At 40.7% G+C, this 142,507-nt stretch overlaps 6 protein-coding genes across 11 annotated transcripts in view; 4 read left to right on the forward strand and 2 right to left on the reverse strand.

Annotated features, from left to right (window-relative positions):
* Positions 1-10,126: 10,126 nt before the first annotated feature.
* AFF4 (AF4/FMR2 family member 4) lies at positions 10,127-106,288 on the forward strand. 2 transcript variants are annotated; one of them, XM_044227738.1, is made up of 22 exons: positions 10,127-10,466; positions 43,125-43,216; positions 43,709-43,835; positions 46,222-47,016; positions 48,534-48,578; positions 52,212-52,298; positions 72,943-72,979; positions 76,224-76,272; positions 78,471-78,525; positions 79,381-79,418; positions 79,855-80,017; positions 81,091-82,008; positions 85,888-85,976; positions 86,571-86,811; positions 91,610-91,704; positions 92,415-92,478; positions 92,595-92,731; positions 92,996-93,067; positions 94,229-94,322; positions 95,268-95,311; positions 96,495-96,715; positions 100,514-106,288. In XM_044227738.1, the coding sequence occupies exons 3-22, from the start codon at positions 43,713-43,715 to the stop codon at positions 100,639-100,641; spliced, it is 3,495 nt and encodes a 1,164-aa protein (XP_044083673.1). In that variant the 5' UTR covers positions 10,127-10,466; positions 43,125-43,216; positions 43,709-43,712; the 3' UTR covers positions 100,642-106,288. The 2 variants fall into 2 exon arrangements, with proteins under 2 accessions (XP_044083673.1, XP_044083664.1); XM_044227729.1 differs by lacking the exon at positions 43,125-43,216.
* Positions 71,657-72,058, forward strand: LOC122891807 (small nuclear ribonucleoprotein G-like). Its single transcript, XM_044227763.1, has one exon. The coding sequence runs from the start codon at positions 71,690-71,692 to the stop codon at positions 71,918-71,920; it is 231 nt and encodes a 76-aa protein (XP_044083698.1). The 5' UTR covers positions 71,657-71,689; the 3' UTR covers positions 71,921-72,058.
* Positions 106,289-106,906: 618 nt separating the features above from the next.
* LEAP2 (liver enriched antimicrobial peptide 2) lies at positions 106,907-107,968 on the reverse strand. The gene is made up of 3 exons (XM_044227750.1): positions 107,820-107,968; positions 107,502-107,641; positions 106,907-107,212 (listed from the first exon to the last, which is right to left on the reverse strand). Exons 1-3 carry the CDS (start codon positions 107,874-107,876, stop codon positions 107,176-107,178), a joined length of 234 nt encoding a protein of 77 aa, XP_044083685.1. The 5' UTR covers positions 107,877-107,968; the 3' UTR covers positions 106,907-107,175.
* A 5,249-nt stretch (positions 107,969-113,217) lies between these two features.
* Positions 113,218-114,473, reverse strand: LOC122891839 (cytochrome b-c1 complex subunit 8). The gene is made up of 3 exons (XM_044227824.1): positions 114,391-114,473; positions 114,055-114,222; positions 113,218-113,418 (listed from the first exon to the last, which is right to left on the reverse strand). Exons 2-3 carry the CDS (start codon positions 114,206-114,208, stop codon positions 113,324-113,326), a joined length of 249 nt encoding a protein of 82 aa, XP_044083759.1. The 5' UTR covers positions 114,209-114,222; positions 114,391-114,473; the 3' UTR covers positions 113,218-113,323.
* A 173-nt stretch (positions 114,474-114,646) lies between these two features.
* On the forward strand, positions 114,647-120,452 carry GDF9 (growth differentiation factor 9). 5 transcript variants are annotated; one of them, XM_044227795.1, is made up of 4 exons: positions 114,647-114,719; positions 115,288-115,469; positions 117,290-117,486; positions 119,105-120,452. In XM_044227795.1, the coding sequence occupies exons 3-4, from the start codon at positions 117,354-117,356 to the stop codon at positions 120,067-120,069; spliced, it is 1,098 nt and encodes a 365-aa protein (XP_044083730.1). In that variant the 5' UTR covers positions 114,647-114,719; positions 115,288-115,469; positions 117,290-117,353; the 3' UTR covers positions 120,070-120,452. The 5 variants fall into 5 exon arrangements, with proteins under 5 accessions (XP_044083730.1, XP_044083740.1, XP_044083748.1 ...); XM_044227805.1 differs by lacking the exon at positions 114,647-114,719 and adding an exon at positions 114,744-114,866; XM_044227813.1 differs by lacking the exon at positions 114,647-114,719 and adding an exon at positions 114,875-115,121.
* Positions 120,453-139,591: 19,139 nt separating this feature from the next.
* The window catches only part of SHROOM1 (shroom family member 1), a 7,730-nt gene continuing 4,814 nt past the window's right edge, over positions 139,592-142,507 (forward strand). Inside the window, exons 1-2 of the mRNA XM_044227838.1 lie at positions 139,592-139,627; positions 140,048-140,201. The gene's annotated coding sequence lies outside the window, so the exon portion shown is untranslated. The remainder of the gene's footprint in view (positions 139,628-140,047; positions 140,202-142,507) is intronic.

Genomic DNA, 142,507 nt, shown 5'->3' on the forward strand with positions numbered 1-142,507 from the left:
ACAGATTGTGGAGGGACTAAATAACCTCCTCCTTAGCTCACAGAACTCAGGGAAATAGTCGTGTTTACTGGTCTATTAAAGGATATGATAAAGGATATGACTCAACATGCAGATGAAGAGATATACAGAGCGAGGTATGGGGAAAGTGCACAGAGCTTCCACACCCTCTCCAAGTATGTAATTTTCCCCCAGAAGCTCTCAGAACCAGTACTTTTTGATTTTTATGGAAGCTTCATTGCATAGTCATGATTGATTAAGTAACTGGCCACTGGCTTAGTCAACCTTTTCCCTTCTGGGAGGTTGGGGAGTAAGGGGTTGTGAATGGGACTGATAGTTTCAACCTTCCAATCACATAGTTGGTCTTCTTGGTAATCAGTCTCCATCCTTAGGTGAATCCCAGAAGTCACCTTATTAATAAACAAAAGATGCCTTATCACTCTCAGCACTTAGGGAATCCCAAGGGTTTGGGAAGCTGTGAGCCAGAAATTGTGCACAAGCACCAAATATATAAGAAATACATTTGGCTATTCACATATAAATATACATTTAAATTATAAATCACAATATCACACCTTTCTAATAAACTATTGCCTAATCCAAGTCTTAAAACTTATGCCTATGTTTTCTTTAAGAGTTTTACAGTTTTAGCTCTTAAAATTAGATCTTTGATTCATTTTGAGCTGATTTTTGTATATGGCAAAAAGTAGGGGTCCAAATTCATTCTTTTGTATATGGATATGCTGTTGCTCAGTACTCTTTGTTGAAAAGAGTATTGCTTGCCTATTGTATTACCTCGGAACCCATGTGGAAAACCAACTGATGATAAGTGTTAGGAATTATTTATAGTTTCTCAATTCTATTAATCCATGTTGTCTTCAACTCTTGATAAGACCAGGGATGTTATGCCATTCTGTCAGTTGTTTATTCAAGGAATCAATGTTGATTTAGAAGTGACCGAAGAAATAGCCTCTAAGACTAGTCTGTGAGAATATTTTCTACGTGTGAGAATATTTTCAAAGAAATTGAGGAAACACTAACTCACTATAACTGGAAGTTGAGTGGGATAAGATGTGTTACAATCAATGGTACTAATATCTGAGAAGCAGAAAAAATTCGGTTGAACAGATTTATAAAGTTTTTGAAAATGTAAGGTGTCTAAAGCCAGCCTTAGGGCAAACATTTGAATTTATCACATGTTATTGAACCAATGGTGTCAACAATGAACTTCATTTGCTCCCCTAGATTTAACCATCATGAGTTCCAGGAATTTCTTTCAGAAATAAACCTGGTTATCCTGACTCTGCCACACTAGTTTCATGGCTTAGTAGGGGTTAAAGTATAGTCGTAATTGTTGGAGCTCAGGACATGGATGGAAATTTTTTAAAATGATGGTAAAATAGTAAAACGTAAAATTTAACATTCTAACCATTTTCTTTTTTTTTTAAAGATTTTATTTTATTTATTTGACAGAGAGATATAGATCATAAGTAGAGCAGCAGGCAGAGAGAGGGAAGCAGGCTCCCCGCTGAGCAGAAAGCCCGAAGTGGGGCTCGATCCCAGGACCCTGAGATCATGACCCGAGCGGAAGGCAGAGGCTTAACCCACTGAGCCACCCAGGCGCCCCGTAACCATTTTCAAGTGACCATTTCAGTGGTGTTAAGTACATGCACATTGTTGTGAAACCATCACCACCATCGTCAGTATCCATCTGCAAAACTCATCTCATCATGAGAAACAGAAACTCTATACCCATTAAACAAAGTTCCCATTCTCCCGCTCCCCGATATCCTGGCAACCATCATTCTACCTTCTGTCTTTATGAATTTGACTAGCTTGGTACTCATAGAACTGGAATATTACAGTATTTGTCTGTTCTGTGACTGACTTATTTCACTGAGCATAACATCCTCAAGTTTCATCCACGTTACAGCATGTGTCAGAGTTTTCTTCCTGTTAAGGTTGAGTAATAAGCTCTTGTATGAATATACCACATTTTACTTATCCGTTCATTCATCGATGGACATTTGGGTTGCTTCCACCTTTTGGCGATTGTGAATACAATGAGACATAGGTTTTTATGAATGAGAATTGCCCTCATCTACTGTTGAACACGAAATAATTTGGAAATTAGCTTTTACTGAAGACTCAGTGTTGCATCTTAATGAGTTCAACCTGGAATTACAAGGCAAACTGTTCATACGTGAAAACTTTTACCACAGTGAAGTTATTTCAGCAACAATAACTTTTTTTGAAGACAAATGATGTAAATTGCTTCACACACTTCCTGTGCTGTCAAAAGTTACAGCGAGAAGTAAAATGTGTATTACCACACGAATTTGCTGCGTATATATATCTTTTCTGAGTTCAGTGCCTACAGTGTTTTCTGGACTTCACTTCAGATGTAAAGGAAATTTTCATATTTTAAAATCCACCTATCTATACAACTGAGGATCTCCCATTCAATCTTCAATTAGAGGTGATTGCCCTTCAAGGTAATGATTTGTCCTAAGGAATACATCAAGAAAAGAACTTAGTGAAATTCTATACATTTTTTTTTCCAAGAAATGAATATTCCTTTTTTTTTTTTAAAGATTTTATTTATTAGAAAGAGAGAGTGAGCATGAACTCTGGGATCAGGACCTGAGCCGAAGGCAGATGCTTAACAGACTTAGCCACCCAGGCACCCCAAGACATGCCTATTCTTAATTAATATCACATGCCAACAGATTGATATTAGTATTTGGCAGTACCGATCTATGTGAAAAGATGTTTTCAAAAGTGAAATAGAATTTCATTACAGATAAGCATTAACAGATCAGTATTTGAAAGCACTTTTTTAAAAAATGTAAGCTCTAAAAATCAAACATGGGGTTTGAACTCAAGACCCCAAGATCAAGATTCCTATGCTCTACCACCTGAACCAGCCAGGCACCCCTGAATGCACTTCTGGTGACAGGAAACATTAATTCTGAATCCCAATCAAGTGAAATGTTATCTTCACTCCCTGCCAAAAAAGAAAAATTACTATCCTCATTAGTAGACTTGAATTACAAAGCTTACTCAAATTTTGAATTTTATCAAAAAAATTAATAGGAGCGCCTAGGTGGCTCAGTTGGTTAAGGCTCTGCCTTTGGCTCAGGTCATGATCTCGGGGTCCTGGGATCGAGCCCCGCATCGGGCTCTCTGCTTTGTGGGGAGCCTGCTTCCCCTTGCCTCTCTGCCTACTTGTGATCTCTCTCTCAAATAAATAAATAAAATCTTTTAAAAAAAACTTAAAAAATTTAATGGAAAAAATTAAATCTATTGTTATATACCTATATAAAATCCTTGATTTTGCTGCTTGGCCTGCAAAGCCTAAGCTATTTACTATCTTGCCTTTATAGAAAGTGTTGGCCATCTCTGGATCTCTCCAGTGAAAGAGCTCAAAACCAAGTCTTAGGGCACTTGTATTCAGAAGTCAGAAAAAGGTAAAGGATCTTCTGCAAATGAGCCTGAAAAGTAGCAGCCAGGGGGTTTAGAGAGAAATTCAATAGTGGGGCATCTCTAAAAAATACAGAAGTGTTTCAAACCAGGGGAAATGGTCAGCTGTATTAAATGTCAGTAAAGTAAAGACAAAGATTCAACTTTTGAATTTGGCAATGTGGTCATTGTTGGCGTTCTTGGTGAGTGGTTTCAGTGTCATGGTGGTAGTGGACAAGACAGAGATGAAAAGGTTGGGAAGATGAAATAACACATTGAAAGTATTTAGCACTGGGGGGCCTCGATGGCTCAGTCAGTTGAGCGACTGACTCTTGGTTTCAGCTCAAGTCATGACCTCCTGGGTTCAGAGATGGAGCTCCACACTCAAAGGAGAGTCTGCTTGAAGATTCTCTCCCTCGGCCCTTCCCCCACTCACAGGAGCAGGCACACCCACTCTCTCCCTCAAATAAATAAATAAATAAATATTTTTAAAAAAACCCACTTATTTATTTTATTTATATATTTTAAATTTATTTTATTCATCTATTATAAATATATATTTATATATTTTATTTTACTTACTTATTTGACAGACAGAGATCACAAGTAGGCAGAGAGGCAGGCAGAGAAGGAGGGGAGAAGCAGGTTCCCTGGAGCCCGATGCAAGGCTTGATCCCAGGATGCTGGGATCATGACCTGAGCTGAAGGCAGAGAGGCTTTAACCCACTGAGCCACCCAGGCACCCCTCAAAATCCCATTTAAATGAACATCAGACTGCTCAACTTTTCAGTAGATAACTTTATTTTTTAACTTTTTTTTTTCTCTTAGTGCTGAATCTTTTCTAATGTTTCAGTAGATGACTTTCAATGACTGTGTACACTGTGGTAAACAAAATAGCAGCCCCCCCAAAGTTGTGCATGTACTAATCCCTCAAAGCTTTGTATATGCTGTGTTACAGGACAAAGGGATATAGGGTGGCAGGTAGAATGAAGTTGTTAATTCAGTCGACCTTAAAATAGATCTTTCTGGATTATCTGAGTTGGCCCACAGTAATCACAGGGGTTCTCAAAAGTAGAAGAGGGAGCAGAAGAGAAAGTCAGAGTGATGTGATTTAGGAAAGTAATTGCTAATTTCCCAGCAATTGCTGACTCCGAAGATGACAGGGGCTATAAGCCGAAGGATGTGGATAGCCTCTCCAAGCTGGAAAAGGCAAAGAAGGGATTGTCTCCTGGAGTGTCCAGAAGGATTCAGTCTGCCAACTACTTGGTCTTAACCCAGCAAGATCAGTGTCAGACTTCGGACTTACAAAATTATAAGATGATAAATTTGTGCAATTTTAAGCCCCTAACTTTGTGTAGTTTGTTAGAGCAGCAATAATAACTAATACACTCTCCAAGACTCTTAAAACCCCCTTACTTTGCTGTGTCTACTAATCTTAACCTATTATGTCATGATTGTCACCAAATCCTAATCAAACCTCCTGATTGAAGAGCCCCCTTAAACCAGACCCCAAAACCTTCCCTCTTGGAAATGTTACTGAGACTGTCAAAGTACTGATCCCTCTTACCAGTAAACAATAAACAAAGTTTTGCCTTATCACCATATCGTTTGGGTGTATTTTTTGGGAAGGGAATTTGACAATGGTTTTATCCATGTGCCTAGAATGGTACCTGCTATATACAGATGTTTAATAAATGTCAATGAATAAACTTTAAGCTTCTAAAATAATATGAAATGATATTTATGTCGATGAAGTTGTGACGTGGTATTTCCAACCTAGATGTGACTCTTAGAAAATTATTTTAGGGACACCTGGCTGGCTCAGTAGAGCATAGAACTCTTGATCTTGGGGTTGTGAGTTCAAGCCCCACATTGGATGCGCAGATTATGTAAAAATGAAGTATTTTTTCTAAAAAAAAAATAATTAAAAAAAACCCTAAATTTAAAGCCTGAATGAAACTTTGCACATAGATGTTTATATCGGCTTTATTCATAATCACTACAAACTGGAAACTCAAATGTCTTTCAACTAATGAAGGGATGAACAAGCTGTGTTAAAGCCATATAATAGATTGCCACTCAGCAATAAAAAGGAATAAATTACTGATACATGCAATGACAGTGGATGAATCTCAAAGGCATTATGCTAAGTGAAATAAGAGAGATTTAAAAGGCTACAAATTGTATGATTCCATTTATGTTATAGTTTGGAAATGGTAAAAGAATAGGGGAAGAAAGCATATCAGTGGTTGCCAGGAACTGGGGTTGAGGTGAGGTGTTCACTACAAAGGAGAATGAGGGAATGTTTTGGTGTAATGGAAATGTTATATGTCCTGATTATGGTGGTAGTTACACAACTGTACACATTTGTCTGAACTCATTAAGAAGGATGCATTTTATTGTATGTGAATTATATCTCCAAAAATGACTTTAAAAAAAACAGAACTCCGGGTGCCTGGGCAGCTCAGTTGATTGTCTGACTCTTTTTTTTTTTTTTTTTTAAAGATTTTATTTATTTATTTGACAGAGAGAAATCACAAGTAGGCTGAGAGGCAGGCAGAGAGAGAGAGAGGAGGAAACAGGCTCCCCGCTGAGCAGAGAGCCCGATGCGGGGCTCGATCCCAGGACCCCGAGATCATGACCCGAGCCGAAGGCAGAGACTTAACCCACTGAGCCACCCAGGCGCCCCTGATTGTCTGACTCTTGATTTTAGCTCAGGTCATGATCTCAGGGTTGTGAGATGGAGCCCTGAGTTGGGCTCTGCGCTGGGGTTGGAGCCTGCTTAAGATTCTCTCTTCCTTTCCCTCTGCCACTCCCCTTTCCTTCTTGCCCCGGACCTTCCCTCTTCCTCTGCCCCTCCCCCCTCTGAAAATTTTTTAAAAATAAAAATCTTAAAAACCAGAACTCTACTCAGAACTGCTACAGAACAATACATACTGAATACTTTGTTAAAATCTGGCATGTAAATATAACAATCATCTATTTCTTTGAGGTTTTTTTCCTTACAGCTCTGGTTGGTATTTTCTACTATTTCTCCATTCTGTGAAGTTGACTTACATTCTGGAACATAAAAATAGAGAAAATTCACTGTTAAAATGGATGCATCTGGGGGCGCCTGGGTGGCTCAGTGCGTTAAAGCCTCTGCCTTCCGCTCAGGTCCCAGGGTCCTAGGATAGAGCCCCACACTGGGCTCTCTGCTCAGCAGGGAGACTGCTTCCCTTCCTCTGTGCCTGCCTCTCTGCCTGCTTGTGGTATGTCTGTCAAATAAATAAGTAAAATCTTTAAAAAAATGGATGCATTGATCAAATAAAATGATAAGAGCTTTAAAATGTTATATATTGAGAAACAATTCTAGAAATTTTTCTTTCATTGCTGGTAGGGAAGAAAATTCTTATTTGTGGAATAATGCCAAGAAAAAGCCTCCAAAAAAAAAAAAGAAAAGAAAAAGCCTCCATTTTTTTTTAAAGATTTTATTTATTTATTTGACAGAGAGAGAGATCATGAGTAGGCAGAGAGGCAGGCAGAGAGAGAGAGGAGGAAGCAGGCTTCCTGCTGAGCAGAGAGCCCGACGCAGGGCTCAATCCCAGGACCCTGAGATCATGACCTGAGCCGAAGGCAGAGGCTTAACCCACTGAGCCACCCAGGCACCCTACGCCTCCATTTTAAAAAAAAAGATTTTTATTTATGTATTTGAGAGAGAGATTGAGAGAATTAGTGGGAAGAGGGGCAGAGGGAGAAGCAGACTCCCCACTGAGCAGGGAGCCAGACATGGGACTCCATCCCAGGACGCTAGGATCATGACCTGAGCCTAAGGTAGACGCTTAATTGACTGAGCCAACCAGGCACCAAAGTCTTCATTTTCTACTCTCAATCCCTCTTTTCTGTTTTTTAAGTAAGTTGCTCACTTTATAGTGAAAGGTTATCATGATCCTTTACAGGACAAAAAGCATCTCATCATTTGGTTAGCCAAACAATTTATTCCAAAATAAGTAAAGGAAACTTCTTGTAAATTTTGTTTAGTATCAATTTGCATCTTAATACTTCTTTTTTTTTTTTTAAAGATTTAATTTATTTATTTGACAGAGAGAGATTACAAGTAGGCAGAGAGGCAGGTAGAGAGAGAAGGAGGAGGAAGCAGGCTCCCTGCTGAGCAGAGAGCCCGATGCGGGACTCGATCCCAGGACCCCGAGATCATGACCTGAGCCGAAGGCAGTGGCTTAACCCACTGAGCCACCCAGGCACCCCATCTTAATACTTCTTTAATTATGGTATAAAGTGATAATCTTTCTCTTACCCCTTATCATCCCTACTCTCTCCCAATATAGCCTTGTAAATCTTCCCAGGCAAAATATGAAAGAAAGCAAATAAAATTGGCACAACTTCTATGGAGAATAATTTTGCAATATCTACCAAAATTAAAAATATCTTTTGATCTAAAGCTTCCAGTCTAAGGATTTATTGGTATAGTTTCTCTTTGTGTGGTGTAATTAGTTATCAGTTGCTGCTTAGTTTGTGATGATATTGGTTTGGCAACAATCTAAATGTCCACCCACAGGCGATTGATTAAATATGATATTTGCATACAATGGAAAATTATACTGCCACTAGGAAGGATGAAGCAGTTCTTTATGCAGTGATATGCGATGTAGTATAGAAGCAGAAAAATGTTCACCTTTAGCCCAAAGAGGTGATCTATAGCCTCCACAGTTTAGATAAGGATCAAACATGGGCTGATTGCTACATTCTTAAAGGGTCTCATGACTGCCTGTAAAGCTCACTGATAGTTAATATCAGGCTGAACCATAAGCACCAGAGAAATCTTCCAAAACTAGTTTTACCAGTAGAATTTCGAGGAAGACATTTATAATACTCGCTGCACATCCCCTCTCCCTTGAGCTCTAAGCAGATAACCACTGGCTTCATTCAGGAAAAGTGCAGCTCCTTCTGCCCACAGCTCCTGTTCTGGTACTATAACGTAAGCACCTTTTTGCACCAAAAATGTCTCAAGAATTCTGGACTGTTTGCTTGTGGCCCGACATCAATAGGGAAGAATATCCAGGCTATTTTAAGAGAAAAAAGGAAGGAACTTAACAGTATATATAGTACATTATCTTTCCTGTAAGAAGAAGTGTAACTATTATCATGTTTATTTGTAACATTTTTTGGGAGGGATACATTAGGAAATGCTAAATGATTGCATCTGAGACTATGGTAGTTAAAGGGCAAGGATGGGAGCGGGAATTATTTTTCATTCTATTTCATCATAGTCCTTTTTGGATTTTGAATTAATACACTTGTTCATTTTATAGACACATATAGATAAAATCTGTACCGATATATACAGTGAAGCTTAAAAAATAATAGGTGGTCAGTTCAGAATTAAAAAAAAAATACTTCTATGGATGCTGGTGAATTACCATTTGTTAGGGCTGATAAAAACATTTTCGTACGCACATTCCTTATAATAGTTTATCACAAAGCTCCTCAAAAACCTTGAATCTTATCAAAAGCAATCTTTAAAATGCTTTTTTCTTTTTTTTAAAGATTTTATTTATTTATTTGACAGACAGAGATCACAAGTAGGCAGAGAGGCAGGCAGAGAGAGAGGAGGAAGCAGGCTCCCCGCTGAGCAGAGAGCCTGATGCGGGACTCGATCTGGGTACCCCGAGATCATGACCTAAGCCGAAGGCAGCGGTTCAACCCACTGAGCCACCCAGGCGCCCTAAAATGCATTTTTCTTAAAGTTAGTAGAAACAACGAAAACAACGAAAACAAACGAAACAACGCAGCTTCCTGAGGCTTCTTCACAGAGGGGGGGAAAAAAAACCCAACAGGTAAGAGGCAGGAGATTATAAAGTGTTATTCAAATGATGAGCTGGAGGTCGTTTCTCTGAACAGTTAACCAAACTGGGTTCTGTGAGACCCTTCGAAAATCCTGTCTGGTCTGTAACCATTATTTTACTCTCAATTAAATTACAGCTTGCCCTGACTAGCAGGATGTTAAGAGATGAAGGAAAGTGTTGAAATGATATTCTGAAGAACAGTATTAGTGGCAGAAAACGTTTCGATGACGAACAAAAAAGGGTTGGCGAGGTTTCATGGGAGAAGTTCAAGGGAGGTTCCTAGCATCCTCCCGCGTGAGTCCTCGGAGACTTCCTTTCTCTGCCGACCTGTTGAGGGCTGCTGGACTCGGGGCATCGACGTCAGCACCGGGAAGCCGGTCTAGGGGGCTCAGGGTTCGGTTAGACCCCGGCCAGGGGCGGACAGCCTGAGCCCCGTCACCTGAGCCCCAGAACCGGTAGATCCGGCTAGGCCCGGCCCCGCCCTTCCCAACCTCGGTAGCGGCTACGTGCACAGGAGGGTGTGATCTGCAGGCCGGGTCCTGCCCGACCGCCCTGCGCCCCGCGGCCACGGGGCCCAGGAACTCGGGCCTAGGCCACCCGGGCCGGTGCTTCCGCCTGTCCCGGGTCGTCTGACCCGACAGCCGCGCAAGTCACCGCCCCGTGTCGCCTCCCGTCACTGCAGGCCCCGCGGCCCCGCAGCCCCCAGCTTTTCTGGCGGGGAGGGGCGCGGCGTCGCCACGTGACGCCTCGCCCCCGCCCGGCCCTGGTCACATGGGTGGCACGGCCGCTGCGTCAGTCACAGTCCTGGCTGCGGGAGCCGAGTCGCCGTCGCCGCCGCCGCCTCCAGCGGACGGGGCGGGGATCCCGGTGCCAGGTCCTCGTCGGCCCGCCCCTGCCGCCTCAGTCGGCCGTCCCGGCCTGGGCCCGACCGTCATGGAGCGGGGCGGGACCTCCGCCTGTTCCGTGTGAGGCGCGTCGCCGCCGCCCCCGCCTGCTCCTTTCCAGACCTCCCGAACCTTCGCCGCCGCCCGGAGCCCCTCGCCCTTGGCAGCCTGTCGCCGCCCCCCGGGCGGGCTCGAATGCGCGTCCGGTGAAGGTGCAGGCCGGGTGCCGCCGCTGCCGCAGCTGGGAGATGGTTCGGGCCTAGCGGAGCAGGGATTGGAGGTGAGAGGGGCTGACGGAACTGGCTGAGGGCCGGGCCTGGTTTGGCCGCCGGGTGGGGGTGGGGAGACGGAGAACCGGGTCTGCCTGGGGGCTCGGGGAGATCTTCCAGGCCCGGGCAGCTCGACCCAGCTTCGCCTCTCTTTTTTCCGTTTCACCGCCCCCCCTCCCCCGCCCTCGGACAAAAAAAAAAAAAATAAAAGGCTAACCCATCCTAACAAAAATTCCCAGAAATCCCTCTTTTCGCCGTTTCTCCTCTACGCTTTCGTTTCTTAATCCATTCCTTCCCTCAGGAATTCCAGCGACTGATTTGTTACTTTTTAATACCCTCTTCAATGGGAAGTTATTTCTAGTTAAGGAGAAAATAGGCCCGGATTCTAGCTATCATTACCCAACTAGTTCTCGCTTTCCTTCTCGCGATCCTGCGCATGTCTCCCCCCACCCCCACCTTCTCTGTAAAAAAAAAAAAAAAAAAAAAAAAAAAAGAGGAAAAAAAATTTTCCACCTTCGTCTAGGGAAGGGGATTGACTAGAAATGGGAATGTGGGGGGTGTAATATTTGAATACCCCCCATAACTTCGCAATCTGTCTGCTAGCTAGTTATCCCGATAGCCTGTATTTGGATATTGATGTTTAGGCCTTTCCTCCAGCTGCCTGTGCCCGGGGTTAATCTCGTAATTGACGTCAGTGCTTTGTTCCTTCCACTTTGCTGTTCCTTCCACTCTTTGAGGATGGATCATGGGGTATAGGACTTTGAGGAGTATCTTTATTGCTTTTTCTCTCACAATGGATATCATTTATAGGAAGTTGAAAGTACACATCTGAAATGCTCGTGTATGGAGTTCAAGTGAGACGAAGAGTTCGATTTAGGGTTCTCGCAGTCAGTTGCAATTCAGAATTGTACCATCTCTTTCCTGATGGCCTTATGGAAATTTTAACCTAAGGCCAACCCCTTTTCCAGTGACCGGTATTTGTCTTGACGGCATCTAAGCTCTAAGTGTCTGTGAATAAGATGTTTGTAAATGTGACGTCTAAAATACGTGTTGATTTTTAGGACTCAGGTGTTAAAAGCTCAGAGCTTTGTTTCCATATTGATTCTGCAAAGCTTTGTAAAGTGCTTTTTTTATTTAACTGTACTTCGACTTATAAAAATTGAAATATTTCTGAGAATTTTCTTAATTTGGCATTTGATAAAGAGCCTTTGTGGCCTGCGAATGTGCTTGGAATCATCTTTGGTCCTATGTGCATAAAGAAGTGTTGGCAGGTGGCCACTTGGTTTTTAACAAAGCTGGCTTCTTTAAATTTCTCAGGTTTATTTTCCTTATTCATCACTGCATCCTTAATTCTCTAAATATTAAAAAAATACCTCAAGAAATTATTTTTACTTATCTTTTAGAGTCACTTTACTTGGATGCAATATATATACATATATATTTTTTAATATCAGTAGTTTCATTCAGTTTGTGGTGGCTTGCATGCTGATAACTTTGGCTTTTTTGTTAGCTATGCAGAACCGTAGGCAAATTCTACTTTAAGTAAAATTTTGAGTCAAGTGGAGACAAGATAGCAGGTCTATGAATGACCCAACCTTTACTGCCTGGGTAAAAAAAAAAAAAAAGATCTTAACTGTGTTAATTGGAAAGTGCTCAACAGTTTTGGGGTGTAAAGATGATTGTACAGTGCTTTGGTGAAGCTCTGTTATTAAGAATTACTAAAGGTAGAATATTTTCATTCAGTTCACTTTCTGCTTGTCAGATGACATAGATTATCTGTGTTCTTGAGTTATTGTATGGCTTTTGTAACAGTTGGTATGTTCTCCTTTTGTATTGTAATTTTCTTATAGGTCTTTTGTAGTGTGCTTAGAACAAGAACTATATTTATATTTCTCCTGTCCTCCCCAGTATTTTATACAACTATTAGATTGAATTTGAATATGATACCCAACCTAAGATTTCACAAAAGTGTAAAGAAAACTGTATGAACAAGTGATCAGTATTTGAAGGGGAAAATGTGACTTTCAGCTGCAGAAGATGACAGAAGATGAAGCCTTCTAAAAGTTCTTTATCTTACCTTTTTTGAAGAGTTAAGGTAAATGTCATGGCTTTATGTGTACCTGAGAGGAACAAAGAAAACAGGTATTTCTTCTTTTGTGGCCATCTACTGGTTTGGAATGAAGTCCAAAATGTATAAGGCCTTCTCTTCAAAGTATTTTTCATAAAATCAAAGAGGTGTTCTTATAGGTATTGAAGACACACCTGAACAATGATCTGGAAGTGCCATGTGTATTATAAGAGTTGAAGTTTTATTTTTTATTTTAGCTCTATGCTCCGGGTAGCTTACTATTAAAACTTTACTTGTGTCAAATATACTAAAAATAAATTTTTTTTTAACTTTCCTATATAATGTACAGGTTTCCCAGCTTTTGAGCTCCCAGTCCTCATTATATTTACTCATTTTCTTTTTCATTTCCTCTGATAAGTTGGAATGATTATGCTTGATTTCTGGGAGGGTGTGCGCCAGTCTCTGTTATTGTGAAATAAGGTGTAGTCAGTGATTAAAGACTGCTTAAAGGCCAACCTCACTTTGCTGCTTTTTCCTTTGGTTTAAGAAAAGCACCTCTGGGGCACCTGGGTGGCTCAGTGGGTTAAGCCACTGCCTTCGGCTCAGGTCATGATCTCAGGGTCCTGGGATCAAGCCCTGCATCGGGCTCTCTGCTTGGCGGGGAGCCTGCTTCCCTCCCTCTCTCTCTGCCTGCCTCTCTGCCTACTTGTGATCTCTCTCTGTCAAATAAATAAATAAAATCTTTAAAAAAAAAAAAAAAAAAAAGAAAAGCACCTCTACTTGTAGTAAGTTTTTATATTCATCTTGGTTGTTTGAAGTGATACTCTAGTACATGAGAAAGATGTAATAAACATGACAGTTACTGAGTTTGGGCTGATCATCTGCATTCCTGTTTGTCTTGATGTTCGTTTTCACTGGCATCAGATCTGAAGAATTTTAATGGTATTGGCATACAGAAAATATTAGAACCACTGAATTCATTTCCAAAATACTCCAGAAGCATTTTTAACATTGAGACTATTTATTGTTTTCTTTTATAGATTTTATTTATTTGACAGAGAGAGAGATCACAAGTAGACAGGCAGGCAGAGAGAAAGGGGGAAGCAGGCTCCCTGCGGAGCAGGGATCCCAATGTGGTGCTGGATCCCAGGACCCTGAGATCATGACCTGAGCTGAAGGCAGAGACTTAACCCACTGAGCCACCCAGGTGCCCCATTAATTCTGTTTTTGAAGGAAAAAAACTACTCAAAGTCTATCTTCGTCATGTGGCTGAAATTCAAAAGTCGAGTGTTGGTGAAGATGTGGTAAAGGATGAACCCTTGTGTGCTGTTGGTGGGAATGCCAACTGGTATAGCCAATTAAAAGTAGAACTGTCCTACAATCCAGTAATCACACTACTAGGTATTTACCCAAAGAATATGAAAACACTGATTCAAAGATATATATATATATATACCCCTTTATTTATTGCAGCATTATTTGCAATAGCCAAACTATGGAAGCAGCCCAAGTATCCATTGATATTCACACACACACACACACACACACACACACACACAAACACACACAGGAGTATTACTTGGTCATAAAAAGGAATGAAATCTTGTCATTTGCAACATGGATGGAGCTAGAGAGGATAATGCTAAGCGAAATAAGTCAGAAAAAGACAAACACCATCTTATTTCACTTGTATCGAAGTTAAGAAACAAAACAAATGAACAAAGGAAAGAAAAACGAAACAAAACCAAAATACAGACTTTTAACTCTGGAGAATAAATAGATGATTACCAGAGGTGGGTTTCAGGAATGGGTAAATAGGTGAAGGGGTTTAGGCAGGCGAGAATTCTACCACTGAACCACCAATGCGGTGAAGGGGATTAGGAATGCGCTTGTCTTTTTAAAACATTTTTATTTTAATTCCAGTATAGTTAACATATAGTGCACTTGCACAGTGCACTCTGCAAGAGATGTGCACTTGCTTGATGAACACCTCAGTAATGTATACAACTGTTTGATCACTTACTGTATCCCTGAAACCAATATAACATTGTGTATTAACTGCAGTAGAATTAAAAAAAGAAAAAGAACTAGTTGATACAATCAAAAAATAAAAATGAAATCTACCTGATTCATCAGTTATACTTTATTTAAAAAATCTGTAACCTGAGGAATGTTCTGAGGGAAGGCATTTCATGTAACTTTATCTGTGTTGGAGTGCCAAATAGACCATGGTGATGGCTATTAGGCCAGTAGACAAAGCTTATTATTGGGTATCATTTTAAACTAATTTTTTCAATTATTTCCTAGGATGGGTTAAAGAACCTTATGCAGGGCGCCTGGGTGGCTCAGTAGTTAAGTCTCTGCCTTTGGCTCCAGTCATGATCCCAGTATCCTGGGATCAAGCCCTGCATCCAGCTCCCTGCTCTGAGGGAAGCCTGCTTCTCCCCTCCCACTTCTCCTGCCTGATCTCCTCTCTCAATGTCTCTCTCTGTCAAATAAATAAATAAAATCTTAAAAAAAAAAAAAAGAAATTGTGCATTGTTTTTCCAAAGTTATGTGTGTGTGGCAGGAGATATCAGGGATTGACATGAATAGAGTGCCCTGGAAAGCCACTATGGTTTCGCTACCAGTTACTGTCATGATCTGTCCTGGGACTGTGTTCCCTGTGGCTACTTAAGGGCTGAATGGCTGTAATCATTTTCATAAGTTAGAGATGCCTAGTGGGTTATGATTTTTCACTTTGACTTTCCCATTTCTTGTCATCTTATGGTAGCACCAGTTTTATGGAGTGGTGAGTGCTCTGTATTGACAGGCCTTCCCACCTCTTTGCAGTTGCTTCCATTTCTTCAGTCTGAAATACCACTTTTCCTTTCTTGTTCCCTACCTGTTAAAATTTCACTGTTTTTTTTTAAGGCCTAGTACTGCCTTCCTAAAATTTTGCTTGACTCCTCTTGCTACCCCATTTGGCACCTACCCTCTTTGAATCTCTGCATCACTTTTGTCATCTCTCTTGCTTGTTTTGTTAACTATGGGACTATATAGCCTGCTGGGTGACAGTCAGCACAGTGTCTCAGGGAAAACATCTTAGACTTTTTAATACTACTACAAAATGTATTTCTACAGAATAAGGATTAAAATAATAATCCCACCTTTCACTGAAGAGATTTACACTAATTCCTTAGTCTCATCATGTATCTAGTCAGTGTGCAGATTCCCTGATAACAGTTTTTGTTTTAACAGTTTGTGTGAATTAAGATCCAAATGAGATTGTATCTTTTTGTTCTTATTCTTGTTTCTATTCAATTTGTTTGTTAAAGAAGCCACATTCTTCGCCCTGTGAGAATTCTCACAGTCCAGATTGTGCTGATTGCATCCCTGTGGTTTCATGTAATATGTTCCTCAGTCCCTTTTCCCCTATATATTAGTAGTTACATACAGAAACTTGATCCGATTGAGTCTTGGATTTTTATTTTTAAGTAAACTCTGTGCCCAACCTGGGTCTTGACTTCACGACCCTGAATCAAGAGTCACATGCACTACTAACTGAACCAGCCAGGCTTGAATTTTTTTTTTAATGGCAAGAATACTTCATGGGTAGTGTTGTGTACTTCCTCTATACTCTTAAGCCTTCACCCTGCCTTATCATCCTGCCAGTGAAGTTGCTTATCAAGGCCACCTGTGACTTCTGTATTTCCAAATTTTATAATCATCGCTTATTCCTTTACCTCTTCTCTACTTGCTTGTGTTTTGTTTTGCTGTAAAGATTTTATTATTTGAGAGAGAGAGAGGAGAGGGCACGAGTCGGGGGAGGGGCAGAGGGGGCAGAAAGAGAAGCAGACCCCACTGAGCAGGGAGCCCTACAACGACGACTACAACAGGCCTGATCCCCCAGAATCCCGGGATCATGACCTGAGCTAAAGGCAGAAGCTTAACTGATTGAGCCACCCAGGTGCCCTCTACTTGCTTTTGTTAACCATTTTCTCCTTGATACTGTTTTCTTCTTTGACTTTTATGACTCTGTCCCTTTTCTGTCTTTCTGCCTACCAGTTGCTTTTTTACAGGCTGTTAATTCTGCTAATCCCTTGATAGATCTTTTAGCCTTGGCATTCTTGTTTTCACTCTTGCGGATGATCTCATCCATTTGTATTGCTTCAGGTACTGTCTCTGAGTGTTGTCTTTTTAAAGATTTTATTTATTTATTTGACAGAGATCACAAGTAGGCAGAGAGGCAGGTAGAGGAAGAGAGGGGGAAGCAGGCTTCCCGCGGAGCAGAGAGCCTGATGTGGGGCTCGATCCCAGGACCCTGGGATCATGACCTGAGCCTAAGGCAGAGGCTTTAACCCACTGAGCCACCCAGGCACCCCTATTTAGTATTTTTTTTTTTTAAAGATTTAATTTATTTCTTTGACAGACAGAGATCACAAGCAGGCAGAGAGGCAGGCAGAGAGAGAGAGGGAGAAGCAGGCTCCCCACTGAGCAGGGAGCCCAATGCAGGGCTCGATCCCAGGACTCTGAGACCATGACCCAAGCCTAAGGCAGAGGCTTTAACCCACTGAGCCACCCCAGCGCCCCAAGTATTTTAAAAACATAGTCTAACTATCTGTATATTTTATTTTTTAAAAGATTTTTATTTATTTATTTATTTGACAGACAGAGATCACAAGTAGGCAGAGAGGCAGGCAGAGAGGGAAGGGAAGCAGGCTCCCTGCTGAACAGAGAGCCTGATGCGGGCCCGATCCCAGGACCCTGGGATCATGACCTGAGCCTAAGGCAGAGGCGTTAACCCACTGAGCCACCCAAGCGCCCCTAACTATCTGTATTTTTAGCAGATACACCTAACTCTGTGATGGAGACAACCCAAATTCTATTTGGCTAACACGTCCAGAGATCATTGTTCTCTGGGTCCAGATTTGAAAAGTGATGTCCTTTGTTACTTGGTCCTAGATACGCTTTGACAGTGGCTGAAAATTATGGGCTAAATAAAATACTAAATTTAATCATCCCTGACATAACTGATACACAGTTGTGGAAACAACAACAGCAACAACAACAACAAAAGTAAAAATCTTCAGAGGGGATGGGAGGAGAGAGGAAAGTATCATTTCTCCAAAACTTGTACCCTATCTTGCTGGGTAGGTACAGTGTAAGGTAAATGATGGCAAAAGCAGCCAGTTATATCGGCCTTCATTTGTTGACCTACTTCCTTCAAATGGAGTGAGTTCTTTGGTAAGCCAAATGAAGAATTTCAGTTTTGTCAACTAGGATTATTTTCCTTGTGTATTGTCTTAAGTTCTAATACTGAGGACATCTGGAAGGAGTTTTTTGGGAAGGCAGTTCTGTGTTGCCTTAGCATAAGGATTAGTAAAGTATGTTTAGTAGGCCCCGTACATCCTTTTGTATGGCCTGTGAGGTGAAAATGATTTTTACATTTTTAAATGGTAAGAAAAAAAATCTCAATATTTTGTGGCCTGTGAAAATTACAGGAAAGTCAGATTTCAGTATCCATAAATAAAGTTTTATTGGGACACAGATTAGATACCCATTTGTTTCTATATTGTTTGTAGCTCCTTTTGTTGCTACCATGACAGAGTGTGGTGACTGTAGGGCCTACAAAACCTAAAATATTTATAGTGTCGCTTTAAAAAGGTTTGTCAACTTCTGTTTAAGCAGATTCATGGGTTTGAGGACTGTTTTAGGATTGAACATTTAGTTACACAGTCCTTGTTTACCATGGTGGTAGTTAGGGTTTTTTGATTGTAGAGTGTGTGTGTGTATGTGTGTGTATGAAGAGATACGAATAAATTAAATATATACAGAGGGTGTCTTGGTGGCTCAGTATATTGAGCATCTAACTCTTGATTTCGGCTCAGATTGTGATCTCAGGATTAGGGATCGGGCCACAGCAGGGTCCTTGCTCAGTGGGGTGTCTGCGTGGGATTCTCTCTCTCTCTCCCTATGCCCTTTCCCTCTATCCCATGCACTCTGTCTCTCTCAAATAAATAAATCTTTAAAAAAATATGTGTATCTATATGTATAAAGCAGGTATGGTCTGGGCATTGGCTTAGCTTTAGTTAGGGATTCAGACTTTGTTAAATCCTTCAACTGTACCCTGAAGGTAGGGTAAATGGGGAGCAAGAATTTCCAGGAAAGCTGGGGAAGAGGTAAGGCTGGAAGCTGATCAGGTAGTTTATATACATGTTCATCATGTACAAATTAACTCTAGTTCTACTATTTCTCAATCCCCTAACCCTCAAATCCACTGCTTTTCCTGCCTTGGGGAACATAGCACTGTCATTGCTTTTTCCAGAAACCTGCAAATTGTCCTTGAATCCTCTGTTTTACTTCTCACATCTGTCTGGCTCCAAGATTCTACTTCCTTAATTTGAATCTAAACCCTTTCTCTACAATATCTACATTCCTAGTATTAGTACCTTAATCCAGGGTTTCATTTCTCACCAGGATTGATTATTCCAATAGCCCTCTTGTTTGCTTCCTTACTTGTAGTAAAATAATCTACTCCACCCTGTATCATAGTAGTTTTTTCCTCTAAAATATGAATCTGATTTTGTCACTTGTTTTCTTAAAACTCCTTTGTAGTGTTTGATTTTCTGTAGTCTTCTTCTAACTAGGGATTCTTCCAACATTAATGAGTTGTTTTTTGTTTTTTTTTTTTAAAGATTTTATTTATTTATTTGACAGAGAGAAATCACAAGTAGATGGAGAGGCAGGCAGAGAGAGAGAAGCAGGCTTCCTGCTGAGCAGAGAGCCCGATGCGGGCCTCGATCACAGGACCCTGAGATCATGACCTGAGCCGAAGGCAGCGGCTTAACCCACTGAGCCACCCAGGCGCCCAACATTAATGAGTTTTATGTAACTTCTGAAGCAGTGCTTTGTAGCCAGCTACTCCCTTAGGAGTTTGTTGCTGTGTTTAGATTTTGTTTATGATTGTGTTTGTGCCAAGTTATAATGCATTGTACTGGTGATTTTGCAGTGGCTCAGACAAGAAAAGATGGTAAGTAAAACTGGATCATGTCATAGTAGATTGTTAATACAGGCAGGCCAAACCCAAGAGAGCCCTGGCATGTACTTAGCCTCATGTTTTCAGTGTGAAATGTATCTGCTGGATCCCATCTATGTAATTAACCAAGATGAAACAGTCTGTTTCCAGTGTCATGTTTTGTTCCAAACCTCAGCAGTGATCATATTAGACACACACTTAGTATAGATTTTAATAAGGTACAAACTACAAAAGGACAAGTTTGCCAGAGTTAACAAGTGAAGCTTCCTTAAAATTGACATTTATGGACTGCAAGTTGGTATGGTAGTATAGGGTTGTATTTCCCTAAACTAGGAAATAAACATTTGCAGTTCTTTTTTTTTTTTTTTTTTTAAAGATTTTATTTATTTATTTATTTGACAGAGATCACAAGTAGGCAGAGAGGCCGACACGGGGCTTGATCCCAGAACCCTGGGATCATGACCTGAGCCGAAGGCAGAAGCTTTAACCCACTGAGCCATCCAGGTGCCCCAACATTTGCAGTTCTTAAATCCATTTAGTATAACATATTTATAAGCATTTTCTGCACTAGTATTATTGAAGTCATGTTATAGAAGTGGTTTTATGATGTAGAACCAGACTTGAGATGGCATATTTCTGGGATTGAATGTATCATTGGTCTAGTTTCTGCAAAACAACATAATCTGTTACAGTAACATTTTAAATTTATTGTGTATTTAACTTTTAAAGTTTCAGTTTTACAGTTACATAAGAGCTGTAAATATAATGAGTTCATACCTAATTTTATATTTTACTATTATTAACAGAATAAAGTCCTTATTCAAGATCTAGGAAAGTTCATTTTCTTTGAAAAGGTATCTTTATAACTTTCAGATCTGAGTAACACACCCCACAGGTCTACTCCGATCCCTTGTGTCTCTCCAGTCTTATCTTTTATTTTGCACTCTCCCAACCCTATTTTCCAACTACACTTGATCTGCCTCTTTTCTTTGTGTGTGCATGTGTGCCGTGCTCTCTTCTGGTCCGTTCACTTGTTCTCTGCTTAGAACCAACCTCCCTCCTTCTTTTTTTTTTTTTTTTTTTTAAGATTTTTATTTATTTATCAGAGAGAGAGGGGGGAGAGAACGAGCACAGGCAGACAGAATGGCAGGCAGAGGGAGAAGCAGGCTCCCTGCCGAGCAAGGAGCCCGATGTGGGACTCGATCCCAGGACGCTGGGATCATGACCTGAGCCGAAGGCAGCTGCTTAACCAACTGAGCCACCCAGGCGTCCCCAACCTCCCTCCTTCTATACCTTGCCTGCCTTCTTCCCTCTGGCCATTTTTCTCTAGTCAGGCTAGCTGCAACCAAATCTTGGAGATGAGGGTTACTTTAATTTTTTTTATATCCTTGACATTAGCACAGTGTCTGGCACAGTATACACATTGTTAAATAATTGTTGAATGAACTAGAATGTTAACATGTATTTTTTTTTTTAAAGATTTTATTCATTTATTTTACAGACAGAAATCACAAGCAGGCAGAGAGGCAGGCAGAGAGAGAGAGGAGGAAGCAGGCTCCCCGCTGAGCAGAGAGCCCGATGCGGGGCTTGATCCCAGAACCCTGGGATCATGACCTGAGCCAAAGGCAGAGGCTTTAACCCACTGAGCCACCCAGGCGCCCCACATGTATTTTTATATATAGTATAGGCCTATATTGAAGGGATAGGTTTTAAAATCAGGATTTTAAAGTTTTCAAAATTCCTTCTGGATTCTGTTTAAATATGTTACAAGTCTAAATTAGAAAATATTTTGAGGGGTGCCTGGGCAGCATAGTCGGTTAAGCATCCAACTGTTGTTTTAAAATTTTTTTCCTGTTTTTTTTTTTTTTAATTATTTTTGCTAACATAATATATTATTTACCCCAGGGGTACAGGTCTGTGAATCCTCAGTTTTAAACATTTCACAGCACTTACCATAGCACATACCCTTCCAGGTGTCCATAACTCAGCCACCTCATCCCTACCCCCCAACCTTCCAGCAACCCTCAGTTTGTTTGTGAAATTAAGGGTTTCTTATGGTTTATCTCCCTCCCAGTCCCATCTTGTTTCATTTTTTCCCTTCCCTACCCCAAGCATCTGACTGTTTTAGCTCAGGTTGTGATCTCAGTGTTGTGAGCTCTCCCTCTCCCTCTGCCCCTCCCCACTGTGTGCATTCTGTGTCTCTCTCCCTGTCTCTTAAATAAATAAATCTTTATTAAAAAGTAGATTTAGGGGCAACTGGGTGGCTCAGTGGGTAAAAGCCTCTGCCTTCAGCTCGGGTCATGCTCCTAGGGTCCTGGGATCGAGCCCCACATTAGGCTCTCTGCTCAGCAGGGAGCCTGCTTCCTCCTCTCTGCTTGCTTGTGATCTCTGTCTGTCAAATAAAAATAAATGAATAAACAAATAAATTAATTAATAGATAAGTAGATTTACTCTTATCACTCACAATTAGATCTTTCAAAGTAAATATTCTTGGTGCCATAATAAATAACTCATAATTTATGAGTTTCTATTCCAGTGATTAAAGAGCAGTCATTTACTTAAATGATTAACCCTTAAATGGCTTTAAAGTTCTTTTTTTTTTTTTTTAAGATATTTATTTATTTATTTATTTGACAGAGATCACAAGTAGGCAGAGAGGCAAGCAGAGAGAGAGAGGAGGAAGCAGGCTCCCCGCTGAGCAGAGAGCCCGATGCGGGACTCGATCCCAGGACCCTGAGATCATGACCTGAGCCGAAGGCAGAGGCTTAACCCACTGAGCCACCCAGGCGCCCGGCCTTAAAGTTCTTAAAATAATGTTCCTGTGCGTTTTAGTAGAACCTTATTAACAGGATATAGGGTATGGGGATCCAATATTGGGGATCCTGTTATTATCCAATAACAGGATATTGGGCCTGGGGCTGATTTAAATTCATAAGCCTTGTGTATTTTGCCTTCAACATTTTTTATAGTATTCTGAGGAACTAAATATATTTCAAGAAATCCAGGTACTGGGGCGCCTGGGTGGCTCAGTTGGTTAAGTGACTGCCTTTGTTTGGCTCAGCCCCACATTGGGCTCCCTGCTCTTCGGGGAACCTGCTTCTCCCTGTCCCTCATCTGTCACTCCCCCTGCTTGTGCTCTCTCTCTCTCTCTCTGTCAAATAAATAAATAAAACTTAAAAAAAAGAAAAGAAAAGAAAAGAAAGAAATCCAGGACTTTGTTACCACCTGTCTTTCAGATGTGTGAATAATGATGAAATTATTGAGGTAGTTCTTTTTATTGTAAACTCTAAGGAACCTTTGCTGTATGTATAGTGTTTTTAAACTTTTGTTTAATGTGCTATCTGCATTTTTAAGTAGAAAAAAATGCTTTTATTTTGCAGTTTGGATTTGTATTATTTTCTTTTGGCTTCCTCAGGTACTACAAATCTAAGCAGCCTTATAGTGCTCTGTTGAACAATAATTTCTTTCTGGATGTTGTAGACTGAAACATTCAGTTTTTACACCTCAGTTTGCCAAGTATGATTTCTGAGAATTTACAGTCTAGCACTTACATTTGGTGAACATTTCAGAGTACAGGGTTTAAGTAAAAATAGAAATTGATCATTTCTGTACATGTGTTTTTTTTCCTTGAACATATGTTGTTTTCCTTTTTAGAAAACTCCTATAGAAAAATTGCTTTAAAAGGAACAGAATTCATTTAGTATCAATATTAATCCTTTTATTGGGTTGATAATAATAGTGAATGCGGTAAAAAGAAGACCTACTCTTTTCTTGGTACCAGATATAACCAAAGTCTTAGGGAGGAAATGTGAGACTGACTGTGGGTAGAAAACGAGGGGCAACATCATCTTCTGAAACCCAGCGTTTAGTGAGTATTCGCGTGACTGTTTGACTCTTGGGGCAGTAATGCAAGATCACAGTTGTAATCTTTATAAGATTCATCATGTTTTGAGTATCTGTTGTATGTCTGCCACTGCGTAAAGCACTGGAGGGGAAACGGTAAGTCCAGTGATACCTGTAGTTCTTACTCTCTGGAGGCTTATAATAAGGAGGTGACTAGGGAGGGCAGATAGAGTAACAAAAAAATAATCCTAATGTAAGGCAAGTGTTAAGTGCCAAATGAGATACAAAGAAATGCTTTGGGAAGTATATAACTTTAGTGACAGAGGAATCTTGGAGAGCTTTATTTATTTATTTGACAGGCAAAGATCGGAAGCAGGCCGAGGCGGGCGGGGGGAGGGGGTGGCTGCCTGTTGAGCAGAGAGCCTGATGCCCGGGCTCAGTCCTGGGATCCTGGGATCATGACCTGAGCTGAAGGCAGAGGCTTAACCCACTGAGTCACCTGGGCACCCCCTGGAGGGCTTCTTGAAGGAAGTAGGATACGTGGTAGACTTTAAACGGTATGTATTTAGAAATGGGGAGAAGGAAGGACATTCTAATTAGGACTAGTTTGAGTAAAGATCTGGATCTGAATGTGTGTAGGTTATTTTCAGGTTCAGGTAAATCCTGAAGGTTTTATAGAAATGGCTGAGAATTGAACTGTGGATAGTTTTAAATCCTGGGATGAGAATTATGGACTTATATTTTTCATAGAGGTTGGAGTATTGATGACTTCTAAGTAGAAGAATGTCTTAAGTAGGTCCATTTTATGAAGATACAAAATTACCAATGCATACGTTACAGAGGTTGCCAATAAGAGACCTTTGTAGGTTTTAGATATTTGCTTGCTTTTAAAGAAACTGAATGAGGGCGCCTGGGTGGCTCAGTGGGTTAAGCCGCTGCCTTCGGCTCAGGTCATGATCTCAGGGTCCTGGGATCGAGTCCCGCATCGGGCTTTCTGCTCAGCAGGGAGCCTGCTTCCCTCTCTCTCTGCCTGCCTCTCCATCTACTTGTGATTTCTCTCTGTCAAATAAATAAATAAAATCTTTAAAAAAAAAATAAAGAAACTGAAAGAAAAGTTTGTTTTCTTCTTTATAAAAAGAGCTGTAAACTCTCAATTTTTTTTTTTAAGATTTTATTTTTTATTTATTTGACAGAGAGAGATCACAAGCAGGCAGAGAGGCAGGCAGAGAGAGAGAGAAGGAAGCAGGCTCCCGGCTGAGCAGAGAGCCCGACGCGGGGCTTGATCCCAGGACCCTGCGATCATGACCTGAGCCGAAGGCAGCGGCTCAACCCACTGAGCCACCCAGGCGCCCCTGGAAAGCTTATTTAAAAAATTCTTAAGCAAGGGTTGGGTCACAAGATCTGGTTTGTGTTTTAAAAAGATTACTTTGGCTGCTGTATGAAATATGGATTAGTGAGATGAAATATGGATTAGCGAGAGGACAGGGGAACCAAGAATCTAATTAGAAGGCTGTAGCCTTTGTTCAAGCTGTAGATAAAGTGATGACTTGTTTTGAACAGTGGCTGTGGAGAAAGAGGTATACATATATTTAGTAAATATATATTTAGTAAAAATATACTTAGGGAGGGGACTCCTGGGTGGCTTAGTTGGTTAAGTGTCTGCCTTTAGCTCAACTCATGATCCCAGGTCCTGGGATCAAGTCCTACATGGGGCTCCTTGCTTGGTGGGCAGTCTGTTTCTCCCTCTCCCTGCCACTCCTCCTGCTTGTGCTCTCTCTCTCTGGCAAATAAGTAAAATCTTAAAAAAAAAAAAATTCGTATATGTATTTTTTTTCTGGGGGGTATGGTTATGGATTGGACGTGGAGAGCAGTTAAAGGGAAGATTGAACAAAAGCAGTTGGCTTATATGGTGAGGATTACTTTACCAGGAGTTGTTGTCAGTAGGGGAAAACAAATGAGGGAATCAATTTGGGATTTATTCAGATTGAGATCCCTCAAAGAACACGAGCAAACAGGTTCTCTATCTCAAAAGAGAAAGTGTGTTATGGTCCATATTTGGGTATTTGTATTAGAGGTATATAGATAGTATTTTAAGCCACAAGATTGTAGGGAAAGAATGTGGACTGAATCAAAATAAGAACCATGGCTGAGCATAGAGAAGTACCAACTTCTAAGAAGTTGGGTGGGTAGAATGGGAGTAGACAGAGGTGATGGGATAACTGGGTGGGCTAGAGTTACAAAAGCCAAGAGTATATGAAGGAGGGAGCCTGGGTATTTACACCCTGCCTTTGATGCTTTGTTGTGGTCCAAGTTGAGTGAGCTTCAGAGGTATCCAGAGGAATTCCAGTGTTTGGTGCACTAACCTCATCAACCCACCAAGAGGGTGAACATTTGATTTCCACTTGAAGTAAATTGGATTTTTTTTTTTAAGATTTTATTTATTTATTTGTGAGAGAAGGAGTACTAATGGCGGAGGGAGCAGAGTGAGAAGCAGACTCCCCACTGAGCAGGGAGCACAGCGTGGGGTGGCATCCCAGGACCTTGAGATCATGACCTGAGCCAAAGGCTGTTAACCGACTGAGCCACCCAGGCACCCCAAAGTAAATTGGATTTTATACATAAGGAATTTGCCATACAAAATTATAGCTGAAGAAATGTATGATATATTTGGGAAATATGGACCTATTCTTCACATTGGAGTGGGGAACACACCCAAAACTAGAGGAACACCTTATGTAGTCTATAAAGATTTCTTTGATGCCAAGAATGTGTATGATCACCTTTTAGAATTCAATGTTTGTAACAGATACTTGGTGGATTTGTACTATAATGCCAAGGGCAGTTCAGAGAAATGGACACAAAAAAGAAGGAAGACCAGTTGAAGCTTCTTGAGGAGAAATATGGCATCAACACAAATCCACCAAATTAAATGTCTCCTGTATTTTCATTTCAGACTAAAACCCCATAAAGGACCATTATCACCCTTTTTTTTGGTTTTTAATTAATATTGAATGTTACGGTTTCTCTGAGATTCAGAGCAACATGTGTAATCTTGGCAAAGTGGAGTGTGGGAAGTTGAAAACAGAAATGTTGGAAAGTTGGAAAAATAGAATGTTGAATAGTGGTTGGATACATTTTGGAAAGCAGTTTGTCTATATCTGTTATAATTGCAGATGCTCATATCCTGCACCCTAGTAATTCCACTTGTAGGTGTCTACTCTAGAAAAACTCTCACTCATTGGTATGAAAAATGCACAAAAAATGATCATTACAACACTGTAGTGGCAGAAAAAGGGGAAACTAAGCTAAATATCCATCAACTGGAGAGTGGTTCATAAGTTGTGTGGATACACAGCAGCGAAAATAAATGAACTATAGCAATAGGTATCAGCATGGATGAACCTGGTAACGTAATGCTGGAAATTAAAAAGGCTCAGTCTTGGGTCGCCTGGGTGGCTCAGTGGGTTAAAAGCCTCTGCCTTTGGCTCCGGTCATGATTCCAGGGTCCTGGGATCGAGTCCTGCATCGGGCTCTCTGCTCAGTGGGGAGCCTGCTTCCTCCTCTCTCTCTCTCTGCCTGCCTCTCTGCCTACTTGTGATCTGTCTGTCAAATAAATAATTTGAATTATAAATTATAAAAATTCTAAATTATAAAATTATAAATTATAAAAAATAATTTATTTTTTTATTTAAAAAAAATAAAAAGGCTCAGTCTTTAGAATATACCCTTTTGTAAAATAAGCAGAAGAGTTCAGTGCCTTGTTTAAGGATGCATACATAAATTATAAAAATATAAAGGGATTTATGAGAATGATTATTGCCAAAATCAGAAGAGCTGGTACCACCAGTGAGGTGGAAGGAGCACAGAAGATGTGGTCCGGGGAGGGTATGCAGTAGCCTTTCCCTATGTTGGCAGTGCTGTATTTCATAAGGTGGTTCATGGGTTACACCAGTGTTGACTGTATTGCTTCAGGTAACTTTTATATGAATTGTTGGAGAGGAAGTAGAGAATCACCATGAACGAGAGCAGAGAACAGTTAGAGTGGTATCTGGAGAGAGATACAGGGTTAGGGAAGTCTTTTTATTTTTATAAAGAAGAATATATATATATATTTTTAAAGAAGAATATGTTTGAGTGCTCTTGGAAAGGATTCACTAGAGAAGCAGAAGTTGAAGTTTCTAGAGAGAAATCAGTAATTGTTAAAAGTCTAGGAGAAGATAGCAAAATGGGCATTCTTGTTATTTGATAGGAAAGAGGTAAGTTCTTTCTCTCTCTATTTTTTTTTTTTTTTAAAGATTTTACTTATTTATTTGAGAGAGAGAGAGAGACAGCATGAAAAAGGAGCGGTCCGGGGGAGAAGCAGACTCCCCACTGAGCAGGGAGCCTGATGAGGAACTTGATCCCAGGAGTCTAGGATCATGACCTGAGCTGAAGGCAATTGCTTAACTGAGCTACCCAAGTGCCCCTAAGTTCTCTTTTTTAACCAAAGGAAAGAAGAGAATGGATGCAGATACTAATAGTTCCAAAGTTGATGGTTGATTGCTGAGAGGATTTCTCTCTCCTTTTTTTTTCTTTTTTATGGAGAGAGAAGAGGGGAGGGGCAGATGGAGAGGGAGAGAAAGAGAAAATCTCAAGCAGGCTCCACATTCAGTATGGAATTTGACGCTGGGCTAAATCCCACAAACCTATCAGAGCATGACCTGAGTATGTATCAGGAGTCTGACACTTAACCAACTGCACCACCCAGGCATCCTTCTCTCTTTAATCTTTAATATTCTATTTTTAGTCTTTGTCCAGTAGGACAAGGTCATTTGTGGAATGCAAATAAGGAGAGAGAGTGCTAGGACTCCATGAAAATATTTGTGAGGAATAGAAAAGAGCATCCATCTGCAAAAGATAGTAAAATTTTGGGAAGCTTTGAGGGCCTAGTTGAGAGTGAATTATGAAAAATGATTATGGGAAATTCAGATAATATATAAAGATACAATGAGGATAGCACAAGTCATTTGGAATTATCTTTGCTTCCATGTGTTTTCCTGACAGTTTTTTAAACCCAAAGGCTATGAAAGTCTCACTACGGATTTGGGGGCAAAGGTCCTGCTCTGCAAAATAGTTTTGGGACCTGATATATTTTGTTACTAGTGGCTTTGATCTCTGGTGTAGTATCTTTGTTTCCCTGCCTTTTAGGAATTAACCTCTTCAGATTTGTTGTGATCTTAGCTCAAGTCTCATTTAGACTTTTGGAGTTTAAATTATTTGATAATCTGGTAGTGGAATGGCTCTGTTTATCAGCAGTATAGTTGTTCTAAGACAGTAATTTAAAAAAAAAAAAAGCATTGTCAGTTCTGAACACCTCTTGTAAGAAGCAAGTTAAAGGTCACATTTTACTTTTTAAATTTTTCAAAATAAGAAAATTTAAAGAATGCCTGGGTGGCTTAGTTGGTTAAGTATCTGACTCTTTTTTTTTTTTTTTTTTTAAGATTTTATTTATTTATTTGACAGACAGAGATTACAAGTAGGCAGAGAGGCAGGCAGAGAGGAGGAAGCAGGCTCCCTGCTGAGAAGAGAGCCCGATGCGAGCCCCCAGGACACTGAGATCATGACCTGAGCCGAAGGCAGAGGCTTTAACCCACTGAGCCACCCAGGCGCCCCTAAGTATCTGACTCTTAATCTCAGCTCAGGTTTTAATCTCAGGGTTGTGAGCATGGAGGCTACTTAAAAAAATTAAATTTGGGGTGCCTGGGTGTCTCAGTGGTTAAGTGGCCGCCTTTGGCTCTGGTGGGATTGAGCCCCGCATTGGGCTCTCTGCTTAGCGAAGAGCCTGCTTCTCCCTCTCTCTCTGCCTGCTGCTCTGCCTACTTGTGCTCTCCCTCTCTGTCAGATAAATAAAATCTTTTTTTTTTTTTAAAGATTTTATTTATTTATTTGGCAGAGAGAGATCACAAGCAGGCAGAGAGGGAGGCAGAGAGAGAGAGAAGGAAACAGGCTCCCGGCTGAGCAGAGAGCCCGATGCGGGGCTCCATCCCAGGACCCTGGGATCATGACCTGAGCTGAAGGCAGCAGCTTAACCCACTGAGCCACCCAGGCGCCCCAACACATGTATTTCTTAAGAGATTATAGAAGATGAATTTCTGGTTCATTGGGAATGTGCATTAAAATTTTACTGTGTGCTTACTGTAACTTTTGTTGTGGTAAAATATACATAACACAAAATTTATTATTTTAATCATTTTAAGTATACAACTCAGTGGCATTAAATATATTCACAGTGTTGTGCAACCATCACCATTGTCTTTTTACAGAAAATTTTCATCATCCCAAACAGAAACTGTATTCCCATTAAACCTAATTCCCCATTTCTTCTTCTTCTTCTTTTTTTTTTTTTTTTAAGATTTTATTTATTTATTTGACAGAGACCACAAGTAGGCAGAGAGTCAGGAAGAGACAGAGAGAGGAGGGGGAAGCAGGCTCCCTGCTGAGCAGAGAGCCTGAAGTGGGGCTCGATCCCAGGACCCTGAGATCATGACCTGAGCCAAAGGCTCAGCCAAAGGCCAAAGGCTGAGGCTTTAACCCGCTGAGCCACCCATTTCTTCTTACACCCAGCTCCTGGCAACCACAACTCTACTTCCTCTGAATTTGCCTTTTCTTTTAACCTCATATAAGTGGGATCCTATAGTATTTATCTTTCTGACTGGCTCATTTCACTTTGTGTAATATTCTTAAGGTTTTCCATGTTGCAGCATGTCAAAATGTCATTCTTTTTTTTTTTTTTTAAAGATTTTATTTATTTATTTGACAGAGAGAAATCACAAGTAGATGGAGAGGCAGGCAGAGAGAGAGAGAGGGAAGCAGGCTCCCTGCTGAGCAGAGAGCCCGATGCGAGACTCGATTCCAGGACCCTGAGATCGTGACCTGAGCCGAAGGCAGCGGCATTCTTTTTTTAAGGCTGAATAATGTTCTGCATTTTGTTTATCCATTCATCTTTCAGTGGGTACTTGGGTTACTTCTACCTATTGACTGTTGCGGATAGTGCCGCTGTGAATATGGGTATACAAATACCTGAGTCCCTGCTTTCAGTTCTTTTGAGTATAGACTTAGGAGTATGATTGCTGGATTACACGAAATTCTATGGTATACGTTTTGAGTAACCACCAAACTGTTTTTCCACTGCAACTGCACCATTTTACATTCCCACCAGCAATGCACAGGGTTCCAGTTTCTCAACAGTTGAGTTCTTACCAACAGTTGTTATTTTTTTAATTTTAATTTTTGAAAATAGCCATCCTAATGGGGGGTTACATGGTAAACTATAGTGGTTTTGATTTAAGTCCTGTGTCCAGTTTTTTATTATCTTGGCACTCATTATAAATGTATGTTTCTGGACTCTCAGTTCTGTTTATTGACTTGTATGTTTGTAGTACGTTTTGAAATTGAGAAGTGTTTGTCTTCCAGCTTGCTCTTGAAAGAGTTGTTTAGTTTTGGCCTTTGAATTCCCATTGAGTTTTAGGATCAGATTGTCAGTTTCTGTGAAGAAGTTGGCTGGGATGATAGAGATTGTGTTGAATCTATAGATGAGTTTAGGAAATATGTCCATCCTAACAATAAATAAATGTGTTCCATGAATATGAGATGTTTTTCTAATTATTTAGGTCTTTTATTTTTTCGATTTTCTAGTTTTCAGAGTATGGTTTCTTGTTTTTTGTTAAATATATTTCTGAGTATTTATTCCTTAAGATAATATCGTACTTGAGGGGCGCCTGGGTGGCTCAGTGGGTTAAGCCGCTGCCTTCGGCTCAGGTCATGATCTCAGGATCCTGGGATCGAGTCCCGCATCGGGCTCTCTGCTCGGCAGGGAGCCTGCTTCCCTCTCTCTCTCTCTCTGCCTGCCTCTCCATCTACTTGTGATTTCTCTCTGTCAAATAAATAAATAAAATCTTTAAAAAAAAAAAGATAATATCGTACTTGAGAAGAATGTGTGTTCTGTCATAGTAGAGTGTTGTATATGTATCTGTTAAGACTTGTTGGTTTACTATAGTGTGTTCAAGTTCGATATATCAAATCTTGAGAGACTATAATGTTTGTCTTTATTTATATCCTTTATCTCTTGAGTAACACCAGATTTTTTTTTTTTTTTTTTAGATTTTATTTATTTATTTGACAGAGAGAGAGAGGGAGAGCACAAGCAGGGCTCCGGAGTGGCAGGGAGAGAGAGCAGCACGCTCCCTGCTGAGCAAGGAGCTGGATGAGGGGTCTTGATCCCAGGACCCTGGGATCATGATCTGAGCTGAAGGTAGACGCTTATTTGACTGAGCCATCCAGGTGCCCCAACACCAGATTATTTTAATGATATGAGACCTCATTTGTTTCTAATAGGGAGACAGGCAGTTTAAGCAGGAGGTGAGGGGCCTGAATTATTTAAGGAAATGCACTGGTCTTCAGCCCATCAGTAGGTCTTGAAGATAGAGGAATAGTTGACGAATGGTAGTAATCAAGAATCCTTTTCAGGCTGTTAATATTCTTTTATTCTTTCTTTAAAACAGCTTTATAGAGATAAAATATCATAAAATTCACTTGTTTTTAAGTGTACAGTTGAGCGATTTTTAATCAGTTTGAGTATGCAGCTATCATCACAGTTTATTTTTAGAACATTTTCATCACCCCAGAATGATCTTTGTGCTCATTTGCAGCCACCCTTCATTCTTTGTTTTATAGAATTTTTTTATAGAGTTTAAAAAAAATTTCATTTATTTATTTGATAGACAGAGATCACAAGTAGGGAGAGAGACAGGCAGAGAGAGGAGGAAGCAGGCTTGTTGCTGAGCAGAAAGCCCGATGTGGGGCTTGATCCCAGGACCCTGGGATCATGACCTGAGCTGAAGGCCTAGAGGCTTTAACCCACTGAGCCACCCACGTGCCCCCATTCTTTGTTTTAATCCTTTATTCTTGTGTACTGGTAAATACTCAGATACATTCAAATACTTCTTTCATTTAATCATTATCATCAGAGTAGTGTGGATATTTTATAAAAGACAAAACTGAGATTTAGGGACATTACTTAACCTGAAACATACATCTAGTACATATATAACCAGAACTAAAAATCAGGTATCATTCTTGTCCCATTTACTAAATTATCATGCCTCAACTCTTTATAATTCAGTTGAAGTTAGGAATTTATATCAGTTTATTAATGTATTTAAGGAGTAAATTAAGAAGCAATTGCCTGTGTTGGTTTCTGGTTAGTAGACATTTTATATTTGAGAATATTATTAGCCAGGATATTACTCTACATCTAGATGATCAAATAGTCCTTGCTTATAACTAAACCACCTGAATCACCTATGATTTGAGGTACTACGTGTTAGGAAATAAAGGGTCATCTTGAGAACTGATACCTTAGCCCCTTGATGATGATTACAGAGAAATAAGGGAGGACCTCTCTTTGCCTCCAAATATTCATCCAGTAGGTGGTTACCACACACATACTGTATATTCTGAATTATTCTTGATACTCTTCTGAGATCGCTATTGTTTTTTTTTTTTTAAGATTTTAGTTATGTATTTGACAGAGATCACAAGTAGACAGAGAGGTAGGCAGAGAGAGAGAGAGGAGGAAGCAGGCTCCCTGCTGAGCAGGGAGCCCAGTGTGGGGCTTGATCCCAGGACCCTGGGATCATGACCTGAGCTGAAGGCAGAGGCTTTAACCCACTGAGCCACCCAGGCACCCTGAGATCGCTATTCTTTTTGTTTTTATTTTTTTTATATAATTTTTTTAAAGATTTTATTTATTTATTTGACAGACAGAGATCACAAGTAAGCAGAGAGGCAGGCAGAGAATGAGAGTGAGCCCGATGTGGGGCTCCCAGGACCCTGGGATCATGACCTGAGCCAAAGGCAGAGGCTTTAATCCACTGAGCCACCCAGGCACCCCGAGATCGCTATTCTTAATCCCTCTCTCATTGCGTACCTTTTTTCCCCAAGAGGTCCTAAGGATCTTCAGAGAAATATAAATGGCAGAGAAGTGACCTCTTTCTAATTTGCCTGGTTGCTCTAGAATTGGCTGGAGCTGCTAGTAGTGGGTGGATGAGACTTTTGTAAAAACTGTAGTGGGTGGCAGGGGCTGCTAATGAAAGCCAGCTGTTTCCTTCCTTCAGTACCCCACTCCCCCAATCCCATGTCGCCCCTAGTAGAACTTACTTTTTTTAAACTAAATAACTGAGAATTTAAGATACAGATAGCATAGTATCTATATTATTGGAATTTAAAATTATTCATTTAGATTAATTACAGTTAGCCCACAGAAATAAAGAATGGAAAACTCCAGAGAGGCTGAGCAATTGCAGATCAAGGTGAAGGAAGGAAGCAGACAGAAGAAGGAGTTCTACCAACTTGGAGAGAGTATTAACAAATTTCCCCAACTGCAGTACTGTTTATTTACTGTGAAGGGTTTGAGGATAGTTTAGGCAGGGCTTGCCTGTAGAGTTTGGAAATGGTCTTCCAGGAGAAGAGGCAGGCAGAAGACTTGAAAACAGGTAGTCAGAGTTGGGATGCTCACTTTGATTGAATCCTAACCTGATACTCCTCAGTTAAAATATGTGACAGATTGCGAGAGCATAGTTATCACATAATCAAAAGACTATCTCTTTAACAGAGAAACAGACAAAAGGTATGAAGACGCAGTTCACAAAAGGAGAAATATAAGTGGCTAACACACAAAATAGGTGCAACCTAACTATCAGGAAATTCAGTAGAATGCAATTGACTGTGAGGGACTATCTACGTGTGATTCTCCATTTTATCCCTAGATCCTAGCATTGTGCCTAGCAATAGTAGATAGGCTCATATATTTGTTGGGTAGATGAAATAAACACATGAAATTAGGTTTTCCCCCTCCTAGATTGTTGGCATAACTTAAGAAGACTCCTAGTGCCTAGGATTGAAAGTGGCATGATTAAAGGGCAGTCTTGTATTTTGTTGGTGGGCTGTCTATTGATACAGTCTTTTTGGAAAGCAGTCTAGTGATACACATTGAAAAGATATAGCATATACCCTTTGACACCAGAATTCCACATCTAGGATTTAATGTGAAGCTAAAATAGTTATATACAAAAGTTCACTGTTACGTTTGTAATACTAAATTCTGGACATAACCTAATGTCTACCAGGTATTTTCTGGTTAAATGAATACCATACAGTCAATAAAAGAAGGAAAATTCATATATATTGATGTAGAATTATGTTCATTGTTTATTAAATAAAATAAGAATTATATGTGTAATAATTTTTGCATGTTTATGACCATATGTGACTCCTCACAGCATTGTTTATTTCGAGGGAGTGAAATTGTTGGTGACTTTGAATTTCTACTTTCTATTAGCCATATTAGAGTTTTTGAGTGATGAGTATTGCTTTTATAGTTGGAAAAACAAAACCATTGAGGTTTATCTCTTTTGAAAAATGCATAGGTGGAAGAATACTCCTAATTCACACTTAGAGGAATAGCCAAAACATTTACTGAGGGCCAAGGAAGAAGATACAGCTAAATAGGGAGACATCCTATTTCTCATGTATGAAAACTTCATATTCACATTTCCATTTTCTGGTGTTTAGCTTATGAGAGTTGAGTATTAGTTGTTACATTCTGATGTCAGTTGAGTTAGTTGTATCTAATTCTTATCTATATCCTCAGCACCTCGACAATTCTACTTCTGAATTTACCCTAAAGAAATAGTGATCAGTCATATTACAAATGTTGTGTTCCATCTTCTTACTCTCATGTTACAGCAGTGATGGAAATTCCTCCAAGATCTTTGGCAAAGATCTGCCTCATTTGTTTTAATAAACTATGGTGTTTTTTTTTTTTTAAGACTTTATTTATTTATTTGACAGAGAGATCACAAGTAGACAGAGAGGCAGGCAGAGAGGGAGGGGGAAGCAGGTTCCCCATCAAGCAGGTAGCCCGATGTGGGGCTCGATCCCAGGACCCTGAGATCATGACCTGAGCCGAAGGCAGAAGTTTAACCCACTGAACTACCCAGGTGCCCCAGTAAACTATGGTGGGTTTTTTTTGTTTTTGTTTTGTTTTATTTTTTTTAGAGATTTTATTTATTTATTTGACAGAGAGAGAGATCACAAGTAGGTAGAGAGGCAGTAGCGGGCCACGGGGGGTGGGGTGTTGTGGGAAGCAGGCTCCCAGCTGAGCAGAGAGCCCAGTGTGGGGCTCGGTCTCAGAACTCTGAGATCTTGACCTGAGCCCGAAGGCAGGGGCTCAACACACTGAGCCACCCAGGTGCCCCTAAACTATGGTTTTAATAAACTATTAACTCTTTTTTTCTATGCTTGGTCATTTAATTATTTTCAATTATTTTACCACTAACAACAGTTTGTCAATAAACATCTTTGTAACTTATGGAAATGTAAGCCATAAGCTTATAGGGTATAGCCCTGCAAGTAAGGCTGCTAGGTTGAAGGGCTTTTGGACTTTTTCTGAGTTTGGAAACACCACTTAACCATTTTAATGACTATGTCATTTTAGAGATTTTATTTATTTGAGAGAGAGAGAGAGAACACTCAAGCAGCATGAGGGGCAGAGGGAAAAGCAAAGTCCCTGCTGGACATGGAGCCCAGTGCGGGCCTGGATTCTGGGACTCCAGAATCACACCTGAGCTGAAGGCAGATGCTTAACCAACTGAGCCACTCAGGCGCCCCAGTGACTCTGTCATTTTAGAAAAATACTTGGTTCTTAACTGTTGTTATTAAGTAGAACATTTTATTTTATTTATTTTCAAATTATTATTTTTATTTTTTATTTTTTTTTAAAGATTTTATCTATTTGTCAGAGAGAGAGAGGGAGAGTGAGCACAGGCAGACAGAATGGCAGGCAGAGACAGAGGGAGAAGCAGGCTCCCTGCCGAGCAAGGAGCCCGATGTGGTACTCGATCCCAGGAGGCTGGGATCATGACCTGAGCCGAAGGCAGCGGCTTAACCAACTGAGCCACCCAGGCGTCCCAAATTATTTTTATTTTTATTTTTTTAAAGTAATTTCTATACCCAGTGTGGGGCTCCAGCTCACAACCCTGAGATCAAGAGTTGCCTACTCCACCGACCGAGCCAGCCAGGCACCCTTAGAACTTTTTTTTTTCTTCAGATTTTATTTATTTATTTGACAGAGATCATAAGTAGACAGGCAGGCAGAGAAGGGGGAAACAGGCTCCCCGCTGAGCAGTGAGCCCGATGCGGGACGTGAGCTGAGCCGAAGGCAGAAGCTTTAACCCACTGAGCCACCCAGGCACCCCACCCTTAGAACATTTTTTAAAAAATATTTTATTTGAGAGAGAGAGAGGGAGATAGATCATGAGCACAGGAGGTTTAGAGGGAGAAGCAGACTCCCCACTAAGCAGGGAACCCCCTGCAGAACTGGATCCCAGGACCCTGGGATCATGACCTAAGCTGAAGGCAGATACTTAAAACTAACTGAGCCACCCGGGTGCCCACCTCTGGAACTTTATAAAACATTCTTTCTCATTGAATTTGACTTGTTACCTGTTAAAAATCCCATGTATCTTTGATTTATTTCTGGCTTCTAATTTGAAGATCATTTTGTTGATTTCTTGTAATACCATGCTATTTGGATAATGATGGTTTTTTTTTTTTAAAGATTTTATTTATTTATTTGACAGAGAGAAATCACAAGTAGATGGAGAGGCAGGCAGAGAGAGAGAGGGAAGCAGGCTCCCCGCTGAGCAGAGAGCCCGATGGGGGACTCGATCCCAGGACCCCGAGATCATGACCTGAGCCAAAGGCAGCGGCTTAACCCACTGAGCCACCCAGGTGCCCCTAATGATGGTTTTATATATTAATATCTGCTATGACAAATTCTTCTTGTTCTCTCTCCAGTACTAAGTATATGATAGGTGCTTATTGCATATTTGTTAAGTTAACAAATAGACTTAATAAATATTAAATATTAAATCTTTCATTAGTTAAATTTGGCAAGCCTATTTACTTTAGGGAAGCTGAAGCTTGGCATGTACTGGTGTCCCCTGCTAGCCAAGAATGGTATTACACATTTTGAAGTGTAATACACAGTGACGTAGAGGAAGAGTTGAGAATTGGATGATCACTTTAAACATGGAGTTAGGAAGGGACACATGTTAGACATTATAGAAATACTTTAGGCCCTGAGAAGAGACAGTTTGATAATAAATCCCAAGGCTGAAAAATGCTAGAAAGTACCTGTAGTGCTCTACTATATAACCTTTATAACTCTTTTCCTTCTATCTTTTTTTTTTTTTTTAAAGATTTTTATTTATTTATTTGACAGAGAGAGATTACAAGTAGGCAGAGAGGCAGGCAGAGAGAGAGGAGGAAGCAGGCTCCCTGCTGAGCAGAGAGCCCGATGTGGGACTCGATCCCAGGACCCTGAGATCATGACCTGAGCCGAAGGCAGCGGCCTAACCTACTGAGCCACCCAGGTGCCCTCCTTCTATCTTTTATTTAGAAAAATTTCATTTCCGTATTCCCTTCACGTGGATATACCATTTGTCAGTATTTTTGCTGTAATTGTTGCAGCTGCTCCACTGTTCTCTTGTCTGTTTGTCTTCTCCCTCCTTCCTACTCCCCCTACCCTCTCTGCATACAAGCACATATACATATACTCTTCCTCTCTTTCTGTCATTCACTTACTATCTACACATACTAGATCTGTATTCAGATGGGTGCTGAACCATTTGAGAGTTGCAGATCTGATGATGACATATCATCCATGTATGTTTTGTACATCCTGAGAACCCAGAATATTCTCCTGTATAACGAAATAGAATTATCATAGTTCAAAAACTAAACGTTTGATATGATTGTCTGAAATACCGTTCATATTCAGATGTCCCCAGGTTTCCCTATAATACCCTTCACAACCAGATTTTTCTCCCCAGATCCAGTATATGCATCATGCATTGCCTTTAGTTGTTGTCTCTCCTTGAATGTAGAAGAATATAGAAGTAATCTTCAGCCTCTTTTTTGGTTTGTTTTCATGATACTAGCATTTTTGAAGAGTCCAGGCCAATTTTTGCAGACTTAAGGTTGTCCACTTATTCCTGATTAGATTCATTTAAAATTTTTAGCAGAAAGAATACCTAGGTGGTGATATATCTTTAGTGCAGCTCCTCAGAAGACATCATGTCATTTTATCCCATTATTGGTAATGTTAAGTCTGGTTGCTTGATTAAGGGTATTGTTTACTGCACTTCTCTATTTTAAAGGTTTTTTTCTAATAGTCTGTGGCCTGATACTGAAGATTCCATTCCCCCCAACTTTTTGCCCAGTGGTTTTAGCATTTATTGATGATTTTTTTCTGTTGATGATTCTTGTCTCAATTATTACTTTAATGGTCACAAAAAAGGTGATTTTTCTAATTCTTTTATTGCTTCTGCATTTATTAGTTGACATTCTTCTCTAAAGGACATTTACTCCCTGCTTTTTTTCTCTTTTATTTTTTGCTGTTATGACTCTGAACTCAGGAATTTGTGTTTTTTGGAGCATTTTTGTCTGTTTTTTAAGATTGTATTTATTTATTTATTTATTTATTTTAATTTTTTTTAAGATTTTATTTATTTATTTGACAGAGAGAATCACAAGTAGGCAGAGAGGCAGGCAGAGAGAGAGAGAGGGAAGCAGACTCCCTGCTGAGCAGAGAGCCCGATGCGGGACTCGATCCCAGGACCCTGAGATCATGACCTGAGCCGAAGGCAGCGGCTTAACCCACTGAGCCACCCAGGCGCTCTGTATTTATTTATTTGAGAGGAAGAAAGAGAGCGTGCATGAGAGAGCGAGCATGCATGTGCACACCAGAGCACAAGAGCAAGGTGAGGGAGAAGCAGACTCCCCGCTGAGCAGGGAGCCCCATGCGGGGCTCAATCCCAGGATGCTAGTATCTTTTTTTTTTTTTTAAGATTTTATTTATTTATTTGACAGACAGATCACAAGTAGGCAGAGAGGCAGGCAGAGAGAGAGAGGAGGAAGCCGGCTCCCTGCTGAGCAGAGAGCCCGATGCGGGGCTCGATCCCAGGACCCTGAGACCATGACCCGAGCCGAAAGCAGAGGCTTGAACCCACTGAGCCACCCAGGCGCCCAGGATGCTAGTATCTTATGCTAAGCCAGAGGCTGCTTAGCCTACTGAACCACCCAGGTGTCCCTGTTTTGTTTTTTTGTTGTTGTTGTTTTTTGTTTTTTAACAAGGCTCCACACCCAACATGGTGCTTGAACTCATGACCCCAAGATTAAGAGTAACACACTCTACTGACTGAGGTAGCCAGGGGCCCCTCAGGGGCTTTTTTTACTCATTTGGTTATATTCCATTCTTGTCTTTATTTTGATGCTCATGTTTCCAAATCTGACTGGTGAGAGCACCTTCAGGCTGGTTGGCATGCCCTTTTGATGCTGTCGTCTGTTGTTGCGCATTTTCTTGCTGTTAAGATGTTTTAAGATCTCTTTGTACTTCCTTTGCTGCAGCCTTGGATTGAACTATTTCTCCAAGAAGTCCTATTCCACTTTAGTAGGAAATGATATTAGGAATCAGAATTTGGGTGCTATGGCTGCTTCCTTCTTCTAGTATGTTGCTGCTCCTAGATTCTTTCATTGTACAGAAATGGAGAGTGTGTCTGTGTCTGTCTGTCTTGATCAGTAGACAGATTGATAGGTAAAGATTTTTTAAAAATATAAGCATGTGTTCATAGTACTATTTCTAGGTCCTAATCCCCAAAGGTTCTTTTTCTCCCTATTTCTTTGTATATTTGTCCCTCTCCTCTCTCATAATAACATGCCTGGATCCCCCAGAATCTCAGTATATTTACTCATTTGCTCCTTTTGTAGCAATGAAATTGCTACCATTATGCTACACCATAGAATGTTCTTAATGTATCAACTTAACATAAGTACTTGATGGGTACTTGAAACAGTTTACTGTAGGTAATTAAAAATTTTTAAGTGGTGAACTCTCCTTTCTACTTGTTAATACTCTTTTAAAAATTATTTTTTTTGGCAGTCCCACAGATTTTGTTTTGATGTAGCAATTAGCTAATTTTAACCAAATTCTTTTTCAGTATTACAAATGTCCTGAGGGAAATGCTATGAAATAGGTTTGTCTGTACAACAAAGATATACTTCAAACTGGCTTATTTAAATTTTATGTTAATTTTAGGGAAGCTCAAATTGATTACTGGAATTAATACCTTGGGGAAAACTTTATCTTAGGCAGAGATACTGATATTTAAAGCTACGGGAGAAAAATGTGAATCTTATAAATTAGATGTGAAAATAAGGTAGATCAGAAAAAAATTTAGAGAATGAGAACTACCCACCTGGAAATTAGTTCTTATAAATAGTCATTTAATTTTTTAAAAAGATTTTATTTATTTATTTGACACAGAGAGAGAGAGAGAGAGAGAGACAGTGAGAGAAGAAACAAGCAGGAGGCATGGGGGAGGAAGAAGCAGGCTTCCCCCGAGCAGGGAGCCATATGCAGGGCTTGAACCCAGGACCTTGGATTCATGATCTGAGCTGAAGGCAGACGCTTAACTGACTGAGCCACCCAGGTGCCCCAGCACTCATTTAATTTTTGTTTTTCTTCTTGGCAGTCTTGTTAAAAGGAAATACTCAGTCAGATGACTTTCATTGTTTAAGAAAACACTTTTTTATTGGATCATAGGAGGAATTTTATTGTGGGAATCGTATCTATTTCTATGATAAATGTACAAGTGTTTCTTGCATGATTATTTTAGCGCTTTAATTAAATCATAGTTTAAGGAAGGTGCTTCTTTTTTTAAGAAATTGAATGTAGGAAATGTAAGGAAATTAGTATTTTATATACTCCTTAGCCTCTTAGGATACAAATAACGTCATACATAGCAGCACTATAGTTGTAGAGGTCTATCTGAAACCTGATTGTTCGTGATATACATTTATTAGTTGGTTCAAGTGTACTGGAGGGTCATATAGGTTCTTTGGTTTTACTCTCTGAATACCAAAGTGTAGATTTTTTTAGTATTTATTTATTATTTTTTTTGGAAGGTCAAGCAAAGCTTTATTTCTTTTTTTAGTATTTATTAAAGAAGGAATCAATCCTACTTTTAAAACGATTTATTTATTTATTTTAGTGAGAGTGAGAGCATGAGTGCGCAAGTGGGTATGGGGAGGGGAGGGAGGGGCAGAGAATCCCAAGCATAAGTAGGGCAGGTTTCACGAACCTGAGCTTGAATATCCAACTGAATGAGCCACCCAAGCACCTTGAAAGAATCAAATACTTTTTACGCTTATTTTAAAAAAAAAAAAAAAAAAATATATATATATATATATATATATATATATTTGAGAGAGAGAGCACAAGAAGGGGGAGGGTCATAGGGAGAAGCAGAAGTAGACTCTCTGCTGAGCAGAGAGCCTGATGTGGGACTCGATCCGAGGACTCCAGGATCATGACCCGAGCCAAAGGTGGTTGCCTAACTAACTGAGCCACCCAGACGCCCCACTTTCTGTGCTTCGTATGGTGCTAGGTATCAGGGAGACCAAAAAAAGCACATACGATTTCAATACCTCAAAATAGCTTATATTCTTTTCTAAGTTTATTAGAATATTATACAAATAGAAAAATCTGAATATTCATTTGGAACACTTAGAATTTTTTTTAAAAGATTTTACTTATTTATTTGACAGAGATCACAAGTAGGCAGAGAGTGAGGAAGGGAAACAGGCTCCCTGCTGAGCAGAGAACCCAATGCAGGGCTCCATCCCAGAACCCTGAGATCATGACCTGAGCCAAAGGCTGAGGCTTTAACCTACTGAGCCACCCAGGCGTCCCTAGAATATTTTTTAAATACTAAATTGCTTTGATAGTAAATTTTTATTTTTGAATCTTTACTTGCACTGTTCTAACAACATAAAAATTCTCAAGAATATATTGGTTTTGGTGTCCATTCTTTTCTTCTTCTTCTTCTTCTTTTTTTTTTTTTTTTAAAGATTTTATTTATTTGAGGAAGAGAGGGTACATGAATGGGGTAGGTGTTAGCAAAGAGAGTCAGAAGGAGAGGAAGAAACAGACTCCCCGCTGACCAGGGAGCTCTTACACAGGCCTCAGTCCCAGGATTCTGAGATCAGGACCTGAGCCCAAGGCAGGCCCTTACCTGACTGAGCCACCCAAGAGCCCCTGCTATCCATTCAGACTTTTCAATTACAATTTCTTTCCAATCTTGATTTATTTTAACTTTCTGAATAGAGTTGTGAATCATAAGTCTAGAAATGCTCAGCAAGTATAACCTCGTTTTTTCCCTTCGGTATCCAACAGAACTCTCCACATCCCTATTCCCCATACCCCCCTCCCAAACAAAACCAAGGTAAATGGTTTACTCTCTCCAGGGAAGAATGTTGCTGGAGTACCTGGCAATCCCTTAATCCCAGGGTTTAACAACCTTTTTCATTATTATCCATTTAACCGTAAGTCCCTACTGCTATAAAGAAACTATCTTCTTTGGTTTGTTCTTAGTGAAAGACGACATGCTGTAATGTTTATAGAAATTACACCCTTATTTTCCCCTCCATTCCAAAAGACTTTCTTTTTCAGTACAATTTCCACTACTATTACTAACCCAAGTTTATTTTAGATTCTATTACTGAAAGCCTCAGTTTTGCCATTTATTGAGGTATTAATTGAAATATTAATGTATTTAGAGCAGAAATGTCGTTTTTTAGGGTATCTAGAGCAACAGCAAAGCTGAGGTCAAACTGCCATAAGGATGGACACCAAGGAAGCTGTGTTTGGGACAAAAAGAAATCAAGATAAGGTAGATGCAAAGTAGAGAAAAAGCACTGGACCCTTTGGGGGGGCGGGGAGGGAGTGGTAGGAGGGAGTGGGTTTGTGCCCCTCTAATGGCAAAGAATAGTTAGATTTCTGAAGAGGAAGCCATGAAAGGCTTATAGGAAATCTTAAGGATTTGGGTTTAAGTAGTAGCTACCTTCCATCTATCTGAATGTGTAAGTTTTAACTCACTTTTAGCCAGCTGAATACTTTAAAAACTGGTAAGGTTAAATGTTTCAGTGGGGTGGATCCTTCCTACTACTGTGGGCTAGCGTTTAGTATCTCAATACTTGTGCAAGACACTACTGGTATTAGTTGGTAAAACCATTACCCGTACCCAGCTTCAGCACTAATGTCTGTTACTACTTCGAAGTCGGAAGGGAATCTCCGAATGAAACATTAAACTCACAAAATGAGTACAGAATGTTTAATTTTAACTTTCCTTTTTGTGATACAAATATTGTGTTTCTCTTCTTAGCAACATGAACCGTGAAGACCGAAATGTGCTGCGTATGAAAGAACGGGAAAGGCGGAATCAGGAAATTCAGCAGGGCGAAGACGCCTTCCCACCTAGCTCTCCTCTCTTTGCGGAGCCATACAAAGTTGTAAGTAGAACTGTGAATGGTTTTTCCCTCAACAGTGTGACATTTTTGCTTTTCAAGTGTTTAAACTTGAATTTTTATAGTAGAAAAGAGTTACTCTCAGATAGGCGATTTAATATTTTTCCTTTCCTCTAAATAAGAATGTACATTTTGGGGTAAACTTATCATAGAGTATAACATACATACAGAAAAGTACACAAAACGTGTGTTTCAGCTGAAAGAATTTTCACAGCATGACAGCCTTATGTAATCAGTTCCCAAATCAAGAAACAGTATTATAAAGCATCCTAAAGTCATCCTCAAACCCAAACTTCCTCCCCTCCCTCCGTTGCTATTTCATATTCTTGAAAATGTAGTCTGAATTAGCTCAGACATCGATCTCTACATCCCAGGCTCTATACCACTAACCCTGGGTAGGCATTTCACCTTTCTGAATTAAATTAAAAATTTGTAAATGGGTATGCATTGTGTACTGTTTCCTGGGTTCTTTTGGGTATAAAGTCAATCAAAGACAAATATTTCAGAGATTCTCTTGTTTCTCCCTTATTTCTTGCCATTTGCTTTCTTAGTTTACTAAGTATTATCAGTGACTACTACTAACTTTGAATAAAATGTATCTTCAGTATCAGTCTGGTTCCTTTTTCTGTTTTATACTAAATTATCTGACTTTCTTTTTATGGGGCTTAATGAACAATATCCAATTTAGAGTAAAAGCTAATTGTCAAAGATGTTCAATAAAGTGAACCAATTGCTATTTTTGTAACTATGATTGTACTTGATTTGGGATTACATAAAACACTGAATGATAACACTTTTGACAACTAACGTGGCTGTAGTGGCCACAGGTGTCTCTGATGTTTGATTTGGCTTTGGATCGTTTGATATCCCCTTACATTTTAAAGGCTTGTACTGTGTATAATGGTATCACAACAGTAATGGCCGTTGTTGGTTTATGGTGTGAGACTGAGAGCGTGTTAGACTTTTTCTGATAATATAAATATAACAACATATTCTAAGTACCCTTAATAACATTTGGTGTTTGTAGAAGCTGTTTATGAGATCTGTAAAAGCCATTTTTTAAAAAGTTTTATTTATTTATTTACTTACTTGAGAGAGAAGGAGAACACAAGTGAAAAGGAGGGGCAGAGGGAGCGGGAGAAGCAGAACTCCCCACTGAGTTGGGAGCCCAACGTGGGACTTGATCCCAGGGCCCTGGGATTAGGACCTGAGCCAAAGGCAGATACTAACTGACTGAGCCACCCAGGCACCCCTATTAAAGCCATTTTTAAAAGTTTTTAAGGATTTTCATTTAAAGGCAGTTAGTTACACTGACATCATTTATATGCATGTAACACCAATTACACAAACCTGGGGTTTGGGATTAGAGATTAAAGGCATTCCAAAAAAAACCCCAGGAGTTTGATCCAGAATGTTTAAGTCATACTACTATTTATTTTGTAATTACATTGTAATGAATTTGATTCCTAATCTTGATGTTGTCTACGAATTGCTATATATTTCCCACTCTTGTTTAATAGAGGTCAGACTGATTTCAGATAATCTAAAGTCATTATCTGTTCATGCCAACCTCAAAATATGTAGTGGTTCTGTCTTGATTTTTTCTTTAATGCAATTAGTAAGCTTACTCTCTTTCATGTCTGTGAACATGAAAGAGTCCTAAAGCTTGTAGATGTCTTGGACTTTCTTATTATCCAAGAATGATTTTTTAAACTTACAGTCTGTATCATTAACTTCAAAACTTGGAGTGTTTCTTGGTCAGAGTTAATAGAATGAATATTTGACACTATCAGTGGATTTTCCATTCTTAATTTGTTGTTCTTTTATTAGCTTAGTTACAGTAACAGAAGGAATTATCATTTTTTTAAAAAGTCATTTGGGTATAACATGTTTCATTAATTTTTTGTTTCTCCTTTTAACTGTAACATTGAATTCCAAGAATATAATGTTTTCCTGCATTGTCATAATAATGAGTGTTGGCTAATCTGCTAACCTACAGCTTAACTACATAAAGGCACATTACTTTTCCCACTTTTTAAAAGACTTTTACTACTGTTTCAATATATTTATTGGTGAAATTTGTTTTTTTCTCCCCCTCCTGGAATCTTTTTTACGTACTTCTCAGTGTCCCATAGGATATTTGTATTTTTGCATGAATTTTTTCACTTTCAGTGTATTTTTTTCACTATAAAAATTATATTTGGAGTTTGCTTTTGAGATTAACCTTAATATATGAGATGAGGCCTCCCTTTGAAAATCCCCTTTGCATTTGAAGTTTGGAAAGACCATTTAGAAGCATCTTTCATTTTTTTTTTAATCTTTTATTTCCAGTTTTGCTAATTGTATCATTTTATTTTACAATTTTTTATAGACTAGCAAAGAAGATAAGCTGTCAAGTCGTATTCAGAGTATGCTTGGAAACTACGATGAAATGAAGGATTTCATAGGAGACAGATCTATACCAAAGCTTGTTGCAATTCCCAAGCCTACAGTACCACCAACAGCAGATGAAAAATCTAACCCAAATTTCTTTGAACAGAGACATGGGACCTCTCATCAGAGTAGCAAATGGACTCCAGTAGGTCCTGCACCCAGTACTTCTCAGTCTCAGAAACGGTCCTCAGGGTTGCAGAGTGGACATAGTAGCCAGCGGACCAGTGCAGGTGGCAGTGGTGGCACCAGTAGTAGTGGCCAGAGGCATGACCGTGACTCATACAGCAGTAGTGGAAGCAGTAGTCGGAAAAAAAGCCAGCATGGATCGGAACACTCCAAATCACGCTCTTCCAGCCCTGGGAAACCACAGGCTGTTTCTTCATTAAGCTCCAGTCATTCCAGGTCTCATGGGAATGATCACCATAGCAAGGAACATCAGCGTTCCAAATCACCTCGGGACCCTGATGCAAACTGGGATTCTCCTTCCCGTGTACCTTTTTCAAGTGGGCAGCATTCAAATCAGTCTTTCCCACCTTCATTGATGTCAAAGTCCAGTTCAATGTTACAGAAACCCACTGCCTATGTGCGGCCCATGGATGGACAGGAGTCCATGGAACCAAAGCTGTCCTCTGAGCACTACAGTAGCCAGTCCCATGGCAACAGCATGACTGAACTGAAGCCCAGTAGCAAAGCACATCTCACCAAGCTGAAAATACCTTCCCAGCCATTGGATGTAAGTTACACATTATAGCCATTAAAAAAAAAATGTATCCATTTATTTTAGATAGCAGGAGGAGGGGAAGGGGAGAGAGAATCTCCTGCCACCCCAGGATCTGGACCTGAGCCACAATCAGGAACTGGCTGATAAACTGACTTGAGCCACCCAGGAGCCCCTTAGAGCATTTAATATTATGACTCTGTGAAGCAGTTTACTGTGAAATTATAATTGAACTTGAATTTTGTCTGTTTAATAATAAGATATATATGGTTTAAAAAAATACTTGTCATTGACTCTGAAGTGGATCAGTAGACCTGTTCACTTCCCCTGTTGGGCAATAGAGAACATGTCATTCACTGTTTTGAACTATTCAGATGATAGGTCAGTTACAGAATAAAAAAGCATGATCTATGAAATCAGTACCTTAGATTTCCTCCTTTTGATTTTATGAAGGAATATGTCTTGTGTTCTTTTGTTTAAAAAATTAACTTGTATTCTCATTGTGATACCATGAGTGTGATGTGGGCTGTGGTTAATTATAGTAAATATTGGGATTGGGGGGAGGGGGTCCATCAAGATGGTAAATGTTACATGGTTTGGATGCCAGGAGCTTTTTCTCTGTTTACACTTAAAGGTTTGAGACAGCTGCTCTAGATTCATAGTGGTGGTTTGACATTTACAGTATTAATAACTGCGTATCAAAGCAGCAGAGTAACTAAAGAAATTGAATAGTCGCTGTGAAATAGTTTAAGTTTTATCTTCTAAAATAAAAAAAAATTTTAAATGGTGTTTGTAACTGAAAATCATAGTTCATAGCTTAAAATGGTGGTGGAAGGGATCAAGAATAGGTGAAATGCTATTTTAAGAACATTTAAACATTTTTCCTGTGGCCTTGAGAAACTCCTTGTTTGTGGCAGTTGTCATCTAATTACTCCTCTGAGGAGAACAGTGAAATGATTGTTCTTTCTTCAAACAACTTGATCCTTGGAGATAGACTTGAGTTCAAACTCTAGCTCTTCAATTCCTGATTGTGCTTTAGCATAAACAACTTTTCTATGATTCAAGGAAAGCTGTGTAAAATGTCCACCATATTCCAGACAAGTATTCTTTCAATAATGTTGGTTTTATTCTCTTTGTTAGTTTATGTGAAACAATGTATTTCAGTATCATGGTATATTTTTGTATCAATAAACTCAAATTTTGGACAAGTTGCTCCACCTGCAAAATAATGTTTAAAAATTTATTTCTAATCTAAATATAAGAGAGATAAGATTTTTCAAAACTTTTGATAAATACAAAGTTCTTTAAATCCTTGTATAGTTGATGACTAAAATTTTTTAGAGCTTGAAAAATTGGCATTTAAGGAAATTTGTCAAAAGATTAATGAATATTGCGGTTTAGAATAGTGAGATCATAATTATGTCTTTAAATTTAATTCATTTTCTAATAGTTTCATTGAATCTGTGCAACAAATGATAAAAATCTAATAATAAATGACCCCAAATCTAATGTGTGTTTCTTTTCCTCTTAAGGCATCTGCTTCTGGTGATGTGAGCTGTGTGGATGAAATTCTTAAAGTAAGTCATTGTTATTGTTTTAATACTTTCTGTCTTTTTTGTTTATGATGCTCTGGTATCTTCTTGTCCTCTTCCCCCCTGATATTTCTCAAAGGATCTAGGGCAGCAGATTGCTTACATGTGAAATGTCATTATGTCTATAAAAAATAATTGACTCTGTTATGCTTATTTTCATATTTAGTTTCTGAGTCATTGGGTTTATTTACTACTGCCCTCAAAGAACTGGTTTTGTTTGTTTTTCATTTTTAAGTAAATCAAATTCCAGTGATAATAGTTTGCCTTGAAACTAGGAAAAGAGGAAGAAAGCAAATACAACAGTACTTTGTAAGGCTTATTAGTAATTACCAGTCAAACAGTTTCATTGAAAATAGCTTGCTTTGTAACTCATTTATATCTACTGGTCAGTTCCTACAATGAAAGACCTCCTCTGAGTACTGTTCATTCTGAGTGTTGGATGGAATATGTTTAAAATCGACACATGACCAAAATGTGTGTTCCTCTTTTGGGAAAAGAGAAAGTTGTCAGCTGTAAAAAGGGAAGGTCTAGTGGATTAGTGAGTGACAGTGACTGCTTTTGGTTCAGTAGAGAAAAACCGTCAGTCACGTATTACTTGTAATTTTTGCCTAAGCTCCTGGTTTTTTGTGTCTGTATCTGCATTTCACTGTGGATACTTCTGAAAGACTACTGTGTTGCTACTTCTACTTCATTCTCTCCTTTCTTTCTTCAGCCCAACACAGTCTCTCATTTGTCTCTGTCATTTTGCTGAAGCTGTTTCACTAAGCTCATGATGTCCCTTCACTGAGGGCTTCATTTGAGTTCTCAGCTCTTTCTTCTGTTCTCAAGAATTTTTAGTTTTTCCTTCTAGAAACCTCATTCTTCCTTCCTTGGCTATTATTATGCTTCACTGTTTTTATTTCCATCTACCTTTCTTATCTCTCATTCTCTGTTTTTTGGGAACCTTGGTGTCTTCTCTTTTAAATATGGGTCTTTTTTCTAGCTTCTCTGTTTTTTTCTGCTCTATCTTGATTTTCCTCTATTGTTACAGCTTCACCTATTAACTCTTCAGTCTTTTTCATCTCTTTGGCCTCTGAGTTGTGGTTTATGTCTCTTCCTTGCTGTGTGTCCATTTGCGTATCTCCCTGCTTCTTTAGACTCAACATATCTAAAGGCAGAATTATCAGACCTTCCTCTCCTAGTAGTACTACCAGTCTTCTGTGCTTCTCAGTGTAAAATCCTAAATTTCTCTCATGCTCTGTTTAATCACAAAACTGCATTTTCGGTTTGAATTTTCCTTGAAAATACATTCCTTTATTTCCATTTCTGCCACCTTGAGTTTCAAGAATTGCAGTCTACAGTCCTTGCTTTGCTCATCTGTCTTTTGCATTGCTGGCAGATTTTTTAATCCACTGTCTTCATAAGTTAATTTCTGTTTTCGAAATTTCAGTGGCTCTTTCTCTGAGCCCCGTAGAAAAAATAGTGTCCAAGTTCAACATTCTAGACCTTTCACAGACCGTTTCTACCTCTCTCACTGTTAATTCTCCACTTTTGTCAAATTGATTTCACTGAGCCCTACACTTTCTTGCTCTTGTATCTTTTTAAATAAACTTTCATGGACTATATTTCTCCTTTGTCTTTAGTCATACACAGATTCTCTTTTTTCTTAAAATCCCAATGAAATCTTTCTTTCCTCTATGTCAGACCATCAGATTACAAAGATAACTCTTTCTTTTGAATCTCATATAGCATGCATTTTTCATTTCCCATGTATATAAAAAGTGTAATGGAACTTTATCTTTTCTCTTTGAATTCTCAAGGATACATGGCATTGTAATACCTGGAAGAATTTTAGGTACTCTCACATTTAATTATCTTTTTGATGGTACTGACCATTTAGTCTTCATTTTATTTATACAGGGCTTGGCACATAGCCTTGGGTGTAACGGGTGCTCAGTCATTTAACGATGGAGTTAAATAGATTGTCTATTGAAAGTACTTTGGTATTTGAGGTGTAAAATGCCAACACTGAAAACCTAGAGTGTCTGAGTTTGTTTCCTTTCCCTGTATGCAGTGCACAAGGAACTACAGGTCCAAATTGCCTTCATGTTTTCTTGAGATTTGTAGTTATACTGTTTCTAGGAACTCCATCATAAACTTAAAGAAGAAAATTTTAATCTAAAAATGGTAACCATTTATTGTAAAAGAGTAATTCACAGCCTGCCTGTGTCAAGCTCTTTGGATACAGTGGTGATAATGATAGTGTTGCACCCTTTGAGCTGACATTCTTGCTGGATATTGGAAATAATCAACTATTTAATATTATTTCAGAAAGCGAAATGCTGTGAAAAAATAAAGTATTTTAAGTAGATAAAGAGCAATTACAGTGCAGGTGGCTATTTTACGAAGTTCCTGTAGTAGAGACTGTATCAGGTGCCCAGGTCTCTTTCCCCTTCTGTCGTTCTGTTGTCGAGAGGTAGCCAGAGATTTTTTTCATGCATATTTTTTCATGTAAAGACATTTACTAGGGCATAGACTATGTTTTCTGTTTATCACTTTACAGTATATTGTGGACAACATTTCATATCAGTAGTTAAATTTCTCATTTTATTGTCTGCTTGGTGTCCCATTGTATGGCTGTCTGGTAATTTATTTAATTATTTTGTGCTGTTGGATATTTAGGTTGTTTCTGTTTTTTAAGTGTAGGCCACTTGAACATGTATCTTTATGTAGCTGTATGGGTATAGCTAAAGAGTAAATTCCTAAAAGTTAAACTACTTCTAATTTATTTTATTTTCTCAGTCTACCTAATGGCTTACTTTGAACTAAATGCCAGAAATAAAACACTCCTTTATTCTAAATCTGATATCTCTCTTTCCCCTGCTCCTTTAACATAAACATTGTGATCTTATCCAAATCTCCACTTGAACATAGTTGGCATGTGATTAAAATTCACTAAATATGTGAATGAAATCATACTTAACAGCCTTGCTTGTCTCTCTTCTTTCTCATGGGCTTTTGATATCTCTCTTCTGGTTTCCTCCACCTGACTAAAAACTTCTATCAGCCATTGAGCTCTGCAGCCAGACTTCCTGAGATGAAATTTGGTGTCCATTTGTGTCCACAAATGTTTGGCCTTTAATAAATAACTTCTGTGTTTCAGTTTCATCCTACATAGAGTTAGAATAATAATGGCATCTACCTCCTAATATCATTATGAGTACTCAATGAGTAACAGACCTGTAAAACAACACAGTATCTGGCCCATTAAAGGTACACAGTAAATGTTAGCTCCTTTTCTTACTATTACCTGCCCCTCCTGCTCTCACAGCATGCTTTTCTTCAGTAGCATTGTACTGTGTACCTTGTATTTGATTATAGGCTGATTTCTATGGCGATTAACAGGTTTCATCATCTTAGCTCCACGCTCCTTGAAGCCAGGGAGTGTATATTATTTATCTGTTTCCTGCCCCGTAGTGCCTTGCACACAGTTGTGCTTAATTAATATTTATTGATTAAATATGTATACTTTTGGAGGACCTATCATGAAACCAGTATTTATAATACAAATCTGGTTTTTAGCTATGTAATTTTTATCCTTGAACTGGTTGAAAACAAACTGTAATAATTACATTTCAGGAGATGACGCATTCATGGCCTCCCCCTCTAACGGCTATTCATACACCATGCAAAACAGAACCTTCCAAATTTCCTTTTCCAACTAAGGTAAGTAAATAACATGTGTCTTTAATACTATTAGAAAACTCTATAAATGGCTTGACTAAAATCACATGAATTCAGAGTTGTCTTGCCATTCTCATTCTAGTGGGAGACAGACAATAAATACATAATTTCAAATAGTGATCATTGCTATGAAGAAAATAAAACAAGATAATGGAATCAAGAGCGACTTGGATTAAGAGGTTCTTGAAAAAGTTTTGACGGCAATTGGGAAGAGAATTAAAAAGTGTCAGTGTTTGTTTTGGTGGTCTAGGTTATAGGTGGTAAGGGTTTCTCAAACTCTTATCTGAGGAACCGCTTTCCATTGGACTTAGCAGTCATACTGATGTGTGTGGAAAGAGGTTCCTCAGATAATGGTTCAGGTTCAGCCACAATCAGAAGATGAGCTTTTTTTTTTTTTTTTTAAAACATTAATTTATATTTACATGAATAATAGAAGAATATATTCTTCTTGTGGAAGTTTGACCAGGACCCCTAATAATAGCCTTTCCCAGTGTTGTCTCTTCATCTCACCTCCATGCATACCTTTGCAAGTCTTTTCACATGAATTTGCAAACATACATATGTGATCATTACATGTAAGCACTCTCTCTTTGACTTTATTTCTGCCCAGATGTATTGTTCTGGATTTTTAATCAGCAACAGGTCTTAGAGACCATTCTATAGTTATTCTGTGTCTTTATTATATATAGATAATAGATTACATATAGACGTATTTCATTTCTTTTATATGCATCCATAGTATAAATGTATTTTAGTTGAATTATTTCCCTTTGGTATTTAAGTTGTTGTCAAGTTTTCATTTCCATAAATATTACTTGTGTGGGTATCTTTTTCATGCCTGTGAGTTTCATCATCATTAGTTTCATGCATATGAGTTTCTTCTGTGTAAAGTAGGAAATAGAATGGTTGAGTATTGAGATGGTATATTTAATATACTCTCAAATTCCCTCTTTATCGGTTGTACCAGTCAGTACTCCCACTTGTATTCCCCCTAATTCCTCACATGCACATCACCATTTGTTAATTTGAAGCACCAATATTCTGAGTGCAGAATGGCGTTTCATTTCTTAGATTGCTAGCTAGGTTTATCATCTTTACACATTTGTTCTCCATGTTACTTCTCTGTAGCTGAGTATACCTGTTTCCTCTGGTCTTGGGGTTGCATCTTTCCACCTAATGAGTTTCAGGAGGATTTCTTTTTGTGTTCTTTTTGAATTCTGGATTCTATTAATTTCTTCTGCGGGCTATAAACACATCTCCTAGTTAGAGTCCTTTTAAATATTATGGTCTGGAAGATTTTAATTTTGATGAATAAGTAGATCATTCTCTTCTGTGAAGCTACTTTTCAATGTCTTTTAACGAAGCTTTTTCCTTCCCTAGGATCATAAGCATACCCTCTTATTTTTTTACTTTAATGTAATTACAATTTTGTTTTCTGTGTTTATCTTTAGCCCAATTTATTTTTGTGAATAATGTGAGGTAGGCATGTAACTTTCTGCCTGTATGTGTGCCATCACACTCTTACACTTTTAAAATCAACCTGTGTACACCTAAAAAACATACAGTTGGAATTTGGTAGGTATATGTACCTGTGTAACCACCACCCTAATCAAGAATTAGAATATTTCTGTCACCACCCAAAAGTCCCCTCGTGGTTCTGCGCAGTCTACCTCACCTCCACCACTGGCCCCTCATAGTTACTAAGTTGTTCTATGTCAGTATAGATAAGTTGTACTTTCTCTAGAATTTCATGTGAATGGAATCCATACAGTGTGTACTCCATTTGTGTATATGTTTGCCTTCTTTTGCTCAGCATATACTTTTGGAATTCTTCTGTGTTAAGGAATGTATTGGTAATTTGTTCTTTTTTATTCCTGAGTTCCTTTTTATTTGTATTGTATGAAAATATCAACATTTGTGTACCCAGATACTTATTGATGAACATTTGGGTTTTTTTCCAGATTTGGGTTAAGAAGAGAGTATCTGGGTGGCTCAGTTGGTTAAGCAGCTGCCTTCAGCTCAGGTCATGATCCCAGTGTCCTGGGATCAAGTCCCACATCGGGCTCCTTGCTCCGCAGGGAGCCTGCTTCTCCCTCTGACTCTGCCTGCTACTCTGTCTGCCTGTGCTTGCTCTCTCTCCCTCTCTCTCCCTGACAAATAAATAAATAAAATCTTTAAAAAAAAAAAAAAGAAGAAGAAGAGAGTATCTGTAAATATTTACTAAAAAGCCTTTATGTAAACTTAAGTTTTATTTTTTCAATGATAAATATTGGGTTATATGGTAAAAAGTAGAATTGCTCAGTCATGCGTTGAGTTCGTACTACACTAAACACTATTTTCCTGAGCTACTCTGTCATACTCCTAGCTCGCTCTGCTCCCATCCCTCAGCAGTATATGATAGTTTGATTTGTTCTACATCCTTGTGTACATTTGGTATTATCAGTTTTTTTAGTTTTGGCCATTTTCCTAGGCACATAAGGGCATCTCATACTGCTTTCAGTTTGTGATTCCTTGATGACTAATGACGTTGAACCTCTTCTTACGACGTTATTGACCATTCCTCTTTTTAACTATCTGTTCAAATCTTAGGACTTGTGTGTGGGGGGTGGTGGTGGTGGTGGTGGTGGTGGTGGTGGTGGCATCAGGATTAGGAGATGTTACATGTAATTTTCTTGTCTTTGGTTTTGGTATCAGGGTAGCTCTAGCTCTTTGAAAGGAGCAGGGAAATGTTCTCTTCATATATGTTTACTGAACTGGTGTGTGAAATTTAGTTTCAATTCTTCCTTGAATGTGTTTGTTGGGGGTTTTTTTGTTTGTTTGTTTTTTTAAGATTTTGTATTTAATGAGAGAGTGAGGGACAGCAAGACAGAGCGTGAGTTGGTTGGGAGAGGCAGACTCCTTATCAAGCAGGGAGCCTGACACACAGGGCTCCATCTCCAGACTCTGGGATCATGACCTGAGCCAAAGGCAGATGCTTAACCCACTGAGCCACCCAGGCACCCTTTGAATGTTTTAATGTACTTCAACAGTGATGCCATCTGGGCCCATAATGTTCTTTATTGAAAGTATTTGATTATAAATTCAAGCTTTTTAGTAGATATAGCTATTCAGATTTTCTGTTCCTTGTGTCAGTCTTGTAATTTGCTCATTTCATCTAAGTAATCAAGTTTATTGGTATAGAGTTATTTATAAAATAAATACTTATTCTTTTAATGTCTGTAGGATCTCTAGTAAAGTCATTTTCCCCCTGAAATTGGTGATCTGTATTTTCTCTCTTCATTTTCTTTGATTAATCTCACTAGAGTTTTGTCAGTTTTATTGATCATTTCCAATAATTACCTTTTAATTTTTTCGGTTTTCTATTTCCTTGGTTTTTCCTTTATTGTGGTTGTTGTCTTTTTTCTACTTATTGTGGGTTTCATTTACTTTTCTTTTAACTTCTGAGGTGGAGGCTTAGGTCATTAATCGTAAACGTTTCTTGTTTTCTGTATTTAAAACTATCAGCTTCCCTCTGAGCCCTGCTTAAAGTGTATCTCACAGATTGTGATATATTGTGATTTTATTAGCATATGATATTTCCTTATTCCTTGTATGACTTCTTCCTTAACCCATGGAAGCACGTGGTTTCATTTTCAAATATTTGAGGATTTTCCATTCTTTTTTTTTTTTTTTTTTAAGATTTTATTTATTTATTTGACAGAGAGAGATCACAAGTAGGCACAGAGGCAGGCAGAGAGAGAGAGAGGAGGAAGCAGGCTCCCTGCTGAGCAGAGAGCCCGATGTGGGACTCGATCCCAGGACCCTGAGATCATGACCTGAGCCGAAGGCAGCGACTTAACCCACTGAGCCACCCAGACGCCCTGAGGATTTTCCATTCTGTTACTAATTCTAATTTATTTAAGTTCTTGTTTGAGAAGATAAGCTGTAGAATTTGTTTTTAAACATTTATTTTAATGTTTTATGGCCAGTTTCCATGTATGCTAAACAGAATATGTTCTTTTTTTTTTTTTTTAAAGATTTTATTTATTTAATAGAGAGTGTGAGTGAGTGAGCACAAGCGGGGGGGGGCAGAGGGAGAGGAAGAAGATCTTGACTGGATCTTTTGTATCTAGCATGATGTTTTAAAGTTTCATTCATGTTATTTACCAGTATTTTCCATTTTATAGCTAAGTATATTCCATTTTATGATTATATCACATTTTGTTTATCTCTTTACCAGTTCATTGACGTTTGGGTTATTTTCAGTTTGAGGCTATTATGAAAATTGCTGCTGTAACATTAGTATTGAGATGTGTTTTGGGTTCTCTTGGTTATTCCAACTAGGAGTGTAATTCTTGGGTCATACAGTAACTGTTTAATCTGTTGAGGAACTGGTTTCCCACAGTGTTTGCTACATTCTGTATTCCTACCAGCAGTGTATGAGAGCTCCAGTTTCTTTAAATCTTGGCCAAGTTGTTGTTATCCTTCTTTTTGAATAAAGATATTTTAGTGGCTGTGAAGTGGCTTATCATTGTAGTTTTGATATTAATTTCTCTGATGGCTAATGATGTTGGCAGTATTTTCATGGGTTTATGGGCCTTTGTATATCTTATTTAGAAAGAGAGCTATTCAGATAATTTTGCTGATTTTTAAATTGGGTTGTCTTTTTATCATGAAGTTGTAGTGTTTGTGTATCTCAGAGTCCCTTATCAGATGAACAATTTGCAAAAATTTTCCCCCATACTGTGTTGTCTTTTTTGCCTCTTTTTTTTTTTTTTTTAAAGATTTTATTTATTTGAGAGAGAGTGTGTGTGTGCACAAGGCAGGAGAGGGGCAGAGAGAGAGAGGGCCAAGCCAACTCCCTGCTGAGCAGGAAGCCGGACATGGGGCTTGACCCTTCTCTCCCTATCCTCACTTGTTCTTTTTTTCTCTCTGTGTCAAGTAAATAAAATCTTAAATTAAAAAAAAAGATTTTATTTATTTATTTGACAGACAGAGATCACAAGTAGGCAGAGGCAGGCAGAGAGAAAGGAAGGGAAGCAGGCTCCACGCTGAGCAGAGCGCCCGATGTGGGGCTCGATCCCAGGATGCTGGGATCATGACCTGAGCTGAAGGCAGAGGCTTTAACCCACTGAGCCACCCAGGCACCCCAAAACTTAAATTAAAAAAAAAAAGACTCCAGTGTAATTAACATAGTGTGCTGTATTAGTTTCAGGTATACAGTATAGGGATTCAGCAGTTCTGTACATTACTCAGTGCTCGTCTTAAGTGTACATACTCTTAAACCCTTTCACCTATTTTACCTATCCCCCCCCACCTCTCCTCTGGTAGCCATCTGTTCTCTCTATTTCAGAGTCTCGGTTTTTTTATTTGTTCCCTTTTTCCTTGTTCATTTTGTTTTCTTAAATTCTACATAATGGGTGAAATCATACAGTACTTTGTCTTTCTCAGACTGACTTCATTTAGTGTTATACTCTAGATCCATTCATGTTGCAAATGGCAAGATTTTATTATTTTTTATGGCTGAGTAATATTTGTGTGTGTGTGTGTGCATGTGTGTATCATATCTTATTCTTCCGTTCATCTGTTGATGGACACTTGGGTTGCTTCTATAATTTGGCTACTGCAAATAATCCTGTAGTACACATAGGGGTGCTTGTATCTTTTTGACCTAGTATTTTCATATTCTTTGGGTGAATACCCAGTAGTGCAATTACCAGTACATAGGGTAGTTCTGTTATTAATTTTTGGAGGAAACTCCATACTGTTTTCCAGAATGGCGGCACCAGCTTGTGTTCCCACCAGCAGCGTATGAGGGTATTTTTTCTCTGTATCCTCGCCAACACTTGTTGTTTCTTGTTTTTTTATTTTAGCCAGTCTGAGAGGGGTGAAGTGAGATCTCATTGTGGTTTTGATTTGCATTTCCCTGATGATGAGTGATGTTGAGCATCTTTTCATGTGTCTGTGGGCCAACTGTATGTTCTTCTTTGAAGAAATGTATATTCTTGTCTTTCGTCCACTTTTTAAATTAGGTTATTTGCTTTTTTGGTGTTATGTTGTATAAGTTTTTTTATATATTTTAGATACTAACGCTTGTTGGATATATCATTTGCACATATCTTCTTCCCATTCATTAGGTTGTCTTTTGTTTTATTGTTTTCTTTGCTGTGCAGAAGCTTTTTATTTTGATATAATCCTAACAGTTTATTTTTACTTTTGTTTTCCTTGCCTTAAGAGACATTTAGAAAAATGTTTCTGTAGCCAGAGAAATTACTGCCTATGCTCTTTCTAGGATTTTTATGGCTTCAGGTCTCACGTTTAAGGCTTTAATCAATTTTGAGTTTATTTTTGTGTATAAAATGAAACTGGTGTGAAAGTGGTCTATTTCATTCTTTTGCATGTAGCTGTCTAGTTTTCCCAACACCATTTGTTGGCGAGACTTTTTTCCCATTGCATATTCTTTTTCTTTCTTTCTTTTTTTTTTTTTTTAAGATTTACTTATTTATTCTAGAGAAAGAAAATGTGTGCAGGAGTAGGGGGAAGGGAAAGAATCTCAAGCAGACTCCCTGCTCAATGCAAAGCATGATGTGGGACACAGCCTCACAACCCATGAGATCATGACCTGAGCTGAAACCAAGACACCCAACTGACAGAGCCACCCAGGCGCCCCCCTCTCATGCACCCTTTGTTATAGATTAATTGACCATATAATCATGGGTTTGTTTCTGCATTCTCTGTTCTCTAAGATCTATGATCTATGTATCTATTATCTTTTTTTGTGCCAGTGCCAAACTGTTTTGATTACTACAGCTTTTTTTTTTCTTTTTTCCCCCCTCCCTCGATTACTACAGCTTTATGTAGCATATCTTGAAATCTGGGATTTTGATATCTCCAGTTTTGTTCTTTTTTTTTTTTTTTTAAGAATTTATTTATTTATTTGACAGACAAAGATCACAAGTAGGCAGAGAGGCAGGCAGAGAGAGGAGGAAGCAGGCTTCCCGAGGAGCTGAGAACCCGATGCAGGGCTTGATCCCAGGACCCTGGGATCATGACCTGAGCCAAAGGCAGAGGCTTTAACCCACTGAGCCACCCAGGCACCCCACTTTTGTTCTTTTTTAAGATTGCTTTTCAGGGCCATTTGTAGTTCCATACAAATTTTAGATTATTTGTTTTAGTTCGGTGAAAAATGAGGTTGGTATTTTGACAGGGATTGCATTAAGTCTGTAGATTGTTTTCCATAGTATGGACATTTTAACAGTATTTTTTCTCCTAATTCATGAGCATGGAGTTTCTTTCCATTTGTTGGTGCTGTCTTCAGTTTCCTTCATCAGCGCTTTGTAGTTTTCAGAGTACAGATCTTTCACTTCCGTGGTTAAATATATTCAGGTATTTTACTATTTTTGATCTATTTGATCTATACTATTTTGAATTTTGTAATTATAAAGGGGATTGTTTTCTTAATTTTTCTTTCTGCTACCTCATTTTTAATGTATAGAAATGTAACATATTTCTGTATCTTAATTTTGTATCTTGCGATCTTACTGAATTCACTTATTAGTCCTAGATTTTGGTGGCATCTTCTACAATTTTCTATATATGGTATCATGTCATCTGCAAATAATGAAAGTTTGACTTCTTCCTTACCGAATTGGATATCTTTTATATCTTTTTTTTCTGTCTGATTGCTATGGCTAGGACTTGTAGTATACTGTGTTGAATAAAAGTGGTAAGAGTAGACATCCTTATCTCGTTCATGATCCTAGGAGGAAAGCTTTTAGTTTTTCCCATTGAGGATGATATTCACTGTGTGTTCTCCATATAGGGCCTTTATTATGTTGAGGTATGTTCCCCCTAAACCTACTTTGTTGAAGATTTTTTAAAATCATAAATGAATGTTATAATTTGTCAGATGCTTTTTGTGCATCTTTTGAAATGTTCATATGGTTTTTATCTTTCCTCTTGTTGATGTACCCCAAATGTTTCCTTATGATCCTTTATAATGTTCTCTTCCTATATAGTCTCTGCCCTTCCCATCCCTAGGTAACCACTAATCTGATTTCTGTCACTGTATATTAGTTTGCATTTTTGAGAATTGTGTGCAGATGGAATGATAATACATGTATTCTTTTTGGTTTGTTTCTTTCACTTAGCACAATTACTATTTTTTAAAATATTTTATTTATTGGGGCACCTGGGTGGCTCAGTGGGTTAAGCCTCTGCCTTCGGCTCAGATTATGATCTTAGGGTTCTGGGATCGAGCCCTTCATTGGGCTCTCTGCTCAGCAGGGAGCCTGCTTTCCCCCCTCTTTCTGCCTCCCTCTCTGCCTACTTGTGATCTCTCTGTCGAATTAGTAAATAAGATCTTTTTAAAAAAAAAAGATTTTTAAAAATTTATTTAAGAAAGAGAAAGAGCATGAGCTATGGGGAGGGGTGAAGGGAGAGGGGAAGCAGACTCCCTCCTGAGCACGGAGCCCCACATGGGGTTAGATCCCAGGACCCTGAGGTCATGATCTGAGCGGAAGGCAGATGCTCAGCTGACTGCGCCACACCGGCGCCTCTCACTCAGCACAATTATTTTGAGATTCATCTGTATTGTCAAATGTATAAATCGTTCTTTCTTACTGCTAAGTAGTAGTCAATTTCATAGTTATAGCACAGTTTATTTAGCCATTCACCTACTGATGAACATTTGGGCTCTTTCTGGTTTTTAGTTAAATAAAGCTGCTATGAATTTTTTTGTACAAGACGGGGTACCTGGTAGCTCAGTGGGTTAAAGCGTCTGCCTTCGGCTCAGGTCATGGTCCCAGGGTCCTGGCGTTGAGCCCCACATCGGCTCTCTGTGAAGCAGGGAGTCTCCTTCCCTTCCTCTCTCTGCCTGCTTCTCTGCCTACTTGTGAACTCTGTCTGTCAAATAAATAAGTAAAATCTTTAAAAAAATAAATTTCTAAATATTTGTGTACAAGTCTTTGTATGGGTACATGCTTTTATTTCTCATAAGTAAATACCTTCAAGCATAGGGTGGATATACATTTAACTTCTAGGAAAATCTCATACTGTTTTCCAAAATGATTGAACCATTATATATTCCTATGATGAGATTTTCAGTTGCTCCACATACTTATTAGAGTTTGGCATGGTCAGTCTTTATTTATTTATTTATCTTAAAAAGATTTTATTTATTTATTGGACAGACAGAGATCACAAGTAGGCAGAGAGGCAGGCAGAGAGAGAGAGAGAGGAGGAAGCAGGCTTCCTACTGAGCAAGGAGCCCGATACGGGGCTCGATCCCATGACCCTGGGGTGATGACCTGAGCCGCAGGCGGACACTTTAACGCACTGAGCCACCCAAGTGTCCCATGGTCAGTCTTTTTAAATTTTAGACCTCTCATCAGTTGTGTAGGAGTGCTCCATTTGTTTTTAATTGACATTTCTCTATGACAATTGATGTTGAAAATTTTTTCATGTAGCATTTGTGTATCTTCTTTGGTGCACTATTTAAATCTTTTGCCCATCTCTTATCAGATTATTGCCCTCTCCATTTTTTTAAGAAAGATTTTATTTATTTGAGAGAGTACAAGGAGAGGGAGTAGCAGAGGGAAAAGGAGAAGCAACAGGCTCCCCACCGAGCAGGGAGCCCAACATGGGGCTCAACCCCAAGACCCCAGAATCATGACCAGAGCCAAAGGTAGATGTTCAACTGACTGAGCCACCCAGGCACCCCTATTGTCCTCTTCGTATTGAGTTTGAGAATTTATATTTTCAGGATGTAGGTCCATTATCAGATATAAGATTTGCACATTTTCCCCCTAGTAAGTAGTTTCCCTTTTATTATCTCAACTATCTTTTGAAGATGAGAAGTTGCTAATATTGATTAAAACTAATTCATTAGGGTTTTTTTTTTGTTTACAGATCATGTTTTTGGTATCTGAAAAATTTTGCCCTACCCATGTTCTCCTCTGTTTTTTTTTGTTTTTTGTTTTTTTTTTTTAAAGACTTTTTATACGGATGCCTGGGTGGCTCAGTGGGTTAAGCCGCTGCCTTCGGCTCAGGTCATGATCTCAGGGTCCTGGGATCGAGTCCCGCATCGGGCTCTCTGCTCAGCAGGGAGCCTGCTTCCTCCTCTCTCTCTCTGCCTGCCTCTCTGCCTACTTGTGATCTCTCTCTGTCAAATAAATAAATAAAATCTTTAAAAAAAAAAAGACTTTTTATAGTTTTAGGCTACATTTAGATCTGTGATCCATTTCAAGGTAATTTTTGTATATGGTGACAAGATATGGATCACAGTTTATTTTTTGTATACAGATATCCATTTCCATCATCATTTGTTTAAAAAGCTTATCTTTGGGGGCTCCTGAGTGGTTCACTCAGTTAAGTGTCTGACTCTTGATTTTTGGCTCAGGTCATTAACTCAGGGCCTCGAAATCAAACGCTGCCTCCCCCGCACTGCTGGGCTGCTTCTTGCTGGGTGTGGTGCCTGCTTGAGATTCTCTCCCTCTCCTTTTGCCTCCCTCCCCCTGCCTCTTAAAAAAATAGAAGTTTTTTTCTGCATGGAATTGCTTTTGCAGTTGCAGTTGATCATATGTGTGGTGCGTTTCTTTGCATTCCTTTTTTTGTTTGTTTGTTTTTTTAAGATTTATTTATTTTTAGAGAGTGAGGAAGGGGCAGAGGAATAGGGAGAGAATCTCAAGCAGACTACCCCACAGAGCACAGAGCCCAACAATGTGGGGCTCGATCTCATGACCTGAGCCAAAATCAGGAGTTGGACTGAACCACCCAGGTGCCCCTTGAATTTCTCACTTTTATTGATCTTCTAAAAAACTGCTTTTTTTTCTCCATTGTTTTGGGGGTTTTGTTTCATTGCTTTCCACTGCTTACATTTGGCTTAATTTATACCTCTTTTGAAAAAAAAAATTCTATTTTCTTTAAATTCTTTTTTTTTCTTGGTTTAATTTACGTTTCTTTTTAAAATTCTATTTATTTTATTATTTATTTGACAGAGAGAGAGAAGAGAGATTACAAGCAGTGCAGAGAGGCAGGCAGAGAGAGGGGGAAGCAGGCTCCCAGCCGAGCAGAGAGACTGACTCGGGGCTTGATTCCAGGACCCTGAGATCTTGACCTGAGTCGAAGGCAGAGGCTCAACCCACTGACCCATTCAGGCACCCCTACATTTCTTTTTTTAAAAATTCAGGGTTTTTTTTAAAGATTTTATTTGAGTGGCTCAGTGAATTAAGCCTCTGCCTTCAGCTTAGGTCATGATCTCAGGGTCCTGGGATCGAGCCCCATATTGGGCTCTTTGCTCAGCAGGAAGCCTACTCCCCCCCACCCCCGCCTCTCTACCTACTTGTGATCTCTCCCTCTGTCAAATAAATAAAATCTTGAAAAAAGAAAATTTTATTTGAAAGAGAGAGAGCCAGAGAGAGAAGGCGTGAGGGGAGGGACAGGGCAGAGGGAGAAACAGACTCTTCACTGAGCAGAGAACGGATGTGGAGCTTGACCCCAGGACTCTGGGATCATGACCTGAGCTGAAGGCAGAGGCTTAACCAATTGAGCCACCCAGGCGCCCTTAAAAAAAATTTTTTTTAAAGAGGAAGCTAAGGTCATTGATTTGAGATCTTTCTTACTTTCTCATACAGGCTGTTAGTGCTTTAAACAATTAAATAATATTTTATTTACATTCCATAAATTCTGAAATGTGTTGTGTTTACTGACAATACACTTTAGTTAGAAAGCTGAGGGCAAAAGAATGATTACAGGGCACATGGGTGGCTCAGTTGGTTGGACAACTGTCTTTGGCTTAGATTGTGATCCCAGGGTCCTGGAATTGAGTCCCATATCAGTCTGTCTCTGCTGTGCAAGGGAGTCTGCTTCCCCCTCTCCCTCTGCCTGCCACTCCCCCTGCTGGTGTGCACAGTCGCACGCTGTCAAATAAACAAATAAAATCTTCAAAAAAAAATGTATATATAAAGAATGATTACAGAGGCACAAAACGCTGGAGACAGTGAGCATGTAAAAGAAGATTTTCTTTTGAGGAACAGAGAAATGTGATGGTGCCAAGAAGGGTATAGTGATGTTTCAGGTGAGTATTTTTATAAGATGAGAATATTTTATTATATATATATATAATTAATTTATTTATTTAAATATAATTATACTTTCACTTACGTATTTACTTGTTATATAGTATGTATATCATATATATGTGTATGTGTGTGTGTGTATATATGTGTATATATACATATGTACTGATCATAATGTTTTTTTTTTTTTTTTTAAAGATTTTATTTATTTATTTGAGAGAGAGAGACAGTGAGAGAGAGCATGAGCGAGGAGAAGGTCAGAGAGCGAAGCAGACTCCCCATGGAGCTGGGAGCCTGATGTGGGACTCGATCCCGGGACTCCAGGATCACGCCCTGAGCCGAAGGCAGTCGTCCAACCAACTGAGCCACCCAGGCGTCCCGATCATAATGTTTTAATAAGAAGGAAAAGCGTATGCTGCCTGGGAAAGACAGAGGGTGCCCTTAGGAAATCTCAGGAGAGCTTGAGATTCAATGCTCAAGTACAGGATATTGATTTTATTAGCTCATTTCTTATAGGAGGGAAAGCAGATGAGGTGGTTATAGTTGGAGGTAGGCTAGTAGATTTTCCAGTGATAGTTTGAAGCATACTAAAGCTTTTGACTGCCCTTGAACATAATTCAGTGTATGTTTGCAACAACTCCTGGCAGTGTTCTAGGTGCTTCAGAGGTATGACACTGGATCATTTGCATGTTACCCTGTTCTGAGATTGGTATTTTAAAAAGCAATTAGAATAATCTGTGCCAGTGCCTAGAATAGTTCCTGGCACCTATGGCTGTTCAGTAAATGTTTGTTTATTGAATTTGGATATAAATACTTGGGTAATGTGTTTAGATTTTTGGTTTTTCTGAAACATTTTAGTTAGCTACTTAGTGATCATTGATTTGGTCGGGTTGCTTTTACAAGTTAGGTTTTGGTTTTTTATAGCTCATCTCATTCTCTGTCTTTTCAGTGAGTACACCTTCATGTGTAATATAGTTTAAAGCTTTATACGAAGCTTTAATAGGTATTTTTTCTCTTTGTGTGCTAACCATATGAACTAGGTCCACTGAGAGGACAGAGAAGGAAGAAAATTTTGATACTTAGGGAATTTGGAGATGACCTCCTAAAGATGATGACAGTAACTGGGCTTAGAAGGAGAAGTAAAGCAGTGCCAGAAGCACAAGGGAAGGTAAAGAGCCCAATAGGAAGGATTTCACACTCATTAGCAAGTCTGAAACACAGTTCACATGTGGCTCGTAGTGGATGAGAAGTTGAGTTTAGGAATATGTTTGGAGAGCTGGTTTAGTGAATCCATATCATTGGCCTAAACATCCTTATCTGACCCATTTAAAAACAACACAATACGTACATATATACAATAAGGCAAATCCCTCTGTTCATGTGATTCTCCGCCAGTCCTCCTCCTTGGAGTTGAACTTCCTTAGAGTGGTTCATATTTGAGATCTGTTCTTCTTTCCTCAGGTACTCCTCATGCTAGTCTGATTGATCTTCACATGATACCTCACCAAAACCATTTTCATTATGACCACTATTGGCCCATTTTGTAGATCCAGTTTACAAAATCTAGAGTTACCTTGCTTCTCTGATGTCTTTTTCTCTTCTATCTTTGCCTCTACCAATTAATGTGAGTTTTCCAGGCATTGTGCTCGGTGCCATAAAAGAATACAAATGAAGAAATATGTTTTGCCTCAGTCTACCCAAAGTTTGGTTGTGGAAATAAAATAATACAAAAGAATGAAAAAAATTACATATTAGTGTTTATGTGGATGTGTATTTCCACACATCATGCTTAGACCTAGAATTGTCTTCTCTTTATATCCTGTTCCTCTTTACAGAGGTGTTCTACAAATTTTTCTCTTAATAAAGATGTTTATTTTAATTCCAGATATACATCCAGCTGCATAGTTGACTCTTCTTAGATAATGAGTTTTAGGTGACTTTGAGACATCTTCTAGGGAGAACTTGTGATTCTCTCTGCTAGTTCCCAACCAAAAAGCAAGAGAAAACAAGCATGATCCTCTTTTACTATTTCTTGTCTTAATGAATCCAGAAAAAACCTTTTTGGAATTATCTTTGGTACCTCCCTCTATGTCATACCCAATAAACTGTCACCAAGTCCTAATGATTTTTACCTCCTGTAATGTGTTTTAATTCCATTCTTTATCTCCATCTTTATTCTTACCTTTATGGGAAGTCATTAGTCTCCAAAGTGGAAAGCATATGTATACTCCAGTGTTGTGTGTATTGGAGATTGGGGGTGGGAGAGAAACGGGATGAAAACTTTATTCTTATTTTTTAGTTTGAAAAATTCTCCATTCTTATGTCTAAGAAAACAAAATCAATGTAGTATTGCTTCTCTTGATCCGAATGGCAGATGATCACAATTTATTTCTGTGGTATTCCAGGAGAAGTTTAGGTCTTTTCATTATGGAAAAGTTGGTAGAATTGCTCTCACTCATTTGCTCTTAGTGGCTCTAGCATATTACAGTTTTAAATGGGCTCAGTTAAGATGATTTACAGATTATATTAACTGGTTTTAATTCAACTAATCTTCACTACTAGACAGGCAGCTTAAAAATATACCTGCCATGAAACTACTGAGTGAAAATAACACTAAAATGAGTTTTTGAGCAACTAAAAAAATGACAGAGCTGAGGTTTTTCCTCTTCTGGTATGAGCTCTTAACTAGTTGTCACTGTACAAAGTAGAAACAAGGGTGACCTAAAATAAAAAAAGAAGAAAACATTCAGATTATCAATGGTAGTTTGAATATGCATTTATGTCATTAATCTTGCTTTTAGTTTAAAATGTACTTGAGATACTAACTAATGAAACTATGACAGTGTCATGCTTCATACTCTTTGATATTTTGAGTTGTGTAATAATTCAATCCAGTCCTTAAATATACAGGCTTAGTAAATTGTATTAAAAATGGGTTTTGAGAGTTCTCCCAGTGTTCTGTACCTTTGTCCAGAAACTTGGTCTTTCTGCTCTATCTAAAAATTAGTAAAATCCAGGGCGCCTGGGTGGCTCAGTGGGTTAAGCCGCTGCCTTCGGCTCAGGTCATGATCTCAGGGTCCTGGGATCGAGTCCCGCATTGGGCTCTCTGCTCAGCAGGGAGCCTGCTTCCTCCTCTCTCTCTCTGCCTGCCTCTCTGCCTACTTGTAATCTCTCTCTGTCAAATAAATAAATAAAAATCTTTAAAAAAAATAAAAATAAAAATAAAAATTAGTAAAATCCAGTAAATAGAATATACTAAAATTCATTTCTTTGTCGGGAAACACTTTGGAGGCAGGGTTAGAAAACACAGCTGAAGATTCAAAAAAACAAGTATTAGAATAAATCATTCATTGTACAAAATTAGCTATATTGAGGTGGACGAAAGTACAGGTGCTTTAGTTATCTCAATTTATGATTTTTAAAAAGGATTTATTTATTTATTTTTGGGGGGTGCGGGTGCACAGTAGGAGGGGAGGAGAGAGAGGGAAAGAGAATTTCAACCAGACTCTGCACTAAGAGCTTGGAGCCTGAAGTGGGGCTGAATGCCAGGATCCTGAGATCATGACCTGAGCCAAAGGCAGAGGCTTAACCAGCTGAGCCACCCAGGCACCTCGCAGTATATTATTTTTGTTAGAAGTTCACATGTTTTACATTAACGTAGAACTTCACTATTTGTTTCGTGACATGTTATCTTATGTAAAAATGAATTATACCTCCTGCCCAACCCCTTTCTTCTCTGTCCCTCCTGCAAATCTCAAGTTTTACTTAACAGATGTGGTTGTATATGTGTGTTCTTCAATATAACCTATAAAGTCTGCATGCTTTATGATTCACCTTTTGAGGTGTTGGGTCTCATTTCTCACCACCCTTCCTTCTGTACCTTTTGTGCCCATGAACTGCCTTTAAAACCTTTATACTAAACGTTCTCCTGTCTTTCCTGCCTTTACGCATGCTGTTCTCTGTACCTTGAACACTGACCTTTCCCAGTTTACTTGCTACCTACAGTTTAGGTCTTAACCTGAATGGCGCTTGCTCTGGGAAGTCTTTGCTCATCTTTTTTTTTTTTTTTAAAGATTTTATTTATTTATTTGCCAGAGACAGAGGGAGAGAGAGCGAGCGAGCACAGGCAGACAAAGAGGCAGGCAGAGGCAGAGGGAGAAGCAGGCTCCCTGCCGAGCAAGGATCCCGATGTGGGACTCGATCCCAGGACCCCGGGATCATGACCTGAGCCGAAGGCAGCTGCTTAACCAACTGAGCCACCCAGGCGTCCCGTCTTTGCTCATCTTCCTGGCTAGATCTGTCCGTCTTCCTCTCTCCCCCTCTCCCTCCCTCTCTCACTCTCATTAACTCACCCATTCACTCACATGCTCATGCACACACAATTGTAAGCTCTTATATAATATTGTGTATGTATTTGCCTTTCGTTGTACTTACCACAGTTAACCATTTTACCTTTATGTGCATGAACAGTTGCAGAGATAGTCATTGACATTGTACTGATGAGTGTTAAGTTCCATGAATATAAGCTCCTTGTTTTTATTTATCTTTCTGTTTTTCCAGTACTTAGGTATATGAGTGAATATCATGTCAGGGAGTTTGGCTTTCATTCCTAGGAAAAACAAAGAGCCATTGAAGTCTCCATAAAAGTAGTAGTAATGACTCATACTAGAATTTGGGCTTTAGGAAGATTAACTCAAGACTGTAGTTGAGTGAAGGAGAATTGAGTGAAGATTACAGCCAGAAAGATCCATTAGATGGCCCTTGTAAATTGAAAAATGTGAGGACCTGAAGTCTTTGCAGTGTAGATGGAGAAGAGATGTTGCATTTAGTAAATGTTTTAGAGACAGAATCCACTAGCATTTGGAGACCGCAGACTGACTGTTGTCAGAGGGAGGACAAGGAGAGATGACTTAAAGTTCAGGCTATTAACTTTTAGGTCATTTATCAGGTAAATAAGTATAAGATAATTGGCAGTTCAAGGGGGTGGAGGATTACTTGCATCTTAAAAACAATTCACAGGCATGACCTTGGCCACTGCTCTATAGTTTTTAAAATAGCTTTATTGAAATACAATGCACATACCATGCCTTCCGCCCATTTCAAGTGTACAGTTACATGGTTTTGAGTATATTTATAGACATGTGCAACTGTCACAACATTGAATTTTAGAGCATTGTTATCACCTCAAAGAGAAACTCCCTCTTCTTCATCTATTACCCACTTTCCCTCTCCTATTTAAAACCACTCACCTTGGGATGCCTGGGTGGCTCAGTGGGTTAAAGCCTCTGCCTTTGGCTCAGGTCATGATCTCAGGGTCTTGGGATTGAGCCCTGCATCGGGCTCTCTGCTCAGCAGGGAGCCTGCTTCCCCCTCTCTCTCTGCCTGCCTCTCTGCCTACTTGCGATTTGTCAAATAAACAAAAAAGTAATAGAAATAATAAATAAATAAAACCACTCACCTGTTCTTTTTCTCTGTATATTTCCTTTTCTGGACATTTTATGTAAATTGAATCTTACCATATATGGCCTTTTGCAACTGTATTCTTTCACTTAGCATAATGTTTCCAAGGTTATTCCAAGTTGTAGCAGGTATCAGGACTTCATTTCTTTTTGTGGCCAAATAATATTCCATTGTATGGATATATATCACATTTTGTTTATACGTTCTTCAGCTGATGGACATTCAAGTTGTTTTGAGCTTTGGGCTATTGTGAAGTAATGCTGCTATAAACATTTGTGTACAAGTTCTTGTATGGACATAATGTTTTTGTTTCACTTGGTTATGTACCTTTGAGTAGAATTGCAAGGTCATATTGTAACTCTGTGTTTAATCATTTGAGGAACTTCAGAATATTTTCCAGAGCTAGTTATACCACTTTACGTTCCTGCTGAGCTTTGATTTTCTGTGCATTCCTGTCAACACTTGCTATTATCTGTTTTTTATCCTAGTCATCCTAGTAGGTGTGAAGTGGTGTCTCATTGTGGGTTTGATTTGCATTTTCCTCATAACCAGTGATGTGGAACAACATCTTTTCATGTGCTTATTGACCATTTGTATATCTTCCTTGTAGAAATATCTCCTCAGATCCTTTGCTCATTTTTTCATTGCTTGTCTTTTTATCATGGAGTTGTAAGAGCTCTTTATGTATTGTAGATAGCCATCTCTTAAAAGATCTATGATTTGCAGATAAATTTTCCCATTCTTTGGGTTGTCTTTTCACTTTTTGATGATGTCCTTTGAAGCACAGAAGTTCTTAATTCTGCTCAAGTCCATTTTATCTATCTGTTTCTTTTGTGTTTTATGCTTTTGGTGTCATATGTAAGAATAATTTGCCAAAGCCAAGATCATTAAAGTTTGACTATAAATTTTCTTCTAAGAGTTTTGTAGTTTTAGCCTTACATTTGGTCTTTGATCTATTTTGAGTTATTTTTTTAATACTGTCTGAGGTAAGGATCCAGCTTCATTCCTTTGGATATGGCTGTTTAGTTGTCCCAGCACCATTTGTTAAGAAGCATATTCTTTCCCTTTGGGTGCTCTTGGCACACTTGTTGAAATCATTTGACCAGAGATGTTTTTTACAGTGTTTTGGGTTTTGTTTTTTTTTTTAAAGATTTTATTAATTTATTTGACAGAGACAAGACACAGCGAGAAAGGGAACACAAGCAGGGGGAGCACAAGTGGGAAAAGCAGATTTCCTGCTGAGCAGGGAGCCCAATATGGGGCTCGATACAAGGCTCATTCCCAGGACCCTGGGATGATGACCTGAGCCCAAGGTAGATGCTCAACGACTGAGCCACCCAGGCACCCGTACAGTGTTTTTTTTAAACAGTGAAACTGTATTTTAAAAAATTCGTACTATGTGGATTTCTCTTATACAGATGTTTCTGTCATTAAAGATTGTGCTTATTTTTTTTTTAAGATTTTATTTATTTATTTGTCAGAGAGAGAGAGAGAGAGAGAGAGGGAGGGAGGGTGCACAAGCAGGGAAGCTGCAGGCAGAGACAGAGGAAGAAGCAGACTCACTGCTGATCAGGGAGCCCAATGTGGGGCTTGGCCTTAGGACCCTGGGATTATGACCTGAGCTGAAGGCAGATGCTTAACTGACTGAGCCACCCAGGCTCCCAGATGGTGTTTGTTTTTAAGTAGGCTTTTAGGGATGTTTGTATAATTTTAATACTATACTGTATACTACAGACTCAACCTAGAAAAATGCATAATTTACACACGTGAAACGGGTTGTGATCATGAAAGATGAGTTTGAAAAGCCATGTTTCGAATTCCGTTTGGAGGCATCTTTGAGCTCGCCGAGTAGACACCATGAGCAAAGCTCATCCTCCCGAGCTGAAAAAATTTATGGACAAGAAATTATCATTGAAATTAAATGGTGGCAGACATGTTCAAGGAATATTGCAGAGGTTCGATCCATTTATGAATCTTGTGATAGATGAATGTGTGGAGATGGCAACTAGTGGGCAACAGAACAATATTGGAATGGTGGTAATACGAGGAAATAGTATCATCATGTTAGAAGCCTTAGAACGAGTATAAACAATGGATGTGTTCATCAGAAGAATCAACTGCTTCCACATGTCCCCTCCATAGTACCTGTTTTACTACAATATAAAAATCAGATCGTGTGCATTTTCATATTGAGCTTTTTTGTTAAATAAACTTTTATAATAGCCAGAAAAAAAAAAAAAAAGAAAATCCATGTTTCTTTCCCTGAGAGTGACGTTTTGGCTTCTTTTCTTATTGGTATTTCCTGAGTGCTAGACACTGAACTCTAGTATACAGCTTATAGCTTAAAAAGAGTATATGACAGTCTTTTCCTCAACTTGCTAATTGTTTGTAAGATATTGGGCACGGGCAAAGGAAGGTAATAAAATGATGTGTGAATAACGTGAGGTTTTTAGTTCATAAAGGTGATATCTTTTGAGTCCATATAGGTTGTACAGCTTTTTTTACTGTAGTATAGGTTGTTTGTTTGTTTGTTTTAGAGAGAGAGCATGTGCCTCAAGCTGGATGTAGGACCCCCCCCCCCAAGGAGAGGGAGAGAATCTTAAACAGGCTCCACATCCAGTACAGAGCCTGACACAGGGCTCGATTTCACAACCCTAAGATCAGGACCTCAGCCGAAATCAAGAGTCAGACACTTAACCAGCTGAGCTTCCCAGGTGCCCCTAGTATTACTATTATTTTGTTGTTGTTAAACATTTTCTTAAGATCAAGAATCTTAAATTGAAGTCATTTGCTTTCCCCAGGCTCTAAATTAGAATATGAGTACCGTGGATGCTGCTGAAAAGAAATGAATAATAAAGAGGAACTATTAGGTAGCTTGATGCTTTTTGTAGTGAGTTTTGGGAAAGTTCATTATTGACCACATGATTACTGAGGCCCATCATATGTGATCATTAAATTCTTTCAGTGTTTTTTTTCTTTTCTGTATTCCTAGGAGCTCAACAGATCTTTCATTGAATTAGCTGGAATTGAATAGTTTAATTTGAAGCATTTGTCACTATGAACCTTTCTCTTAATGCCACTATATAATTTTATAATCCCCTTTTTCTTAGGAATCTCAGCAGTCCAGTTTCGGCCCCGGAGAACAAAGTGAGTATTTCTTTTCCTCTTAGTTCTCAAGTTAAGCTTTTTATTGAGCATTCATTTCTCATGGTCTTATTGTACATTGCTTTTACAATTCCTTCACATGTCTTATCCCAGTTTTTATTAGTAATGAGTTAAACCAAATCTTGGTTTAAATTAAATTTAAAAATGAAGAATTATAGATTGATGGTGATCAAAATTAACTATTTTTATTAAATATTTGAAGTTCAGAGTTCATGAATTCAGTTTGATGGGTACCTCATAAACCCAAGAACCATTCTTCTATCTTCCTGTCTCCTTTTTGAAGGTAATTGGTTCTGTGAGAGTTAAATTATAAGCAGGAAGGGGTTGTAGCTTACTGTAGCTCTTCTCTTTCTGTGTCTATATTTAGTATATTTAGTTATTCTTTTTTTTTTTACTGTGTTAGTTTAGTCACCATACAGTACATCATTAGTTTTTGATGTAGTGTTCCATGACCATTGTTTGCATATACCACCACCTAGTGCTCCATGCAGTCCATGTCCTCCTTAATACCCATCACCAGGCTTACCCATCTCCCCACCTCTCTCCCTTCTAAAACCCTAAGTTTGTTTCCAGGAGTCCATTGTCTCTCGTGGTTTGTCTCCCACTCCCATTTCTCCCCCTTCATTTTTCCCTTTTCCTAATGTCCTCCCTGCTATTTCTTATGTTCCACGAATAAGTGAAACCATGTGATAATTGACTTTCTCTGTTTGACTTACTTGACTCAACATAATCTCCTCCAGTCCCATCCATGTTGGTGCAAAAGTTGGGTATTCATCCTTTCTGATGGCTAACAGACACATGAAAAAGTGTTCGTCATTAGCCATCAGTGAAATTACAATCAAAACCACATTGAGATACCACCTTATACCAGTTAGAGTGGCAAAAATCGACAAGGCAAGAAACAACAAATGTTGGAAAGGATGTGGAGAAAGGGGAGCCCTATTACACTGTTGGTGGAAATCCAAATTGGTACAGCCACTATGAAAAACAGTGTGGAGGTTCCTCAAAAAATTAAAAATAGAGCTACTGTATGACCCAGCAATTGCACTACTGGGTATTTATCCCAAAGATACAGATATAGTGAAAAGAAGGGCCATATGCACCCCAGTGTTTATAGCAGCAATGGCCACAATAGCCAAAATGTGGAAGGAGCCAAGATGCCCTTCAGCAGACAAACGGATAAAGAAGATGTGGTCCGTGTGTTTATTTTATTTTATTTTTTTAAATATTTTATTTATTTGACAGAGAGAAATCACAACTAGGCAGAGAGGCAGGCAGAGAGAGGAGGAAGCAGACTCCCTGCGGAGCAGAGAACCTGATGCAGGGCTCGATTCCAGGACCCTGAGATCATGACCTGAGCCGAAGGCAGAGGCTTTAACCCACTGAGCCACCCAGGCGCCCCAATGTGTTTATTTTTGCTGGGTCTTTAGGTCTGGGAAGAAAGTCTGCCGTTGTAGAACCCCCTTTCACCCCCTGTCTTAGTTTCTGAGAAGAACTTGAGGGAATAATAGCCTTAGAGAATTTTTTTAAAAAGATTTTATTTATTTTATGGGTGTCTGAGTGGCTCAGTGGTTAAGCTTCTGCCTTTGGCTCAGGTCATGATCTCAGGATCCTGGGATTGAGCCCCACGGCAGACTCTGCTCAGCAGGGAGCCTGCTTCCCACTTTCTCTGCCTGCCTCTCTGCCTACTTGTGATCTCTATCTGTCAAATAAATAAAATCTTCTAAAAAAAGATTTTATTTATTTTGCAGAAAGAGGGCACAAGCAGGGGGAGCAGAGAGCAGAGGGAGAGGGAAAAGCAGGCTCTCCATGGAGCAGGGCGCCTGAGGCAGGGCTCCATCCCAGGACCCTGGGGGATCATGACCTGAGCCATCCAAGTACCCTAACCTTAGGGAATTTAAGTCTGGTCCCAAGAGACGTTGGCTGTGTGAATTGATAGTGATAAGGTCAGGAACCTTGGAAATATCTAGGCTTCCCCATATAGCTCTACAACAAAATAAATGGTCTTTTTGCCAAGAACAGTTAACTTCTTTAGTAAATAGATCTACACTGGTTCTGCCCTAAAGCTATAGTTGTAGGAAAAAGGGACCCACCATTGTTGATATGTATAAAATAGCTATAGGCCAGAAAGTTTGGGGTTTTTTTTTTTAAGATTTTATTTATTTATTTGACAGAGATCACAAGTAGGCAGAGAGGCAGGCAGAGAGTGGAGGAAGCAGGCTCCCCGTTGAGCAGAGAGCCCGATGTGGGGCTCGATCCCAGGACTCTGGGATCATGACCTGAGCTGAAGGCAGAGGCTTTAACCCACTGAAGGCAGAGGCTTTAACCCAACTGAGCCACCTAGGTGCCCCCAAAAGTTTACATTTTCTATCTTAAAATCTTCTAGGAATGTCTCCTCTTGGGGCACCTGGGTGGCTCAGTTGTTAAGCATCTGCCTTCCGTTCAGGTCATGATCCCAGCATCCTGAGATTGAGCCCTGTGTAGGGCTCCCTGCTCTGCAGGGAGCCTGCTTCTCCCTCTCCCACTCCCTGTGCTTGTGTTTCCTCTCTCATGAGTGCGCTCGCTCTCTCTCTCTCTCTCTCTGTCAAATAAATAAATAAAATCTTTTAAAAAAAGAAAAAAGAATGTCTCCTCTTTAGTTCTGTCCTCCTCCCTCCATAACTAACTATTGGCAGATGGGATCATAAGTTTCTCCTACTCTTTATTACTGTGTTTTTCACTTAACTATGTCTGTATCAGTGTAAAAATTCTAGCTCATTCTTTTTAACATGAAAATTGTGTTATATTGTATGAATGTACCATAATTTATTTAACTAGATCCCTCTTGATAGACATTTGTTTCTAGTTTTTGCTGTTACAAATCATACTATGATAAACATCTGTGTGTGAGTGTGTGTTTATGTATTCTTCCAGATACACTTGTAAGGTAAATTTTTTTTCATCATAATTGCTACATCAGTGGATACGTGCATTTCCAGTATCCGTAAGATAATATTACCAGGTTGCCTGCCAAAGAGATTATATGAATTTATAATCCTACATACAGCTTCTGAGCATGCCTGTTTCCAGTATCTTCTATTTATTGGACATTGAAGTGTTGCCAATTTGATGGAGGGACAAATTCCATCTTGTGTTGATTTACATTTCTTTGAAGGTATACTGATACATATTTTATGATCTAAATGGCCATACTGTAGTTGTTAATTTCTGCATTCTTTTGTTCTAGAAAGATACAATCCTTCTTCTAAAACCTCAAATGGACACCAGTCTAAATCGTAAGTTTATTGCTTAATAAGTTTGTCGGTTTTGTTGAGAGTCTGTCTGTAGTGTGTATATATTAGCCCAACACTTAAATATGTGTATTTAATCTTTTAAGGAAGGAGTAAGCAAACTTACGTAAAAGGCCAGACAGTGAAATAATTTAGGCCTTAGGGGCTTAGATGATTTTTGTCCCAACTAGGCAGGCAGCTCTTCCATTGTGGTATGAAAGCAAATATAGACTGTGGGTGCGATTGTGTTCCAATAAAACTTTAACTTTTTAACTTGCCTTAATTTGCTTACACCTCCTCTAAGATTACAGTTTTTCTCATCTCTTAGAGTGTTTGTGGGTAGGTTGATACTTAATTTTTAATAAAGAAGACCAAACAATACAGGATTCTTAGTAAGCCCTCCATTTAACTGCTTTGTGTAGAATATTAAGTCAGCATAGTTTGTACTGTCTTTTAAGTTTTCCTCCTTCTGTAGGTAAAACCAGGAATATATATCAAAATGTAATCAGGCTAATATGTTGGATGATAATAAATTCCAGCTCAGAAATGTACTCCTCAATTCCTAAGACAAGTTAACTCAGTGATTAAAACAAAATTCTGAAGAAGCTATGGCCACAGTGCTGACTTTCGAAGCTATAACCTGTAACCTGTACTGAAAACCTCAGCCTCTTAACCCTGAACAAAGGTTAAAAACTGAGAATGAAGTTATGTGAATGCAAGAAATCCCCCCCCCGCTACAGAATTGAAATTATATTCATATTTATCATATTTATTTGTATGCAAAGAACCGGTAAAAGCCTACCATGTATGTGTGCATCACTTTGGTTGCTGAGAGAACAAAAACATGCAGGACCTTGAGCCATCTGGTAAAAGCTTTGACATCTCCATGTGTGTGAACAGGTTCATTGAGCTGCCATTATTAAATCATAAGGGCTGAGAGAATTCAGAGTAAGTACATTTCCTTGCAGGATATCAGTCATAGAGATGCACTAAGCCCTTGTCCAAAAGAAAACTCTTTTTTTCTGTCCTGCTTAACTGGGCCAGCCTTAAAACACTATTCATAGTTCTGTAATCATCCGGTTACTTTGTTTCAAGGTGATCTTTTAGGGGATAATCTGAATTTGGGATCAGATATAGACACTCAGGGTAAGCTTTGAGGGGAAAGTATCAGTAGTTACTGGAGTGAAAGAAGATTTCCTTTCCACTGATTGGAGACTGTCATGAGATTTTAAGAAGAAAGGTAATAGAACTATTAGTAATGAGAAATTAAGCATTTTTCTAGTGGTTTTCCCTAAGCTTTGTATTAATTTTTGTTCTCCTGTAAAAAGGCAAGGAATATTTTATGGGTCATTACTCAGATTCTTTATTTTAATGTTGATTTTATGCCCTTAAGGGAAATTTAAATCTGTAATTTTACTTTGAAAAATGAATTTCAGAAACTATCGGTTTACAGAATGTATTTGTGTGTGTGTGTGTGGTTTTTTTTTTTTTTTAATTTATTTGAACTTTAATCAAGGAAGATTTAGAACTTGGAGTTTATTTTTAGTTCATACGTGGTCATTTCTATTTTATAGCTAAGTTTCTTACCCCAGATTGTTACTTCTCCAGAGAACAGTCGTCTTTCATACCAAGGCGTTTATGAACTAGTGCTTGGATTTTGTGTTCTGGTTTTCACAATTACGAAGTTGTATGAATCTCTTCGTGGAATATGAGGGACAATGAAAGAGAATTGCTGATACTTTCATTTTATCTTCCTTCTTTTTTTAGTTTTATCTCTAGTGGACTGTTGGGTATGAGTACGATCATTTGTTTTAATATGAATGAGTGGGTGTGGATGCAGTTAGAAAAATAGAGATAACCAAAAAAAAAAAAAAAGAAAAATAGAGATAACAACTGAGTTATAAGAGTTTGTAGAAGGTGGCTTATTTAATTTGAAAAGAAGGTTACATGTTTTACTTACAGAAAAGTAAGAGCTTTTGAAATGTTCACTTCCTCCTTTCTCAGTTTTTACCCTGGCTGTGAAGCACACCAGAGTAAGACTTACTGGTTCTTTTCTTTGTTTTTTGTTTTTTTTTGTTATTTTAAAATTAAATCTTTGTCTACCACCATGATTATTTCTAGAATGCTTCGTAGCTATTTAATACTCTGGTGTGCCATGGAACACTGTTAGAAAATTACTAACTCTTTCTGCCTTTTCCCTCTAGCATGTTAAAAGATGACTTAAAACTAAGCAGCAGTGAAGACAGCGATGGGGAGCAGGTGTGTCTACTGCTTTATGAATTTCCAGTTTCGTACAGTATTGGTTTGCATTGTATTTTTTTTAAGATTTTATCAATTTATTTGACAGAGAGATCACAAGTAGGCAGGGCCACAGGCAAAAGAGAGGGGGGGAAAGCAGGCTCCCCGCCAAGCACAGAGGCCGATGCTCGACTCTATCCCAGGACCCTGAGATCATGACCTGAGCTGAAGATAGAGGCTTAACCCTGTGAGCCACCCAGGCACCCCTGCATTGTATTTTATAAATATTAGAATCCAATGATACGTACATGATTCATTTATTTAAAATAAGCTCCTTACTGCTTTCTGACAGTGGAATGTTGTTATATTCTGCTCTGTCTTTAAACCTTTTTTTATTTTTAAATTGGCTTTTCCATACTACTTAATCATGGATCAGAATATTCTCATGAAACGTGAGATTGTTGGCAAGAACTTTTAACAAAGCTTTTCATCTTAGCATGGCAGTTAATTATTCTTTAGGTAACAACAGTGTGTCCTAAGTGTTATAGGTAAACATTGAGGCTACATTAGAGCTTCTAGTGTTCTATTAAGAATTCAAATATTGGGTGCCTCAGTGGCTCAGTGAGTTAAGCCTCTGCCTTCGATTGAGGTCATGATCTCAGAGTCCTAGGATCGAGTCCGCATTGGGCTGTCTGCTCAGCAGGAAGCCTGCTTCCCTTGCTCTCTCTGCCTGCCTCTCTGCCTGCTTATGATCTCTGTCAAATAAATTAAGATCTTAAAAAAAAAAATTTAATAAAAAAAATCTCAGATATTTTCACATTAAGGAGATAGAGTGCTATTTATTCATTTGCATTCCCTCTCATGTTTTACTTTTAGGATTGTGATAAGACAATGCCAAGAAGTACACCAGGAAGGTATGCGTCCTTTTATTTTATTTCTTGTTTTACTTGGAGGGGTGGGTATCACCTGATAGCATTATAGTAATATTATAATCGACCTTATAGAGTAAATATTATTGTAGTGGCGATTGTACAGCCTTGTAAATTAACTAAAAATCATTGAATTGTACACTTAACATGGGTGAATTCTGTGGTATATAAATTATACCTCAGTAGAAATCTTTTTTAAAGGTAAGAGCTAATGGCTGAGCAGCATATTAGAAACTTTTTAAGAAAGTATTTCATTTATAAATTACATTCTGGGTTCATAGACCTGTAACAGCATAACAAACAGTAAACATTTTAAATAAAGTTGATTGTCAGATTTGGGTGTTTTCATGCTGTCACTATAAAAAAACAAAAACAAAAACAAAAAAACTTCTGGTCATTTATATGTTTTATCTCCTTTTAGTAACTCTGAACCTTCACACCATAATAGTGAAGGCGCTGATAACTCCAGGGATGATTCTAGCAGCCACAGTGGATCTGAAAGCAGCTCTGGATCTGACTCAGAGAGTGAAAGTAGCTCCAGTGACAGTGAGGCAAATGAGCCATCCCAGAGTGCATCTCCTGAGGTGAGAGGGAGGCAGGGTGTCTCCCATGGCCCCTGGTGATGACCGCTTAGGACCTATTCCAAATACAAAAGTTAAGAAATTGAACTGGATATCTTAGAGGAAGCTTAGACACTTAGTTTCATTGTTATTTGAACAAACATTCAGTCTAGATTAGGAATTACTTGAGGTCATACTTCCGGTCCCTAAGATACTGGATTGGTTTAGTTTGGGCTTTCTTTTTGTATCTCAGCATGGTAATTCATGTTATGTAGTTATTGTGAATAAAAGGAGTCTTATATTTTATAATTTTACTATAGGTTGGTAAAAGAAGGTTAAAAATCTCTATCAGTACCTACATCATTTGTTTACTTTTTGGAATTAAGTATATGCTCTGGTCATTTGTAATTTTACCTTTGAAGTTAGGTTCCTGATAGGAATCTTTAATGTATGTCTGTTTGTTTGTTTATTTGTTTATTTATTAAGATTTATTTATTTATTTGACAGACAGAGATCACAAGTAGGCAGAGAGGCATGCAGAGAGTGAGAGGGGGAAGCAGGCTCCCCGCTGAGCAGAGAGCCCAACGCGGGGCTCGATCCCAGGACCCTGAGATCATGACCCGAGCCGAAGGCAGAGGCTTTAACCTACTGAGCCACCTAGACGCCACCTGTTTGTTTATTTTTAAAAGATTTTATTTATTTATTTGGCAGAGAGAGACACAGCAAGAGAGGGAACACAAGCAGGGGGAGTGGGAGGGAGAGAAGCAGGCTTCCTGCCAAGCAGGAAGCCAGATGCAGGGCCTGATCCCAGGACCCTGGGATCATGACCTTAGCCAAAGGTAGATGCTTAACTACTGAGCCACCCAGGTGCCCCATCTTTAATGTTTAAGGACCCTATGTAATATCAGGCTTACCTTCTCATTCAAGTGATGAGAGCTCTGACAGTCAATATTCAGCCCTTTGCTTTAGTTCAATCAGAACTGTGAATAGCAGATGCCTTTGTGGTCTCAGATGTGCTTTTTTGTCTTCCTTGAGATCGTTGAGGAGGGGAGAAGCTTCATTATTGACAAAAGCATATTTATTTCTCTGTTTTTCAGCCTGAACCACCACCAACAAACAAATGGCAACTTGATAATTGGTTGAATAAGGTGAACCCACATAAAGTGTCACCAGCTTCTTCTGTGGATAGTAACATCCCATCATCTCAAGGCTATAAAAAGGAAGGCCGAGAACAGGGCACTGGGAATAGCTACCCTGATCCAAGTGGACCTAAAGAAACGAGTTCTGCTACTCCTGGACGAGACTCCAAAACTGTACAAAAGGGATCAGAAAGTGGGCGAGGGAGGCAGAAGTCCCCTGCACAGAGTGACAGCACAACACAGAGGAGAACTGTAGGCAAAAAACAACCCAAAAAGGCTGAGAAGGCAACTGCTGAAGAGCCCCGGGGAGGCCTGAAGATAGAAAGTGAAACCCCTGTAGACATGGCTTCCAGCATGCCCTCCAGCAGACATAAAGCAGCCACCAAAGGCTCAAGGAAACCCAATATTAAAAAGGAGTCCAAATCTTCCCCTCGACCTTCTGCAGAGAAAAAGAAATACAAGTCAACGAGTAAATCTTCCCAGAAATCAAGGGAAATCATAGAAACAGATACCTCATCCTCAGATTCAGATGAAAGCGAGAGTCTTCCTCCTTCCTCACAAACTCCCAAGTACCCTGAGAGTAACAGGACTCCCGTGAAACCCTCCTCAGTGGAGGAAGAAGATAGTTTTTTTCGGCAACGAATGTTCTCTCCTATGGAAGAGAAGGAACTTCTTTCACCCCTCAGTGAGCCTGATGACAGGTATCCACTTATTGTGAAGATTGACCTGAATCTCTTGACCAGAATACCAGGAAAGCCTTATAAAGAAACAGAGCCACCCAAGGGGGAAAAGAAAAATGTGCCAGAAAAGCACACAAGAGAGGCTCAGAAACAAGCCTCAGAAAAAGTTTCCAACAAAGGCAAGAGGAAACATAAGGTTTGTAAAGAGTTTTTGTTGTTTTGTTTTTAAACATCAGAATCTGAAATGCAGTGGAAATCTCAGTAAGCCAGAAAATACCTGGTTGAGTCAAGCTAGGAGAGAAAATAGAGGTTGAGCCTGAGACCCTGGGAAGGCTCCAGACGGAACCGTCTCTTGAGGACCAGTGAGCCTCTGCCTGTCTCCTTTAGTTTCTCATCCAGTAGGAAATGAGTCAGTGCTTCTGTTTAGCATATGTGCTGGCCAGGGTGGAGGTGAGAGTAAAGCAGGGATTGCAAACTGGCCTTCACAATGTTCTTAACGTTTTTTTTATTTTAAATGTCTTCAGTTGGGATATATATTTTTCAGGTTGTGACAACCTTTAACATTCCCTTCTCTTTTATGCCCAGACCAAGTCACACCTTTTAAACTGCTAATTCCAGCTTCCAGATTGATTCACCAATTTGGACACATCCTTAGGAACTTACCAGTTCTCTGTACAGATCTGTGCTCCATCTTATTTCCCTTTTCGAACACCCATGTCTACAAGTTCACGACTAAATACATTCGCTCGCACATGGCCAGCTCTTGTCCTAGCTTTATCTGGGGTAATTTGGATTTAGAGGTGAAGCTTAGTATATGTTGAAGGTCAGCCTTTTTAGACCTAGGAGATGTGAAAACCCACAGATGTCTATGACTGGAAGATAAGGGACATGTAATGAAAAGAGCTGAACAACTTTCATGTATAGACAGGGATTCTTTGGGAAAAAGAGTTTGATCTTTCAGCTCTAGTGAGAAATTTTTAGAGGAAAGTAAATTTTAATGATTTATATTGAAGAATAGTATGATTTCTCCTGATACCTATGTGTGAATATGATCATATAATACCAAAGAGGTGAGCAGGTGGACAGATAGGTACCAGAATAGTTGTACCAGGTAGACTCAGAGCAAAACCCCAATCCCAGCTGACCTTGAGAGCCTCACATGAGAGGATAGAAATAATAAAGCATTTTCTTAAAATGAAGTGAGCTGGAGGTCTTTCCTCTTTTTCTTAAGACCACAGTACATTGTACAGATGATGAAGTATATTTGAACAAACTAGAATAATACCCTTTTTTCTTAGACTCTTCAAAAATTGAAGATATTTAAAAATTTGGATTTATAGAAAACTGAAGCTTATTACTTTGGGTGATATCCCTAATGAGTTTCCATTATTGTAGTATAGGGAAGCTTTTTTGGCTTGTAAATTTAGGCTGCTGGCCCCTCTAGAGCTACAACCTCAAGTTGCTGGATGTTGTTGCAGGATTTAATTCATAGACTTATATGAAGTAAGAGCTTATAAACAATGGACTATGCTCTTTAGAAAACTAAGGAGCTTAATGGAATTGAGAATTGGTCCTCTGGTGCTTGAAAAATATTACATATTCTTTATAAGATTTTATAAAATATAAATAAAGTCTTAAAAAAAGATTTTATAAAATATATAAATACAATGTAGAATGCCCTTTTAATTCTTTTGTTTAAAATTCTGTAGTATATAGGGCGCCTGGGTGGCTCAGTGGGTTAAGCCGCTGCCTTCGGCTCAGGTCATGATCTTGGGGTCCTGGGATCGAGTCCCGCATCGGGCTCTCTGCTTGGCAGGGAGCCTGCTTCCCTCTCTCTCTCTCTGCCTGCCTCTCCATCTACTTGTGATTTCTCTCTGTCAGATAAATAAATAAAATCTTTAAAAAAAATAAAATAAAATAAAATAAAATTCTATAGTATATAACTTAAAATGGAAAATCCCCTTCTAAAAGAATTGCTCATACTCTTTCCCTTCCCCACATCTCATTGGCATGTTTTATTCCTCCCATCCTTTTTATGTCAACACGTGTAAGTTGGATTTTTTTTTTTTTAAAGATTTTATTTATTTATTTGACAGACAGAGATCACAAGTAGGAAGCGAGGCAGGCAGAGAGAGAGAGGAGAAAGCAGGCTTCCTGCTGAGCAGAGAGCCCGATACGTGGCTCGATCCCAGGACCCTGGGATTGTGACCTGAGCTGAAGGCAGAGGCTTTAACCCACTGAGCCACCTAGGCGCCCCTGGATTTTGATTTTATAAAATCAGGATCAAGTCTAGAAACTTGGTAATGATTTTTGAGATTTATGGGCTTTGATAAAATTAAGTGTCAGGGACAGTTCTTGAAGATAAAGCAGATGGTACTGAGAGGGGAATCTCAGCCAACGGTAATGAAGGATGTAGATTCTTTTGTATCATGTTTTTATGTGTCCACTCTTAATCGTTGGTGTAGAGAACAGATTCTTTTGTTATGGCAGAATGTTTTGGATTCTTGAGGTCTGATATTTAAAGCAATAGGAAAACTTAGACTCAGTCAGGAAGGTAGCTTTGGCAGTTATACATGGTCTCACAGCTTTTGTTTCAGCAAAAAGAATTTTTCACAATCGTTAGGCCTGGCTATAATAAAAAATAATGGACAGTAACAAGTATTGGCGAAGATGTGGAGGAGTTAAAATTTTCATACAGTGCTGTGAGAATATAAAATGATAGGTAGCCGCTTTGGAACAGTTTTGGCAGTCTTTAAAAAGTTAAACACAGGGACACCTGGATGGCTCAGTTGGTTGAGCGGCTGCCTTTGGCTTGGGTCATGATCCCAGCGTCCTGGGATTGAGTCCCACATCTGGCTCCTTGCTCGGCAGGGAGCCTGCTTCTCTCTCTGTCTCTGCCTGCCACTCTGTCTGCCTGTGCTCGCTTACTCTCTCTCTCTCTGACAAATAAATAAATAAAATATTAAAAAAGAAAAAAAAGTTAAACACAATGTTACTTTATGACCCAGCAATTCCACTCCATTCCACTTAGGTACATACCCAGAGAAGTGAAAATAATGTCTGCACAAAGACTTACACTTGTATGTTCACAGCAGTATTACTTATATGCCAAAAGTGGAGACAGCCCATATGGTCATTAACTGATAAATGGATAAAAAAGTGTGATATAGGGGCGCCTGGGTGGCTCAGTGGATTAAAGCCTCTGCCTTCAGCTCAGGTCATGATCCCAGGGTCCTGGGATCGAGCCCCATGTCGGGCTCTCTGCTCAGCAGGGACCCTGCTTCCTCCTCTCTCTCTCTGCCTGCCTCTCAGCCTACTTGTGATCTCTTTCCATCAAATGAATAAATTTAAAAAAAAAATTTTTTTTAAAAGAAGTGTGATACATGCATAAAATGGAATATATACAGGTATAACCACAAATGAAATCCTGATACATGCTACAGTGAACCTGTAAAATATTCTACTAAGTGAAAGGAACCAGACACAAAAGGCCACAAATGTGATTCCATTTATATGAACTGTCTAGAATAGGCAGTACCATAAAGAGAAATATATAGGTTAGTGATTACTAGAGTCTGGGGTCAAGGGAATGGGGGGAATGCCTGCTGAAGGGCACAGCTTGTCTATTAGATGACGAGAATGTTCTAGAATTGTTTGCAGTAATGGCTGTACACCTCTGTGAATATACTAGAAGTCATTGAATTGTGAACTTTTAAAGTGGATTTTATGGTATAAAGAGTGGATTTTATGGTATATGAATTATATCTTAATTATAATTCACACACACACACACACACACACACACCAAATTATTAGGATGAAAAGACGTCACCTAAAAGACTGTAGGAAATGTGTTTCAGTGTTTGGGCTCTGTTTATCTAAAATAGGAGACTTCTTTTCTCAGCCTTGAAATTCAGTTTACTGAGCCTTATTTAAATGAATTCTTTCATTTCATATTTATCTTCTTTCTGGAACTTAACAGGGATAAATTATTTGAAGGTGACTCCTGCTGGAAACTGAAATTAGATGAATAAAAATCAAATATAGTAGTTGCTTTTCTCTGTTTTTCATCTAGAATGAAGATGATACCCGAGCCAATGACAGCAAGAAACCCAAAACAGAGGACAAGAATTCGGCAGGTCACAAGCCATCCAGCAACAGAGAGTACGTCCCCCAAAACATGTCACATGTGTTAATATGTGTATGTCATTTGCCATTGGGTACTTTGTAATGTGCTCTGTATGTCCTGTCCATGTAAATGTTGTACATATACCAACCAGTAGTAGAGGAGGAAGCTGTTAGCTAATTGCAGTGGAAAGTTTTTAAGATTCAGTCTCTTCTTCCTTTCTTCTTTCTGTAGTGGAGTAAGGTTGAGTACAGGATAAGAATTAAAGTTTTACCACTTTCTGGCTAGATGATAAGCTTATCTAGATCTCTCAAGAGACCAGTTTCTAACTTAGGAACTTCGTATCTTCATCATTCATCTTCTCATTTATGTAACTATTATTTATTGAATACTTGTGTGGCAGGCCAATATTTAGGTACTGGGTATACATACAGCCAGGGGGTGGAAAACAGGTAAGATGCCTGTCCTCATGAAATGTACACTCTTACTTTGTTTTGTAGAAATCATATGTCCTAATACTTAAATAGGGAGAAATAAATTTGTCTTGAAAGCAGGCAGAGAGAGATAGAAAAAAATCCATCACCCCCATAGGATGTTGTTAGAGAAATGAAGGCTTTTGTTTGATTTGACAGGTCATCTAAACAAAGTTCTGCAAAAGAAAAGGATTTGTTGCCATCTCCCACGGGGCCTGTTCCCTCAAAAGATCCAAAAACAGAGCATGGCTCTCGGAAGAGGACTATTAGTCAGTCATCTTCTTTAAAGTCAAGTAATAATAGCAACAAGGAGAATAGTGGCAGCAGCAAAAACAGTTCCTCCACATCAAAGCAGAAGAAGACTGAAGGGAAGACTTCCAGTAGCTCGAAGGAGGTCAAGGTAAGGCATTGGAAGTGTGAGCCTTTTGAAAAGCAATCTCATTGCCTTAGGAATTCTCTGAGGTGGCATTGTGCTTTGATGATCTTGTAAAGCTCTCATTAAATTTATAGGCCTGTGCGTTTTTTACTCTCAAAATGTCATAATCTTGATAACTAACGTATGCAATTGACCTGAGACTGTGAAAGCAGTACTTCACCTGGCCAGGTGCATATTAAGACAGAAACCCATAATTGGAAAAGTTGATTTTGGAAGAAAGTATTCGATTATGATCTAATTATAAATTGCTCCAGTTCTGAGGCGCCTGGGGGGCTCAGTGGGTTAAGCCTCTGCCTTCGGCTGGGGTCATGATCCCGGCATCTGGAGAACAAGCCCCATATCTGGCTCTCTGCTTGGCAGGGAGCCTGCTTCTCCTCTCTCTGCCTGCTGCTCTACTTGTGATCTCTGTCTCTCTCTCTCTCTCTGTCAAATAAATAAATAAAATAAAAAATCTTTAAAAAAAAAAATAATAAATTGCTCCAGTTCTTATGGTTGAGTTGTCTGTGATTTGAAGTTGGCTTTGGATTTTTTAGAATTAGATTTTATAAGCAAGTATATTACATAAAGTGATAAAGCAGCCAATCTGGCTTTGATTCATGGAGAAAATTCTTCAGCTGAGCTAGTACTGGAACTGTTCCTGGAGCATAATCTTAATATAGGGTACTGTTCTTCATGTTTTATGAGTAGAGAAGTGGATCATAGAAGTTCTTTCAAGGCTGTGCTTTATTAAACTTCACCCTCACTTTATCTACCAGGTTATTTACATTATTTTCTAAACTGATCAGGAGCAAACTCTGACAAAATTAAGAAAACATCTAGATTTTTAAGGATATAATTCACTGGGTTGTTATTTGTGATTTGAGTAAGCAAAGGTTTAAGAGTTGAAAAAATTGGCCATTAAAGATAGTTACTCATGCTTATTAAATGTGGCAGTTTAATGAAGTCTTTAAAATTGATGTGATTTTAACTGTGAACAACGGCTCAAACTGAGATATACAGATGGCTTTTTCTCCACATGGACACTCTTATGTAGTAGTTTAGAGGGTTAGTCCTAGTGTCCTTAAGGAACCTGAGTGTCCTCTTGGCCTCCTTCACCGTCCCAGTTCTGTGTCTACCTGCTAACTGGCTCTTTCTCCATTTTCCATATTTCACCTATGGGATTTGAGGCCTGAATGCTTATTTCTTAAAATTTCATACCATTCTCTCTCTGTCTTTTTTAAAGATTGAGGGGTGCTGCTTCTCCCTCTGCGTCTCCCTGCCTGCCAGTCCCCAGACTTGCATGCTTTCTCTCTCTGTCAAATAAATAAGTAAAATCTTTAAAATATATATATTTATTTGAGACAGAGGGAGTGTGTGCCCGAGTTGGGCCAGGGGAGAATTTCAGGCAAACTCCCTGTTGAGCACAGAGCCCAGTGTGGGGCTAAATCCCACGACCCCAGGATCATGACCTGAGCTGAACTCAAGAGTCAGAGGCCTAACTGAGCCACCCATGTGTAACCCCCTTCTCTCTTTAAATATATTCTTTAAGTGAGCTCACCTGTTCGTTGGTTTTTTTGCTCTCCTAGGTAAAACTGTGTCTCTTCTTTATTGGTTTGTCAGGTTCTTGAAAGCAGGGATTTGTATCTTGTTTTGTTTTCTCCATTGCTGCTTAGCTTACTGGGTAATCAGGAAATATTTGTTGGATCAAATGTAGTTATTTGGTACTCTGTTGTTATTGAGAGAATAAAATATAAGCCCTGACCACTTTGATTTCAAGATCTTAGGGCTTTTAACAATTACTAAAATCACTAATGTTAGTCTTGGCAATTTCCAGTTTAGGTGATTATAAATGGGTTTATTAAAGAGAATCTGTAATTTAGTTGGAAGATATGCTTTTTCTTAATTTTAGCAAAAGGAAAATTACATATAATGGAAAACCAAAATTACATATAATTTTTATTTTGTTTCTTTTCTGCATATTTGCTCATATTACCAGATATCTGAAATATGGTTCCATAAAGTTGTTTGTTACAGTCTCTTACTGTGCTATTGGTATCTCTAACATCTCTACTTAGCTTCCCCTTTTGTTCTTAACATTAGTTCTCTGTGCCATTTCCCTTTTTCCTTGATCAGTCTTATCAGAGGCTTATTAGTTTTCCTTGTCTTTTCAGAAAATAGCCTCTGTTTTACCTGTTGATTCTTTGTAGTTTATTTTTGTTTTCTGTTTCATTAACTTATAATCTTTATGATTTCCTTTTTTTTTTTTTTAAGGTTTTATTTTTATTTATTTGACAGAGATCACAAGTAGGCAGAGAGGCAGGCAGAGAGAGAGGAGGAAGCAGTCTCCTTGCTCAGCAGAGAGCCCAGTGTGGGGCTCGATCCCAGGACCCTGGGATCATGACCTGAGCCGAAGGCAGAGGCTTTAACCCACTGAGCCACTCAGGCACCCCTATGATTTCCTTTCTTATTCTTTCTTTTTGCTTTGCTATTCTGCTTACTGACTTTTAAAAATGGGTACTTAGCTCATTAATCTTTAAATTAGTTTTAAGCCTTTTTTTCTTTCTCTAATATAAGCAGTTAGGCTGTATTATTTCCTCTAAATACTACTTACATGCATCCTAGAAGATTTGGTGTGTTTTAATAACTCCGTTTAAAATCTTTTCTAATTTCCAGGGTGATTTTATCTTTGACCCATGGGTTATTAAAAGCATGTTAGTCGGAGCGCCTGGGTGGCTCAGTGGATTAAGCCGCTTCCTTCAGCTCGGGTCATGATCCCAGGGTCCTGGGATCAAGCCCCACATAGGGCTCTCTGCTCTGTGGGAAGCCTGCTTCCTCCTCTCTCTCTGCCTGCCTCTCGCCAACTTCTGATCCCTGTCTGTCAAATAAATAAATAAAATAAATCTTTTAAAAAAAAAAAAAAAGCATGTTAGTAAAAAAAAAAAAAACCCATGTTAGTCAATTTCCAAACATACTGAGATTTGCTAGTAGTCTTCTGATTCATGTTGCTACCTTAATTGCATTGGGGCTTGAAAGTAATCTTCATAGTAACAGTCTTTTGAAATTTGTTAATAAGATTTGCTTTATGAGAGTATGGTATATGGTATATGGTAGATTTTTGTAATGTTTTGTTAGCAAAGAATGTGTATTCTGCATATATTGCAGACACGGAATCTATGTAATTCAGTTAGATTAATCATCTTTTCAAACCTTCTTTATGCTGCTGTTTTTGATGACTTTGTCCTTTTGTTCATTTTTCCACAAACATACAAGATTTGTCTTTTTTCCCCCCTCTTACTTCTGCCAGTTCTTTTTAACTGAGATATAGTTGATACATAACACATTAGTTTCAGGTGCACACTGTGATCCAATATATGATATATTGTGAAATGCCCACTAGAGTAATTTTAGTTAACCTCCTTAACCACACAGTGATTTTACAAATCCCATGCATATAATTTTTATATAAGAAAAGTATGTTAAAATACGTAGACAATTTCTGAACATAATTTTAGTAATTTCAGTTTTCCTTCAGCATAATTACGCAATTGTGGAAGTACTTAGAAAACATAGAGGGAAAACTGGCTTAGTAATGTTACATTCCATCATAATATGCAGGAAGCCATTTCAGAAACATGGGAACTTGACTATAGAGAGCATAGTATTTTCTCAAATCCCAAGGCTTTTATTTTCATTCCTTGAGGTAAGCTGTATTGGGTAGAACTGAAAAGCTGTTATCATTTAAGAAAAGAAATGGTTTATGGTTCCTTTTCAGTAGATTTTTGAGCATAAGCAGTACAATTATATATTGATTGGGTTTTTTAATGTTGAAACATGCATCATAGGATATATTCTGCTTACTTTGTGTTTTGTTGTGGAAAGTGTATGAAGGGAAGCAGTTGAAAAGACAGGCTCTCAGTCCCCACATAAAGGGCTATGTTGATAGGAGGTGCAATAAAGTTTAAGAAAGTGTCTAACCTTTTAAAATGTGACAGATCTGGATTTAAAGTCCAAATTCCAGGAATGCCACTTAAAAGCTGTTCGAATTTGGGTGAGTTACCCTCCTTGACATTGCTTTTTACTTTGTCCGCAAAGCAGTATACCTTCCAATAAGATTGTGGAAAGATTGGGGCGCCTGGGTGGCTCAGTGGGTTAAAGCCTCTGCCTTCGGCTCAGGTCATGATCCCAGAGTCCTGGGATCGAGCCCCGCATCGGGCTCTCTGCTCATCAGGGAGCCTGCTTTCCCCCTCTCTCTCTACCTGCCTCTCTGCCTACTTGTAATCTCTGTCAAATACATAAATAAAATCTTTAAAAAAAAAAAAAGATTGTGGAAAGATTAATGACTGTGCTAAGTACCTAGTTAACTTAGTGCCTGGTAAGTAGTAAGCACATAGTAAGTGTTAGCTCTTACTATTGCTGTTTTCATTGACCAGTAATTATCGGTAAATTTTGTCTTAAGCAGTACTCCTGTTCTCAAAGTAGGTTGTATCTTCCTTAGGTTTTACCTGGTGTCTAGTTCATTGCTTGGTACATAGTAGACCTCTGCTATTAGAGTGAATATTTTTTGTTATATAAAATGGACCTGTTCTGTAAAAAGGGTTTTTATATTCTGAAGTTTAAAAATTTTGTAACAAGGAAATTAATTACTAAAGGCAGTGGAATTTTGTTCCCTTTCTACTAGTGGCTCAAAAAATACTTTCAGTTTAATTTTAATCACCTCAGAATTTTTAATATGCATACTTTTCCAACATTATGTATTTTCAACATTATATATTTTCTTGGTCAGGAAAAGGCTCCAAATAGCTCTTCTAACTGTCCTTCATCTACACCAACTCCGGATACTTCTAAGCCTCGGAGAACAAAGCTTGCCTTTGATGACAGGTGAGAGAAATGTTTTTTTAATGCATTGGAGAAATCATTCCAGTCAGCATAATAAATACTAAGGAGCTTGATCTCTATTTTCCTAAGTAGAAAGTTTGTCATGAGTTGGCCAACACAAATTATGCTCTTAACCCATATAAGAAACTGGTAAAAATTCCTGTCAGTGACCAGAAGAATTCATACTTGTGGTGTGCTCCATAGAAAATTCAGATTTTAATTTGAAAGGCGCTCTACTAGTCCAGGTAGAATTCCTTTTAACTGAGCTCTATGACTCCCAGGGGATGCGAGTAAGGTGCCTTCAAGTAGAACCTGACTGCTGCTGGTACCCTGTTTAACGTGGAGGCTTTCTTAAATAAGTAGAGGAGTGTTGGGGTTTTTCATCCATTTTGTTAAAAGGTTATTTCTCTTACCCACACATTCCTTTTATTCCAAATCTTTCAAACAACTTGGGAAAATTAGCATTTAATAAATACTAAGGAGCTTGATCTCTATTTTCCTAAGTAGAAAGTTTGTCATGAGTTGGCCAACACAAATTATGCTCTTAACCCAATAAAAACATTTGTCAGAAAACCTGGAACTGAATGTTTAGTAATGGGTCATTTTCTTTACTTGAAGACGTGAAAACTGAGGGATGCTCGAGAGGAAAATGGACAAGTAATATCTTACGAAAACATTTACTGTTTTATTTATTACAAAAATTTACATTACAGAAATTATTCAGCAGACCATTATTTACAAGAAGCAAAAAAGCTAAAGCACAATGCTGATGCATTGGTATGTAAACATTCTGACATTTATTTATTTAATCAAATTAACTTAAATTTTCATTTATTGTTTGTTCTCATAGTACATCAGTGTATCTCTCATTACCCTTATTCTCCTTTCTTCAGTCTGATAGGTTTGAGAAAGCTGTATACTATCTTGATGCTGTGGTATCTTTCATTGAATGTGGGAATGCATTAGAGAAAAATGCTCAGGAATCCAAATCCCCATTCCCTATGTATTCAGAGACAGTGGAGCTCATCAAGTAAGTGGGAAAACTTGGCTGCTATATCATTGGCACTGTTACTTCTTTCGCTCATCTAGGAAGGGGCTGATACAGCTGTATACAGTAAAGCTGTGAAGGATCTTAATCCTTTATGTCCTGGGATAAGGAGAATTAGATATTTCAATGGGTGGGTATTTATGCCTTCGTTTAGGTTGGGTTCTAATGTTCTGAGGACTAAGGAAGTCCTAAGATCAAGGTGAAGTACTATGTTTTGTGTAATTTGTTTGTTGCTTTAACTCACAGATACACTATGAAGCTAAAGAATTACTTAGCCCCTGATGCTACAGCTGCAGATAAAAGGCTCACGGTACTTTGGTAAGTGTTGTGTTCCAGCCTCTGCTAGATGACAGGCTGTTCCCTAAGAAATTGTGCTGTTTATGCCATTCTGAATGTTATCCTTGATTTGGTCTTTCATAACCCAGACATAAATCTGTTTTTGATGGGTAAAGTAGAAAACAAGTCAAAATTCCTACTGACTTAGTTGGTTTTGGTTGTTGTCAGTCTCTGATCCATTGTACTCAGGGCAAAAGCCTTGTTAGGGTAGGACTGATGGTAGAACTCCCCATGTCTCACATGGTCCCCTTTTCAGGCTCTTCTTTCAGTATCCTCTCTCCTTATTCACATATCCTATGCCTTTCCGTAGGGAGCAAATGTTTAGCTTATTAAGAATAACGAATGTGGCTTGTTGGCTTAGTCACAGGGCGATATTACCAGATCGTTTTTTCAAAGTGTTTACTTTACCTGGCATTGGCTTTAACAGTTAGGAATGTAGTTGTGGATAAACTGACAGGGTCTTTTTTGTCATGGAGTCTAGTATCTAGTGTGAGGAGACACAAATTAATCAAATTGTCACACAAGTATATGCATTCAGCACTTTGAAAGAAAAGTATAATAAGTATAAAAGAGTAGAGTATAGAGACACCTGGTCTTCAAATAGAGGGGATATATGCAAGGGCTGGATGGTGGAAAGAAACTGGCAACTATCAAGGAACTAAAGGAACTACACATAAAGACCAAGGAGAAGTGAAAGTGACTGGAGAGGTGGGCAGTGGTGGAAGTGCAAAGCGTTTGCAAGCCATTGTAAGGTTCCCATATGTTGCCTCAGATGCATAGTTGAGTTCCCTAGTTTTTGTTGTTGTATTTCAGATATATATAATTTGGTCTAGAGATTCTGCTCCTCAGTGATTTCTTTGAACGCATATGTTATAATGACATGTTGATGTCTTGTGGGTGAGGTTTTGATTTTTGATGGTCAACAAATAGGAGACTAGTCCTAAGGCTCTTCCCCTCCTTTTGGTATGTACCATAATCAGAACACGGCTTCCAGTTTTGCCTGAGAGTTAGTGTCATTGACCTTATGCCGTGGTCTGTTCACATGAGACACTCCTCTGTTCTTGGACAATACAGAAGTTGTCTATGCATATGCGGTCAGAGTCCACTGTGCTGGTAAATAAGCTACCCTTTTCCATTGGCTAGCCTGCGATGCCAGTCTTTGCTGTACCTGAGGCTGTTCAAACTGAAGAAGGAAAATGCTCTGAAGTACTCAAAGACACTGACGGAGCACTTGAAGGTAAGTGTAGAAACAAGGAAGATCCCTGTCCTAGGGGACAAGATTTGTTGGTGAACTTGTAAATAGGTTTGAAACTTCTTGGAAAGTTTTTAAATGTACATATATCTGATTGTAGAATCTTTGTAGCCATACGCAGTAGCTCTTCCTAATATTTCTTTTTTTTTTTAAGATTTTATTTATTTATTTGTCAGAGAGAGAGAGCGTGCGAGCACAGGCAAACAGAGTGGCAGGCAGAGACAGAGAGAGAAGCAGGCTCCCTGCTGAGCAAGGAGCCTGATGTGGGACTCAATCCCAGGACGCTGGGATCATGACCCAAGCCAAAGGCAGCCGCTCAACCAGCTGAGCCACCCAGGCATCCGTCTTCCTAGTATTTCAATGGATGGAGCCTCTTTCTATCATGAGACCTAGTTTCTAATTAGCAGATAGCCTTCTGTTTTCACTACCATGCTTCCTCAGACTGTTCAGTTAGTTTCCTAAAATGTCTATGTGTTTTCCTCACACCCCCACATCAGTCTTCTTATAATCCTGCCCTGGTTCTGAGTTCAGACTCTTCAGTAGCTTACTGTTGCTTGCCAGGTCAGGTCTGAGCTTCTTACCCAGACCTCAAGTCGTTGAGGTCTCTTTCTCCTGTTCCTTACCTAAACCTCTGCTCCCGGGAAACTATGGGTCACATCCACCCACAGCCTTTGCACAAAGTATGACTCACCTCTTCTCTGTCTGTTACTCATTCTCTGTCTTCCAGAACCCCTAGCTCTCACCTAAATAAGGTCTTCCTGTTGCACATTTACACACACACACACATTTTCTTGCTCTCATGCTTATATTTTGGGTTCTTAAATTTGTAAAGCATCTTAAGGAGTAATTCTGGCTCACTGTGCTCTTGAATATATTTAATACTTCAGAAGTAGTATTTTTTAAATTATGTACATCTTATTTTTTCCACAGAATTCTTATAATAATTCTCAAGCACCATCACCTGGCTTGGGAAGGTAGGTAAATTTTAGTCTATAAAATATTTTTTGTGACAAAATGATTTATTTTTGTGTAAAAGCAGGATGGGTAGGGCCCAGTTTCTAGAAATGAAAAGATGACAATTAAAAAAAATTAAAACCATCTCTAATAAAGTATTTTTTAAAGTCTTCATTTTTCCTCTTTATTTTTTACTAAGTTGAAAATAACAATGAACACAGGAGTAGGCAGGGGACATTTCACCTGTAGAAAACTGAGCTTTTTGTCAGCACCTCAGTCCTTCTCAGAGTTTAATTTATACAACTAGTTGGGTTTTTATCATTGAGTTTATCTTTATTTTACTCAGGTCTCGATACTGACAGAAATTAGTACAGTGGCATGATTGTGGTTTCTCCTCCATCCCAGATCATCCCCCAAAAGGAGGACAATTACCACGACAGCTTTTGTTTTGTAATTTTTTTCTGTTCAGTTATTATTTTTATGTTAAATGACTTTCTGTCTTTGCTCTTGTGTATTTTCTGAACCAAATTTATAGTGCTGAAAGAGAAGATAAAAAAAAAATACTCACAACAAATCGCTTTTGTTCCCCCAACTTTTGTTTCATTTTCTTTTTTTTATGGTCTTGGGCACTTCCACAAATTTTAGTACTGCTGAAATGAACTTCCCTGATTTCAACATGTGTTTCCTAAGAAATATTTAACGGACAGGAAGACTGAGATAATTGCAGGTGAATGAAAAAGCTGAACCTCTTTGTCAGCTTTGAATAACTTGGTTAAACTAGGAAAGTACCAGAAATAATGGAGTTCAAAATAAGACATCCCTATCTACTACCACAGTTTTCTTGTGTTAAAATGCAAATTCCTCCCAACTTTCTACAAAACAACTTGAAAAGTACCCAGTTGCCAGAATAGGTGGAAAGTGTGTCCATCTGGGAGTGAGGTGAACTGCTCTCAAGGTGTGTGACTTCCTCAGTTCTTTGCTATCTTTTGTTCTGTTGCCATTCATTGAAACAGAGAGTCCAGATACAATGATTCACCATGGGCTTCAGTGAGCTAAATACTTAGAAGAGATTGTACTTCTGTGCGGGCTCTTCTAGTTTAAAAAAGTCTTTAAATCTAAGTATTTATGAAGAGCCAGTAGAACATGGGTTTCATCATGTTCACCACATTCACATGAATAAGTTTCCTGTTTCTCTCTGTGTAGCAAAGCTGTTGGGATGCCTTCCCCTGTTTCTCCAAAGCTGTCGCCCGGCAATTCCGGAAATTACTCTTCTGGAGCCAGTAGTGCTACAGCAAGTGGTTCTTCAGTGACCATTCCACAGAGGATCCACCAGATGGCAGCCAGCTATGTTCAAGTTACGTCCAACTTCCTCTATGCCACTGAAATTTGGGACCAAGCTGAGCAGCTTTCCAAAGAGCAAAAAGGTAGGAAGTTCTCTAGAGAAACTTTGAAGGATGAAATTGTTGGAAGAGCTTTTATGATCTAATTAAGTGTCTGATCTGCATTTAGTTTATTAGGTAGTCTAGAGTTGACAGTAAAGTATTTCCTAATCACCATTGCTTACCAATCATACCGAATGTATGGAGTTTGGTCAGAAATGCCTCTCACTGTACCAGTGATGCACACAAAACTAAAACCAGCTTTTGCTCTAGGACATACATGCCTTTGTCCTCGGCACATTAAGTGCAGCTTCAATTATAAAAATAATAAAATACCCGTTCTATTTTAGGGTGGTTAACAGCCCTTGGCTTAGGCATAAAATTACATGCAGACATCTTGTACATATGAGATGTTTAATATATAAGAAATCACATTCAGGGGCACCTGGCTGGCTCAGTTGCAGGAGCATGTGACTCTTGGTCTTGGGGTCATGAGTTTGAGTCCCATGCTGGGTGTAGAGATTACTTTAAAAAAAAAAAAATCATGCTGGAATATTGGAAAACTTGTGTGATAAAGGAGACAACAAAATATATCAGTTTCTAGCATTCTTCAATATTAGGTTATATGATGCTTTTGTACCTTAAGTTTGTTATCTCCCAAAATAAGAACATTGATAATTATAAAGTATTTAAAGGTCCCAGAGAAGAATCACTGTATTGTACACTGAAATAAATGTAACAACATGTTACCTATACTGGATTTTATTTTATTTTATTTTTTTAAAGAGCGTGCACGCATGTGAAGCGTCTTGGGGAGGCAGGAGAAGGAGAATTCCAGGCAGGCTCCACACCCAGTGCAGAGCCCCAAGTAGGGCTTAAACTCATGACCTGGGCCAAAAATCAAAAGTCAGACACTTGACCGACTGAGTCACTAGAGCGCCCCAACTATACTAGATTTTATTTTATTATTATTTTTAAGATTTTATTTATCTGTTAAAGAGAGAAAGGCAGTGAGAAAGGGAATATAGGCACAGAGAGTTGGGGGGTGGGGAGAAGCAGGCTTCCCTCTGAGCAGGAAGCCCGATGTGGGGCTCCATCCCTGGACCCTGGGATCATGACATGAGCCAAAGGCAGACGCTTAACTGACTGAGCCACCCAGGCGCCCCTATATTGGATTTTAAATTTAAAAATAAGTAAATAAAGGATCCTAGGCAAAAGTACTATAGGCGCCTGGGTGGCTCAGTGGGTTAAGCCTCTGCCTTCGGCTCAGGTCATGATCTCAGGGTTCTGGGATCGAGCCCCACATGGGCTCTCTGCTCAGCAGGGAGCCTGCTTCCCTTTCTCTCTCTCTCTCTCTGCCTGCCTCTCCATCTACTTGTGATCTCTCTCTGTCAAATAAATAAATAAAAATCTTAAAAACAAAACAAAAAAAAAACTGTGTAAAAGTACTATATAAACACCATCTTATTTTCATAGTTGTTATTAGCGAATGTGTGTGTGTGGCAGCTGTTCAGATAGACCCTTTGTAGAGAAACACTACGCTGGTCAATCAAGTCTCCTTTTTTCACAGAGTGTTATTTAAATATGTGTAATATAAACAGGTAATGAGATGAAGATGAAGATTCTTACCCCTAAGGAACAATAATGGTGGGAGAAAGGTAGAAGAGGAACCTCAGCATCTAACATAAAATTGTGTCCCTGAAAACCTAATTCTTTCCTAAAATTTTAAATATTGTCACTATTGCTCGGAAAGGTTACAAAAGCAGGAATTCTTACTAAACCACTCCTGCTTTACTTTCCATTTTTCTTCCCGATGCCTGTTTTCTAGCCTTGTTTTGTTTTGTTTTGTCCTTTCATTCTCTTTGTCCTTTCACTTTTACTTTTTGTGTGGTACTTTTCAAATGTTGACTAAAGGAAAGATAATGGCATAATGATCCCTGAGCATCTTTCATTCAACACATTTTCCTAATTTTGTTTCACCTCACCCTCTCTCTGAATCATACTTTTCTTGCCCTGCCGGAGTATTTAAAGCATTTCCCCTGAACATATTTAGGTGTATGCATCATTGGGTGATAGGATTTTTCAAGGACATGATCGTCATGCCTTTTTTTTTTTCTTTTTTAAGATTTTATTTATTTATTTGACAAAGATCACAAGTAGGCAGAGAGGCAGGCAGAGAGGGGGTGAGGAAGCAGACTCCCTGCTGAGCAGAGAGCCTGATGTGGGGCTCTATCCCAGGACTCTGGGATCATGACCTGAGCCAAAGGCAGAGGCTTTAACCCACTGAGCCACCCAGGCTCCCAATCGTCGTGCCTTTAACACAGCCACCAAAATTAACAGAAATTCCTTTCTGTCACCCAGTACCTAGTCTATCATCCAATTTTCCTATTATTGCAAATATGTCTTTTTTTTTTTCTTCTTTACTGTTTGTTTTTAACAGGGTCCAAACATTCCTTCAGCAGTGCCCAAAGTCTGTCTCCTTCTTCTAGGTTTTGGTGTTTGGGTTAATGGGGCACTGTGCCATTTTTGTTGAGGAGGAGATGAGTCCTATTATGGATTTGACTGATTGCTTCCTCTTAGTATCATTTAGCTTGCTCCTCTGTCCCCCTTATTTCCTTCATACTGATAGTTACATTTTTGAGACTCAATTAGATTCAGGTTTTTAACATTTCGTAGGTGCTGCTCTAGATCTCCTATTATTGATATTATTGAGGCATTTAATTAATGGTTGTCTCTTGTTTAGTGATACTTGGATTTGGCCATTGACACAATCCAGGTGGTTTCAGCCTGACCCAGTTTGATGTAAGATTCCCTATTAAACTTTAACTTAGGTTATTACTTACATCCCTTATTTACATCCATTATTGCACTAGGAAATGGGAATTTTCAGGGCACCTGGGTGGCTCAGTCGATTAAGTGTCTGGGTCTCAATCTCAGCTCAGGTCATGATCTCAGGGTCATGAGTCCAGGTCCCACATTGAATCCTACTTTAAAAACAAACAAACAAAAAAGGAAACAGGAATTTTCTATTCTGTTATTGCACCTGAATTTATTATCTGGAATTCTATAAAGAAGACCCTTTTCTCCTCCTCTTTGATTGCTTCTATTTGAGTAGGCCCAGGTGTTTATCATGAGAATGATCCCTTTTTCTCTGCATGTATAAAAACTCTCCTTTCTGAGTCCTACATCCCTCTCTTTTCTCCCAAAATTGCATCGGGATCAAATGTTAGGACACTGTCCTTCCTTCCTCCAGAGCACCCACGTAATATGCAGATCAGCCTTTATTTGGTCACACAGGAAGAATCCTTTCATTTCCATCCTTTGCATTTTTAAACTATACTATCGAAAACATGGGATAATTTATCAGTGTTACATGGCATATGATTACAGCAAAAAGTTTGTCATAAATGTCTAATCTCACAGAAGCACTTATGGAGAACCTTCCTAAGAACTTTTAGTATCACTTGCTTCTTACACAAAAGCAGTACATACAGACTGTTTCCAGTAATACTACAATGTAGTACATTGTCTCCATTTTAGTAATGTGTACTCCATATTAGCAATCGATAATTTCCATCAGTGGAATTCTGCTTTTATGTATAGCACTCAATTCCTAACCATACAGTCTGTTTGAAAAGTTTCATGACCTAGGCAAAATACTAGAACTTGAAAGGCAGACTGTGGGTTGGTTTGTTCTAAAACATGGGTGGTCATCATTGTAGTGCAGGAGGGAGTCTTTTTTTTATTTCATTTGACTACCGTTTTAGAATCTAGCCTAAAACTTTTAAAGCAGCATTTCAGGAGACTGTGTACATCATTTAATGACTGTTTTTGATTTTCTAGAATTCTTTGCTGAACTGGATAAAGCAATGGGCCCTCTCATCTTTAATGCGAGCATCATGACAGACCTCGTTCGATACACCCGCCAGGGACTGCACTGGCTTCGCCAGGATGCCAAGCTGATATCTTGAACTGAACACATTCTCGTTGCCTCTGATTTTCTCCACAACACTGTGTCACATCACAAAGGAAAACTGCCATAACATACCACCTAGTCGACACTAAGAATGAGGAATGGTTTTCTCCTCCCGGGTTCATGTGTTGTTGTTATTTATAACCCAAAGCCACGATGTCAGTTGACCCCTTTAATATTCCCAATATGAAAAGTTACTTAAATGTTTTTAAATCTGCAGCACATTGATAAGATGGTGTCAGTGATCTGTAATAAGCTTGAAATTCCAGTTGCAATTCATAACTAATCAATTGAAATTCTATTTATTTTATTTTTTTAAGTTCCCAGACTGGGGCTAGTATAAAACTTAGTTATTTCTGCCTATAAATTTACGTTGTTGAACATTAAGTGTAAATTTAAGGTAGGCATTTTTAATTTATATACTTGGGGAGCTTTGTTACCTAATGTCTTTTTGTGGTAGCTCTTCTAAGAGTAAGAGTTGGTTCATCTAAAATATGGACATGTTCTTTCTGTACCTACTACCTGATATTATTTTAAATCTTAACTACAGTTTTATTGCAGAATTTATGCTTAGTATTAAGGATATTCTACACATGAAAAATCATTTAAATATGAGAAGATGGCATTCTACAGATAGAAGATGAAATGCGTCTGAGTTGATATGCATTATGTCAAGAACTGTGAATGTGTTAATAACACTATAGCAATCACAAGGTGACTATAGGTTGCATTTAATGCATTACAAAAGAGGGCAGGCAAACTTTCTAGGAGAAGGATATCATGTGAAGGGTTTCATAAAAGGACAATCTTGAACTTCATGGATTGTATTAAAACCGTGTGTTCTTTTTTATTGCTAATAATTTGATAGTTAATTGAAAAAGAGTAAGTTACTATGGAACAAAGGATGATTCCCCCTCCTGAGGGTTGCCGCTTACGTCTCTTTCAGTGATGATGTTTGAAGGGTTGACTCTCTCTTCAGAATTCTTATTTGTAAACTGTTTTTGCCACACTAGATCATGATGCTCTTATGGGAGCATGCAGTGACTCATGCAGGAGTGGGCTGGAGCTTTGCTGCACGTGCTTTTGCTACACAATTTAAGGTATAATGCCCGAGCTAGAGATAAAGTTCTCCTTTTAAACTTGTCTTGTACTGACTCCCTTTGTATTATGAAGGCCCTCACCTATGATTTATATTTCTGATGGGATGAGAAAATTGACACTAGAAAAGTTCCTAATTTGGTTCAGTGTTAGCTCTCTTGGGAAGGGAAGGGGAGGGGAGCAAGGGTAGCGCTTAAGCCAGCTCTGTAAGAGTTGTATATCAGAGTACCTTTCCCTGTAAGGTGCATATCGGAGTCAAAGGTGAGAAATGTGCTCTCTGTTATGCCCTTGTCATGTGCCCCTATCATGTCTGGTGTGCCTTAAATCTTACCTTTGAATGAAAACTCTATGGATTGTTTACAGATATTTTACACTAGGACCAGATCACCCAGTATGGTTGGTCTTTGGCAGTAGTAATGTTCAGTACTCTTTCTTTTTTAATCTTCCTTTAGGGTCACATAAAGATGAATTAGTTTAGAAAAGCTAATGCTTTGGTACATGACTTAGTCTAATTGGGTAATGGCTGCTCCAAAAAAATTGTTTGTCTTTCTCCCTATTCCAAAAATGAATTCATCCAATCAGAAAAGAAGATTGCCCTGCTGTTTATAGATGATTGCTAAGGTTTGAAGTGGGAAAGAAAGGATAGAACATCTCCCAAGCCAGTGGTGCAGTGAATCCTCTGTATATGAGTCATTTTTATATTTATTTCTGAAGCTAATGAACTTTCGTTGTCCTGTAGCTTCATATTTACAGAACTTTTTAATTGCCCTGTACCTCAGGTGATTTTTGCATGTCGTTAGGGATTAGAATCCAGAAGTTATGCCGAAATTAATCTTTTTCTCTTGGAGACATTGCCTCTGAAATCTTGCTCTAACTTATTAGTATGTTTTAGGAACAGTTTTCCTTAAGAGGACAACTTCTCAGTGATTAGGGTAGTTATTCAATGAGAGACTTGACCCTGTTGCTCAAGTAGCTGTATGTCCTGTCCTCTGATTGCTCTTACTCTGATTCCTTACTTTGCAGTGATGTCTTAGAAGTGGATAAGCTTTCAGCCACAGCAGCCAGCAGGGCACCTCTGAGTTCCAGTGTATTCTAATCTCTTGTGTGTCCTGAAAGGCAGCAGGAGTGTTTCTGGGGTCACACTGATAATTTTGTTAAAACATAGTTTCCTGCATGCTTTATGGTGCTGTTCTAAGTTAATTCTCTCTCTGGAACTGTGTTAATTCTTTGGGAATGAATTTTTCAAGCTTTTCATTGTGGAGGGATTTTCCCACCAGGTGGTAACGGGCAGTGGATCAGAATCCTGTCCTAAATAATTGAATTTTCAATGTCATAGTCTATGGAAGCACCACTCCCTTTCCTCTGTGTCCATCTCCTCAAAAGTTTTCTGTGTCTTCATCTGCTCCAGTGCATACTTTGGACTCCCTTTGTAGGCCACCATTCCTCCTTCCTCAATAGGTGTCTTCACTGTTCTCTGACCATTTAAAACTGAATTTGACAAGTGGCTAAAAACTTACTTCGTCTGAGACTTGTACTTAATATATAGTTAATTATAGAAATAGCAGCTATTTAAAAAATCACTCTGTTGACTGCTTTTTAAGACCACACTTGTATGCCAGGAGGCAGCAGCCTGCGCCCCCGGACTCTTCACAGGCAGCCAGTGAACAGTGGATGAAGTCACGTGGTAATATTGCCCAGCCTGGGCTGGGCTGTGGGGAGCACTCCCCTCCAGGTGATCCACCCGCCACAGTCCAGCCTGGGTCCAGTCTTGCTGGGAGTGTTCAGCCTGTTTCTTGCCTCAGTGCCACCTTTTCCTGGGCAAGTAGCCAAGAACTAACTTTAAAAGCGATGAGTACTCCAGATAAATCTTTAGCTATAGTTGCTGAAGAGTGGAGAAAGTTGACCAACTCCTGATTTAATTCTACAGTGAAAAGGTGGTGTAGAGTAATGTGTGCATGTGCCCAACATGCCTGTGCTCTGGCTAGCTCTCCCATTGACGGGTCCATAGGCATCTGGGCCACACTTTGCATTCACTTGTGGCTTTATTAGATTCACTGTTGTTGTTGTTGTTGTTGTTGTTTTAATTGTTGTTTGTTTCTTTTTATTAAAGAAAGGTTAATCAGCTAAATCAGACAAGCATCATTTTGTATTTAATGACAGAAACTTTGGGAACTTACTTCATTGAGTGAGCTTGCATTGTGAAGCAAGAGCCTACAGAAGGCACCTGTTCTAAATGAAAGTTCTGGTTCTGGAGGCTGGCAGCACCCTGGAGTTTCAGAGCAGCCAGAGGTCGCTCCAGTCAGTGATGCCTGATTGTGTAGAGGAGAGGTACACTGTGCACTCTTCTAGGTGTGAGGGTATGCAGCTTTGGATTTTAAAATTATGTACACATACACACTTTATATATATGTATGTATGTATGAAAACATGAAATTAGTTTGTCAACAATGTGTGTGTTTAGTATTTTAGCTTAGTGCAACTATTTCCACATTATTTATTAAATTGATCTAAGACACTTTCTTGTTGACACCTTGAATACTAATGTTCAGGGGTGCAATGTGTATTCCTTTTAGATTGTTAAAGCTTAATTACTATGATTTGTAGTAAATTAACTTTTAAAATATATTTGAGCCCTTCTGTAGTATAATAGGGCTCTTACAGGGTGGGAAGGATTTTAATTTTCCAGTTGCTAATTGAATAAAATGGCCTCATTATGTATTTTGAATTTTAGGAGTTTGCCTCTGGGTCCCAGGAACATCTAAGGGAATGACAGTTTTAGGCAGATTGTGATGATTTTTTTCCTTAAGTAAGTTGGGAAGCAAAGCATTTCACATCCATGTAGACTCCTATCACCCATATTTCCTAATTATGTGGAGCACAGATTTCATTTTGATTTTACATATTAATGCGTTGAGAGAGGCAGACATTTTTCCAGAAACAAATAACACTGCACTTCTAAGGTTGCTATTCAGTAAAATAAAGAGAAAATTGTCAAATGATTTGGAATATGTAGAGGAAGAGGCCAAGTTGGTCATGTCTTTTGTGTGCTTATCTTTCACATACTCCGTGATGGAGAAATTCAGTTTAGACTTCTAGACCTTAGAATCAAGCTGGCAAGTGACCAGAGTAAGTTACTACTGGTAGGTAAAGCACATGCTGATTCTCTTCATTTGAACCGCATGGTTAAAAAGTCACTTTCTCTAGAAAAGCAATGGAAAAATCTCTCCACCTCTTCTTTTTGATGGAATCTGGTCACAGAATAAGGCATTATAGTTAAGTCTAAACTGAGTCTTCTCGATGTTTTAAGTATCCTGAAATAGCAGCCTAAAAGCAATCATTATGTAATGAAGTTGACTTTAGGAATGTCAGCATTGACCTCTCTGTGCCACCATTGCTCAGCTAAGCATAAATTGCCATCCTTAAAAAAAGAAACAAAAAAGCTCTCTAAATGTGCATGGGGAAGAAAAGCTCCCACCCAGAAATTCTAGTAATCTGCAGTTTTGACCTGTTACCGCTTCCACGTAGGGTTTCTTTTCAGCTTTTAACCACTGGAATTTTCTACCTGCTATGTTCCTCCCTGGAAAATATGTTTGGAAATACTGCCTTTCACATCTCTGCCATGGTTATCCATACTGTTGAGTTTGTTGTTGCTGTTCAAGAAGTGTCCCCATTTTATAACTTTATGCACACACCTGGCAAATCATTGACATGAGCATTCAACAGTACTGGGGTTGGGGTGAAGCGGGACGGGGCTCACCACCAGAGCTGGCCCAATTGGCAATGCCTGAAAAGGCACTACTTTGGAGGACCAGATGTGAGGTTGGTTAGCACGGTTATGAAAATTTCTATCTAGCCTCCGTTTTGAATGGTTTTATGAAATTTTGTATATGGAGGATGGAAATGCTTATATATTTATTGAATCCTTTTATCTTATTTGAAATTAAAATTATTTGGTGAATAATGGTTTGATATTTGGGGAGGGTTTTGGAGGGGAAGTAATGCCGCTGATAAATTAAAAGCCTTGTTGATTTTGCAGAAAGGTACTGTTAGTGTCTGGTAGGATGCCTTTGTTTTTGTACATGATCCAAATCTTTGTTTTACATTTCTTTTATCCAAAATATTTAGGCATCTGACATTTTCAACCAAAATTTCAATTATATACTGTGATTTTTATTTGTTGCAATACATTAAAATTTCAGAGGTACTTTGGGGCTCAAAAGCTAGGATTTCTAAGTATGTGCATTTCACATAATAAAGCTGTTAATGGTGAGCAAAGTATTATATACTAACTAGATTTTTTCCACATCTGTATAGTATATTATATGTATTTTGTGGTATTGAGATTATAGAAAGTTTAGAGTGTCAAACATGCGTTTAATGTGTATTTTTAAACAAATTTATGGCAATTAAAATATTTGGAGACAAGGGTATCACATTTCAATTTGTAAAGATCTTTTTAACTCTACTGTGTCATTAAGATGCTTTGTATAATGCCAAACCATAGCTGGAGAAACTAAGTTTAATAAATATCAAATAGATTTTCTGTATTAAAGTTTATAAACACTGTGCTCTTTAAACTTCTTCAACTCTTACTTTGCCTTTTCAATGTAATTTCTGTTTTGTACCTTAGTGTCCACTGCTACTCTGCCTGAAAAATCTGGACCCCCCAGTCCAGCTCTCATTTCCTGATTACAGAAATTCTGAACTTGATGGCCATGCATCCTTTTGCATATATCACAGTTTGCCCTCCTCCAGCAGAAATCCAAAAAAGTCTTTTCTGCTGTTCTTGGGGGCTTGGGTTTTTATTGTTTTATTAAACTAGATTCTTATTCCAGTTCTTCCTTCAGTTAAGTCCTAGACAAATGTGGGCACATCATCAGGTCACAAATGCCAGTCCACCTCTGGCAACTCACTGGAGAGTTCTGACATGGAGTGAAGGACTAGGATCAGGGCCAGGGCCACAGCATGGGAACTTGCCAAGGCTAAACACGTGGCTATTAGGAAACTCATCTTTCAGCCTCTCATCATATTTGTTTCTTAATGTTCACTTTCACTGTTCACCTTACAGACTGCGAAGTCTGCTCTTAGGCAATGCTGGGTTTTTTTTGTTTTTTTTTTTTTTTTTCCTGCAGCATACAAAATGAATTCTTTTCAAACCCTTAAAATTTTGAATTCCAGACTGCAAAAATTTTGAGACATTTAATAGTTTACATAGAAAAATAAACTCTTAAATTGACAAGTTTAGTAATGCTTAGCTACATAACATTCTAAGAAGAAACGGAGACCAGTTTAAAGCATACATCTGTCTTTAAATATTAAAAATAACAAGACTGCTTCACTTAAGTGTCTCCAGCCAAAATGCAGTTAATCAATATTCCATAGAACGGAGCATTGTTGTAGGTGAGTGCTGTCCTCTTTTCCCCTGGTTTGTACATCATTCCTGGGCCACACTTAGGGAACAGCGTCTTTTTCTAAAGGAAAAGAAAGGGTGGTTTTTAAGACAAAGGTCTAGCAGTGCCCAGAGCCAGTCACCTCTTTGCATTTCCTTGCTCTGCTTGCTCTAGCCAACCTCGGGGTAAACTGCAGAAAGCAAAGGAACCACTCTCCAGTGGTACCTGTGTGGAGCTGTTCTTGGTTCTTGAATCCCTCAGGATTCACCAGGGAGCTCCAGGCTGCAACCCAGGCAGTTGCCTGTTCCACTTTTATTCTCAGGTAAGTGTGCTGATCCTTCCTCGGCCTGCGCTCAAGTTTGTGGAATACCTGCATAGCCTTGTGATACACTCGGAATCGTCCCGGCAAGAGGATCCAATGGGCCTGAGGGAGACCCCTCTCCAAAACGGGGTCATTCTCCGTGACCTTCTCTTTGTTGAACTCAGTTCCAGTACTGGGGAGCCATCTGCCTGTAGGGCAAAGAACAATTAACTTCAGGTATGGAAGTGCTGACACCCATCTGCACACCTTGGGCGAATGATGCTGTAGACTCCAGAGCAGAGGGACCCTTCCAAAGGGCTAAGTCCCGTTCTTAAGGTCTGCTTACAATTTCCCCACCAGCACAGTCCCGGCATGTCCACTTCCTACCTGGTTCAACAGCAGCAAGCAGATCATGAGCACTGCAAAGAGCTTGAGGTGCCGCATCTTGCCGGAGGGAGGTTGTTGGAGCCCAGAATCTAGTAACAGTTCCCACTTGCTTTTATAGACTGAAATTCACCTCTTTTATGGTTGCCAGGTGAGATGGGGGCAAAGTTTATATTTGCAGTCAGGGTCGATTTAATAAGTTAATGTCTACCAGAGGAATGTGCTCAAGGCCTGCCTTTCAGGCACGTTGTATTTACTGATCCCTCATCTGGACTTTGAGTGATTATGTTGCTGGCTTGGACCCTTTTACCAAAAGTCAGCACCAACCCCTCCTTCCCTTTGAAAGCCACGTGAAGCCACTGAGGAAAGCCAGGCACCTAGCCACATTTTGATTCCAAAATAGCTCAGTGAGATCACTGTAATCAAAATAGAAGTCTCATAATGAGGTCTTCGTGTTGACGCCTTTCAACCTTGTCTGGGAAAGAAGCACCAATCTGATGTTACAGGCAACTGGATAAGGCCCTTATCTCCCTTCTGTGGGAAGTTGCTTCAGCAAGTGTGACCCAACAGTGCCCCAGATCCCCCTTCTTCATAGATGATTTGTCCTGTTTCCTGCTCCAGATCATCTCCCTAGAAGAATGGACCGAGCTGTGGCAAGTTCAAAGTCTTAGCCTACTTGCCTTCTCCCAGGGCAAAGGCAATCAATACTGATGCAGGACTTGAACTGGGGTTGAATAGAATGGAATATAGGGTTTTTGTTTTGTTTCTAAATGTGTGAATGAAGAGTTAGCAGGGGCTCCTAAGCCAGGGGGATTGCCTGATGGTGGTGACAAATCACACTGCAATCTTTGAATTAATGGGTTTTCCTCACAGTAGTTGACTAGGTCCTTCTGCAGAGCATAGCCTTCCAGCAGCTTCAGGGAAACAGACCAAGCACTGAGATGTCGCTAGAGCCCAAAACATCCATCAGCTTAAGTAGGAACTATTGCAGATCACTAGAACAAGAACGGACAAGTACTAAGTTGTGAGGTATTGTGGGTAATCATTAAATGACCTGGGCATTTTCATAAATTTGGGGGAATAGTGTAACTTTTGAGTATGAATTAGGACTTAAGAGCTTCCTGTGACTGGAAGGATGAGCCAGTAAGACGAAAGTAACAAGATTATTTCTCTGACTGGTGTCTCTGTAAAAAGGTGACTGATACCTCTTCCCAAGGCCTGTATCATTTTCAGGGGTTGGATATTTGCTTTGAGCCTGCCTGTTCCACAAGTTAGAATGGAGGAGATGAGGCTCAGCTGAAGATAGAACAGGATGGTCGCCAATCCTCTTGTCAAGGGAGAAGAGAGTGGTAAGGTGAACCTCAGAACTGAGACAGGGGAAGATGGAGGTGTGACTCCACAGATCTGTCTGTCCTGGTTCTGGTCAGTTAAGGACCATGGAGCCAAGCCCAGAGGGAGACACCAATGCTTGCACTTGAGAAACATGGAGAAGCAGACTAGTCAGCTGCTCCTTCCCTTTACCCCTGTGCTTGGATGTTGAATCACCCCATGTAGGGGCTTAACTAGGAACCTCTGTGGGGTGGGGAAGAAGCTATGTGATGACCTAGTGAACATTGGGTAAGAACACAAACCTGATTAGATAAGCAAGAGACTGAACAACGTGATGTCCTAGAGACAGTTTGGTCTGATGTGGCCTCGGTGCCAGCCTGTTCTTAAGAGAGGGATATGCCAAATGGGATTTGGAAACTGCTAGTTCCAAACACAGGTACTTTCTCCTAATCCTCCATTTCTGCCTCCTGCTACCGCAAGCAAAATCAAATTAGCCTTTTGTGTTATTATACAGCCAGTACCCCAGCCAAGGAAAGGGCCTGAGGCTCCAGTGTGCATAGGGGAAAAGAATAAACCATTCATCAACATGAATGTGACAACACTGCAGAAGCCTTTAGGGTTTGAGCCTCTAATTTTGTATGCCGCTTCTCCCTAAAGAAAAAAGCCTATCAGTTACTGCCCACGGAAGGGACCACTGCTAGGAAAAATATTTCTTTTGTTGTTGTTGCTATGGTTAGATAGAGAGAGAGAACAAGCAGGAGAAGCGGCAGGCAGAGGGAGAAGCAGGGAGCTTCTCCCTGCTCAGCAGGGAGCCAGACGCAGAGCTCAATCCCAGGACCCTGAGACCTCGACCTGAGCCAAAGGCAGATGCTTCACTGACTGAACCCCTCACCCAGGCATCTCAGGAAAGGTATTTCAATGTATGTCTACATTACCTCTGTCACTGTTTTAAATCAGCCATGGAGCAAAAATCAGCTTTGAAAGCGAAGTGGCATCCAGACAATTGTCCACAGCCATCCCACAGTCCTTGAATAGTTGTGAAATCCTACTCCTGAAATTAATAATTTTAAAAAATTCATGGGCTTTCTACAGTGAAGTATTTCACTGAATGAATAAACATACAACTCCATATTCCTTCCAGCAAAAAGGTTTAAGCAGCATTTACTAATTTTAGCCATAGAGAGAACACTTGGCTGGGAGGCAGGAGCGGGGGTTCTACATTAACTAACCACAAGCTAACCCTTTCCCTTAGAGCTTTATTCTTTTTTCTCCCAATGAGATGGCTGAGGCCTCTCAGCCACTGACATTTGGGGGTTCAAATGATTAATTTACAGGAAGAAAATGAGAAGCATGTTTGATAGCTGATTGCTTGGTAACAACTCCCAGGGATTTTCCACCACTGGGGTTAAGTGCGGAGGATGAAATGGGAGAAAGTGCGTGTAGCTCCGTGAGCAGTTTGAAACACATTCCAGGGGGAGAGGAGACCATGAAGGCTCGGCAGTAACTGGAGACTTTTCTGCTGTCCCTGAGTAGGACGTGCCTAATAAAAAATGAAAGACTCTGAAATGGAGAAACTTCCAGGTAAAACTGCAAGGGTCAAAGTGTATTTGCTTTTCTGGGGCTGGACCTGGCACAGACTTCACAGCCTACACTAGATAGGCCTGCATCTCTGGGACTTGGTTGGCAACCTGGAGTCCACTTTGCCACATTGTACAGGGCAGAGATAAAAGCCCTGGTGGGGGCAGGGCCCCGCTGAGGACAGCAGAGTGAAATGAGTAGCTGTGCCCTGGAAGCAGAGGAAGGTGCCACACCCCAGGGCTAGAGGCTCCACGTGGATGGTTACAGGCATTGCGGCCCACAGCAGTGGTCCCTTTCTTCCTTGAGAGATTTCACTCATGTTTTCCTTTTCTTTGTAGATTTTGGCAGACAGAGTGGTCCCTAAAATCATCCCAGATCCCATGTCACATACAGGAACACTGAGCTATACAACTCACCACATTCCAGCCTCCCCACCTACCTCAGCACCCTGCTACACAGGGCTCTGTGCCCCCCAGCTTAGAGAAGTAAGCCCTTTGGGGAGAGACAGGCTTACAGCACACTTTCATAATTTCCTTCAAAGGCAGAAGCTCAGCAGGTAACAGGGCTTATAGCAGGGTCTTCTCAGAGCGCTACTGGGATAGAAAGGATTCAGACCCATACTTGGTGCCTGGTCACCTGACCTGAGCTGAGAAAGGGTACATTTGCTTTTCAGCTGTTATATCCAAAGTTGCCAAGGAACAGGAAGAAATAAAGTCTTGTGGTAAAATGAAGTCAAGAGGATGGGAGAGGGTAGCCATCTCCTCAAAGCTCTGGGCTAGCCAGAGGGAGAAAGATGAAAGGCCTGTCAAGGAAGTAGCTTTCGCTGGTGCTGTTCAAACTATGTAGTTGGTTAAGTGCCTGCCTTTGGCTCAAGACATGATGCTAGAGTCCCCAGGACAGAGTCCCATGTCGGATTCCCTGCTCAGCGGGAAGTGTGCTTTTCCCTCTCATCCTCGCCACTGGGCACCAGCCCCCTACCCTGTACTCTCCCTCCCAAATAAGTAAAATCTTAAAAAAAACAAAAACTATGTAGAATGAAAGATGAGTGGTGCATTTACATCTTCAGGCCCACAGCTTCATCGGATCCTCAACAGTCTATGACCCAAACATGTAACAAACCCTGAGAACAAATACAGAGAGCCCAGGAAAACTGGACCATGTTGGGTGAGGCAGGAGTTTTCATCGTAGTTGTTCTGTTAAGCCTGCCAGACTCCTACAGATCACTCACTCCACCATTACCACACCCTATGGCTTTGTATTAATACATCGTCTTACAACAAAAAGGTCAAAGCTCAGGAACACAGGTTTCTTTCTTGTATCATACAGTTGAAGCAGCACAGGTTAAGAGTTATGGGCCTAAATTCACCAGACTCAGGTTCTTTATCCTGCCTCCCAATCAATGCAATTTATATTACCTTTTTTTGTTTGTTTTGAAGCATTTTAACTTCAGTTCCTAACAGATGAGAATTCAGAAAAAAATTATAGCCAGAAGCTGAACTACACTGTAAAAGTTACTGCTCTGGACAAGCAGCAAGTATCCTTAGAAGTGAGGAAATTTCTGAAAATGGAGCAGAGAACCAGAGGCATAAAACTACCAACACCTACCTCTACAATTTCCAGGTAGAGGAAGGGTAGCTTTCTACTAAAAAGATAATTTAAAGGCTCTAAAACAGGAAAAAACTTTTTAGTAAAGGGCCAGAGAGTAAACATTTTTAGCATTATGGCCCACTATTACCAACCTGGTACAAACACAGGCAGTTTAGCTCTAGAGGCCAAGGGGTGACCTCACCCCCTCCTCTTTTTTTTTTTTTAAGTTTTTATTTATTTATTTGACAGAGAGATCACAAGTAGGCAGAGAGGCAGGCAGAGAGAGAGAGGAAGGGAAGCAGACTCCCCTCTGAGCAGAGAGCCCGATGTAGGGCTCCATCCCAGGACCCTGGGATCATGACCTGAGCCAAAGGCAGAGACCTTAACCCACTGAGCCACCCAGGTGCCCCTCACCCCCTCCTCTTATAGCTGACTTCCTTCCCCTTGGGCTAAGGCAGACCTGTCTTAGCAGGAAAGGTAGTCTAGTATAGCTTTTTTTTCATTTTGGTCAAATTACTTACTCTCACTGCACTCCTGGGTCCTCATGTGCAAAATGACTGCAATAACGATACCTAATTCAAAAGTAGTTGTGAAGTTTACAAGTACTTATTTGTGTAAAGGGCTAAGTACCTGAAACACAGTAATTATAGTTACCAAAATCTTGTTATTATGGGAGGAGACCACTGGGAACCAACCCCAGAGTTCATCCCACACACAAGTGAAAAGCTGCAGAAGTAGATGCCGCTAATTTCTTGTAGATTATAGAACAAGCACTGAGTCCAGATCCTTTACCAGACTTGCAGACCAGCCAAACTGTTCAGGACTCAGGCTAGGAAGGGGAGGTCACGAACTTAAGCATCAGCAGTCACACCAGGGACTTGCTCACAAAAACGCAAAATCACAGAAGTGCAGTTCATAATAAGTTTAATACGGGCTTCAAGACACTACAGTGTAGACTCCTCTCCCAGAGAAGGGTCCCTCATACACCGGTAATCACTATTCAGATGAATGGCTCACTTGTCGTTTTCATAGGCGGCTGGATTCTTCCTCTTGGATTTCTCAAACTCCTGGGTCCCCCAAGTGTAGACAAGATAAAACCCTACAAACGCTTTAAAAATAAAAAGTGAGAGTAAGTAGCAAGCCCATGGAAGACACCAGGGTACTCAGTCTTCTTTTCTGACTCACTGCAGGCTCCGCCCTACTGTCTCTTGTTTCCAAGAAGCCACTTTTAAACCAGATGATCAAGGACGGTTACACCACACTTCCATTTTACAGGTGACCAAAAGGACGGCCCATTCCAGGAAAATCCATCACCAAAGCTTCCCTCTCTCCCCGCAGATGCACATTTAAAAATATGTTAGTGAGATAGATGAGATGTAATGCACGTAACATATACTTCGCCCTTTAACACGCCAGTGCACACTTCTTTGGGGTTTGGGGGGTTTTTTGGACAATTCACAATGCTCTGTAACCATCATTACTATCTGCTACCCATTTCACACAGAACAGTTCATCGCTACGAAGTGGGTAAAGATGACCTCAGAGAGAGACGCCAGAATCACACAAGTGACCTTGGGCCCGCTGTTCGTGACTCGGTTTGCTCCTCTGTGAGATGGGGAGGATACACTTGTGCTGAAATAATGGAAAACGCGTGTGTGGCAAGCAGAGGGAGCTCAATGAGGGGGCCCGCTGTCACTCAGTGTCTAACAGGAGTCCAGCCCCCCAACCCGGCCAAGGCACTCACGGGGCACGACGCGAAGAGCGCACGCCCGCGTGCGGCGGAGCACGTTGGGGATGCCCTTGCTGAAGTAGTGCGGGAAGGCGCGCTGCTCGAAGGGCGACAAGCTATAGGTGATCACATGCCGCATGCGGGTCAGATTCCCAAACGTGCGGCCCATGGTCGCGGCGGCGTCTGCAAGACGAGGGTAGACGGGCGCTTGCCTCAGTCCCGGGACGCGCCGTCCTGGACCCAAGACGCCCTCCCCAGAGCTCCTCACCCTTCCCCGCCCAGGCGGCGCCCCCACCCTCCCACGGACTCCCACTACCGCGCGCCCGGACTTCACTCCCGCGCGGGGGTCACCTCGCCCTCCACAGTCGCGGGAACCAGCAGCCTCCTCCCGTCACTTCCGCTAGGTTTGGAAGCCGCTCCAGGAAGCCGTGAAGTCACTTCCGGGGAGTACCATTTTCCGACAGTCTCCAGGGGGAGGCGCCGTTGCTGCCCATTCTGCAGGGAAGCGCCCCGGCCGGTCGTGGTGGCCCGGGAAGGGGCGGGGCCCAACCTGAGGCTCGGAGTACGCAATGGGATTTGCGGCCTCGGGCAGCCGCCGGAGGCTCCCCTGCTTCCTTTCAGCCTCCTTCCCGGCTGTGGAGCCGCAGGAAGCGGCCGGGGCTGGGAGGCACAGAGACGTGGTGAGAGAGGGGCCAGCCGGCGTCGAGGGCGCGTTGTCCCGGCCGGGCCCTGAGGGCCTGCGAGGCCAGCGCCTGTGGAGAGCACCCTGAGGCCGGAGGAGGGCCGCCGCTCGCAGCCTTCTGCGCTCTGGTCCAAGCGCTAAAGGGGTCGGTTCTTTTCAGAACATCAGCGACCCAGTACCAGGATCAGGGACGTGCATCTGGGGCTTCTCTCGGCTGCCGCGGTCCGAGAATCCACTGGCGGGTCTCAGGCTTTCCCCCGGTAGAATAAAAGCGTTTCCTCAAATTGCGCCCCACGGAGTTCCCAAGGAACGGGCAAACATATGATAACCGGCCGTGGGTGGCGGTAGGAGAAACAAGGCGACCTCCACAGTCGCCGGCTTGCCACCACCTCCTACCCAGGTCTGGCCGGGGGCAGGCTGCGGTGCCGGGTGGGGCGTGTCTGCCGCCAGCGCTTCACTGCCGCGGGGGCGTTCTCGGCGTTTCCGAAAGCACTCTCTACGGAAGGATGCTGCGGGCCTGGCCTTTCTGCCTGACGCAGAGCGTCTGTAAATGTTTTTGTTCATAGAATTGCCAGCCATATGTGATGTTGGAGTAAGCTGTCATTCAACAGTCTGCGTGTGTTTTATGGAACCCTGCCTCGTAGCCTGGGGCCAGAGAGTCTTGGCAGGAAATGAGCTTAAGACGTGCAGAACGTCCCTCAGTTTCATCAACGTAGATACTGCACTGACTGCTTCTGGATCTTGTACCGTGAGTGTGGGTTGACTTCCTTCCAGCATGGTCTCCTCACGGGTGCACTGACTGGATATGCCCTCATTTCAGTCTCTCATGGTGTACCTCGTTTTCCTAAAACATCATCTCTAGCTTTTTTTTTTTTTTTCAAGATTTATTTATTTTTTTTGACAGAGCGAGATCACAAGTAGGCAGAGAGGCAGACAGAGAGAGAGAGAGGAGGAAGCAGGCTCCCTGCTGAGCAGAGAGCCCGACGCGGGACTCAATCCCAGGACCCTGAGATCATGACCCGAGCCGAAGGCAGCGGCTTAACCCACTGAGCCACCCAGGCGCCCCTCATCTCTAGCTTTGTCTCAGCTCCAAAAACATAAGTCCTATACCAAGGACAAGAGCACCCTAGCGAATTAAATTAATTTTTAAAAAACCGTGAAACCCTGCAAACATCTCTAAACCTTTCAGCCAAAATATATACAGATAAATGTACAGACCAAAGCAAAGGATCAAGATATTATATTTAAACATGAGTCAGGGTTCAAAGCGATGTCCTTTTTAAAGAATATTCCAGTATTCCAAGTACATATTCTGTAGGAAGCTCCCTGAAAACTGGGCAACCCAACAGTTCTCTGCTCTCTGGAATTTCAATGCCAGTTGTGACTTTTTCTCACTCTCCAAATCAGCATGCAACAAGTAATTATTCTAAGCACCTGGAAGCCAGAGAGGTGAGGAGGATGAAAGAAGAGAAAGAGTGAATCCAATACACTGCGTATCAACAGATCTTCCTATTACCATGAATGGCTTTCCCATTTGCTCTGAAAGTTTGAGCAAGCGCCTAAGGAACATTTTAAGAATATTAGTCTTGGGTGCCTGGGTGGCTCAGTGGGTTAAGTGGCTGCCTTCAGCTCAGGTCATGATCTCAGCGTCCTGGGATTGAGTCCCGAATCAGGCTCTCTGCTCAGCAGGGAGCCGCCTGCCTCTCTGTCTACTTGTAATCTCTCTCTGTCAAATAAATAAATAAAATCTTTAAAATTAAAAAAAAAAAAAAAGAATCTTAGTCTCAAAAAAATGGGTGCTTTTGAGATCATTTCTCAATTCTCTTGGCCTTTTGGTTTGCATAACTAGTCCATTGGCGTAACAATAACTTAAAGAGTTTTAAATAAATCCCTCTTTAAAGGGGGGGTGGTGGTTGCCTGGGTGGCTCAGTGGATTAAAGCCTCTGCCTTCTGCTCAGGTCATGGTCCAGGGTCCTAGGATGGAGCCCCACATCAGGCTCTCTGCTCAGCAGGAAGCCTGCCTCCCTCTCTCTCTCTGCCTGCCTTTCTGCCTACTTGTGATCTCTGTCAAATAAATAAATAAAATCTTTAAAAATAAAATAAAAGGAGGGGGGAGAAGATAGAGAAATAACCAGAATGCATCCATATCTAATGAGGACAAATTGGATAAATAAGACGTTATCAGCAGTTAGATGCACAGCTGACAAAAATTATCTTCAGCTAGGCATCCTTGAGGTCTGATTACAGAAGTGACCCTAGCCTACCTACACACCTAAAATTTATTTAAAAGACTGAGCTAGGCCCTTCCTGGCTTTTTAGCAAGAAGACTGGTAGGGGGAAATGTATCCCTTGCTAGTTCTTCCAGGCCATGGCGCTTCTCAGCAACTTCTTCCTTTGGTTTTTCTGCTTTTCCTGGCTGTGTTTTCCTACTAGGCTTGGTTCTCAGGCTTCTAGAGGAGAAACTCAGATTGCAGCTGGTGCTGAGTTGAAGTCTGAGGCTGAGCCTTGGTCCTTGCTGCGGCCTCTAGATGAAAGAGACAGATCTGACTTCCTTTCTCCTGTTTTCAGGGTTCTGTATGATGGGCAAGGTGGCACCCCTAGACTGCAGCCAGACTCCAGAGCTTTGCGCTACATGAAGAGGCTCTATAAGGCATATGCAACCAAGGAGGGAATCCCTAAATCTAACAGAAGTCCTTTCTACAACACTGTTCGACTCTTCACATCCTGTGCCCAGCACAAGCAGGCTCCTGGGGACCAGGCAACAGGTATGTAGAAGCAGATTGGTTAATGGGTGGTGGGAAGATGATACAGTTGTCTGTGTTTCAGTTACAGAATGGAGCTGGGCCTTACTCCTTAAATTACTTCTTATTTTGCATGATTATTTTTTATTTTGAATGATTACTTTTTATTTTGCATGAATACTTTTTTTCTTTTTTTAATTTATTTATTTGACAGACAGATCACAAGTGGGCAGAGAGGCAGGCAGAGACAGAGAAAGGGGGAAGCAGGCTCCCTGCCAAGCAGAGAGCCCGACGCGGGGCTCGATCCCAGAACCCTGGGATCATGACCTGAGCCGAAGGCAGAGGCTTTAACCCACTGAGCCACCCAGGCGCCCCAACATGAATACTTTTTATTTTGCGTGATACTCAGTACCCACACTGAAACAAATTTGGTAGTTGAACTGTTTCTTTTTCATGCCCTCATGGATTAACGTGGGCTCATATGGTAGAAGTTTATCTTTTTTTGATATTTTATGTATTTGAGAGAAGGGGAAAGAGAGAGAGAGAGAGAACATGACAGGGGAGAGAGTCAGAGGGAGAAGCAGGCTCCCCACTGAGGGACTTGATCCTGACACTCCTGGATCATGACCTGAGCTGAAGGCAGGCGCTTAACCAACTGAGCCACACAGGCGCCCCCATACGGTAGAACTTTAGAGCTAGAAGCGACTTACTGGCTCTAAAGACTGAGCAGAGTGTTGCTGGAGGTCAGCATTTTCTCCAAGGTCACAAAATCAAGACTGGAAACCAGGTATTTTAACTTCTGTTTTCTTATTCTCATTCTATCCATGCTGACCTGGAAATATGTCTAAAACGTCTCCTAGCTACTGGTATATTGTGTTAAATAGCATGTTTTCCCCTTGTTTGTTGCTTTCTGTGTGAGGAAAGCGGAAGACCGTGTTTGTAACAGTAGGTCCTCCCAAGAACAAAGTGTTAGTCATCAGTCTGACCCAGCACCTTGAAGTCCTGTGTGTGTGAGAGAGAAAGGAGCGGTGCTTTAAAACAAACAAACCTGGATTCACTAGCTCATGACCAAAACCGTTCTAACTTAGTGGGTCAACTGTGGCTGTTTAAAGCCTTCCCACCTTCCTTGAGGTCTTATTCTACTAGAGTGGTTTTAAAGCTTCCATTTGTTGTCAATCTCAAGTGTTCCAAATTAGACCATTATGTTCTTCATCGACTCTGTTCATTAGGTCTTAGAAAGTTTTCTTAACAAGGCTGGTAAATGTGTTTATTACAGTTACCTCTCTAGAGACTCTCCAAGAGAAAAATAGAATTTACTAGCTTCTATGTTTGGAGCCAATGGCTGAGCTTGGGAAACCAGAGATTGGGAAATGTAATGATTCTCCATTGTTTATGTTCACCACCAAAACTGTTGTGAATTTCTGGTGATAAAATAGCCAGTCATACTCGCTGGCAGTTATTTATGATGTCTGTGCCCTGTATTTTCTCTAAAACTGACCACCCCCCCAACTCCCTTTCTTAAGGCTGGAGGAAGTGGGGAAAGAGAAGGGAGAAAAAGCATGATGAAGGACACATGCCTTGATATGACTTGCTGTTTGGTTTTTGTATTAAAGCACTGCTGGTGGGTTGTTTTTCTTCTCAGGATCCGTTCCATCAGTGGATCTGCTGTTTAACCTGGATCGTGTTACTGCCGTTGAAAACTTACTGAAGTCAGTCTTGCTCTATACTTTCAGCAACTCCATTTCTTTTCCCTCTACTGTTAAATGTGTATGCAACCTGGTGATCAAAGAGCCAGAATTTTCTAGCAGGACCCCCAGTAGAGCTCAGTCCTCATTTAACTTTAACTTACAGTTTGAAATTAAAAAGAAATACAGATGGTTTGAGGTTGATGTGACCACTCCTCTTCGGCCGCTAGTGGCCTCCAACAAGAGAAGTATTCACATGTCTGTCAATTTAACCTGCGAGAGAAGCCAGCGGCAGGATTCTTCAGCCTGGGACAAGCCATTTAACGTGACTCTTCTGGTGCCCCCCTCACTGCTTTTATATCTGAATGACACAAGTGCTCAGGCTTATCACGGGTGGTATTCCCTTCGCTACCAACGGAGGCCTTCACAGCGTGCTGACCAGAGCGGTGGTCTATCTGTCTGCTCCAAGGGAAGAGGGTCGGCTGAGGGTGTAAGATCTTCCCGTCACCGGAGAGGTCGGGAAACTGTCAGCTTGGCATTGAACAAGCCTCTGGTTCCAGCTGCTTTGAATCTGAGTGAGTACTTTAAACAGTTTCTTTTTCCCCAACATGAGTGCGAGCTCCATGACTTCAGGCTTAGCTTCAGCCAGCTGAAGTGGGACAACTGGATCGTGGCCCCGCACAGATACAACCCTCGATACTGCAAAGGGGAGTGTCCCAGGGCAGTTGGATATCGGTATGGCTCACCAGTTCACACCATGGTGCAAAACATCATCCATGAGAAGCTCGACTCCTCAGTGCCAAGACCGTCATGTGTTCCTGCTAAATACAACCCTCTCAGTGTTCTGACCATTGAGCCAGATGGCTCAATCGCTTACAAAGAATATGAAGACATGATAGCCACTCAGTGCACCTGTCGTTAACATACGGTTCTGTAAGCTAAAACCTTGAGCCTCTTCTGTAAAGGACACACTGTGTGCCTCTCTGTGCCTTCAAGGGAGAGTGCTGTGTCAAATGGCTGTAACCCGCTCTGTGATGCGTAAGGATGTTGTGAGCCCATCCTGGGGCCTCCATCAGTGTAAAGTAGTAACATCTGCCTTTATTTTCAAATGTAAAAGAAATTTCTTTGGAGGGCTTTAAATTTTTGTTCCTGAGCGATTTTTTTTTCTTTGCATTGAAGTTTTGTTTTTGATATAAGAAAAAATATCTTAATGTAAATCTTGGTTGGAATTGCAGCTCTAAATGAACAGTTCAGAGGGCTATAGTTTTATTTAATAGAAGAATAAATCCCTCTCAGTGGCATTAATTGACCATGTGTGTGCTTTTTTTTTTTATTATTTTTAAAGATTGCTTTTAAATGGTCTTTGGGGAGGGAGAAGAAGTATAATCTGTAAGCTAGACTTGGTATAACTTTTTAGTTAAGAGAGGTTAGCTTTTCTACCTAAAACCTGGTGAAGGACATTTACTGGGACTGGAAGCATGTAACCTAATTCAGCTCTTCGGGTGGCATGTAGAAATAGTGTGGCTCACATCAAACAAAGTAAACAAAGTAACATTTGTCCCATTTATTTAATGGAAATTGCCTTGCAGATTTTTACAAGAAGATTTTTTGAATATTTTCTCCTTTATGTATTTAAAACCTCTGACCCTACGGAAGGAAGTCAGGGAACATTTTTTTCCTCTTTTCATTTTTGTTTGTTTTTGCAGATTTCCCTCAGCTCCCATCACTCCACCCCCAGAAATTTTTTCCAGGTGGATTTGGGAGTGTTGCCATTAAAGGAACCTGGCAGTGATTAGGTTACATTACAGAACAGGCCTGGTTTGTATATCAGGGCTTACATGCGAGTTTTCAATAAATCCTACCTTGGAAGAGTCTTAGAGGCCAGAGTTAGGACTAATGCAGTGTTGCTTGTTACAGGTTCATAACACCCTAATCTATAAAGTAACTCCTAAATGCAAGATGTACTGTTAATTTTTTTTAAGGTGGTTTTTTTTTTGTTGTTGTTGTTTTTTTTTTTTTTTTTTACTTGAGCAGCCTCTTCGCCTAACATGGGGCTTGAACTCAGAACTGTAAGATCCAGAGTCACTCACTCTTCCAAATGAGCCAACCAGGCAACCCATACTCTTCATTCTTTTTTCTTTTTTTCTTTCAAAGGTTTTCTTTATGTGACACAGAGAGAGAAAGAGAGAAAGCACACAAGCAGGGAGAGCTGGAGGGAGAGGGAGAAGCAGGGAGCCTGATGCAGGGCTCAATCCCAGGACCTTGGGATCATGACCTGAGCCCAAAGGTAGATACTTAACCGATTGAGCCCCCCAGGCGCCCCTTCTCATTCTTGTAAATCATCTTTTCTTAGTGGTTAGTGCTTACTATCTGAGGAAGCCAGCTGGGATATTGATCAGGATTGTTTTGAATCTGTAGATCAGTTTGGAAAGTACTGGCATTTTAACAATGTTAAATCTTGTAATCCATGAGCACGGGAAGTTTTTCCCTAGACTGAGGTCGTCTTTAATTGCTCCTAACAATGTTCTGTACTTTTCGAGTATCAGTTTTGCACTTTTTATTATTAAATTCTAAGTATTTTATTCTTGATGTGACTGAGAATAGTATTCTTAATTTCCTTTTCAGTTGTTTCCTGGTGTGGTGCTAACTTACATACAGGTCACAAGTCTGCACATACTGACAAAAATGCTCTTTTAGCTGCTCAAACATTTATTTTTATTTTTATTTTTTTTAAAGATTTTATGTATTTATTTGACAGAGAGAAATCACAAGTAGATGGAGAGGCAGGCAGAGAGAGAGAGGGAAGCAGGCTCCCTGCTGAACAGAGCGCCCGATGCGGGACTCGATCCCAGGACCCTGAGATCATGACCTGAGCCGAAGGCAGCGGCATAACCCACTGAGCCACCCAGGCACCCCAAATAAATAAAATCTGTTAAAAAAATTTATTCATTAGAGCACAAGCAGGGGGAGGGGCAGAGGGAAAGGGAGAAGCAGGCTCCCCACTGAGCTTGGGCTCTGGGCATGGGGCTCCATTCCACAACCTTGAGATCTTGACTTAAGCTAAAGGCAGACGCTTAAACATTGGAGCCACCCAGGCACCCCTCAAAATCTTTAAAAAAAAAAAAAAAAAATTATCAAAGGTAGTTTTAGATGGCCCAGTTTCCAAGTAACTTTGCCATCTTGTTTAACCTGAAGGAGTCTATTCTGTTGTGAATGAGGCTGCCAGTCTAAGAGATAGTGTTTCAAGGGTTTTTGTCTCATCTTCTGTCATTCTTCAGGGTAAAAAGTAACTGGCCTGGAAAGGGCATGAGTAACAGTGGCAATGTGCAATTGAATTTACTTGAAGGTAAGTCTCCCTTAAAGATGACTGTTTTCAGGGCCTTTCAATGCCTGGGTGACTCAGTCATTAGGCAGCTGCCTACAGCTCAGGTCATGATCCCAGAGTCCTAGGTTGAAACCCTGCATCAAGCTTCCTGCTCAGCAGGGGAAACTGTAATCCCTTTGTAATCTGCAAATATGTTCTCTGATGGCTTCCCTGAACTTCTCCACCTCATCCTTGAGGTGACCATCAGGTCAGTTTTAGTTAAGGAAAGTAGAACTACTACTTTTTTTTTTTTTTTTAAATTTTTAAATTTTTTGAATTTCAATTTTTTTTTTTTTTTTTTTTAGCAGACCTACTTCTAAGGCAGGAGAACATCCACTATTATGATGGCATGCCGTATTTAAGATTAAAAAAAAAAACCTCATTAGATAGTATTAAATAAAGCCCAGGTTACTTGCCAATAGGCAGTTGGAAGTTTTGCCTCAATGTAGAAAAGCTGAGTTCAGTTGTACCTTTAAGAAGGGGAAAATGGAAAAAAAAAAAAAAAGAAGGGGAAAATGGGATGCCTGGGTATCTCAGTCGTAAAGCATCTGCCTTAAGTTCAGGTCATGATCCCAGGATTCTGGGATGGAGCCCGCATTAGGAAGCCTGCTTCTCCCTCTCCCACTTCGCTGCTTGTGTTCCCTTTCCCGCTGTGTATCTCTCTGTCAAATAAATAAAATCGTAAAAAAAAAAAAAAAAAGATAGCTGTGGGCGCCTGGGTGGCTCAGTGGGTTAAGCCGCTGCCTTTGGCTCAGGTCATGATCTCAGGGTCCTGGGATCGAGGCCCGCATCGGGCTCTCTGTTCAGCAGGGAGCCTACTTCCTCCTCTCTCTCTCTCTGCCTGCCTCTCTGCCTACTTGTGATCTCTCTGACAAATAAATAAATAAAATCTTTAAAAAAAAAAAAAAAGATAGCTGTTTTCAAATGGACCACATGAAATACATATTAAGTTAAAGTATTCCTTGTAATTCCAATAAACTGAAAGTTTTCTCCCTCAAAACAGGAGTTTGTTTTACTTTTTTTTCATGGCCTAGTTCTGGTTGAGTATGGATATGGTCTGCAATCTGAAGGTTTAGAAAAGAAGAAAAGGAGTTATTCGGATGGAAGTTAAATATTAGGGCCAATGCCAAAATTAGAGGCAGAAGGAGAGTTCATCCTTACAGGTAATTTCTAAAGTTGACTTGTGACTAGTACTGGGAGCCTATAGTTGTACAGTGATAACATGAAGAACTGTTAAGTTTGGCTTCCCTGTTATTTTGGTAGGGTTCCCCCCCCCCCTTTAAGCTTTACTTGTTAATGTAGTTTCTTCATTCATAGGATAGTGCTAATGTTAAGAGATTATATATTTGCTAAATTTAAGCTCCAGAGATTCTTTTCCGCACAACAGAGGAGTCTATACGAGTCTCCCAACTGCCTCCTCCAAATGAAACCTGTTTTTCTTTGGTGACTCTTAGAAATGCTGCCACTTTAGAAAAGAAATGAAAAAGAACAATGGTGATACAAATCTGGAAATTCAAGGATGAGGCTACATGTGCCTTAAAGAGATGCATTCAGCTTTGGTATTTAGTTCAGATGAGATAGGAGGTCAGCTAATGGGATGACCATTTAGTATGCCAAGGAACAATGGGGCACATCAAGAGCTGGTTTTACCTTCAGCTCTGAGTTTCCTGCTCCTTATCTGTTTAAATCAACTCCTGTGTTAAATTGAATACTTGGTATTCAGTTGAACTCTCCAGGTTCAAGGACAGCAGCCACTGGACTTGGTTTAGATCTCAGTTTGGACGGTCTGTGGGGAAATGTGAGGTAAAGGAGGAAGTGTTCATGGTTACATAAGTGATCAAAGAAAAATGCTCAGAGCTTGGTATAAGTCACCAATTTTAATTTGTAACTTTAGGATTGTAAGTGATAAGATAAGTGAAATTAAAATACTTTAGATACTCTTTTAGAGGATGTTATGTTTGTCCCTCAAACATTTCTTTTTTTTTTTAAAGCTTTTATTTATTTATTTGAGAGAGAGACAGTGAGAGAGAGCATGAGCGAGGAGAAGGTCAGAGAGCGAAGCAGACTCCCCATGGAGCTGGGAGCCTGATGTGGGACTCGATCCCCGGACTCCGGGATCATGACCTGAGCTGAAGGCAGTCGTCCAACCAACTGAGCCACCCAGGCATCCCCCCTCAAACATTTCTTAATATGTCATTGGCTGAAGGGATTGATAAAATAGAAAAGCATTCTGTTTTATCCGTCAACTGTTCTCTAATAGAAGGAAAAAATCAATACAACCAAGAGATTGACACTTCATCCTTGACCAGAATTGATAAGTAGGTACTCTTTGTGTAATTACTTCTTGATGCAATTGTCCTTCCCAAACCACAAATTTACTAGTTAATGTTTGGAAAGGGCCCTAATATGCTAGACCAGGGCTATTTCAGTAATTAAAGAATAGGATTTTTTAAGTGGTCTGACAGTATTTCTTTGTCTTACTTTTTTTTTTTTTTTAAGATTTTATTTATTTGACAGAGAGAGAGATCACAAGTAGGCAGAGAGGCAGGCAGAGAGAGGGGGAAGCAGGCTTCCCACAGAACAGAGAGCCCAATGCAGAGCTCAAACCCAGGACCCTGAGATATGACCTGAGCTGAAGGCAGAGGCTCAATCCACTGAGACTCTCCTTGTCCTACTTTAGTGTGTAGTGCAATTTGTAGGGAACAATTGAGTAATATATGTGGGTAAGGGTCAACTGTGCATTTGGGGCATTTTGTTGCTTAAGCATAGTGTTATGTGAACAGTTTAGAGTTGGTGTCTTTCCCTGTTGGAATGCTGTGACAGGCAGTGTTAGGAGTTCACAGCCTGTGCCTGGTCATTTTGGCTTTCTCAGAAATAATTAGCTCACTGAATAAATATTTATTGAACACCGACTATGGACCAGGTGGTATGTGTGTTTAAGAACGGAGTCTGATGTCCTGAGCTGCAAGAAAAATATATCACGTACCGGAAACAGAGACTTCCTTTATTACTCTAAATTCCAAGAGTGAGCTTTTATCACCAGAGAATAATCATCAGACGAATATATTTTGGGGTGGTACTACAGAACCAGGCTGAATGAAGAGTATCTTTAGATTAGAATTTTTAAAAATAAATTTTATTTTAGGGTAGCTGTAAATTAATATGAAATAGTAAGAAATACCAGAGAGATCATATTTATCTTCTGTCCAGTTTTTGCGATGATAATACCTTGCAAACCTGTAGCATACTATCATAATTAGGATACTGTCATTGATAGAAGAGTTTTTTTTTTTTTTTTTTACATTGAAACCTCCTTGGTCAAGGGAAATGTTAATCCTAACGTCAATAAAGTTTTGCTAGGGGCACCTGGGTGGCTCAGTGGGTTAAAGCCTCTGCCTTCAGCTCAGGTCATGATCCCAGGGTCCTGGGATAGAGCCCCGCATCGGGCTCTCTGCTCTGCAGGGAGCCTGCTTCCTCCTCTCTCTCTGCCTGCCTCTCTGCCTACTTGTGATCTCTGTCTCTCAAGTAAATAAATAAAATCTTTATTTTTTAAAAAGTTTTGCTAGATCCTGGTGTTTTGATAAATTAATATTTTGATATTATTTAATGGTTTAATATTTTTTTCATCTTCTGCCATTTCACCCCTACCCTTAAAACTTTGAGGACTTTACGCTATAGTTTTATTAATTCAGTAAGTACCTCTTGGGCATATACCACACATTAGATACTCTTGTAAGTGGTGTAACAGCAGTAAATAAGAGAAATATGGTACTTGTTCTCATGGAACTTTGTATCAGTGAGGGGAGACGGACAATATACAAATACCATGAGCAGCCAAATCCAGGAGCCTCTAGGCAGAACAGAGGTGAGAATGAACTTGTGTTCTAATAACAGAAAGAACTGGGTGTGACTGGCAAGTAGGAAACAAGGAGGAGGGGGTGGAGTGCCAAGTGGAGTAGGAGGACAAGAGCTGGAAGAAGCTGACCAAGACAGATGGTAAAGACCTTGTTAGGCCAGCACAAGGGGATTGGCTAAGAAGCCATGGAGAATGTTAAATCAGGGATTGGAAATGGTTGGATTCATCTTTTTCTTAAATATCTCTCTAAGTATTACACGTAGAGTTATTTGGCAGAAATTAGTCTGGGGGCGCCTGGGTGGCTCAGTTTGTTAAGTGTCTGCCTTCTGCTCAGGTCATGATCCCAAGATTGAGTCCTGTGTTGGGCTTCCTGCTCAGCAGGGAGTCTGCTCCCCCCACCCCACTTCCCTCCCTCAGTCTCCCTCTGCCCCTCCCTTCTGTTCCTGTGAGAGTTTGCTCTCTCTCTCTTTCTTTCTTTCTCTCTCTCTCTCTCACTCTCTCAAATAAGTCTAAAGCCTGAAGACCCTCTGGATTCTAGGGGGCTGTTGTCAGGGTCCAAGGGAAAGATGCTGACTTGGATTATGTCAGTGGAGATGGGGATGCAGAGAGATGAAGAACTTGGCATTATTTTTATGGGTTCTTGGTTTTGTTACTCAGCAGATCTCTGAGGTTGTAGGATGGCAACCTTTCAGACAGAGTAGAAACTCTGGACCACATGAATTGCCCCTGAATTACAGTTTTTCTTTGTTCTGTTTTCTTCTTGAAAATTTCCTAGGAGTTTAATTTGCGTGGGGGTGCCTGTGTGGCTACATTGATTAAAAGTCTGCTTTCTGCTCATGTCACGATCTCGGGGTCTTGGCATGGAGCCCCAGTCCGGCTCCCTGCTCTGTGGGGAGTCTGCCGACCTTCTCCCTCTGCCTCTCCCCCATTACTCAGGCATATTTATACTCTCTCTCTCAAATAAAATTTTTTTTTTCTTAAAGATTTTATTTATTTATTTGGTAGAGACAGTGAGAGAGGGAACACAAGCAGGGGAAGTGGGAGAGGGAAAAGCAGACCTCCCACCGAGTGGGGAGCCCGATGTAGGCCTAGATCCTAGGACCCTAGGATCATGACCTAAGCAGAAGGTAGACGTTTAATGACTAAGCCACCCATGCTACCCTCAAAAAAATCTTTAAAAAGAAAAAAGTTTTTTTCAAGTTCAGTTTTGGTCTTTGTCTTTTATGTTAGAGGTATTTCAAAACAAACAAACAAACTTCTGTTGTGCATCTGTAAGTGTATGGCCCTAGAAAACGGAGACAATGTCTTCTGCATGAGAGGGCCACAGGTGTTAATAGGTTCTTGGGTTTGAGGCTGATTCTTTTTTTATTTTTTCTTTTAAAGATTTTATTTAGGGGCGCCTGGGTGGCTCAGTGGGTTAAGCCGCTGCCTTCAGCTCGGGTCATGATCTCAGGGTCCTGGGATGGAGTCCCGCATTGGGCTCTCTGCTCAGCAGGGAGCCTGCTTCCTCCTCTCTCTCTCTGCCTGCCTCTCTGCCTACTTGTGATCTCTCTCTGTCAAATAAATAAAATCTTTAAAAAAAAAAAAAGATTTTATTTATTTATTTGACAAAGAGAGAGAGATCACAAATAGGCAGACAGCCGGCAGAGAGAGGAGGAAGCAGGCTCCCTGCCGAGCAGAGAGCCCGATGTGGGACTCCATCCCAGGACCCTGAGATCATGACCCGAGCTGAAGGCAGAGGCTTTAACCCACTGAGCCACCCAGGCACCCGGGTTTGAGGCTTCTAACAGATGCTACAAGTTTCTGCACAGAACAATTACTGTTATCTTTTTTATTTTTTTAAGATTTTATTTATTTATTTGACACAGAGAGACACTGCGAGAGAGGGAACACAAGCAGGGTAAGTTGGAGTGGGAGAAGCAGGCTCCCTGCTGAGCAGGGAGACCAATATGGGCCTCGATCTCAGGACCCTGGGATCATGACCTGAGCCAAAGGCAGACGCTTAAAGACTGAGCCACCCAGGTGCCCAATTATTGTATCTTTTGGTGGGAGGAAGAGGGAACAAAATACAGACTTAGCAGCTGGTGGTTTTAGACCCCAGTAATACAAGAAGCTATGAGCTTTCACCAAATCTTGTTATCCCAATATATCGGTGGCTTCCAATCTCTGCCACACCTGCAGCTGGTGCTCTGGAGCCTCTTTGATTCTGTAACTTCCACAGATTTCACCCTCCTTCTCCTCTATTGGGGCAGTTGGTCACCTAGCTGTTTGGGATGGGGACAGTGTACATGGGGTCTAATTATTATATCTACAGACTCTGTCAATACCCACTTAGGATCCTAGGGGACACCATTGCCTTCCATGGTACATGGACTCTTCATTTCCTGAGGTTTTCCTGGCTTCTGTGTGATCCTCAGGTAGCTTCTTGTTGATAAGCTCACCTATAGCAGCTTTAGGTTTCCTTTTTCATGAGCTCTGCTCACACTTGAGGCCAGTTTCCACCTCCCAAAAATTTGTTCACACTCATCTGCTAAACTTTACTTACCTACTCTTTGCCTTTAGGTGGTGTATCACTTGTTTTAATGGCAGTGGGAGGAAGTAGAGATGAAGGCGTGTGTTCAATGCCCCACATCAAGAAGAGGTACTTCTTTAATGTGTACATCTTTTTGCTTTTAGACTTTAACACTTAAAATATCAGAGTGGTTAGAGTGCTTGGAGGTTATCTCTTGCTCTGTATATGAAGACCTTGGGCGGGCAAGAATTGGCAGTATCAGCAACAACTGTTAACTTTGTGTGTGTATGTGTATATCCATACACACACATACAGAGAAAAGTTCACATACCATAAAATTCAGCGTTACAAACTGTATATTTAGTGATTTTTAGTCTGCTCACAAGGTTATGTAACTATCACCACTATCTAATTCCAGAATGTTTCCATCATTTTCCCTAAAAGCTTCATACCAAATAATACTCACTTCCCATCCCTCCTCCTCCCAACCTCTAGCAACCTACTAATCTGCTTTCTGTCTCTGTGGATTTGTCTATTCTGGACATTTCCTATAAATAGAATCACAATATGTGGTGTTTTTGTCTGGCTTTTTCCATTTGGCATAATCTTGTCAAGGTTCATTCATGTTGTAGCGTGTATCAGTACTTAAATTTCTTTTTATGGCTGAATAATAATCCATAGTCTGGAAATACAACATTGTTTATACATCTCTTGAAGGCCATTTGGGTTCTTGGTACTTTTTGGTTATTATGAATGATGCTGTTATAACCATGTGCAAGTTTCCATATGAACCTGTTTTCAGTTCTGTTGGTTATATACCTAAGAGTAGGCTTGCTGAGAGTCACAGGGTAACTGTTTAATTGTTGAATAAACTGTTTCCAAAGCAGCTACACCATTTTACATTCCCACCAGCAGTGTGTGAAGATTCAGATTTCTCTATGTTCTTGCCAACATTTGGTGAACATCTTTTTGATTCTAGTCATCTTAGTGGGTGCTAAGTGGTACTTCATTGTGGTTTTGATTTGTATTTGATATTGAGCGTCTTTTCATGTGCTTATTGGCCCCTTATATATCTTCTTGGGAGAAATGTCTATGCAAATCCCTTCCCCATAAACAAAAAAGCTGGATTATTTGTCTTATTATTGACTTGCAAGCCGTTAAGCGTATTAAGGTAAATGTAATTTAGATAAAGCACTCAGTGCTCCAGGAAGACCAGATGGCTGCAGTTTGTCTTTATCTTTAATTCTTTGCAGGCACGTGTTAAGTTTTTGAAAACACTATTGTTTTGAGGTTTTTTTTTTTCTTCTTCTTCTTCTTCTATTTTTTTTTTTTTTAAAGATTTTTATTTGTGTATTTGAGAAAGAGCACACACTCACATGCTCATTACTGCATCCTGGAGGCCAAGGCCATACTTGGGACAGGGAGGGAGAAGCAAACTCCCTGCTGAGCTCAGAGCCCAATGCAGGGACCCTGAGATCATGACCTGAGCCGAAGTTAGATGATTAACCAACTGAGCCATTCAGACACCTAAAAACAACCCTTGCATAGAGACTATCTGTGAAATAACACCTACTGCCATCACTAATAAAGATTATTAATTTAATCCTAAGAACCAACACAAAGCCTTTGGAAATGCTATTGAACACTCTTGGAAATCCTTGATTCCATCTTTGGCATCAACTCCCCAGACTTCTTTTGGTTGTGGCCAAGCAAGAAACTGAAGCAACTCCTCTGAAAAGACAGTAGTCCCTTCTAGTATGGTAAGTCACATCTTTTTGTTAAAACTATCAAAAGAAGAAAGTGAGGCAATAATGGTAGAGACCTGAAGGAAGTGACCAGTCCAGGATCACATGTTGCTTTAAAGTTTGTTCCCCCAGAGAGCATAGAGATAATACAAGACCCTGTTGGCCAGCCCAAGGGACATGGCTAGGAGTCCAGCCCTCACTGGACACTCCCTCACACTTCCCCCCAAAGCACACACGTACTCACATGCTCATTACTGCATCCTGCAGGTCAAGGCCATACTTGGGATGTTGCTGCTAGCTGTGAACTCCCAGAATAGAGGAATGGCACAGCTGTTTACCCAGGATCATGTCTCCCAGAGGCATTCATTCAACAAGCACTGGTCATAGTTCTGAATTTGGTAGGCCAGACATCTTTTGTTTCAAGAGCTCAAAATCTGTATAATGGGGCAGACAACTAAATGATATTCTACAGTGTAACATTAGATGGGGCAGGGAACAATGAGCTCGGCCTAGATTTTTTTTTTTTTTTTTTGACAGACAGAGACCACAAGTAGGCAGAGAGGCAGGCAGAGAGAAGAGGAAGCAGGCTCCCCGCTGAGCAGGAAGCCCAATTTGGGGCTCAATCCCAGGACCCTGAGATCATGACTGAAGGCAGAGGCTTCAAACCACTAGCCACCCAGGCGCCCCTGAACTCTGCCTAGAGATACCAGAAAAGCTTCACCAAGGAGAGGATGCTTGGCTCAGTGGCTGTTTAACTCACTGTCAGGATGGGTCCTTACTGGGTCATTCGCTAGTGGGGGAGGGAGAAAAAGAAGAAACTTCAGCATATGCCCAGCCCTGTGTAGGAGGTAGCTATGTGATGGGAGCCTATGCTTCTGGGTCTCAAGACAGGCCCACCTTGGCCTGATATCTGCTTTGTCCATGCTGGTGTGAAGAAACAGGTGGAATTCAGGTCAACCCTCCTTAGTGCAGGAATAGGAAAAAGAAACTGATTGCGATTTTCCTGTCTTTGATTTTATGTTTGTTAAGGGAAATCTTGTTTGCATTTTTATAGCAAATGTTTGTGACTTTGAACCAGGAACTTGCCTGCCTTGTGTTTCTCTTGCGCTGCTTTATCTTGCTTCCTGAGTTGGTAGTTTTGAGGTTGTGTAAGACCTGCTCAAGGGTCTCCAGCCACATCAAAGGGATGGGACAGCAGCCCCTTAACCCCAGGGCAGCTGTGTGAGATCTCTCTTGCTCTTGTGCCTAGTAGTTAATTCTTCCAGGGATAGTGTAGATTCCAATACCCAAGTCTGGCTAGATTTCTTCCTGGCTGATGTTGGAATCCCAGTGTTGAAGAGGTCTTGGCTCTATATCAGAAACTTGTTAATTTCAAGCAACAGCAACCAGTGATGCTTGACTTGCTCAACAAAAGGAATGTATTGGAAGGAAGTACGGTAGTTCATAGAATTCACTAGAAAGCAGGAGGACCAGACTATGAAAATAGACAAGAACCAGAAGAGACTGGGCAGCAAGAGCAGGAGACAGGTGGTTCAGACCTCCACTGTTCACTCTACCCCCCCCAGACTTTTGGTAGTTTCTCTCCTCTCCTAGTGTCTTTCTGTCACTCACATGAGAGTCTTGGCTGGGGCATCAGATTGATCAAGCCTGAGTCTCAGACCTAATCTGTGGCTGTTTGGCTTTCAGAGTGGGAGGAGGGGCCCTGCCTCTCTAACACAACATGAGATTCCTCCCAAGAAGAAAGTGTTTGGGGGTCCATGGCAGCCCTGTTTGGGGTGTAGTAAGCAAGGTTGAATAGTAAGCTACTGATAGCGTGACTGCCACCCATAGGAAATCTCTGGTGTATAAACCAACCCTTAGAGATAAAATTTGAGGCTGGGAGGGATGCCTGGGTGTCTCAGTTGGTTAAGCGTTTGCCTTCTGCTCAGGTCATGACCCCAGGGTCCTGGGATGGAGTCCCATTTCAAACTCCCTGCTCAGCAGGGAGCCTGCTTCTTCCCTCTGCCTGCCATACTCTCCCCCTTTCTCCCTCTCTGACAAATAAATAAATAATAAAATCTTTTAAAAAACTGAGGGTAGGGAGTGGGTAGTTGGGTTATGGACGTTGGGGAAGGTATGTGCTATGGCGAATGCTGTGAAGTGTGTAAAACTGGCGATTCACAGACCCATACCCCTGGGGCTAATAATACGTATATGTTAATAAAAGTTTAAAAAAATATTGAGGCTGGGATTTAGGGGAGATTGTACTCCCCACAGGGGAGGCTGAAGTGAGGAATAATAGCCTGCCATGGAATATGTGTGATGAAATCTGATGTCCTCTCTACCTGGCAAATCCGTAGCCCTTTCCCAGTTCTACAGATGAGGAAATCGAGGTCCAGGAAGTTTGGGGTTTCTCCTGGGTCCTACCGTGATGGGCGTTCACACATACTCTGCCAGGCTGTGAACTCAAGCTCTTCTTCCCACTGCGTTGCTTTTCCTATAGCTGGGACACGTGAATTGGAGAACACATCCCTATTCTGTGGTGAAAAGTCATAGGGTGACCATAGGCCTGTCTCTGAATCCACATCTGCTTCCTCTAGGCAATTACTGTTGTTATTGAACCCCAGAATTCCTTTGGTGTCACCCAGTAAATAGGTACCTTCCCCCTTGATCTTGTTAGCTGATTGGCTAGGAAAGTCAAAAGTAACTTCTATAGCTTGGTTATTCTTTCCTTTTCTCTATTTTTTTCCTAACTTGATCCTTCTCTGGAAGCACAGAGAGCAACCAGCTAGAGAGTCTGTGTTACAGTCATCCCTGGCAGGGTCCTGAAAATGCAGGGACTGTGATGGATGCTGGAGATGGGCACCCACAAGTTTTAGGGTGAAGTCTCCTTTGTGTGAGTAACTGAGATACATCAGTTAAAATCAATGTTTCCTACCTGAATGTCAAGTAGCTGCAGGATTTGCTTTCAGAGCCGACCACCACCACAGTTCACCCCACATGCACATAGCATGCTCTAACCCAGTCCTGCCCCCAGGTCAGCACGCGGCTTTTGTGTGCAGTTCTGGGACCAGAGCTCTAGAATTGGATTGCTCTCTCCTTAAAAATGCTGACCAGGTGACTTCTTGGCAAGCAGAGACCTGGGAGATTGAGCTCACACAGAAGGCACTTTTAGGAGAGGGCCTTTTGGAGAGTATCTCATTACTCTGTTAGGGCCTGAGTGCAGAAGAGGCAGTTTGGCCATTCCTGGGCTTGAACCAGCTGTCACCCTTTCTGGGCAATGACTTTGGGGGTCTTATTCAGAGTCTGAATTTATATTCTTGAAAACCAACATGAAGCTTAGCTGACAATTTTCATCTAGGTCCTAGGAGGCCAGAAGAGCAAAAGAGAAATTCTCACTTCACCACCACTTACCTCTCCTGGGTCCCCGGGGTAGAAAAAGAAGACAGGCTTCTGTCCATCTATCTCATTTAACCTCTCTTGTCCAAGGATATGTAGGTAACAGCTGAACGAAGGTAGACTAGGAAGATGGAATGGTCCCAGGCCTGAGGCTTGGGGCCAGGCTAGAGGAGAAAAGCTGAATTATTTTGGTTATAGCAAACAGAGGTTGAGCTATCACCCACTGTCTGTAGGGAAAAGGTGATATACGTGTAATTCAGTAGGAATGTGACAGCCCAACATTCCTTCCCAAGGACTGCTGGTCTGAAAGGGAACTTTTGTTTCATCCCATGACAGCCAGTCCCTACCCAGCCTTGTCCAGGGCCTTACCTGTCAGAAGTCCCTGCAGGAGGGAGTGAGCTCCATTCTCTATTCACATGATTCTCACGGCTGTCTTCCTGTGAAGTCCAATCTTTAAACAAGTGTGGACAATTCCAGTGCAGAATTAGAAAACAAACAAATTGCTTAACTTAAGTAGAGATTTGTTTATAAGCAATGACTCCTATTTTGTTGGATTTCTAAAAATAGACAACATGATTTTGTTGAAAGCTTTGTGGCCTCTACTACTCTATGACTATCTCTGAATTATTATGACAGCTATGTAGCAGCTGTCTAAAAGAAAGATAAATCTTTTGCTTCAGCTAGGGATTATAGATTTACTGCCATCACAAATTCAAAAGACGCAACCTTGGGAAAGTATTTGCCACACATAAGAAAAAAAAATTAATTGCCTTAATATAGAAAGAGATCTTAAAAGTCAATAAAAAAAGACCAATAATCAATAGTGAAATGGGCAAAGGGAATTGACAGGTTGCCAAAGTGAATACAAATGGCTTTTAAATGGACAAAATGATGTGCAATTTCATTTATTAAAAATGTAAATTTAAAAAAATGTAAATTAGGGGCACGTGGGTGGCTTGGTGGATTGAGCCTCTGCCTTTGGCTCGGGTCATGATGTTGGGGTCCTGGGATCAAGCCCTGCATTGCATTGGGCTCCTGCTCAGTGGGGAGCCTGCTTCCCCCTCATTCTCTCTGCCTGCCTCTCTGCCTGCTTGTGAACTCTGTCAAATAAATAAAATCTTTAAAAAAAAGTAAATTAAAGCTGTGAGATACTATTCTTGCCTTTCAGATTGCAGGCATCAAATTTTGATAATACTCTGTATTAGTGAGGCTGTAGGAAAATGGTCACTTTCCTACATCGATAGAAATAAAAATCGGTACAACCTCTTGGTAAGAAATTTAACAGTATCAACCACAATTGAAGACTTACATACCTTGTTCTATTTATCTATTATGGTGTAACAAACTACTCCAAAACATAATGACTTCATTCATAATTGTTTTGCTTGTGGTTTTGAGGGTCAGAAATTGAGGAAAATCTAGGTTGTCTGGTTCTATTCTGATTTGTCAGGTGTCAGCTGGGGTGGCTGGGAGGATCCACTTCCAATTCCTCTTTTAGGAATTTATCCTAGAAACAAATGGAAGCAAAAATATATGAACAAGGGTATTCATTATAAAATTACAAATAGTAAAATGCAAGATTAACCTAAATGTCTACCAATAACCCAATTTATTTATGCCCATGTAACAAATAATTGCATCTATTAAAAAGAATGATGATACAGCTCTACGTACAGATAGTGAAAGAGCTCCAAGGTATAACTTCAAATTAAAAAATCAAATTGCAGGGGTGCCTGGGTGTATCAGTAGGTTAAGCATCAGATTCTTGATTTCAGGTCAGGTCCTGATCTCAAGGTTGTGAGATTGAGTAATCTATTGGCTCCACTCTAGGTGCGGATTCTGATTAAGATTCTTTCTCTCCTTCTCCCCCTCTACCACCACCACCCTTCTCTCTTTCTTTAAAAAAAAAAATCAAGTTGCACAACACCTTGGATATGTACCTCTGGAAAGAAAGGTTTTTATAAGCTCTTTACAATAAACCCAAGGAAACCATATGTGAAACTTAGTCCAGGTGCATGTTAGCCTGTTGAGGACACAGAAAGAAGAAATTTCTGATTGAGGTTATTGCTGCTACTCATTTCTCACCTTCCCCATTTACTTTCTAGTCCTGCTCAGTCTGTAATTCTTCTCTCCTGTATGGGCCCAAAGGCTGCATGGATATCCACGTCTTGCAATTCTTTTCACTGGTTATGTGAAAATGGCTTTGGAAACTAACCATCATGGGGTTATATTTTGCCTCTAGTTCTTATGAGCTACTTGACCTTGATAAGATATTTATCTCTCCAAGCCTTAGTTTTCTCACCTGTAAAATGGGGGTATAATGATACCTACTTCTCAGGAACAAAAGGATTAAAAATTTAAGTAGCAGATTTACCACAGTGCCTGGCAGCAAAGACATTGTCTTTAGTATTTATACTATTGTCACATAACACCCAAATCCAACAGTGGGGGGCTGGTGGATCAAAGCAAGAAACCATGGAGAATTATGAGGTGGGCAGTGACTTAGGTATATTTCAACAGTTCAGATTACAAGTGCTAAGCCACGTGGAGTGAGGCTCACCACCTTCCCACCCATCAGTTCCTTGAGATCAGGCCTGGTCCTGCACAGTGAGGTCTGTGGCTGCAACCCTGGCTCAGACCAGTCACAGAGGAGGCTCTTTAAAAAAGACTCTCCCAAATCTGGGAAAATACTGAGATCCTGAGGGACACAGGCATCTGTTTTTTTATGTTGTAGAAAAATGTGATCAGTATGTGCATGTCTCCACCTTCTTCAGGACCCCTGCTCTCCACCCACCACCACTAAAGGTGAACTTGAACTTGGCAGTTTTTTCTCCTCCCCTTTGCCCCAAGATTCTTGGAGGTTTTTGTTTTTGTTTTTTTTAAAGGTATTATTTGTTTGTTTATGAGAGAGAGAGAGTGTACATGCACACTGGAGCAGGGGCAGAGGGGAAGGGGAGGGACAAGCAGACCTCCTGCGGAGCTTGGCTCTCTGTCCCACCACCCTGAGATCAAGCCCTGAACTGAAACCAAGAGTTGTCCACTTAGCTTAACTGACTGAGCCACCCAGGTGCCCCTTCTTTTTGCTTTTATAATAAAGAGGTAGGAGGTTTTGTTTGTTTGTTTAACATAACACCATTCTTATTAAGCATGCACAGCAAGAAAGCAACAACACACACTTAGAATAAATGTAAAACAATACATGCTGAATACATCAGAAGTGTTGCCTGTTGCAGGGAAAGGAATGGTGTAAAGAGGCATTTCTGTATCTCAGCACCATTGACATTTGGGGCTGTGTAATTCTTTTTGTGGGGAACTGTCCTGTGCATTGTAGGATGTTTAAGCAGTGTCCCTGGTCTCTTCCCTAGCTCTCTTCCCTAGATGAGAGCTAGGAAATCTTAATGCTCTCCAGTCAAAGACCACCAGGAACACACCTATAGGTGGACAAAGTGGGTGTATTGATTGCTGCAGTGAGGGAGGAACACAGAGCACGAGGAACCACTGGGCATGTCAGCAAGAGGGCATTAGAAAGGACTTACAGAAGTTGGTCTTGTGTTAGTGACTTTGGAGAGCATTAAACAAGATTTTGCTCAGTGTTTGATGCCATTGGGAAGGGGCAGTAATTCCATGATGAGGCATATCAATAAACTTATCCAGAAAGAGAAATAATGAGAGTAAAGCTAAAGGCACAGTTGGGAAAGAAACAGGAGTCATTCTTATCAGCCAGGACAGAAAGATGTTTAGTCGTTTTTATGATGTGGACAATGTTCATGGATTGTCTGTGCCCAGACAGGATTACAGAATGGTTACAGATGGCCTTGTCTAGTGTTGATGTCCTGTGAAATCGATTATGTGCTACAGAAGAAGACCAAGGCCTTGGCTGTGAATGTCAGCTCAGCTCCTAGCAACGTGTCAACTTCCAGATGTCAGGGGACGGCTTTTCTCTTCTTTAGAAGACAGGAGGCAAGGAGAGAAGTGGGTGGACAGGATTTCAGATTTCTGAGAGTTAGGGAGAGCTTCTATAGAGTGTGCAAGAGAAGTAAGGGAGCAGGAAGGTTGAGTGGGTTTGTAAGAATTGCTGTGGAAACTGTGTCCACATTGTGGTTTTCAAGATACTTTTTTCAATATAAAATGGAAAATATAAAAACATGGGCAATTTTGAACTGGCTTTTGGTTGCTGAGTTGTGATCCCTCTATTGTGATATTACTCTGAGCCCAGCCCAAATTCAGAAACTTCCAAGAGGCAGGTTTTCAAAGCCAAGAGGTTCTACGCCACTGTCTTAGAAGCCAGGGCTCCAGCTCCACCTGAAGCTGATGCCTGGGTGGGCGTGTTGTGTAAAGAAGCAGCAGAGACAGGAGGGCACCAATCAAAGGCCAGGTTCAGGTGACTGCTGTCTCCATCCCCTAGAAGACCCAAGCAGACAGAGTTCCCCAGACTCCCAGTGCCCCCAGATAGTGGTAGCTTTGATCCCTGGTCTGGTTTCTGGGTTATTCTGTTATTGCCACCAACAAAATTTGTCACCCAGTATGCCAGGTTGGGGGGACCCACTCCCTACCCTCTGGCATGCTGTGCTGATTCTGTGGGAGATCAAGGGATGCCCACACCAGTAGCAGAGGAACTGGAGAACTGAAAGGGCTTAGCTGAGGGCCCCATGATCCCTTCTGGGGATGGAGCATTTCTTGGTGGAGCCAGTCAGTACTGGATGATAGAGGTTTGGGAAATGGGGGCAGGGAAGGCTGAGGATGTGATGGGGAGGAAAGCACAGTGCCACATGAATTTAGAGCATTATCTGAAGTCTGAAGGAGAAAGCCCTTGAGAGCCAGACTCCCAGGCTGGAATGAACCCTATCCAAGCCACAGGGGATGTGCATACGTGCGGTACCTAACGGACCCGCCAAAGGCAGCAGAAGTGGATACACAATGCGCCCGCTGTGGTTCAGGGGGCTGGCCAGAAGGGCCTAGACCAAGCGGGATAGTGAGAGAAATGGAGAAAAGGGGGGCAAAAATGGGAGATAAGAGCCCCCGTTAGGAGTCAAAGAGCTGGGAGAGTTTTGGGAATGGGGGATCTGGAGGGAGAGTCCGTGACTTCCATCTAAACTGTACTCAGAGGGACGGGACCAGAGGAACGAGCCGTAGGCGCCTCTGTTCACTTGGCCAAACTTGAAAGGAATTGTGGCCGTCTGGAGCCCCTGGGGCCCGGCCAGGGCTTTCCCACCGAGGAGGCGGTCGAGTCCCCTGGGGCCCCAAGCTGGCGCTCCGCGGGTGCTGAAGACACGCCGGGTCACAGGCGGCGCTGGAGGTGGGCAGGCGAGTGCCGCGGTCGCCCTTTCTCCTCCTCCTCTCCCGCTTCTCCCGCCGGGAGCGGGAGGCCAGTGTCCGGCGGGAGAACGAGTGTCCACCCCCTGGGTCCGGGGCTAAGGCCGGAGAGCTGCCACCACGGGGCTGGGGGTGGGGCGTGGGCGATCCCCCGGGCAGCGCCACCACTCCTCTCTCCCGCCCCCTGGCCGGACGTGGCGCCTCCCCTGCGGCGGCAGGGGCCGGGAGGTGGGGTCGGGAGCCCCAGCCCGGGGCTCTGATGTCACCGTGCGGCGGTCGGCGCGCAGGATCTCGTCTGGGCCAGGAGTTCAGGTATGCTGCAGGGCCAGGTGGTGGGGCGGGCGGGGGCAGGGCGACCCGGAGAGGGGCACAGCGAGCACCGCGGCCAGGAGAGGTGGGGGGGCACCGGGGAGGAGCAGGCGCGTCATTCCTCTGGGTGTTCCGCCCAAGCCTAGATTGGCGGGCGCGGGTCGAGTCGGCCCTTGTGTGCGGGAACTCTTCGCGGGGCGGCGGGGCAGCAAAACCTACTGAGTGGCGGGGGCTATCGGGGGAGGCACCTTGAGGCCAGCGCACGCAGTGGGATCTCTCTCCGCGACCCAACCCCCCACCCGGCTCCTACTCTGCGCCCGCCGAATCGCGGCAGAATCCATGCGGGGCGAGCCCCCCTCCCCCCAAGCTCGCGCTTTCCCTGCACTGGTCTGAACCCTCCTTCTCTGACCGTGAACCCAACAGGAAAGGTCCCGAAACGCGCCGGCCAGCGGCCATGGGCCCCCTTGGCATCCCCAGAGTCCCGCTGTCGCGCCACACCGCGTGACTCTGCCGCCCCCTGCGGTCGCCAGGCTAGTGCCTCTCTCCTGCCTCGACTTTCGAGAGCCTGAAGCCCCAGGTATGTGGTCCGCCCACGACCGCGGCCTCCTGTCCCCGGGTGCAGCTAGCACCCCGCCTTTTCTGCTCGCCCGGCTCGGCATGGAGCTCCAGTTTCTGGGGACTACATCTGGGCTAGAGCGACCGAGATTGTAGGCTGCGCGGGCTGCGCGGTCCCTGTGGACCGACCGGGACAAAGGGCCCCCGCAGGGGACTGGGAGGGCCATCCAACTTCCAGGCATGCCTGCCCAGCCAGACTCGTCTGGGGTGCTGACATTGAAGACAGAGCCCAGGACCCCGAAGCTCTGTGTGGCAGGGACAGGCAGCACCCCCACAGTGACTGCTCCTGAGGGAATCAGAGGTCGGATGTGAGGTGGCCTTGGGGGAGTATGCTTTAATTCCTAGTCACTGGGGATCATTTGAGGTTGTCTGCCTTTCTGGCCACCTCACCTGGATCTGCTCCCAGTGTCTTGGTGTGGTTTTACCAGGCAGAAGCTGTCTTTATCAATTTCCCCAACATCCCCTAACTAAAAATCTGAGTCAGCCTGCTTGCCTAGTCCAAACTTTCTGCTGAGGTCTAGACCCACATCCCACCTTTCCAGACTTGCCACAGACACTGCAGAGCCTACAGGCCCTAGACTGAATGAGCACTGGACCCTGGGCCAGTCCCCATAGCAGCTTCCTCCTTCCTGAGACTGACACCTCTACCTCCCTGGCCTCCAGCTCTGAACACTGAAGTCATCTTTGTCTCCTTTTCCTTTCTTGTTGCTCTTTCATTCAGGGGACAAGTATATGTGACCTCTCCTCACCCTAATCTGGAGCTTTTCCAGCAGGGATTCCAAGCTGCCCCCTCTGCTCTGGCAAGGCTTGGCCAAAGGCCTGAAGAACTCCTTGGGCTCCAGCCTCTGGACTCCAGTTCTTTGTAGGCCCTGGCTCTGTAGCCCAGCCCACGGCTGACACCAGTGCTGAGGCTACGGCTCCGGGAGTGTCACCACCCTTAGTCTCAGTGGCTGGCTGGACTTCAAGAGGCTTCTGCAGCCAGACAAGTATGCAGTCTCCTTGCTCTTTGTGTCGAGGCCCCAAAACACACTGGAGGAGCTAGCTGCCCCCTCTGAGTGTAGCAGGTTCTGCAAAAGGCACAGAATGAGCATTTGCGTGGTTATCGGCCTACTGGGGCCACCACTGCAAATTTATCCTCAAGACAAGTTAGGGGCAAACAGCAAACATGCATACACACAGTTTTATTATCTGTTGTTGTTTTTAGGTGCTGGGCTCAGAAGCCTTGGCGAACACAGTAACTCACAAGATAACATTTTTGAGGAAACTTCTTCGTACGTGGATAGTTGCTGGTGTCTGTAGATGCAGGAAGCCAGCAATGGGCAGGCATGGGTGGAGTGTGCCAGGGAAAACAAGGCTTCCAAGCTGGGTGCCTAGGGCGGCTTTTCTAAAGGAGGTGACTGTCCTCCTAGAAGTTGCTACTCAGAGTGGCTGCTCATCTTCCTCAAGTTCAGAGAGTGGAAACACTCTGCGGAAGAGGTCCCCAATCCTGACTGTGAGGACCACCATGCAGGGCTGGTGTTAGTGGGCATAAAGATACCTCCAACTAGGCACTGGCAAGATATTCTGGTTCCAGATCACCTGCGAGCCCCTCCTGAGGATACAGTAGATAGTGCCTTTTCTTTTTAGGAAACATCGTATCCTCACACCACTAACCTCCCTTCCCTCTCCTGACCTGCAATCTGTAGCATCTCTGGCCTTGGGGAAGGGGGTGGAGGGTGACCCTGGTTTCCAAATAGTATTCAGGAGGCTAAAATGAACCTGCTTTTCGGTTCCCACCTTAGCTGCTGGTCACCCTCCTCTGTACCCCTCCCCAAGCCAGCTTAAGGAAAGCAAGCCCTCCTACCTCCCCAAAGTCCCCATACCCCATTAGGAGCCCCAGTTTCCTAAGACTCACAGCTGCTCTTTCCCTTGACCCATGCACTCCCTACGCAACTCCTCCTGTCACTCACCTTGCCAAGCCCTCTTGGCTCTGGGGAGGTACTGATTTCTGGCCTGTCCTCCTCCACCTGTGCTTGCCTACTCTTTTGTTTCCTAGTAATGCATGAGTAACCCGGTCTGTCCGTGGTGTCAGCTGCCTCATTCATTCTGTCCCCCTCACCAGAAAAGACCAATAGGGAGAAAAGAGTGGGCAGAAGCCAAAGAGCCCTCTTCCTTCTCCAAGAAAGCCACCCCCTATACACTTGTTGCAAGTTTTGCTCTTTTCCTTGCCATTCAACAAATATTTCTTTAACATTGACTTTGTGCTAGGTACTGGGGGTACAGAGATTA

Source organism: Neovison vison, chromosome 1, assembly GCF_020171115.1.
Source record: "Neovison vison isolate M4711 chromosome 1, ASM_NN_V1, whole genome shotgun sequence".
NCBI classification, from domain to species: domain Eukaryota; kingdom Metazoa; phylum Chordata; class Mammalia; order Carnivora; family Mustelidae; genus Neogale; species Neogale vison.

What these genes read in the sequence shown, in the direction of transcription:
- AFF4 (XM_044227738.1), top strand. Translation starts at nt 43,713, where the DNA reads ATGAACCGTGAAGACCGAAATGTGCTGCGTATGAAAGAACGGGAAAGG. An exon ending in AATGGACACCAGTCTAAATC is followed by an intron (nt 76,273 to 78,470) that starts GTAAGTTTATTG and finishes TTTTCCCTCTAG; the next exon opens with CATGTTAAAAGATGACTTAA. An exon ending in AAGCTTGCCTTTGATGACAG is followed by an intron (nt 91,705 to 92,414) that starts GTGAGAGAAATG and finishes TTTACATTACAG; the next exon opens with AAATTATTCAGCAGACCATT.
- LOC122891807 (XM_044227763.1), top strand. Translation starts at nt 71,690, where the DNA reads ATGAGCAAAGCTCATCCTCCCGAGCTGAAAAAATTTATGGACAAGAAA.
- LEAP2 (XM_044227750.1), bottom strand. Translation starts at nt 107,876, where the DNA reads ATGCGGCACCTCAAGCTCTTTGCAGTGCTCATGATCTGCTTGCTGCTG. An exon ending in GCTTGCTGCTGTTGAACCAG is followed by an intron (nt 107,642 to 107,819) that starts GTAGGAAGTGGA and finishes TTTGCCCTACAG; the next exon opens with GCAGATGGCTCCCCAGTACT. An exon ending in TGTATCACAAGGCTATGCAG is followed by an intron (nt 107,213 to 107,501) that starts GTATTCCACAAA and finishes CTTTTCCTTTAG; the next exon opens with AAAAAGACGCTGTTCCCTAA.
- LOC122891839 (XM_044227824.1), bottom strand. Translation starts at nt 114,208, where the DNA reads ATGGGCCGCACGTTTGGGAATCTGACCCGCATGCGGCATGTGATCACC. An exon ending in CGCTCTTCGCGTCGTGCCCC is followed by an intron (nt 113,419 to 114,054) that starts GTGAGTGCCTTG and finishes TTATTTTTAAAG; the next exon opens with CGTTTGTAGGGTTTTATCTT.
- GDF9 (XM_044227778.1), top strand. Translation starts at nt 117,090, where the DNA reads ATGGCGCTTCTCAGCAACTTCTTCCTTTGGTTTTTCTGCTTTTCCTGG. An exon ending in TCCTGGGGACCAGGCAACAG is followed by an intron (nt 117,487 to 119,104) that starts GTATGTAGAAGC and finishes TTTTCTTCTCAG; the next exon opens with GATCCGTTCCATCAGTGGAT.